Here is a 141,121-nt window from a genome sequence, read left to right as displayed (position 1 = left end):
ACAGAATTAGTTTTATTTGCTCCAGAGTCTTGACATATGCTGCAGGATTTTAATGCATCTGTGTCCTGGATGTTTAATCAAAGACGAGATTAATGCCAATTTCGGCTGCACTGTAACTAAAATGAGAAGATTTTTCATTTGAGCTATTTAATCCTTATTGACCTCTAACATTCCTGCCAAGCATGCTGTGGAATACATCCAGCCATTTGTATTGTTCACTTCCAAGTGCATTTCAGTGATAGTATAAGTGCATTTCAGTGGTGAGGAGCTCTTTGATCCCAAGACATGCTGACAATAACACGAGTCTCATAATGCCTGTGACTAGAAACAATAATCTCCCTCTAACTTACAAGAGTCAAAACTAGGCCTGTGAATGTAAGTCATGTAAGTAAAGTTATCTTGAGTTGACCTGTTAGTGTTAGTTAGTGGTAGCTAGTGTAGTTAGTGGTAAAGTTTCACCAAACCTGATTTTAATAATCTCTATCACATTGCCAAGTCTATAGGTTGTTTTTTTTTGTCTCATTTGCATTAAGTACAAAGCTGGTCTTAGTCTGATGGTGTGGCTGTTGTGGGTTTTTTCTCATCTGCTTGGCAGAAAAAAAAAACACATCTCGTTTTCTATTGGAATGTATTGCTTGTTCAGTCTGTACAGGCTGATCTGATGACAAAACAGCAGCAGTGTAAGGCTGCAGAGAGTTTTTCTTGAAAAAAAAAAAAAAAAATGGGAGAAACTTTCATTGCAGTGAAAGGAAGAGAAGTCTCAAGCATTTGGAATACCACAGTTAAAGAAAAAAGATGTGTTTATCATGAACTGTAAACACTTCCCCGTCTTACACAGAGCTGTATGCTTCATAATTATAGGACAGGACTGAGAAACTGTCAGAGACAGAATGCCAGTAATACTTCAAGGGCAAGTTTCAGTGTACTAGGACACTTAGCTGTAGGGGCTTGGGCAGTAGTTGGGTTAGTATGAACGGGTTTGAGCGACCAAGTGTAAAGAGGGATGTGCAAAGAGTTTAGATGTGCACATGGAGCACTGTGAGAGACGAAAAAACTGCCCATGCCCTGAGTGTAGTGAGTGCATTTAGGGAAGAGGCGAGAGAGTCGTGAAATTGAGCTGCCACTGTGGAGATGGAGAACTCGGGTTCAGAGGTGATAAAAAGCCCTGACCAGAACCGTTTGAGAAGCAAAAAAGACGTCTGTCAGTTTTCTGAAAGTGACAGTCTGGACAGTGTTTGTGTTAATTGAGAACATTTTTCCAAGTTAAAAGGAATGGCGTCGTGGTCTGAGGAAAGAAAGAGAGGGCAGTGCGTCTGAGTGGATGGCGAGCAGCAGGGCTGACAGATCCAGGGCGTGACCCGCTATTGTGTGTGTGTGTGTGTGAAGAAAGAGAAATTTACCATGTGATGTTAAGTTAATGACGAACGCAAAGACCCGCTCTACCTCCTGAGCTACAGCCAACCCTTTTACTACCTGTTTATATATTTATTGATGTATTAACGCTGACAATACGTACTGATAGACATCCCTCTCAATATAAAGTATATAGAGATAAAAGATGACTGAATAAATAGGATACAAACACCAAAATATAATGTACTGTATCTTATACTGGCAATATGTTCAAGACAATGCTGAGCAGCATTAACAACTATACATTAAATCTTACAGCATAAAAAACATGTAATTTACACATCAAGCCAATCATGCAGAATGTGTAAAACAAGACATTTAACTGAATTAATGTAACAATGAAATAAGACTGCAGTGGACAACACATGCAATTCCAGTAGCAGAAGCAAAGGAGGTTTGGTTGAGCATAGACAGGTCAGTGAAAAACGATGAGCACAGTTTGGAATGATGGTCGATTAATTAAGTTGAAGAGGGACAGATTGGAGCCACATGGTAATTTAACAGGGGTTGGGGGGGTGCAGGATGGTAGGGAGGTACAGGTTTCTGTGATGTAAATTAAAAAAAAAATGTTGATGCAGTGGACAAGAATCAAACCCCAGTGTCCCATATGGCAGATAAGAAATCTGTTTTTTCCTTTTTATGTTTATTTGATAACCTTTCCTTTCTTCTTATAAAACCATGATGTTATGTCATGTGGTGGCGCATGCTGGGTTTTTGAATGGAGGAAATATTTTTTGCCCAGTCTGATCTAGTGACGCTTGTATATCTTGATTGAAAAGACAGTTGGAATTATTGCGCACCCTAGAGGTCCGGGGTCATAATGCAGCTGGACACCATGTTTTCACTGACTTGACTATTCATCAACAATCACCTACAGCAATCCAATACAACAGCAACACTAACTGAAACCACAAAAGTCAACATGAAAGTCATTCGCAAAGATATGATTTATTACAGGACTTTGCTCTTTGGATTGCATTAGACTTGTACAGGTGTATGATGAACTACCATGAAGTCATTTAATTAAGTGATTTAACTCTTCATGTTCCTGGCCAGGCTGCTGCTCTGTCATATACAGAAGATATATGCAATCAGTACTTTGTGCCACTCCTCCATATTCATACTATATGCCCACGTCGTATGAACAAAATCAATGTTTCCTGGACCTTCAAATATAGTAAAATTCAACTCACAAACAACAAGGAACTGGCAGCATGAAACTCCTGAGAGTTAGTTTGACCTACAACATAACCTGCACATAAAAACACGGTCGGGGAAATGTGGATATCTCTGCTTTACATCAGATTGATTGACAGGTTCGTATTGAAGAGAATCTGACTGCTTGTTCCACAGTGACCGCGGAGCCAGGCTATGGGCTGCTGTTTGATGAGGAGGATGGAGATGAGAAGCACAGAGACTTTTGACAGCAGAGCAAGTGAACAAGAGCCGTCTGCAGAGCTGCAGCGCACACGCATGCATACACTTGGATTTGTAAGTTCAAAGTTCATGAAATCTTTACAGCGTGTGGACAAATAATGTGTAATCACATATTGCCTCAGTTTTATATGCAATGATAGAATATATTACGCTTTGAATTAAGTCATGAATGATTTAAAAATCTTCATATGGAGATGGGCTGGTGTGTGTTTTCTATTTTCAGAACAATGGCCCTTACATTAAGCCAAGGCTTATCGCGGCTGAACAAAAGCTCTGTGAACAAACAGGCTTTCCTTCTCCTGGGTCACACCCATGTGATGGCAGAGACTTTACCCTACTTAAGACTCATGTCACCACCTCACCAGCCCCATGCTGCACCTCATTTCTTGCAGATGGATTTCTTGTGTATCTGGATGTTTGGATTACAAAAAGGACAAGTACTTCTTCCGCATTCTTCAGCGCAGGATTCCCTGACATCAACCCACACAAAGTGCTGCATTTTTCACATCTGGAAGATTAAACTTGAGTGTCATCCAGGAATACAAGCAGCACTTCAGACCACTTATGTCTGCAAGATTGTTTTGCATTCGGATGTAAACAAAAAATATAATTTGGCTGCATACAGTGTACAATCTGCTATCTCTTCGTGAGAGAAGGGCGCCCGGGGACATAAGGTGCTATTTCCTTCCACTGAATCAGACCTTTTTATTATCCTCTACAAAATTGCCAGTTTATGGAAATTTTACTGATTGAATGAGCCATGTCCCAGCATCAAAAGTAGCTTGGAATAAGGTCTTATGAGAACAATTTAACAACACAGAGTATGATGGGCTGCACTCTGTCCCCAACTGTACTCATCTCTGCTCCTGTTTTCTCCTTCTCCTCCTCCTCCTCCTCCTCCTCCTCCTCCCTGTCCCCCTGGACTCCGCAGTGCATTCAGTCCAACTCAAATTCATATCCCTCTCAAACCCAGTGGATGTGCAAGTGTGGCCTAGTTTACTCCTTGAACTGACCTTATCCTCCTGAAAGTTTGTGTGTCTATATTTATCATATCTGCAGTAAGTCCTGTGAGTCCAAAACAATTTGTATATTCCTCACTCACCTTGATTGATAGGGTGCGGTTTCATTATATCTATTTTTTTCTGCTTATTTGCTTGAAATATCCAGAGAGTAGACGGTTGAAAGTGTGAAGTCTTAATTTAATATCAGAAGCCCAGGAGGAATTCTGATGTGAATTAAACTATTGTTCACAAATGTTGCATTAAGATCAATAAATATTAGGTAGCTGCAGAAAAGCTGTAATATTCTGCCACAGAGAGGAGTCTGTTGTGTGTTCTGTATGTATCTTATACTGTATTTGTCCTATATATACAGAGATGTCTTTTTTTCCTGTACAGCGTGGTCTTGTACAAATCATTGACACCATATCTTGAAATACCTCATCTCTGGGGGCTTGTCTTGAAAGATGTGTTCATTTAAAGCCAGCAGAATGTGAGCACACGCCATGGTAACAGTAATAGAAAGTCAGGGCGAGGCCCCAAATGACTGAGGATCTACATCAAAAATGTGTAGTAGGAAGAACAAAATTTAAGATCTTGTGAGGATTTTTTTCCCCTACCACTGCTGTCTTTCATCCTCTTTCCTCTTTCTTATCTCTTTGTGGCTATGTGCATTTCTCTCACCTCGCTCCCTGTCTGTGTTTTCTTCTCATGAATTGCATGGCTTTTACTGAATGTCTTCTGGTTAGGTGTGGAGAAAGGCATTGTGTGCTGCTGTCAGTCAACTAGATTACAGCTCCAGAGGAGCCTTATTGCTCACCCTCCAAAAATAAGTAGATGGCTCCTAACTTTGCTGGCCAGATGTACTGTACCTGAGGATGTCTGCCGCCCCCTCCCCTTCCCCCATTCTTTGTGGGAGGCTGTGCTACAAAAAAAACTGAACTTGAGAGAGAGAATTGAAAGAGTAAATCTGAATTTGATTCAACAAAGCCGCTATCAGCGAACCCGAGCAAACTTTGTAACCCTGTAGATGTAAAGATCGTCTGATCTAAAAAGTAGACACGTTATTCAAACCTTCAGCCCCTTTTTTTTCCATTTCATTTGTTTTGCTGCTGTGTTCATATTGGGGTTTTTTTTCAACAGTTGGTTCTCTTTTCACCTGTCAACAGACCCACTGAGCTGTCAGCTTAGTTAGCCATGTGAGGTATACAGTGTTTTCCCCCAAAGAGGAACAGAATGAGCCCTCCCATTGCTGAGAGACACCTATTACTGCTGCATCATTAGCACCATGGACACACAGTGTTTACTGCATGGAAAGCAATTGCTCTTCATCTGTCCAAATCAAACCTTCTGGCTATCATAAAGCTCAGTCTAAAAACAAACAAAAAAAAACAGCACGAAGCCCCTTGATGCACTACTTTTCTCTTTTCACTCCCAGAATTGTTTGGATCGTTTTAAAAGTCTTGACTTGCAGCTTTGAGTGTTTGAAATTCTCTGGAGCACAGCGTCACCTGCATGGTACACTTTCTATCTCTTATAATATGAAGTAAGTGGTGGCTTTAAAAGTAAAAACAAGGGTATTGGTGTGTGCTCAACCACAGCTGTGAGAGAATGGAGGTGATTGGTGCGTGGTCCCTCTCTTTCTTTTTGGCGTCCTGCCGCGTGTGCGTTTTTGAGATTCTAGAGATGTGCAGGTGAGACCTGCTGAAGATGGCCAGGGAGAGCGAGAAGGGCTGCAGTTTGGGTAGGAAGGGGAGGGGGGGTGAGGTGGCACTGAGGAGTGTGTGTGTGTGTGTGTGTGTGTGTGTGTGTGTGTGTGTGTGTGTGTGTGTGTGTATGTTGTTGTTAAAATTGGATTTTATTTTTGTCCATTCTGAGACCTCCATCTTATCCTGCAACCCAGTCCTCCCGCTCAATTTCCATCTCACTGTGTGAAAATTGGAGTGATATAAAGATGTGAGTTCGAGATGGAGAAGACAGTCAGAGATGGTAAAAAGGAGGGCAAGGGAATGGCAAAAGATGCAGACAGCGAGATATGGGGGGAGGGGGGGGGGAGTGGAGGGTGGACAAGGTGGTAGCACACAGATTTCAGCATTTCCAGTGCACAGCAGCAAATGTCTTGACCAGATTTCTTGTGATAGCTTTTACTTGCATGGCAAAACAAACTATGTAGCTATCACACTTCAGTAAATTATTTACTTTAAACTGTTTCCCTCTAGTCACAAAATATACAGCACTGAAAAATAATGCAGAAGAAACCAGTAGTCTAGAAATTTTTTTTATAATCAATTAAATAGAAATATAGCTTGAAAAATAATGTAATATTTCTTTAGCCACTTATCATTCAAAACGTGGGTGAAATGAGACAATGCCAGCCGTCCCAAATCTCCTCTCAGGTGGACAGACAGAGACGTATATAAATAGTGACAGAGACAGAGACTATTGCTCATCTTGGATGCATTACACGTTGTGATTTGATAACAGGGCGGTCAAAGAAAATCTCTGTACTTCAAATGCATTCCAAATCCTCTATTTGTAAAGTCCACAATAGGAAGTACTTAACAGATTCACCAGCATGCATAAAAAAGAGGAGAAAATCATTAGCTAAAAGTAAAGAGAGAAATCAATGAATAGAAAAAGGCCCTAATAGCGTGGTGGGATGGTTTGTGTTCACTTGGTTTGTATTCATAATGTATAGCTTGATGGCCTATTAGACAGTGTTAAAAGGAAATGAGATTCTGGCCTTCCTCCAAAGCCATTAGCCGGTGGGGTCAGCCTGAAGACAAACTGGTAATTGACCAATAGATTCAGGTAAATTGCAGGTAAATTGTTGGTCCCTGGGATTACAGGTGTATAATTTCAATGACAGTGCTGCGATGGGCCCTGCAATCAGATTGTGCTATTACTTCCAGCTCTATAAACACATGTCCTCCCAGCTGAAATGCAAACATCACAGTAATGGAGAATTATTGTGGTGAATTTTGGGTTTATAAGAAGATGTTGACAGTTAAAAAAAAAAAAAAAAAAAAAAAACAGAGATATGGCTCCGCATACGATTTGTTAGATAGCTGACTGGTTAGGTTATGAGGTCTGCATGAATAAAGGGTCAGAGTTTATACAAGTCCACTGAATACCAACAAAACCTCAGGAGCCAACTGCCAATCACACTAATGGACACTAACAGTTGTAAGGTCAATGATTTGTGTGTGTGTGTGCGTGTGTGCGTGTGTGTGTGTGTGTGTGTGTGTGTGTGTGCGTGCGTGTGTGCGTGTGTGTGTGTGTCCACAGCTGCAGAGAACAAACCGATGTGAATTGATAAAAATGCTCGACCACGATGTGCTCAAGCTTCGTACTGATCGAGTGTCAGCGATCAGGCGCCCATTAATACGTTAGTGCAGACACATGGTTTAGTAGTTTTCTTAGTATCAGTGTGTGTTTACACAAATCTTCTGCACAGGTGCAGTGGTTCACTTTTTCTGCTGAATCCTTACAAAAGAAGAAAATCGAAAAATGACCACCATCTGAAAAAAAACCCAAATTATTAAAAAAAAACCCAATATTCTCTCACATAAACCATGACAAAAGATAAAGTATGTGCTGTACATTTATTGTTACTAGTGATCGAAGTTAGATATTTAAACACTAGTTATTTAGACACATTGTAGAATGTGTAATAAACTGTGGAGAATGTGTTGGTTTTAATTGAAATACTGTAGTTGTCTTTTATTCCCTGAAGGACAGTTGGTATGCTGAACACATCCACAGCACATACCAGTCATGTTTCAAAGACTAAGTGAATTCCAGGCTTGTTGCCACAGGACTGATTAGGAACTTGATCTCACAATAACATGTGGGCTTGAATTTGATCAAGGCGAGAGAGCCCAGGCAGTAGCTAAACAATTACCGTGGGGAAATCCGATCTGTTTGTAGGCAGAGCGGTCTGCACTCCGTACCAACCTGAAGACTCCCCGCTCTCTGACCTTCTGTAAACAGACCCTCCTGGTCAAACATGGGGCAGCAGCCCAGTTGATGGGGAAGAGGAGGAGGAGGAAGGAGGAGGAAGGAGGAGGAGGTAGGGGATGTGGACGTAGACCCCTCGCCCCTGCAGGTATGACTTTCGACAGTGGAAGAGACCTGCTGCTCAGTTACAGTGATGAACGACTCTGCCTACCCTCTGATAATTGCTCACTCAGGGGCAGAGAGAGGTCCATTAATCAAAATGAGCTGAGGTACTGCAGGACTCCTCCACCTATGGCAGACTCCGGCATGCCTCAACAACCCCGGGGCAGACCCGGAGGCATCGGCTTCAAAGGAGTCTGGCTGGTCAGGACACTGTCATTCTGCGATGACAGTCAAGCGCCTCCGCCGCACGGTCTGCAATCTAACCTGCTGAACAGAGCCGACATGGGGTGAAAGAGGGGAGGGGTCTCCAGTAAGTGACTGCCAAATGGAATAGCCTTTCAACCTAAAGTTGAAGCAATCCACACTATGCACCTATGGGATTGTCAAGACAGACTTTGTTGGCACGTCTGAGAGTGAGAGAGTGGGGGGGGGGGGGGCAAATGTGAGAAAAAGACAGACGGAAAGAGGAAGAGGGAGAGCAGTCTTCTCTCGGGTATGACAAATTGAAAGAATACAGTGAGAGTCTGCCATTGATTTTTGCAATAATGCATGAGTTGGTATGTCTGTTTGTGGGTGACGGCAAACTGTTTATTCTCTCTGTAAACAAAGGAGCAGATGCAGCCTGATCACTTTGTCTCAAGAGTCAATTCCATTAGATCAAGGTAACGTAATATTGTTAGGGGACGATTCTGCTGCTTCAGTTAGATTGATGGGAAATCACAATCAAGGTCACAGTCCCCATCTGTTTCGGAGTGTTTGCGCCTACTTTAGTCTTATGATTTAACTGTTTGTGAAAGGGGGAAACAAAATGCACAGATGCATAGTGAAGCTTTGATGTTTATGTTTACCTCTGTTCTGCTTTGATACGCAGTTTGTGAGCTCTGAATGCTGGGATACATGTTTTGTATTATATTAATTTTCTCTATCTGCCATTATTCGACTTTATTCTACATCAATGCCAAACAAGTTATTCAAACTTGCAACTCTTCAGTGCAGGCCAATGCCTCCTGTAACATTAGAGCCCAATCAGATCGGACCAAATCAGTCATTCTCTCCTATCGTTGCACCATACATATCTCTGTTCTTCATGGGATGTGTGAGCCTTTTTACAAATTCCATGTGCTTTTATTATTATTATTCACTTCAGTGCACATCCTTTGGGAAGCATATGCACTTTTGACTTTGGAGGCTGTATGTCTACTCCCAATATTGAAGATTGTCTTTCAACAGTTGTCAGCAGTTCAGAAAATCTTTGTACACAAGTGCATTTATATCTTATCTTTGGGCCTTGGATTTGCAGGATTTTATTTATGCAATATTCAGAGACCCTATAACTCTAGCCCCAATCTAGGCCTTGAATTTTTATCAACAATAAAACCTGCGATGGGTCAGAAAAATAATTCGAAATTGTATGCTGACCAGTGTTGAAGCTATTATAATGGTGAGATAACTGTTTCAATTACATGATCTCAGTGGACATAACAAAGAAAATAATAAAACATCTCTTGAAGGTCAAAATTATAATTAAAGTCATTAAGTTGAAGATGTTGAAAAAGCTAGAAAGTGAAATGCCTTTATAATGAAGAATAAGTCTGCTGATTTCTTTAAAAGTCCTTTTGTTCAGGGATAGGCTCAGGTCTGTGAGGTCATACACATTAAGGTTAAAATAATAATTTAAAAAAATGGAATGGAATACCAATTCACATGTTTTTAGAGACTAACAGCTGTGATCAGCTATCAGAGCAGCATTTTAACCACATGCGTGATCAACATCTAATATTTAGAGTGGCTATGATTCTTTTTTTTCTTTTTTTTAAGACAAAGTGTCAAATGATGATGTGAAAACACTGTGACACTGTGCTTGTCATGATTAAACTTCAGAGAATTATCACCAGAATCTGCAGCTTCCCACAGCTTTATGGAGATTTCTAGCAATTACAGTAGATTCTGGGGGAAATTAAGTCTCCCTCCCTCTCAACATGTTTCCCCTTATTTTAATCTAAATTTAACCCCTGACCACGAACCAATCATATCTTATGATCCTTAACCTGACCCCAACCTTATCCTAAGCCTAACCAGATATCTCTGCCTACTCCTGAGTCTTGAAATCTAATGCAGATTCCCCCTTCAGGAGTTGGTAGAGACCAAAATCAGAGCTAAAAGAGAGTGAATACAGTCTCCAAATGAATGATAATGTTGCTCCCTAGCTCTTGGACATGTATATATGCAACTGTCTGCTAACGAGTTCACCATATCAACTTGAAGGCAAAAACATATATTAGTTATTGCAGGTTTAATGAATGATATACACTGTTTACTGATGTGACATAATGTTACAATGTACTCTTATTTGGTCACTCCAATCTTTGTACTGTAATAGGAGCACACAGATCGTGAAATCACAGTGTGGCTGAACAGGAGCAGCAGATTTCAGTCTCTCTATTAGTGGTGCGAGATCACTCCTTCAGCTCAGAGGCAGCTCCCACCAATGCTCGGTGCCAAATCTTACCATTCAAGTCAGCGGGAGCCAGATCTTATTATCCTTCCCAGCTGAAGGTGGACATACTGGTCCTGGACCTTTTTTTTTTTCTCCCCCCTGAGTGTGTGCAGGCCAATGTTTTTAGATGGACCTGTATGAGTCCACACCACACAGCTGGTTATTAAATGAAAATCAGTTCCTCCCATCTCATCCTCACACACAATAAACTGCCTCTACTGTTTCTTGCCAATCTGCAGGCACCCCACCTATTTCACGGTCCAGTTTATGTACGGTGTGTGTCACCTCAGTCCTGTAGCTGTGTATACCACATATCTGCTATAATGAGAGGCAGGAGAGGGAGCCTTAGCTTCAGGGACTCAGATGGGAGCCCACATTATTGTCCTTACTTTATGTAGCCTATAGTAGTTTACCTCTCTATTAGCTCTGCCGAACACAATAGATTGGACATCAGCAGGGTGATTGAGACATACAGTGTAAATGAGCAGTAATGGGGACTGTGTTGAACACTGACGGAAAATGCACATGGTGCTGATGTGCCATTGCTATGGAGACAAATCAAACATCTTGTTCATACCCCTATTTCCATAAGAAACATTCACTCTCCAGCTGTGCTTTCAATCCACCTGTATTTAACACAACTGTAAAGATGGAGAACCTGTGCTCTCATTCACACCATGGCTAATTTTCCAGCCAGTTGCATGAATTAATAGGAAACTCGGGGCCTTTAAGTGTCACCCCACTCCCTCCCTCAGTGTGGAGACAGGTACTGCGGGGCTGCCAGAACCTCCATGTTGTAACTGTCTCCTCTACCGGACGCCATCTCCAGCAGGCAAGTTCATCCAGCCAATTCAGTGCTTTGGAGTAATTCGTTGAGGCAAACACTTCAGCTTTCAAAAAAATAATTAAATCATTACCTTTTCTGCATCTCATTAAGCTTTCTCCTAGACAAGAAGAGCATCATTTTAACACTGCAGTTTTCTATTTTAATTTGGATTTTGCCATAGAAACAATGATAACTCCTTCCAAGAACACGCAGTTCTGTTTGATGCTCTGCAGGATAATTTAGTGATTGACCTTTTAGTTGTATGCCAGACTTGCCATGTGCCTCTCTTTGACCACATGTATAGTCTGAACCTGAGAATAAGTAGAGAGGAGTGATGGTGTGTTCAAGGTGAAAACTAACTCTTTAGTGTATACCCATCTATCTTCCTTTTCTCATTCACAGGATCATGGTGCAGTGAAAACATGTTCCACACTTGTACACTTCCAACAGTGCCCGCCAAAAATCAGTCGTGTTATTTAAAACTAATGAAGACCCAGCTGGCTCAACTGTCCTCAAGCTGTAATAAAGTACTCAGAGAAACTTTCTGATAAGCCTCCTCTGTGCTGTACAAGGGCAAATGTTCAGGCTTATAACTGGAACAAAACCCTCATTATTCAGTGACAAAGGGAATCCATTAGACACCACAGAGCATTAACAGGTAGTTTTTGCTTTTGTTGACAAAATAGAAATTGCCTTTTTTTTGTTAGATTTTCTAGAAAATTGGAATTGTCTTCCAAGACAGCGAGAGCTTATTGTTTCCCTGAATTGGTTTCCCTCTGTGTAAGTGATCTATGACTATGATAAATAGGTTCAAGGTTCCATATTGTAGAAATTTGATTATAAAGCAGGTGTAGTTGCCTGCCTGAGCCTGTATTCAGAGACTGTGCCTCAAAACGAGTCGTCATGACGACTGTTATTTTGTGATGTCACAACTAGACAGTCACCGCCCTCAGCCATGCCCCCAGCACAGCCCACCTGGATATATCATCTAACCTTTTTTTATTTTGATGTTGTTATATTCATATTTATTAACGACGCGACACCAACCGGTCTTTCCATCGGTGAGCTAGCAAGCTACAAGACAGAAAAACGCAGAGGAAACGCAGCTCAATCATTGGATGTCAGGAAGCCATTTTATCATTGCACAGCATTCCTAAGTATAGTAATATTAGAGACCAGTGGCTGAAGTTAATTGTTTTCTGAAATACTGGAGCCTTTTAGACCAAATTCGACCGTCTAAGCGGCTCTTTTCAACCCTGACTCACCTTCACCATCTGCATTTACTGGTGACTTTTTCCAAGCTAGAGTAAGAGTGGGCTACAATCCGTTAACTGTGGTTTGGCCTATAGCCATGCGTCACTCAGAAAACACCCTGAAGAGAGAGAGAGTGTGAGAGAGAGAGGCTCAGAGACGGACACAAAACACCCTGTTCTTGCTGGAGCTCCACAGAGGGGAGATGTAAAACTATACTGAGATGGTTTTTTGGTTCTTAAAACCACAAATATATCTTCTTATGACATCAAACCTTCAAAGAAGAAAAAAGAAAAGTGGGAAATATGAGACCTTTAAAAAATGCATTAATGACGAGTACGATGTCACATATAAAGAAAATAACTAAAGGCAAAAAAAAAAAAGACCTGCAGTATGTAATGAAAGCGAGGCCAAGCAATGGAGAGTGTGGACAGTATCTGTGTATCAATGAGGAAAGCAGAATGGTTATCATTACAAGCTCCCCTCATTTACCACTGGCCGTGGATCTGCTCTCTGCAGCTGTGGGCACAAGCACAACACACACACACACACACACACACAAGCATACATAAACAAGAAAAATTGATTACCACCTCTTCCTGATTGCAGCCCCTCTGTCTTCTAAATCTAAATTGCAACTCCAGACACAAAAGCAGCCCATGTAGCTGAAGCACACTAAATCAATCTCTCCCACTTTCCAGCTTCTTCACTGCCAAACAAAAAGTACAACCTTTTGTAGGACACTGCTGTCTGTATACCATAACCTTGTGCACAAAGGGCGGAAACCTCAAGTTTTCATGTTCAAAGCTAATGGAAGAAGGGCCACTTGTAGGGGAATCCTTCTAGACTTTGAGATATGCAAGGACATTTGAAATCACAGCTTTCACCAAATGCTCTTTGTTTATTGTATGGCTTTCCCTTCATTTCCCAAAGTCTGGCTTCATATATTGCCTCCACATCCTAGAAACAATTGGACATTATTCCACCAGGAACACTATCTGTCTAATTACCCACTGACTCTACACTCCATTGATTTGCATTCTTAGCTATTCAAATTCTACAATACATTGCATTTTAAACACTGACAAAACTACTTAAAATTCAGTGATTAAACTCATTGAAGTATATCAGCAGTTTTGAGAGTACATATCTACTATGGAATACTTCAGTCCCACGCCCCAAGCCTGTGGTTCTGATTCACCACCACCACCACCACCTACCCCGCAGCCCCCCCCCATTTATTACATTTATCTGCCTCAGCCCTCATTCACCACCTTCACTTTTCCCTCTGCATTCTCTACACTGGGTCCCCAGTATTGTCTGTCACATGTATCACAACCCAGTCATTAATGTGTCCTTATCCGTCACTCCGACAAGGCACTTAACATGAGAATGAATCTGAGACCTTGTCCTTAGCACGGGCCATTATGTGTAATGGTTGTAAGCTGTTTGGAAACCATTATCCATGTGCTACTGAAATACTCACATTTATACCCGCGTCTGGTATCAGTGTACGCATGAGCACTCTTGGTTATTCAGCAGCAGATATTGAAAAACTTGCCAGCCCAATGGATTCTTGTGATTTTGCCTATTCTTAAAAAAAAAAAAAGTGTTAGCATGAAACGACTGAGACCGCAGGTGTCGTTGACAGAAAGAGTGCATTATTATTACCTGTGATAGCCCTCTCCTGTTAGCCTTGCATAGGTTGGCTCAGTTCCTTCTCGGATGAGGAGGACTCGTCGTCATCACCGTCAACAAGAACAGAGCCTCTCCCAGGAATATCAGAGCACTTCCTCCATTTGAGTGGCAATTCACTCTTTCTCCTATCAGCGCACTATTCTGTTCAACACACCTCAGCAAGCTGCGCTGAGACTGTGTTCTCAGAAACTCTCTTTCAATGAGCCACACACATAAGAGTCTTAGTAAATTAGATGCAAACCTGATAGCAGTCCCAAAGTCATTTTGGGTTACACTTTACAATACAGTACACAAAATCCTGAGTAGTTAAAATTATGAGTAGAGAACCATGTTTGATGAATTAAGATGGATAAGTCTAAACCCTACATCCCACTAGATAAGCAAGCATCAGGCTGAGAAGCGCATCAGCTTTGTAGCAGATAATTGTTAACTAAAGCATATTAAACACAACAATTCATATATATTTCTGTAAAATATTATGAAGTATTGTTAAGTAGCAGATGGCCATCAGTTAATAAGCTGAAGGTTTGGAATGAGTGTGTCTGAGAGTAGCAGCAGCCGTAGCCATATAACAGAGGCTGAGCAGTTAATGTAAGATGTAATTATGATATGAAGAATAGTAAGCTGTTACATATTGCTTTGAAGTGAAATATTTCTCCAATGCCTGGCTGGAGAAAAGGTCCAGTAGTGACAAGAGCCATTTTTGAGTTTGAAGGCAGTATTAGAAGGAAATAGTTATGTAAATGTGGAGTGTGCGAGACATTCCTAAAGCCAATATAACCCTCTACACGGGACACCAGTTTGAATGAGTGAGTATTCATATTTCACCGCCCAATAAAAATCAACAATATGAAGGTATTATTTTGCACATGGAGAACTACAACCAATAAGGTAATTCACAATCAATACTTCAGGTAGATGTCTTCAGGCAAACACTATTGCACTTACAGATGGAAGCAGAAATTAGCAGCCAACAGAATCCGAGCCTGCAGAAGAGCAATAAAACAGCCCAAGCTTCCGCAGCCTAACACAAACACTGTGTCCACTTCAGGCTTAAAGTGTGTTAGAGACCAACAGCTGACTCGATGACCACCCATGGTGTAGCAGCAGCAGCAGCAGGGAGTGTCGCATAAACACAAATATCCCTGCACAAACAAGGCTGTGTACAGGTGGGCCTAATGCAATGCTTCATTAGCGGCAGCAGCAGTGTTGCCAAGTGTTTCCAGCAGTGTTACGGCAGAGCTGAAAAAAACGAGCAGAAAGAAACACACACACACAAACACACACACACACACACACACACACACACACCAGAAGAATCGGACCCAGAAATCAGAATCCGTGTCGAGCACGTTGACACGTTCAAGGAATCTGACTGCAGCTCTCAGTAGCTTCCAGTGCTATGCTTTAACACAGTGCAGTGGACAAATACAGACATACAGCTACAAGCTTGACGTGACCATTTAAATAGATAAATGATGATGATATCTTCAATGCAATAAGAAGATTTTAAAAAGGGTACAAATGAAATTGCCTGTCTGCAGTCAACAGATTATGCTGTGCGAGTGTAGCAGTGCTGACTTGTCTGGCTAATCAGCTCCATGTAGTTTCTGATTTATTCTTTACCTGTTCATCGGGGGCTACTCAGAATTTTGACATTATCTTCTTTTTGGTATTGTTGTGTTACCATAGCAATGAATTGTGTTATGCATAGGCTGTGCTAACAAAGGCAGGAAACTTTCCATGAGATCAAACTATTTTATTTAACTGTCTGGGATCATGTGTCGATCTGTGTCACTCTCACAGGTCCTTTTGATTTTAGAGGACACATTGATACTTTACCTTTACACCATTCAAAGACTGTATAAAGGAACTGGAGGCATCGGTGGGGACATTTTCTTCACTAGCAACCAATAAAAGCTAAAGCCTGTAGTTTATCTTAATGCCTCACTATTACATCTTCACAAAGGCCAGATAAACAAACCAAATATTGTGACACTCAAGGAGCACCCTCTCCTTTTCGGCATGTGCTTTGTTTGTTTCCCCTTCACAGACCCAGTAGATCAATACAATGCTGTTGCAATTATTACCATCAGCAACCATTTGGGATGATTGGATTTGCTCCAAAGGCTAAAAAATAGACTTAGACTGTATCATATGGTCGACTTTGCACTGCTGTAAATCCGTAATTGGATAAATTGCAGGCAAAGAAAGCCATTTTCCTGCGGGGGGATAAAAAAAAAAGGGACAAATGTGCCAAAATCAGTTCAGTTTTTTCTCCTCACAAAAATCATTACTGCATGAAATAGCCGTTATAGCACTGGGCAGCTGTATAAAATAATAGTATAATCATGACGTCAACGCTGCCGTGTCTCGTAGCACCAGTGTCTGAGTTTCTCATTTTAAATGCCTAACCTCACACAAAGCTAGAGAAAAAAAATAAAAAAAACAGACACAGAAGAGAAGAGACAGACAACATGGGTAAGTCATTGAACTGGTAGATCGTGGGGGGAACACACTGAATGCTTTCCACACTGAAGGTTTCATCTGGGCTCCGAGCATTTGCAGACTGCACATGAATTTCACCCTAGCAGGAAAAATAAAAAAGACTGAGGTTCAAGGCAGTCCTCTTGTCAGAAAGAAATTGGAAAGCCTTTGTTTACTGTACAGTGGGCTATGTGATGGAGGAATAGTAAGTTTACATGTTTTGGGTGTCAGAGGGATTTGCAAAGCTGTAATACTACTGAGGAATTAACCTCCTGTATTTCCTTGCACTGTTTCCTAACGTTCTGAGGGTACAGAGGTGTTTGCATTCAGCATCAGTAGTAGAGCACCTCCACATACAGCGCTGGCTAAGCTTTGGTTGTTTTATTTAATTTAGTCTACAGACAGAGACAGATTGTCGTCTGGTTATTCTCCCCGCTTATATTTATTTGTTTATTTTGAGGTCACATGCACTGCTTTGACATTTCATATTTTCTCTTCATTCAGTCACTGATAAAAAACAAATTAAACATGGTAGGCAACTTTTCATTAATTCACCACAGCAATCTCCTACATGAAACATTACCTAAATAGATGAATCCCCTTGATCATCGGAGGCACCCTGGGTGTTTCAAAGTGGCAATATCCCGAGGATTGCTGCATTGATATTACACTTTAATGCAATCTCAGGAGCCACTGAGCAGCCCAGTTTGATTGGATAATACCGTCACATTGAGCTCTCAGGCATAAATCTTCATTCATATGTATAAATCACTCAAAATAGAGCAAGGGGATTTGGGGCACAAATCCAAAAAAGCAATAACCATGACAGAGGAAAAGTCCACTACAACACATTTCCACAAGCGACTGAGCAGTAACTGTTATGGCTTGGAAGGAGCTCAGTTGTATAGGAAGTAGGAGATAGGACATGGGGCTCTTCAAAACACTTTTAAATGAACCAATCATCCCCACGATTGTTATGGAGACAGTCAATCAGGAGGTAAATCCAGCGCTTGTTGAGGACACTTGAGCACATGATGAGGAAGAAGCAACAACTATATATCTACAAGGACTGTGAAGTGTTTTTTTTCTTTTTTTTTTTTTTCTTGAAAATATCATCTGCAAACCACTGCACACAGCCAAGTTGTGTCTGGGAGTGTCAAGGCATCTCATACATTTCTTATTCCACACATTCGGTATCATGGAAGGTTTTATGGAAAAAAAAAAAGCAGGGGTAATTCAAGTCAGGGGTGTGACATTTATTCTCACGGCAGTTCCAGTCAGCTCCGGGTGAAACATGGTTGCACCACAGAAGTCAAGGTTGGAGTATCACCTGCTCCTAAAGGAATATTTTTGGCCCACAATTTGAAATTCAACAGTTCTTTTTTTTTTTTAAGTTCTGCACAACGTTACAATAGGACTACTACTGACCTTGAGATTTGTCACTGACTATATGACTTCATTCCTTCACTACCTACTTTTAGGTTGACAGCTCGGTCTAAGTTACTTGACTTCAAAGTCCTCTTTGATATGGATTTCATGTAACATCCGTGCCCAAATGGCTGACCCCAGAGAGTCTTTCTGTTCAAAAGCCCTAGAGAACAGTGGATCTGATCTAGGAGCCATAGTTCATTAAGATAATCTCAGTTTTAATGACAGTATTATGCACAAAGGAGCTCCGTGCAGCGATGGGTTAAGCTTTTCTTCTTCACAGATACACAACCAGAGGACACCACTGGACAATGTAGAAGCGGGAGGTTCTCAGCCTAACAGTAAAGTGCTGGGCTGCCACCTAATGGTTCAGCCTCACTGTCTGTGTAGGGGAAGTGTTGCATGAAAATTTTTAACCATTTCCCAACTGATGTTTGCTTTTATCCAAAGCACTGTAAGCTGCCACAACTGCATTACGTTTTAAAGAGAATTCCTCCACAGGAACCAAACCCTGTAGCAGTGTCAGTACAATATTTTAGACACTGATTCACAAAATTTAACTCACATATTCTTGTGTTAAAATTAAACTCAGAACATGCATTGGCCCGACTGCACAGAAGATCTAAAGAAATGAGGCTTTAGAGCTTCTTGAGACCTAACTACATACTGTATATCCTTAGGGGGCAAGTTCACACTGGCATAAATGTGATTTGTGGGTGTGACATGTTTTGGCTGCATCAACATAACAAGAATAAATGAACAGCAGGCAGGAAGGCTTGATACATGTAGGCTGGATTAGAGAGACACAGACAGAGGTGCTTTTATTCGTGTCATTCCTCTTTTTTCTTTTACCCCACCACATTGGTCCCTCAGTTCAAACACTGAGTGATTGGCACTGCAATCACCGGAGAGTTTCCTGGCAGGAACTCCAACTGTTTATAAATGCAGAGCACGGCCAAGAATTCATATTCATACAGTGCATTTCAAGTGTCACCTACTCAGAGTGTTCAGACTCAGAGCACACTCTCTAGGCACTCTGGCCGTGGAGGTGCATCAAAGCCTCCAAATAATTACAGCGGTAGCCATATGATATCAAGATGGTTTAGCTTGCAAGCAAACCGCTCTGTACTCCGCGTAGATAAAACAACTCTTCCTCTGGGCAAAATGCATATGACATATTTTCATCTTCTCTTTTATCTGCCGATGGAATCTCTTTCTGCCAATGGACTTTTATTAAATTTTTTTATTTTTTTATTTGGTTGATTTCCCAATGCTCGCTGTTTATGTTACTGAGTGATAGTATTTCGTAGTTGTCTTTCTGTCTGCAACTGTGTGTTGAATCTGTTATCTTTGCATGAGTCTCCATTGTAAATAAGATTGGAAATTTCACTGTGGTTAAACAAAAGATAGGAGCTATTTGCAGATATAATTCAGATATGCTAGAAGTATATCTGGATTCATATAGACAGTTCTGGAGGCATTGAACTTTTTTGTTAACTATTAGTTCCATACAGACCCACTGCACATACTGTAGCATGACATAGAGCCAGATGTAATGTCATTACTCAGGAACTGATGCAGCCGTATGTTTCATCACTTACAGTAATCTTCAGTATAACAAAGTCAAACCTGCACAACAGTTAACGTCCTTGTCGCTAATGTTGCTCATTCCCAATCAACAGAGGCGGGAACAATATACTTTAACATACAAAAAGCCATACACAGAAACTTGGCAATATTATTAAAATGCAATCAATGACATCTGTAAATGTCTCTACGTTACAGAGAATGCATCAATAGAATGACATCATTAAGAATCACTGTCAACATATCGGCATTGAAACTTTTCTGCTTTGGCCAATTCATCCAGAACAGTAGAATTTTCAAATTTCAAACACGTACTGTATCATCTATGTGACTTTTGTTTGACAAATATTGTATTTACATCCAGTTTCCATTTTTGTCTGTCAACTGCCATCCATTCTGCCAGGGCTTAGACTGCAGCAGGAAGGTTTAACACTGTTTAAAGACACTTGGAGACATGATACCAGCTCATTAGCACTGGTGTCAACTTTCCCCACCAGCAGGCTCTTTGCTGCCATTTTGCTCAACATAAAACCCCACTCGTGCTGCTAATTGCATTTCCCCAGTTTAAAAACCCTGGTATCCAGTTCCATTTCAGGTCCATATGCTCCAAATCTGAGGCCATTTTCTTTTTCCCATGTATAACATCCTACCCAGTACAACTCTTTGCTATACAGCTCTACTGCATTGTTAGAGTCTCTACACCTATATTATGATCATATACCTATGAAGTCATGTGATTCTTATCTATTCTTTACTGTACTTACTTGTACGGTGCCTTAACATACCTTTGCACCTTTGTTTAATCAACTACTATCTGCCTGAATTCAAAATGTATCTCTCCACCATTCAACCAAATAAAACCCTGCACATTTGTTACAGTTAATATGGTGATTCTGATGCAGATGTGAAGTTTCACCACTGGAAAAAAAAGAAAAGAAAAATCATCACGCTGTAAATAAAAACAGAAGCCAACATTCTGTGCCAGTGGCTGCAGCATCTCATTACCCTGCTCATTATTGTTCACCTCAGTGCGCCTTATTGTCCACAAGAGGTCAGACATTAACAGCAGAAGTCATAAATACTGTACGGAATACCTCTGCATCGTTACCAGCAGCTAGAAGTCGAGGCCAGATAGAGAGCTGAGCCATTTCATTTGATCTGTCTCAAGTTTTATTGTGTAATGAAAACGTTGAGTTTCCTCTGAGAACAAAAAAAACAAACTGCAAATGCACCTTAATGCATATGTGGAGAGGTGGGTGCAAGCCACTGACATCCACAACAACAAAGTGTCCTCAGGAAGTCTTCCTCTCTTTGTTTGATCATTTCATTTTTTTTTTCAGCTTGCAAATTTAGTGGAGAAAATTCACCTCATATAGTGTTTTTTTTTTCAGTACAAAGGGTCGACATATTGTTGTTTACTTTCCGTAAGTTAGGCTGGCCTGGCCCACTTGACTCAAAAGTGGTTGTCACGCCTTCTTTGTTAAAGGAGGAAGGTTCATACCGTCACTAGATCCCGTGTCTCGGATACTAAAGCTTGGCCCTCACCGCCTCACTCAAGCTGTATCATTTGTAGTAGTTGCGCAACAGTTTACACACAACAATGGAAACCGGAGTGGGAAGTAGTCATATTCATCCTTGTTCTGAGGGTGCCATGGCAAATGAAGAACTTCCTCTTTAATCTTGTAACCTGTACTGAAGTCGCGTCTTGTTTTTATTTATTTTTGTTTTATTTATTTATTTATTTAGTTAGTTGTATTTTTCTCAAAACCTGGGGATATCTGAGTGCCGAGGTCACAGAGAGTTGGTGGCTCGTTGGATTTTCAAGCAGGAATGGCCACTGCAAGGCTCGATTACGTCGCTCCGTGGTGGACATACTGGCTGCACAATTTCCCGCACTTCAGCTTCTTTTTCCAGTCGGTCGACAACACTTTCAAACCGGAGGAGGCGAGCTACCAGCAGGTTGGTAACTGTACTTGTGCGTAACAGCGCACGTAGTATCCACAGAATCTCACTAGAAAAGAAAAAAAAAACAAAAAAAACAACTCAGTACTTCTGTAGACCACAGACTTTCGAAAAAAAACAACGGCAAACAATATTGTTAAATGTACAGTTAAGCGAGGAGTGGTGTGAGATAAACTGCTGTGTTGAGTGATGAAAGCTTTTTCTTTTTCTTTTGAATGTTATCAGTGAAGCATCAGTGCAGTTCACTAACAGGCAGCAAGTGTCAGGAAGTAAGAGCCCATACTGTGCTGCAGTTCTCACATGATGACACATGACCTGTATTAACTAAGCTGGCTATGAAATGGTCAAGGTGGTAAACAACTATGTAAAGTATGCATGTAAGTTTGTGCACATATCCTTTTTATGTCCTTGATACTCTTCAACACTCAGCTTCGTCATGTGTCTTTCCCCCAACAATAGTTTATCACACAGTCTCCGCCGTATGCACAGCTAAACCCGTTCATTTCTTACCCCATAACTTATCCCTTGTATGAGATGATTGGATTTTGGGTTTTTTTCCCCTCAAAGATTTTCTTTTAAGTGAGATTTGATTGTAAAATAAATGACTAAAAGGTAGAAACAACTGTCCCAGTGTATAAAACAAGTCATGTCTTATAATTTCCCCTGAGTACATTTATGCAGCCATTTGAGGCCATATCAATGTTCCAAACTGTCATGTTTAGTGATGGGGACTGACTGCGGGCAGCAGGACCGCAGTCATTATTTTATAAAATAGGCTGTATGATGGGAATAGTTTTCCATCTGCAGTCCATCACTGCATTACGCCTTTATGTTATGGAGTTCATTTTCTTCCTTTTTTGTCTCTTTGACTCTTCTTTCATTCTTAGTTCAGGAAGTGTTTGTCTACAAAAAATATTTGATTCATCCTCAGGCAGTACACTGCAATACAAAAAAAGTATCATCATATCACAACAGCATAGTTTCACAGCCATGAATTTAATTAAAAATCACTAATGACATTCATATAGGTCAGAGTATCAGCATTGCATTATTTAAGTTATTCTTTTTATTATTATTTTAAGGTATATAAAAGTTTTGGATTCATTTGTTGTGTAACAGAAAGCACTGTTTCCATTGTTTTAAAACATTCATTTAGAGCTTGGAAAGATTTCTTACATCCATTATTTTCAAGGCTTTCGTTCAAAATTCAACAGTAGGCCCCCAAAATATGAAGTGAATTTATAGGTGTGTGTGTGTGTGTGTGTGTGTGTGTGTGCGTGTGCGTGCGCGTGCGCGTGCGCACGCATATCCAAGCGGCACAGCGTGTTCCCCTTGCCCCAGGTCATTTATGAATATAGAAGCCATTACCACAAACCTCCCTGCTCTGACTTGTGTCCTTCACTGTGCCTCTCTCTTTGTGTATCAAGGTCTGTCTGGGTCACTGATTCCCAGCAGTGTCTCACAGCCTCAGCCAAGCAACAGTCGATGAGGAGGAGTGAAGGGTGGCATGTTGGTAGCACAGAGACTGGTGGTGTAGTCTGTAGGCTGGACACAGCCTCTCAAGCCTGAAAATAACTCATGTTCTTAATTTGACACGCTGATGTGTTGTCTTTTGAGAAAAAGTGGAAAGTGCAGAGCAGCCGCAGACACATTTCCTAAGACTCGTTTACTGTTTAATTAAATTAGACAGGCATCCATACTTAAGCTTCCTTTATACAAACATCCTTTTGGGAAGATAATGGATCGATGACCTTCTGGTCAATGAGCATTGATACCGTGGTTGTTTTCCCGTCTCTTTTTTTCTTTCTCCCTCTAATGCATCCTTCGCCTTGTTATGGCAATGCAGCCGGTGGAAATTGAAGTGCCTGCATGCCTAATTACAAAACAATGGAGTGGAAAATTAGAGGAAAGAGTGGGTCTAGCAGCATTGTGCTTATGAAGGGCCTGAACTGAGTTATAGTGACAGCAAGTGTAACTATGGTTGAATCCGTAGACTCTACACACAGCATCTCCTGGCTTCTCAACAGTGTCCTGAAAAACCAATGATTAGCAAATCATTGGATTAAGGTTTTGGCCCACGTGCCAGCTAAGGCAGGGCAGCTCAACTGGCACAGTTTCAGTATTGAACTATTTGGTGAAAGGTGCAATTATTGTTCCATTACTGTATATAATGTCAACTGTATCTTTTTTTTCTGTGCAGTTATGTTGAAACTCTTTATTTAGGCATTATTGGCATCTTATGAGGCCACCGTTGATTTTGGTATGTAAAGTAATGTGCAACAACATGCCAGTTAAATAGTGTGCATCACTGTATGCTCCTTCATTCATTCTGGTCATTGTTTTAAGCCACTGTCTGTTCTAATTTCTATTTTTCTAATTGTAGTATACTCAGTGCTGACCTACCTGATGAGTAGGATTAAGAGCAAAAATGTTGCTCAGCACAACATAACTTAAAAGAGAGTTTGAGCAATGAAGGACTTTGTTAGAATATGCAAAAGAACATCATTTATATGCAGTCACAGTGTCAATGTCGTCCAAATGGAATAATTAGTCACAGTCGTTGTAGTCAAGGAATAGCTCTGTTTAGTCAGCCAAAGCCAGACTCTTTGAACTTGTGGGCATTAAAACTTAAGTGCAGATTGTTTGCAAGTAAAATGAAGGTCATGCTTTTTGCTTGATTGAACCAACCGAGGGTTCAAACGTTATGAGTTTAAACGCACAACATTTCCTTAATGATAAACCACCAGGGATGCTACAGCCTGGACAGTTTGACTCCGATGTACTGATGCCACACTCACTTATCAGTCAATACCACTACTAGTGTTTGTGCAGCAGTATAAATACAACGGTATCAATGGTCGGGCGTTTGTTTTGTGGTGGTGGCATAAAGACAAACAGATCAAGTGATGTGTGTGCTGCTCCTTTAGGCAGCTAATGCAGTGGGAAATGAGATGCTGAAAACTATAAGCAAGTTTGCTCAGTACATGACATGACATTTCTATCAGAAAATGAACAGGATTCATAACCGTTTTTTGTCATGAAAGAACCCCACCCCCCACCCCCCACTATAATCTGATACAAATAAACAATGTCATTTTTATTGCATAATTGCAGTGTCCATATACAGACCACTTCAATACAGTATTTCCTCTATTCTCTCTGCATCACTGTTCTTCTGTTTCTCTTGATCCTTCAGGCTTTAAATATTTTGTACACTCAGAAATCACAAGACTGAATGAAAGCCACTGTGTCACATGATACTCCCCTCCCACAGCCTTGGATCATTTCTGTTTTCCTCTCAGCTGCAGTCCAAGTTCTGCTGTTGCACTTGGCAGAAAAATCCAAGTTTCTTTGTGAGCTCTCCTTGCCCCAAGACCACCTACCTCTGTGTTTCCTGCTGCAGGCAGCAGCCACCAGTGGTAATGTGGATGAAGTAGCTACACACTAACCTCAAAAATATCTCTACACATGAGTGTGGTTTGATAATGGTGGCTTGTTTTCACTCAGGCTGTCAACTTTTGGGGGGTGGGGTCACACTGCCTGACACCTGGAGACCTCACATAATAGCTCTGTGCCTATTTAAAGATATCTGTCGATATAATCTGCTGAAAAGTTCTCTGTAGACTTATTTTTCTGTGTAACATGACATTTTGGTGTTGACTTCAGCTGATGGTATTTCTGTGTTGTTGCATCTCTTCTCTCTCCACTCTCCTGCCTCAGTCTTTGATACTTCTAGCATGTGTTGGTGCAGTGGGTCTCGGTCTGAGCCTGCTGGTTCTGGCAGTATACCTGGCCTGCCTCTGCTGCTGCCGCAAGGACGTAGAAGAAGACACCAAAAGACCCGAAACCTGCTGTGTCACCTGGGCTGCCATCATCGCAGGTCTCATCATATGGTGAGTCTGAATGGTAAAATGATAAAATAAAACCGTTGTGTTTCTTGTTGTACCACTAAACCCACAGATGCACATATGATTACCTCAACTAGTAACTCTACATATACGCATAAATGAACTTAAAGCTGCCTTTCATTTGTTCGGGGATTTTTTACTTTATGTTAAAATTTCCCATCTACTTTGGCCAAACACCAAAAAATAACCTAGACATTAAGGAAGAGGGATGACATTGATAATCCAGGCTTGCTTGAACAAACCATGGATCTGTACTAATGTGCACCTCCATTACCTACCTGTAACTGAAATAACATTTTCGCTTTCTATAGAGTACAAATAAGTATTTCTGACAGGCCACATCATCAGCACGCCCCAATCAGCTGATGGCAAGGTGATGAAACTGTTAAGTCCCTCAGCTGACTCTTCAGCTGACTGTGCCCGCCGAAACTTTGACTGCTGCTTGCTAAGCTTGGTCTCTTCAAATGCTCAACCAGACCAGAATGCTGCAGCTTTGGATATGGCCTTTGAATATTGTACTTCTGAAGCATCTAGTTTTGTACTACTTTGCTCCACATACTGTGCAACAATCTCACAATTATTGGCAGTATTAGTATGTTTGCTGTTGCAGCCGGTTGTATTCTGTGGGTATCTGGGTTGTCCTATAAGTTTTATGTAAGCATGAAAAAACAGGGAACTCCCTTAAATCTTCCAGAGTCACAGCGCCGGATATAATTGTATTTTTTTGTATGATTTAATACACTTTAATACACTGACAGAAATTATCCAGGCAGAAAAGAAAGAGTCCTCCAAAAGGCTTGATTGAATTTGCGTACGGATCTGCTTAAACTTGTGACATTTATCTAAGTGTTGGGCTTTAACTTTGTTAGCTTTCTGTGTCCAAACCCAAACCACTGCTGCAGCACACAAGGTCTGTTGTAATGCTAAGTGACTGGGCATGATGCTGTTTAGCAAAGGAGCTCTGTTTTTTGTTTCTGCTCAAAGCATCCATCTCTCTCTGTAGAGACTTGTTCCAGTATGGCCATTGATATATTCAGCTCAACAAATAAACTGCTGCATACAGCATCCAGTTATATATTCCAGCCATAAATGTGTATGAGATCGAAAAGACAGACTTTACATTTTAAGTTTTGTGGCTTAAAACCACACTCATGGTGGTTCCTACTCCCTCTACAAAAAGTTTTGCTTGCTAATAACAGCATTGGTCTTTGGCTTGAGCTGGTGAAATTTTTGATGTGTTTTGAATATTTAAAGGAGCTATTTATCACAAAAAAGGCTTGTAGAGAAACACAAAGAGCCGCACATATAGCAAAAATGCTTTTATACACTCAACTGTACATATTTTGTCTTTTTTATTCCATTGGGTCATGGGATTTCCATCAGATAAAATGAAGATGTACTTTTCATAATCTAATTGTTTACCATGATCACCCCATTAACTTTTTACCATTGTTCAACTGAGCATGATATTCAATAAGAATTACGTCTCAGTTTCACTGCAGTATTTAAATAGAAAAAGGATTTAAGGGCTGCGGCACCTCTGTGGATGATTATTTCTGACCCCAGGAGAGGGAATAGAGTAAATTGAGGTTAAAGATAGAAAACAAATCTAATATTCTCCAAACCCTTCCTCCCTGTGTCAGTCTCTGTTAACCCTGATATAGTTTATTATTATAGCAATACTCTAGTCTTCACAGAATCAAGGCATTTATCTGTCATTACTTGTCCTTCCAGTGAGACCATTCATTCAGCTCAGCTCACAACATGATCTGAATATTGAGGTAGAATTGTCCAGTCGTGTCCCAGTCAGTGAAGTGATCTATATCCTTGGAGGAATAAACACACTAAATATGATGCAGTGCTCGTATGTCATAGTGTTTAATGTGTGGATTCCTTTTAACACCTCTAGCTGCTGCTAACAGCCTTTTCACACAGCCACAAAAACAATAAAACTTCCCTTAAGACTACACTGCCCTCATGATGTTCTGTGACATTACCATTTCGTTACTGCATCATTAGTGGGTCTTTATTGTCACTGATGTGTCATTCTGTTGGCCACAGGGTTAATGAAGAGCTCATTGTCCAGGCCACTGCAGATCAACTGGAACACAAATGTCTTGAAAAGCGTAAAGAAAGCTTGTTCAATTTCCTTTAACCAACTGAATGAAGTAATTTTATAACCACATCGATGCAATTTGGGTTGTAAGGATTACTGTGATTCATTTTTTGCTCAGAACGGATTGTACAGAATATGGCCCCAGTGCCCCTAATCATAACCAGAGGGAACTAGTTTAATGGAAGAGACACAGACTGTGGTTTTCATTATGCTTACAAGGTTACAGTGACAGCAAGCTAGCTGGCGGACACAAAAAAGAAACATACACCTATAAAGAGACACAGTGACATATCACACACACCGTGACAGGATATATTAACTTCTAAAATAAAACCAAGATGCCACATCCTCATTTGGAACTTAACTAACTTCTTTTGATATCATAGTCTCATCGTGGGGGAGGGTAATGTTTACCTGGCCATGTGTATACCTTGCTGTTTCTGTGAGATTTGGGGGTGGGGGGTGGGGGTTGCAGCACAGATGGTGTTAAAAGTCTTCAACATGTGAGTCGGTAACTAGAACTTAGTAGATTTTCCCTTTTTGTGTTTGTGTGTGCATGAGGTATCCCAGAAACAAGTATCCTGATCTGATCTCCTCCTATCTGAAGTGTGATTATTGAGCTCCCTCCCGTGGGGATGGAAACTGCCCCCAAATGTGGTTGAAAGTGTTACTATAACCCCCGACCTTTGTGTAGAGTGACCTTACTTCAGTCGAGTTTGCTGAAATTGTATCACTTCTCATGTCACTGCAGACTGTTAGCAGCAGGGGTGCACTGACTCTGGGGGTTAGGATGCTAATCCTCCCTTTTACAAAGGCTCAGGCACAGTCACAAAAGGTTGCGGGAATGTGGGAAATGGGGATCCTGTGTATTCCACTCTGATACTTTTTTAGATGTGGAGCAGAATTCTGATGTGGTTTTAGCCAAGAATGGGATAACACATTCAAACATACAGTTGAAAATATGCTCATCGCCAAATCTCAAAATGTAACAAAGAAGGGAAAGCAGCACACGGAGCTAATAATGGGTGGAGGTAGAGATTGTATAGGAGGGAAATATGAAAATTTTGTCTTTCATATGAAACATCCCAGCACTAGGAGGAAGAGACGAGGGAAGCAAGTACAGTAGGAAAAAGAGTATTGTAAGAATGCAAAATTTTTACCAGACTTCATTAAGGCATCTTACAAATACAAGTCTAGGATGAAAATTATGCATAATCATGATTTCATAGTTAGTTATTGTATGTCTAACCAAAGATTCATTTATTTATTCATGGTTTTGTTAAGAAACAATTCCAGTTGCCAGTGGCATGTTTTAGTCTGTGCGTGCACAGTAATAAAGCCTCAAGAATAAATACAAAGCCTTTTGTGGTATGATTCATACTGTATTTCCCTTAAAGCCTCAAAGTTTCTCCTTTGGGAATTTCTGAACATCTCTTTGTCTTAATTGTCCTCTAATAACCTCGGGAAATCCATTATCCGGAAGTAGTGCAATAAAATAAACAGGCAATTAATTATGTTTATTCATTAGATAATTTTTTAATCTGAATCTTTCCTTTTTCCACAGTTCTGCTGTAGGACTGGGTTTCTATGGAAACAGTGAGACCAACGATGGGGTTTACCAGCTGACCTACTCACTCTACAATGCCAATCACACGTTGGGTGGCATCAATAATCTGGTGAGAGAAGCATGTCAAGCTTTACTCAACAACCTGGAGTTGTATCATCATAAACATTAAAAGTCTCATGTGAAAAGGAGTTTTGATTTTGTTTTTTATAAACACACAGGTGGAAAATAAAAGCTCTGAAAATCTGACTGCTGCCATTCTTCTGGCTCTCCCATAACAGGATGGCCTCCGAGCTTTATAAGTTCAGGTTTTGATGATCGATAGGCAGCAGGCAGCTGCGTTGTCTGTGGAAGGGCAAGACGGTTTAAACAAACCTCTGTTGGTAATGATAAGTTAAGGACAGAAAGTTTTGTTAGCATTTCTGTTGAAGAGCAAGGAGTTTACGTCTTGACCGTTTTAAGCAGCACTAGTGTTGTAGCTGCAGTGCGCAGGCTAACAGTTCGCTGCTGCTGTCGAGGCGGAGGTGTGCTGACTGGCGCAGAGCTGGGTGAACAGTGTAACTGTAGACGTATATTAGAATCCACATTTTGTGTTTTACCAATCCCGCAGCCATGTTTCCTCCTTCCGCCAAATCTGATCCCAGGCCGCCGTGTGAGTTGATGTGTCCTTAGCCAATCAGAACGTTTGTTGATGAATAGCGGGCAGTTACTTCCACCTAGAAGCAGAATCTGACCATGTGTGGCACTGTAACACTTTTTTTTTTTTAAAACATCATTACAGAGGCGTTTCAGAGACACACATAAACAGTACAGTCTATTAGTGTTAAAATATGGGACCTTTAAATGTGGTCACCGAAATGATTTTTATTTATATCAGTTGCAATTTAACAATATTACAGTTGAATCACTGCAAGATGACCACACAATAAATGTGTCAGAGCTGTAAGAAATATGAACGCTCATTTGCTGTAAATATCTACTTGTCTCATGCTTCTTATATTATGGCTTTTTTTTTTTTTTATATTTTCAATTACCAACCTCTTTTATTAGCTGTGATGGCACAAAGCATGATCGTTTCATGGCTTACTGTCTCACTCTGCTTGGAAACACTGATTCACAGCTGGTAGACACCAGAGCTCCTTCTTTATTAATGGGGTGCGCATCTGTCTAAGAGTAGCACTTCACCGTGGGGGGTCTGTATCCGCTTTTTGTCACAGTGAAGGAATTGAGGTGACTGGTGCCTCCAGGATTTGTAAATAGATTTTTTTTCTACACAACTCCTGACCTGCATTCAGGGAAGTTATTTGGGAGGCTTAGGGAGGGGTAGGAAAGAGGAAGGCGAGTGAGGGAGTTTGAACAAGGCCCTGCAAGAAGCAGTAATCACAATGAGGAAGAAGAGGATTAACGCCCATCTGCAGTACATTAATGGATGTTAAGCCTCTCCTCTTTCCATCTCTCTCAGTCTTACTATGTGTACTCTGTGTGTGTGTGTGTGTGTGTGTGTGTGTGTGTGTTTGTATGTGAGTATGTGTGCATGGCCATATCAGTATCACACATCCACTTAAAGGCCTCATATGCACGCATGTTATATTAATGTATGGACACAAATGGATTTGTGTGCAGCCTTTCATTGTGTACTCTGAAAATCACTGTATAGGAGGAGCTAACAGATTCACATTTAATACATTTATAGGTCACAGAGTGATTTCTATCATACAACCAGATTATTAGGCACACCAAGCAACACATTCGATCTCTGTGAAGGTTATAATGTTCAGTTTTTGTTGAAAGGTTTTTCCTCTTTTCATTTCACTTCTAAAATCCCCTTTGTGGGCATATCAGAAGCTGTATTTAGTCCACCCTCATTGATATATGTGTGGTGGACAAAAGATAAGAGACATTTTTGCAATATAATTCAGCGGCACCACCACAAATGGCTGTAAAGTTGAACGAATACCTCTCAACAAGATGTGAACATTAACCTTAGGACCATAGGATTGATTCCATATCCTTGTGTTAGATTGTATTTGTCTCAGCTTGGCATAACAAGTAACCTTGTGAAGGTGTGTAGTGTAGTTTGCAGAGCCACATTTTCTTTGTGCTGTAGGAAGTAAATGGGATTGATATGATTGTTTTACATCCTTGCTGCCGACTTTCTCTGTAGTGTCCTGGTATTGATTTGATACTGTAGCATGATTCAGTATGCTATGGCTGCATGAGAACCATAGATGTCCCTCAGGGGAACGAAGGCTTTCTCACTTGCAGAATCATAGCTTGATGTAATGTACTCCACTTACAGAGCTGATGAGCTGGCCAGCTGTCCATCCCATAAAGCTAAAGCTGCTTTAGTCTGTGTTTAGTCTTGAGAATACCCTTTCTTTAGCAAACTCTTCCGTGTATGTTTCTATTAACTTGGTTCAAAAGTAATTGCTTCAGCAGTTTACTTTACCTTGAAGTCTTAAATATATTTCCTTTGTTGCATTTCACACACTGGGTTGATATCAGATTTATCCAGTTAAATAAATAGGAATAAGGGCGACCAAATCTCTGCTTCACAAGGCTCCTGTGAGGTTCACGCTAGGAGCGGTTTGGCTCCACTGATGGCTTGTTAAGGCTCTTCTCATCACAAAATATGCACTCTCACACTCTGCAAGGGATCATCATGAGTCACAGAGGGAAAGATTTGATGAGGAGGACCATTCTCCCTTTGTTATTGGATGGAGGTTTTGATTATTCTCAGGCAGTCTTTATTTCAACCTTATTTCCAGTGCACGGCTCTCATTATTAAGAGCTCTTCAGTGCGGCCAGGATATACCGGTTTAGAAAAACAGGGCAATTACATTGCATTTATCCCACTTTACGGCCATGCTTATACTTAAATGTATAGCCCTTCCTCTTTCGAAAGCTGTCTTGTGAGTTTTGGAACAAAATGATTGCCACTTTCTGCACCGTACATCAGTTCCCCTGAATGTCTCTCTTCAGTGTCCCATTTCTTAATGTATTACTCAGCTTCATTTCAAAGCACTGTGATCATATATGTATTGTCGTATTGTCACAGCTGATACAGTAAATCTCAGATATATAAAATCAATGGAGGCATCAGGCAGAGCAGTTCAGTTGCATGTGAAGTGGCATTTGGAGTACTGCTCCTGTGAGCCTCAAATCAGTCAGTCTCATTTAACAGGCGTGTCCAATATGGAGAAGCCTCCTTGTGACCCGCTTTCAGTAAAAGCGAGCTTTAATCCATTTTAAAGGAAGACGGGACGGTTCAGATTAGGGAAATGCGGATCACCCAGAGCAGCTAGCTGATGGATCCCATTTCTCACACTCAGGCAGACTGGCTTGCAGATAAGATTCAGGGTGTTGTGGCAGGAACTGTGAGAGATGATGAACATAGAGGTAGGGAGTGAGAGCAGTTTACTGGCAATCACATACTCTCTCCCCCCTTGGGAGTGTTGGAGTGGATGGGCCTGGATCTTTGCCTCATCTCCACATGGATACTCTTTCTCAGGAAAGGCATCAGAAGCATCAGAATTTAATCAAGAGTATTTGAAATGTTATAGTGTCAGGGAGACTGAGATACATTTTTATCTTCTTTCACTGTGGTGAATTTTCACAGCGTGCAAATGAACAGTCTCACGCAAAATACTTGAACGCGTGGAAGAAGTCATGGGTATAATGATGAGAAAAGATGATAGATAAAGGAAGCGGGACTGCAGCAAACTGTTGTAGATTAAAACACAGAAAACAACATCTGTTCAGAATTAGTGGAGCCTCCTACTCGGTGTTATAGTAAGCAAAGTCACTGTGGTGTGGGTGGGTACATGTCATCTGTTATATTATTGTGAGTTTTGGAGGTCATTTACAGTATCTTCACTGTTCCTGGAACCACACTTCTCTAGACAAAAAACATAAATATAGAGTTTATTTGATCTAGAATATCCACTCTTGAGAAAAATAGTTTTTGGGAGATACACATATTTGTTTTCTGGTGCATGAGAAGATCAATACTACTCTCATATTTATAGGCTACATTGTATTTGGTTAGTTTAGCACAAAGACTGGAAAGAGAGCGGGGAAGCGGCTAGCACGGCTCTGTCTAAAGGTAACAAACTTGTTATATCTTCTTTATTCAATCTGTACAAAAACTGAAGTGTAAAACTGCTCAGAGCTGAGAAATAGTTCCCTCTGGTAAAATGGCCAATTGTTTACATGTTGTTTTTTTGTACAGATTAACTTTCCCCCTGTTTCCTGTCTTTGTGCTAAGATATGTTAACAGCTACTGGCTGTAGCTTTCTATTTAACAGACCAATGGGAACGGTATCGATCTTCTCCTCTAACTCTCTGCCAGAGAGTGCATAAAATGTTGAACTGTTCCTTTGAAGAGACAACACTGATTGTCTTCTGCATTCTACATATAGTAATGTTTTCATAAAGATAGAAACCCACTCTGTCAAACACTGTGACTGAGCTAAGTCCATGTATTGAAAGACTTGTCAATCAAGTTTGGAGTGACAGCTGGTTTCAAGCATACAATTTTCACATTTGATGGCAGGGTTACCCTTTTGTTTACATCAGCAGAGCAGATTGTGCCTTTTAATGTCGCCTTTTAAAGTATCTATATAAATAGGTCAAACTACTGTGGCTGTGATTCTCAATGAAATGTTGCTACGGCAGAGAAACTATTTCCCCCTGTCAGCATCAGGCTACAATTGACCTGTTTCTAGCTCCACGGATGCTGTGAAAGTGCAGGCGTTTACTGCATCATATTGTTTTTGTTCAAACAGAGAAGTAAAATGTATTTACTCTGCTCCACCATGCCTCATCCCCCAACTCTGTTCTCACTATCAAAGACCCCTGTGATAACAGGTCTCCCCGGTATTGTTATCAGTATTCCACTCTAACATTGTTTATCTGAATAAAACACACGGTTGAAGAGAAAAGTTAATCTTTTCTCGAGGGAATGCTCCTTTGTTTCTTTCACCTCTCTCTATATTTTCAATCTTCTCTTCTTGAATATCCGTTTTTTATGAATTTATTTAAGTTCCTGTTTCCTTCTGACCCTGTTTTCATTCTGACACCTCTTCACCTCTCCCCCTCCCTTATTCTGTTACCCACTGTTTCTTATTTTCTTTCATTTCTTTCACTCTCTGACCTTTTATTTATTTTTTTATTATTATTTTTTTCAGGTTGGTGGATCTGTGGGCAATGTGGAAACTGGACTTAAACAGCACCTGGAACGGCTGGATGAGATCTTTGCTACGAGGACCGACTACCTCCAAGCTCTGCGCTTCATGCAGCTGATGGTCAACAATGTCATCCGTGAGCTAACCACTCTGCCAGACATCAACAAAGCCAATGCTGACTTGGCAGCCATTGCTGACCAAATAGCCTTCACTGAATATTGCAGGTAGGTGGAGCCTTAGCGACTCCCCTGGGGTGCTTGGCATCATTTTATTTCATCTTAGTGTGGCTGAAGTAAACACACTGCTAAATGATCCAGACCAGACACAGAGCAGATGGGATTTTATCGATATCCCCTCCAGAACACAGACCGGAAAAGCTATTTTTCCTGATTGCTAAATAAAGGAAAGCTGAAATTGAGCTTATTGCCCACTCTGTCGTTTAAGCTCTAATGCTTATTGCTCTCACAGAATGTTACGCATGGCAGAGCAGCTATTAGACCATAAATGATCTCACTCGCAGACCATTGCTTACATTGATTGCAGTTATTATTTTGACATCGTTCTCTCTTTCAGTTTTTTTTTTTTTTAATAAGAGGCCAGAAAATGAAATTCAATAAAAGCAGAAAAAAATAATAAACCCAATCAACAACAAAGTAGTCCAAATGAATAAAATATCCAGCGATGATTCAGGAAGGGAATGCTAATTTATGAGGCTGCTACTCCAAATCGTGAGTGTAATTTGAGAGCTTCTGCATCTTGTTTTATTTTTGAGCACATTAAACGTAAAACTTCATAGTGCTGTTGTGCCGTAAAGTTTCACATTTGCAACCTGTTCGTGACTGTAAAAGTAATTTTGAGTAAATTGGAAAGAGAGACTAACAGAAGACAGATTTAGGGTTAGTTTGCTCCCTTCAGCAAAAGGGTTTATTTGGTGTATGTTATAGACACGAACTTACTCAGGGTGCCAGTGCTTATCTGGATGCATGTGTCGGCATCCAAGTCCTCTAGGAGTTGATGTTATCCCATCAAATTCATCCCATAACTCCTGTCTGTCCCAATATATTACAGGTTTAGTATAAGCGAATTGCAAGGTGTAAAACTCCATTCTGAAATATGTTAAGCACTGAAGTAAAGACAGTTTTATTTATATAGCCCACAATCACAAATCACAAATCACAAATCTGTCCAGCATATGAGACCCTTTCTGCTTAAACTCGCATTGATATTTATTCCTCAGCCTGTTTCAGTGGAACTCACAGAATGTCTGTTGAATCATATTTTTGTGTGTCACACTATGATATATGCCATATATATATATATGTATATGTATGTATGTATCTATCAGATATAAAACTAGTTTTTGCCAAATACATGCAGTACAGAGACTGAAGTAGCCTACACACTGTTGAATCTTATCCCTCAAATGTTACACGATGTGTATGCATCTTTCTAACCTAACTGTGTGTAGCACGATGAGTTGCTACACAAAGAGTTTATAGCTTTGTTTACTTGTCATGATGCTCTTCTTCCTGTGTCTATGGCAGGTTATAGTAGTCACCCAGTCCCTGGTTATATAGAAGATATATAACTGCAGCTCCATATCCACCATATCCTCCATGTTTACAGAGGATTCTGATGTTCCTGTGCTTGTGTAGAGATTTATTCAAAACCTTTCACCTGAAAAAGTTTATGCCTTTGAGCTTTAACTGTAATGAAACTGTCACGACCTGAAAAGTGGGAGCAGGGGATTATAAATGACGGCAAATAATAAGTGATTTATTTAAAGGAAAATAGAGCAGTTAACACAAAATGAACTAAGGACACCCTGGGATGTGGTCATCAGTTTAGTCAGGGATGAGGGGGCGTGTAGAAGAAGAAGAAGTTAGATGGATGAACACAAAACCACAAATGTGCTAGAGAGAGAGGGAGAGAGAGAGAGAGAGGGAGAGAGAGAGAGAGAGGGAGTGAGAGGGAGAGAGAGGGAGAGAGAGGGAGATGTGGGAGCTCTGGGCCCAGGTGCCTCCAACAAGGGAGATCAAAGGTCTCCACCCTCCAGGTACCCGCTGCATAATAGAGACAGCAAGCATAGAGTAAGAACAAGTTGCCTAGAAACGGAAAACAGAAACACTTGTGTTCTGGTTGTATTAACCCGTCTATACAATGGTCATGTATTTTGATTAAAACTAGAAATGTCCAAACTTTCCATGGCTCTAAGTGCCCTGAGGACTTATCCTTGCTGACTCCACTAAAAAGTTGAGCTTGACAGTTAGGAAACAATACAATCTCAGTTCTCAGTGTTGGTTTGAGACTGTTTTTGCCAACTAGAATTAGAAATATACTACAAATTTATGTGCATGTGAAACTCTGATCTGGGGACACCGCAGATATGACTGTCACATCCCGACTGAATATTTATAGTGTTTGCTGTGGACACTGCCTAAAAGTGCATTTTGATTATTAAATTTGCTTTGACTTCTTTTGTGATTTATATTCCTTTTCTCTGTTATGTTTAGTATTTATTAGAAGGTAACTTTCTTGTTTTATACTACATGAGGAATGTGAAGATGTTCGGCACTTTGTAGTTTTAGAGGTGCAAAGGAAATGTGGTTGATGAGAAGTACTTCAGTGTCAGGATCCAGGCGAGAGAGAGAGGGAGCAGATGATCCACAAGTCACAGTTTATTACTTCAAGTACCCTGTGTAAACCTATGTGTAGCAGTAGGTATGTGCCTGCAAAAACTTATGTAAAGCCCTGTAGTGATGGGCTGAAATGGGTCTTTAGTTTGTCTCCAATATAAACTATAAAGCCCAACTTAAATGACAAAACAAGCCAATATTTCAATCTCTAATTTACACAAATCTCCATATTTTCTTTTTTTTTTTATATATATATATATGTTATTGTATCAGCTATGGTAATATCACGTATCTCTAATTCCCGGCATGACAAGGCACAAATAACCACTATTGTATCACCGGTGGTGTTATCTCACTGACCTATTCCTGTCATAAATTTCATACATACATATTCCCACATGGCTCCACAGGGAGTCCTCTCTCTGTCAGCAGATCTTACTTTTGGACTACAGTTGCCACTTTGCGCATTCTGACACCAATCTCCTGGGTCTTGATTGGATTTCATGCAGCCATCGGGCTATGAACAGCCTGTGGCAGGGCTTTATTGATGAACAGCAAATGTTAAGGCCAACCCAGTGTTATTCGAACGAGAGGGGGGAAAAAATGACACCGCTCTATTTTCCAATATTATATCCTCTCTTCCCTTTTCTGCTTCTGAATTCATCCCTGTCCCTGCGCTCAGAGAAACATTTCAGCAGCTCAGTTTATGCCGATAAAGTAAAGTGCAGTCTCTCTAAGTGTTTCTCTCCAATTCTGTTAGTATAATTATGGCCAGTCTGCGTTTTATTTTCCAAGTCTACTCGAGTACCTCTGTTCTTTTTCACATAGCATGAGCGAATCATCTTCTCTAGTGACCTTGGTGTATATATTTACTGCAATATTGCAGATACACCACAGTGAGTCAGTGGAAATATACCGTACCCTCAGATTTTGCCTGCTTGTGTGACATCTTGAAGGTCAATGTTTTTAGTCGTTGCTATAAAATTTACAATTCTACTAGGAGTTAAGAATGAGTCATATGTATTCCCATATGTTTAGTTGGTCAGAACACACACACTTAAAGTCCAGGCTGAGTGTAGGGCCATTCCTGTGAAGGACATTTTCAGTGCTTGAAAAATTAATGTCTATGGATTTGTGGTGTTGAATTATTAAATCGACAGGCTGAAAATTACCTGAAACAGATGGGCTCTAACTAGGAGACAAGAATGCTGATATACAGCACACACAGATCTCACACATTCAGTCCCGAACATATGTCAGGTTTGCGCTTCCTGCGGCTCGTACTTGTGCATAAAGTATGCTGTCTCCAAGCGAAAGTGATCAATCAGGACTGTTACGCTGATGCTTGACTTTCCCTGTCTCGTAGATGGCTGGCCTATCTGCTGCTGCTGATCCTGGATCTGGTCATCTGCTTGGCCTTGTGCCTTGGGATGGCCAAGCAGTCTCGATGGCTGCTCATCACGTATGTATCGTGTGTGTGTGTGTGTGTGTGTGTGTGTGTGTGTGTGTGTGTGTGTGTGTGTGTGTGTGTGTGTGTGTGTGTGTGGAGGTGTTTGCTTTTCACTTTGTTTCTGAGGCCATTTTTTTTTCTTCTGTTCTCACTGGTCTCAGCTTGCATCACAGACTGCAGACAGACAGAGCACCAGTCAGCCTCTCTGGCACCATATAGGTCACTCCATTAACAGCACCAGTGATAGCATTACTTCTTCAAATAACACTGACTGTCTTTTTTTCCCGTCCTCAGTGACTTGCCTTATGTTTCGTCCACATACAGTTCAAAATAACCTTGTAGCAGCAGGCGTAGATTTACTCTCAATCAAACCAAATGATCAGTTCGCAAAATTCATAGATGCTCCGTCTAGATCAAAACCACTTTAGCTTGTCCTCTAAACGAGACAAAAGAAGCAGTTCCAAACCTCTCAAACATACAGAAAGAGTTGGAGGTGGGATGTTTGATTTAGCAAATCGCAACCAGTAATTTAAACCAACACTGATGTCTGACAAGCTAAATCCACAGTCCAGACAACCTATCCCATTTGCCCAATTTAGTTCAGCCTACGTGTCAGTGTTAGCAGATGATGCTCAAGATCTCTCTTCCCATCCTCCTCTGATGGGTCTCACTAATGCCTATTGATCACCCAAGCAGGATGAGTCTGCTCCCTTAACTAATTATTAAGTGCTCTCAGGCTGCTTTATCAGTGCTTTCAAGAAGGTCCAAGGAGTGAGTTGAGGAGCAAAGCCATCCGCAGCCTTTTTACATCCATCAGGGGGCCAGTTCTTTTGTCTTTTTACTCGGTTTATCTCCCTCTCTCTATCACACCACTTTCTCCAGCTTCTGCCAGTGGTCACTAAGAAATTGCGGTTAATAGTGGGGAGATTTTCTTTTTTTTTCATGAACCACCTCTGCAGTGTTATGACCCCGTTGAACTCATCACTCTTGTCAGACAAAAGGGGACAGAGAAAACAAGAGGTCGACAAACCGAAGCATGTGGCAGCGTTTGATTGACGGCGACTCTGTGCAGGGATTGACAGCTAATACATCCATGACTGACAGAAAGTGCGGCCAATTAAAATGTTGCTGGTGAGATCCAGCAGAGCAGCAACGACAAGAGACAAGAGTTGGAAAATCCCAAGACTGCCAGTAGTATTATCTCGAGTTGTGGCCTTGTGAGACCTCTGTTGAACAATTCTTTTGCTTCAGTCAAACTTGTTTCTGCGTAGAATAGATCTTTTTTTATAAGATGAAATCTAACAAGTGAATTCGGCAAGGAGTCATGAGTTACTTTATTTTCATATCACTCCATAATAAATTGAATTTCAGCTGTATCATCTATTCTACGATGCACCAGTAAAAAGTCTGAGTTGGACCTCTGTCTTCAGGCAGAAGGAGAATAATTCCTTGAAAAGAATAAATCTAATGAACTGGGTGGAAAAAAAAAAAAAGTGGCCGAAGATCACTAATACAAAGACAAACCGATTCATCTACTTCTTCCCATGTGTCTTTGTCTTTGTCTGTATCTCCCTGTCACCCGCTCTTGCTGTTTTCCTCCAGGATCATGGCTTTTGTAATGCTGTCTCTGATCCTGAGCTGGGCCTCGCTGGGAGCGGGCACTGCTACAGCTGTGGTAAGAAAACAATATCTTTTTAAATATCTTCTTAAAAATTCTTTAACATCTTGTCACGCTTGCTTCATTTTAATTTTTTTAATTTATTTATTTCTGATCTGACCATCGGATACGCAGAGCTGGGGCCTGTTCAACAAAGCAAGATTAGTGGGTTGTCTGGCTATCTTTGGACTGAACTCAAGTTTTTTGGTATGACAAAACTGGTTCACTTTTAACTGGGGTAGGTCACCATGGTAACCTCTGCTGCACGGCTTACTTCAGAGGATCAGATCAACACCTGTTAACCGCCTGACTACTGACCAGTCAAGATCACTGGTCAAACTGGGTCATCATTCCTACAGGATCCCCATATGGACAAAAGAGTTTACAATACAGAGCAACACATATTTTTACAGATCAGTTTTGCTGTTCCAGGTTTTCCATGTGTCCACTCTGGTTTTAATCCAGAGCTTCTAACAAGCAGCGGGAGGGTCTACCAAAGTAAAGAGCTACGTAATGGCGGTTATTGCTGCATTTTAATTGCACGAAGATTCTTCCATTCTCAGCAGGATTCCTGCTTTTAAACTATTTTTCCATCGCTGCAGCTCAGAATAACAAGATAAGAGATGATATGGTCATGATAATTGCAAATAAAAACTCTGCTCTCTGTCGTCTTGTATAAGAAAAGAAAGAAATCCACACACTGTTAAATATTTCCCATGATTCTAAATGCAACATTTCTGTCAGATACAACTTAACTCCTCTTCCCCTCTCTCCTCCCCATTCTGCTTTTGCAAAACCATTCATTTTAACTTTATTTATGTGCATTACATATTTGTCATAGTCATCAGACAAACACATATATGATAATTACCACTCTTATATATAGCCTGAGCCTTATTTGGAAATAATGTGTTTCTGCAGCTTCTCATTCCATTTTAAGTTTTAAGTTTATATTCTTTGTATTTCACCTTGTTGAATATCACTTTCTGCTAGCGCTACAACCGAATCTTCCCACATGTATCATCGTTTCATCTCATACTATATTAAGTGCTTCATTCATGGTTCTGACGACTCCTCCTCTTTCACATGAGCACACTCACGGCTGGATAGATAAGCCCACAGTTAACGGAGCCAGCTGATAACCAGCTTCAGGTTATCCAGGAGGACCAGTGTTAGGTTCAGTGAAGCTGAAATGAACTCACTTTGTGATACAGGCCCCAGAAGAACCCTTAGACATCTTGTTGGACAATGGTGGTTCTTGTATTTAGCTTCCTACCTCGTGCAATTACTCCCAAGGGTATTACTGTCAAGAACCATATGTTCTTGGACATCTCTCCTGTTTATAAAGTGTTTGTTTAGTTTACAGCAGGCGCTTCTCTATGGTCGGTCATGCAGTAAAGCTGATTACAAGTCCCCAGACTTTTACGTTAATCAACCTTTAGCCCCAACATTGTAAACTAAGCTGTTTCTAGTATTAATTACCAGCTCTGCTTGCATCAGAATCTCCTCTTTTGTCGTGTTTAGGTTTATTTTTCTCTCAGTCCTCATTCTTTCTGACAGATTGTTCTCTCTTCCTCTCTGTACACCATGTGTTCAGCACATCTGGGCTCAGTGTGTTTAATGGAGCTCGTATTAGGGACGCTGTCTGGGGTACAAAGAGTAACCCCTTGCTTCCAGCCTTCCGTCATCCTGTCTCCTCTCCTCGATCTTCTCGCCTCCTGTAGAGCGACCTGGCATCTGTGGGATTATCCCACAGGATTTGGCATCTGGACAGCTGTTTTAAGTGAGGCAGGGAGAAGACAATGAAGACAGAATGAGCTGTTTTGAACCTGGATTTAACGACACGGGTGTGAAATGCAGACATCTGCTGTGGTTCATGATGAGCTTCAGTTGTAAAGCTAGAATACCAATGTCTTGGACTGCGCCCATGGCTTAGCTCAGCTCATTATCGTAGAACATGACCCTGCATTAAAACCCTCCGACCTCTCTGTCCATCTTATCCAGAATAGTTGAGTAAAGCTTGTCTTTAGCATCCATCTTTATGTCACTGTCAGACTGTTACATCACAGGTGAGCTGAGGTAAATATTCTCAGCACCTGTACCTGCCTAGTTACTAATAGATAGTTCTAGTCCCCTGCACAGAAGTGGTTTATCAAAGAGCACAGTCTTCAGTAATAGAATTTGAATGTGGGACAGTGTAAAAAACAAGCAAGTAAACTTGTTGCACCTGTACGTCATTACTCAGAAACCGCATGGTGCAAAAGAAAAAATAAAATAAAAAAAAATGGTGCATCTTGAAAGGAAGGCAGATAGATGATGGTGCTGTCCTAGAAAATGCTCATAAATGTATGCATATTTGATGAGACGCAGCATAAACAAAATGTCCCCGCTAGTATAATGAGATAGAGATGAAGGGTAACATCTAGCAGCACTGCTGACGTGCTGCTACACAGTTTTTTTTTTTCTTTTTTTTTTTTTTTCTTTTGCTGAAAACAAATGCGATTGCGGTCGAGTTCAGAGGAGTGTTGATAATCTGAAAGTAAGTTGGGAGAAGTGGAAGTCTTTGGTTGGGTTGGGTAGGCCTGTTTTGTGTCTTGTGCTTGCCTCCTAGTCGTAATCCCATTTTTATTTTTTGTTTCATCCTGGAGCGCATCATTTATTTCTTTATTGATCACTGGTTTGTTAGAAGCAGGTTAGCTCGCTGGAAAATCCTTTGAGCCGAGCTTTACGGTGACAGGCTGCGGAAAGATACTTTTTGATACATGAAAAGCAGTGGACACAAGACTGTATTAGGAATAAATGGCATAAGGCTTTGATGTGTGATTCTGCAACACAACAGACTTCTTGATCCCTTTGAACTTAATCAATTTGAACAGTAGCCTGTTATTTTCACCAAGTATGAATTATGCATGTGCGTAAGAAATTTCTCAGTTTACTTTTGTTATTTGCCATTTTCCTTTTTCTTTTCTTTTTTTTTTTAAATTGCCATCTTTTTATGTTGTGGGGAAGTCTGAGTGCACAGAGGCTGTGTGATCTTGACCACTAATTGTTTATGCATGCACATTAACAGCTCTCCATGGATGAATTAAAGAGCATGAAAATATTTAGTCGATTTCATCCATGGTCAGCAAAGCACGACATTTTCTACATGGTCATTAAAGCCTGAGGTTTATTGCTACATACCACACATTTTTCTATGTGTGCTTGTTCAATGCATGTGTGTGTAGCTATATTGGGAGGAGTGTGTGTTATGTGTGCATGCAGCTGTACTGCACATGTCTGTGTGGGCATTTGTGTGAATACTTTTTATTTCAGAGGCTCAGTCTCTCCAGGGTTTGAATAAAGGGTGATAAAAACATTGTAAAGCAAATAGCTTGTGTTGCTAAGCGATTGTCAATAACTGCCCAGTGTAAAATCAGTTCTACTCAGATGCAGCACAAGAAATTGGATCTGGTCCATGGCTTGAATAAATGCTGCACTCCTTTTGGTCTTACATACTTTGCAAGATTACAGCATGTTGTTGTTTTTGTTGTTTTCCTACAGGGCACCAGTGACTTCTGTGTGTCTCCAGACAAGTTTATTGTTAACCAAACCAAGGATTTCCTCAGTGCAGGTAAGTCATGTCTACAAACTGAATTGCATAAATACCTGCTCTCTTACTGAATCTTAAGACACATTGCTAATCTCCCTCACTGTCTCACTCTCTTCCTGTTTCTCTCACCCTGCAGATGTTGCACACTACTATTTGTTCTGCAGCCCGAATCTACCGAACCCCTTCCAACAGGTATTGACTAAACATCTCAGCTGTCTGCTTGTACGTGTAGTGATTTACTGAGACCCGCACTCTGGAAAATGTATTGGTATTTTAAAACTAGTTTTTCCTTATTAGTTGCCAGGCAGCTAGCTCATTATCAGGCCTAAAGAGGCTGTTCTGAAAAAGGAGCCCCCAACACTAATTATTCCTTCTTTTTATACTGTATGTGGGCCTCCAAAAATCAGCCATATCTTTTACATTAGCGCATAATCTCTGCCTTGGGGTACTGTGACAAGCAATTTTTTTTTGTTATTTATTCAATTTACTTTATTAAATGCATGAAGGCAGCCACTGTATATAGACAACTCAAGTTAAGTTGATATATACAGTATTTCTGATTTTAAACTCACTTTCCTCTCACTTCTTGAATATGTCTTTTCAAAGAACCATTTACACACTTCACATGTTCCAAAGAGGTAAATTATTGGTGCTTAAAATGCAAGGGCATTTAAATTGGCCTCGAAAAATAACTATGGAAATGGCACAGCTGTCACACAAAAACTGTACAGTGTGAGCATCACAAACCTGGAATTTAATTTAGAGCTGCTACTCAAAACCCCCTTTTATTTCCAGGGCCTAGCCGAGTTAGACGTTTAACCTTGTAAAATAAGCACAAAAGTCGTCTGTCATTATGTTTCCTAATTAGAATTAGTTTACATTTGGATGTCTGTTGCAAATTAATTATTAAGGTCTTCTACTGTATGAGACTCCATATACCAGATGATAATTTGGATGTTGAGTATAGTAATCAAATTCATGAACAAGACAATGAAGTCATTTGCCATGATCCCTATCATGAACCCTCTGAACCCAGTGTGAAGTGTAAACTTGATGCCCATTTACAGATTCACTTTCCCACAAACACACTTGTAGGGCATCATTAGGGAGAATTTAAGACAATGTGACCCCCACTATTTCTCATGTATTAAATGTGTTTAATGGGAGGTTTTTACATGGGCAGTACTTTATCTGTGTGGCATGCACTGAGCAAATTCATGGAGGCTAAATCCATGACCAATAATTATTAAAACCCACATGCTTAGTTATCGTTGCAGTATCCATTTAAGGATTAAAATAATGCTTGTTAAGTAGGTAAGGATAATCTCTTCTCTGATGGCCTAGTTGATATAAATATAGCTCTTTTGTTTGTGCTTGAGATTGGGTGGCAGGAATGGGAGGAGGGACAGTGATTGGTGGGCGAGAGGGTTGGTGGCGAAGGATAATCTGGGCCTATCTGTCTGGAGAAAAAAAAAAAAAGTGTCCAATCTGTTAAGCGCATTATAAAGCCTTACTTAACACCAAATTACTTGTTGACATGCTGTTCCCAAACAATGTTTCCCTTAATATGATCCTCTCATTGTTTGTGGTTGGATGTCTGTGTGTGTGATGTTGATGGGTGATTACGTTTTCACAGTCTCTGACAATCTGCCAGCGTTCTGTGACCACCATGCAGATCCAGATCCAGGGTTTGCTGCAGTTCTCGGTGCCCGTCTTCCCCACTGCTGAGGTAAGTGGCTAACTGACAGACTGTTGCACCAGACTGTGGAGAGGTGTGTATCATTCTTTCCCCTTTTATACCTTGTTATACAGAGAGACCTTTTGGGGATCCAACGATTGTTGAACTCCACTGAGTTCAGTCTGCACCAGCTAACAGCCTTGCTTGACTGCCGTGGGCTACATAAGGTAAGGTCAGATTCCAACCAGGGTGCTTTTTAATAAGGCTGCTTTGTAGCACAGCTCAAAGCCACTTAGAGAAGCAGCTTGACTGATTTTCAACCTTATCGCTATGTTCTTCTCATACGCTCACATGTTTATATACTGCAATTGTCAGTACACTCTGTAACTGCTAGACAGGCTCTACTCACCGACCCCAGTTTTTCTGACTTTAAAGTCAAACTTTAGTTTTGCAGGTTTCAGATTTTCAGAGTTTTATCTGGTGAAGGGAATAAGAGATCTCAGCGGTGAAATGAGTCTTGAGCCGTTTTTCACATATGAGCTTTCACACATGAAGCATGCAACAGCGGGTTGTCCATGTCAGACACCCCTCACCTAAACCACATAGTTCCGTTTAGATGAGGGCTGGCACCTGGGTAGAGCGTGTCGGAGGTATGATAGAACAATGCTCCAATTCTCTGGACAGTGACCGGCTCTATACACGCACATCAGCTCAATCAGACATTTTACAGACTTTGCACCAGATGAGCTGGCAGAGTAAAGTCCGTTTAACTGATTCAGACATTTGCGTCCACACGGTTCTCACATACAACTCCTGTGGGTAATGTCTGGATAGGTTCAGGGTTGCAGGGTGTGTGTTTGTGTGTGTGAAAGCAACATCAGATGTAGACTTTTAGATCAATATAGCATAGACAATTTTAATAGTCTATACTGCATGAGAAAAAGGTCAGGTGGAAGGTGGGGATGGTGTTTGACTTGTGTGTCACATGAGGCCCAGATAGGAGGGTCTATTCAAGATGTCAGCTGGGTGATGGTTCAGTTAGGGGTAAGGTTACCATGCATGCCAGAAACATAAACCATTTACATTATGTAGTGTAAGTATGTTATGTGAGTGTAAGTTAAATGAATACACCCCAAATGATAATGATTACAACACAAATGTGAAAATGTCACAGTCAAGACGGCTGTCATTACTCAAGCAAGCATGTAAAAAGCAAACACAAACAAACAATGCATTTGTAACATGCATGTCATCAGAGTAACATGAGGGTCTCGGTGTGTATAAAGTGTGTGTAAAAGTCTGAGTTTGCATTTAAAATTGTTATCTGACATTGTTCACGGTCCTGATATAGACTTAATCTACCCTTTTCAACTCTCTGTTTCCAGACAGGTTTAGGGTTATGTAAGCCTCCAGGGAACTGATGAAAGTCAATCATGTATCCCGTGTCATATTTGTCTGTAAACCTCACCAGTCATATACTTCAGTTTCAGGATTTCATTTCTGTGGGTTTAGAAGAATAGATATACACACACAATACATTGATGTTTTTACCTGAAAGTAGAACCGTGAAAGGTAATATTCTCACTGGATGCTGACAATAACTGACTGTACTATATATATATTGTGTCTCTCTGTCTAGGACTACCTGGATGCCCTAATGGGTGTGTGCTATGATGGGGTGGAAGGGCTCCTGTACCTCTCTTTGTTTTCTCTGCTGGCTGCCTGTGCTCTCTCTGCCATGCTGTGTGCGATTTTCCGAGTATGGACACTAATGGGCAGCAGGTCAGCACTGAGCGACCCCCTTATCCCATTACGCACTGCCATCAGTGCACTCCTGCAAAATGTTAACGCATGCACTCTCTCTGTTTCCTACTTTGTCTGTGTTTCGCGCGGGTGCAACACTTTCATCCAGGGACAAAGAGTATGATGACATAGACGAGGAGGACCCGTTCAACCCTCAAGCACGGAGGATATCCTACAACCCGAGAAGGTCCAACATCCACAGTTTCTGTAGCTATACCAGCAGCCTTGGCAGTCAGGCCAGCCTTCATCCACCTCCACAATCTGCTTCTAATGCCATGCCAGCCCCTGAATACATGTAAGATAAATAAATGATGACATTGTTTTTTTGTATTTGTGTGTTTCATCTCTTACCACCTTTCTTTCCCTCTCTGTCACAGGAATCAGTCCATGCTGTTTGGAGGGAGCCCTCGATATGAGAACGTGCCACTGATAGGGAGAGGATCCCCGCCTCCCTCGGTGCGTTGGCCCTATGAGGCTCTAGTGTCCCTAGTGTGATGACGATGATGGCACTGCTGACCTCAACACCACTGCTACACTAACAGAAAGCATGCACAGCAGCACCATGAACATAACAATGCATTTCCAATGTACACAGAGGGGAGTTATGGTGCTTTGCAAGTGATGGAAGAGTGCTCTCTGCTGGCCATTGTCTGAAGTGCAGTCATTTTTAGCCCAGTGCCATTTCTGTATGCAAGCAATACACTCTTACTACTAAGCCCTAAGCATATGCACATATCCTTTTCTCCATTGACTTGGTTACAAAGTAATGATTGAAACTAATGCACACGTTTACATACGTTTAAGATAAGTGCGGTTCAGGGTTGAATAAAGACAGAGCTGCCGCCTGCTCATCCTCGCATCAGGTGTCTGGTTTTTTTTGTTGTTTTTTTTTGTTTTTTTGCAGAGCTCATAGTCTGTAAGCGTGTGGTGTGTCTCCTGAGCTGAAGCTAAGTAATAGATAACACTGGTAAATCCACTGTTAAAGTTTCTTTAAAGTTAAGTTTCTCTTCCATTAAGTTTTCTGTTTGCATGGCTGACTCAGTGAACTGAACTGCATTCACAGCATACCAAAGACTTGAAACACATTTTGAGAGGGAAGAAAGAGGGAGTGTGGACCATTGTTTAAAGTTTTTACATTGCTTCTGTGAGACACATTTGTAACAAGCATGTGTTTGCAGTATGAGTCTACAGAGAGAAATATGTGCAGTTTTTTTTTCTTTTTTCTTTTTTTTTCTTTTGTGTGAATCAGCTCTGCAATGCAGTTTAGTCCTGGCTTTATATAAGCAGTTTCTCAATAAGGTATCTAACTGCAGAATATTAACCAATGTTTTATAACTAACCATTTTTTACTTTCATCCTTTGACTCAGACCTTTAAAAACCGTAAGTTTTCCGTTGTCTAACTTCTTCCTGGTGTCTTTGATTTCATTTTCATTTCACTCCTTCGAACACACTGTGTGGGCTTATCTCTGTAATGATGCTTGCTATGCAGAATGTTCAACCTATAACCCCCAAACCCCCTCTTAAAGCTCCATACAGTACCTCAGCTGTGTGACCTTTGACTTTTGTCACTGTTTTATCCACAGACTGTTAAGTCTGAGTGGAACATATCCTGTGACTTCCCCCCCTGACTTGTGCCCTCTGTCTGCTCTTCATCTGCTCTTAAACTCCCAGCGATACTAAAGTGCCGTCCCCCAATTCCACAACCTCCTCATCAAAGAACAGCTCATAATCAGCACAAGTGCTCCCCAGACTTAGATTAGATCACATCATTTTAATGTGTAACTTGATGATATCTCATGATGCTGTTAAATGCAAATGTGCTAAAGTGTGTTTTTTCAATCATTTCCCTTGCAGTATTCGCCCAGTATGAGGACCACCTATCTATCTATGACTGATGCCCAGATCAGACACTTTGGGACTGACTTCCAGGTGTAGCCTGCTACCCACTGAATCCTTTTTCAGAGAAGCACTGTATGAGACTCTGGGTTCTTACCAAAGAGGCTGTCTTCATGGCATAATCCTGTTTACGGGAGCTGCAGCCCACCGTCCCAATCTGAGACATGAAAGCAGGCCAAATGAGGCAATGACCTCAGTAACACACCATTGCAGTGCTCTGAAAGCACCGCATGCAGTTTTGAACAAAGACGGCCTGTACAGGTTCATCTCAAGACTGTTATTGTTGTGATGTGTGGAAATACTGTTGCTCAAATGTAAGCATTTCTGTGAGCCAAATTAAGAGCATTTGAGCTGAATGGATTAAAAAAAATGTTTTTTGCTTTTCATATTTTCTGGTGGCCTGCATGGATATGATCATCAGCATGGTCAGTATTTTGATGTGAAGTGAGATGGTGGAGTATGACTAATGCTCAGACAATCAACGCTGTTTGTCACTGTTTTCTTTCCCTGCTTCTAGATGTGTAACTGCCACTTTTAAGCATCTCTTGGTTCTTGTTGTAACACTGGATTGCAATGTATGATCTGTTTATCAAGGATGAGTCAAATAGCCATAGATGAGAGGGTTTATTGTTTTGCTCAATTTGGAGACTGTACTGCAGCTGCATGTGGGGAAATTCCCTTGGACTAAATAAGAACAACAGAATGTGATTCGATTCACATGCAGGCATTTATAACTGTGTTGTGAGACAATGACAGCAAACAAGACAAAACTTTCAGTATGTCTATGTGCTGTGTTATAATCATATAAGATTGAAGTTTGCTCTCAAATCCCTCTACCCTCAATATCTTGTGAATGAGAAACTGTTATTTACATTGATACATTTTGTTTTGTATGTTGGATGACATATCAAACTAAAATGATGTTTGACCATAAAATGCTATATGCAGACCTGTTTGTTGTTTTGTCATTCTTCTCTACTGTAACAGCTTAATGGTCATTAACTGATTGGTTATTCTTTTGCTCTCATTCTGCTGGCCTAGAATGACCAATAATACTGTGACTGAGGTAGCTAGGATTTTGAGTGTCCTTTACTTGACGATCTCATATGGGGCAATTATCCTCCTCCAATACCATGAATCTAAAATGTACAGGCAGAAAATGTGTTTCTGCTACAGGGTTACAGGTGTTAGCTATGACAGGACACAGGCTGTACAATGCCTTAAATAGTTCCCATATAGTGAGATGTAATACCAGGATGAACTGTTTAATTGGGGTGAAAGTATTAAAATGCTTTCAGTTCTGACAAAGACCAGCATTACTGATGGGTGTTCTCCATAGCACCTGTCACCATGCTCCTGGAGCATGCTCCTGTCCTACAGTACATCTGTACATCACAACAGCAAGGTGACAAGTTAAACCTGTGGAGGTCAGCAAAGACCTCCACAGGTTTTCAGTCAGTGTTAAGTAACTTTTTAAAGCGGCTATTATTGATATTTTAATAAAAATCTGTGAAAATTAGAAGAATTTAATGAGTAAATAAGAAGTAAAAATTACTTTACAATAGTAATAATAATAAATACATAGTAAGTGAATAAAAAAAATCTACAAATGAATGTGGAAGCAATGTGAAATTGTGAAAGGGTTCGCCTGTAGTGATGAACTGACTGAGAATTTTCACCATATCAGCTTATATCAATTTATAATGTGAAGTTCTGCTGCCCCCAAGAGGATCTATCTATCTATCTATCTATCTATCTATCTATCTATCTATCTATCTATCTATCTATCTATCTAACATTGTTAGTTAATCTGATTGGAGACTCCTCAAAACAAAATTATAATAAACTTCAAAAAGTTTTATCAAAAAGATTTAGCTCGAAGTGTCATGGTCGCTGTCCAAGGTGCTGATCCTGGAAACCCCGGGGTGTCGAGAGCTGTCCAAGGTACTCAGCCCACCATTCGTACAAATGGACAGGATGCAATGTTTATGTCTGTTGTCTAAAATATCAGTCCTCTTTTTTTATTGTTCATGTTGTTTTTTTACGTATGTGCTGTTCTATCAGGCTGTAACTGTGTCATTTTACCATGGTACTATATAACTGCTATGTCAGGACACTGGCACTGGTTGACATTTAAGGAGCAAAGTCGTGAAGGTCCTGCTTCGCTTGCCGTAGAAAACACGGAAAAACTGTGGAGATGGTAGTCGTTAGTTAGCCTGCTAGCCATTTTAGGCTGTTTATTATCATGGCAAAATGTTCAGGAAAGAGTGATATTTCTTAAGCTGATGACGGAGGGTGTGGCGGGGATGTGGGTAAATAATGGGAAACGTTTTTGGGAGAAAGAGTCGACCCTCTCGTGTAACGGAACAAGACAAAGCCATTTTGGTGAGCTTGATAGCGGCGTTAGCCACAGATTAGTCCCGTTACATGAACACAAGGCTAGTGTTAGCTGAGGAACGTTAGCCGATGTGTTTGCGATTGGATTTTAATGTCATTCATAGCTAGACGGGGTTCCTTTGCTTGGACGAGCTAACAATATTCCCCAACATCTGTGTCTATGACAACTGTTGTGATGAAGCCTCAGGAAAATAGGAACCTCTGTAACGCGGTCAAAACACTATTAAAATAAACACAAGTTTTGTCAAACGTAATTGTCAATTGTTGTTTACGCATTACAGTGTTTGCATTAATTTGAGAAGTGTTACTATGGTAATGGACATCATAAGTAAGGTTGTATTGTGTCTATTTGTACATATACAAACCATGGACAGTGTCACTGTCAGTATGTATTTCTTCTGCATTTATATGGATGGTTCATAAAGGCTATATTGTTACTTTAGAAATGTCTCTGACTTTGTTTTTCACAGCAATTGAAGCAGCAGAGAGATAAACTGAAGCAGTACCAAAAGAGAATCACCTTACAACTGGAGAAAGAGCGACTTCTTGCAAAGCAGTTGCTAAAAGATGGCAGGAAAGAGTGAGTGTCAAAAAGCTACGGCCATTTAGTCAGTACACCCCTTTCTGTTAATATCTGAAACAGTATGAAATAAACATCTGTTGATCAACTTCATGATCAATGCGGAGGCCTCAACAATTGTCAGGTGTTCCTATTGTTTTGTCAGCCTTATTCAAATCAATGAAAGTAGGCAAACAATAGACACACCTCCTTGTACAATGCATTACAGTTCAAAAGCACCACAAACTGCAGCCTCCATAATGATCTCACAGCTAATCAACAGTTTTTCAACAAAAACTGAACATTATAACCCTCGTGTAAAGGGTTGTATTAGAATGCATTATTTTAAGATAGTTGAATATATATATATACATATATATATATGTATAGTGAAAAAAAGAAAACAAATTCACACATTATATTGACATCTTTGAAATCCGATGCAGGTGCAGTGGCAACATCTCTAATTGTATCTGTTTTATTCTATATGCACTGGTACACACTATATGACTACCATAGAAAAAAACATACTCTTTGCTATACTATGTTTTATCTTTTTATTTGTTATTGCAGAAAAGCACTGCTACTTCTAAAGAAAAAACGATATCAGGATCAGCTGCTAGACAAGACTGAGAATCAGATTTCAAACCTAGAGCACATGGTAAGTTTTGTGAGACTACTCTGTGTGGTTCCCTCATGATATAAGGATCACTACCAAGGTGTACTGTTATATGATAATTCATTAACATTTAACAATTTAGCACCTGAAGAGGAGCAGCGGTTGTGCTCTCTCAATTCTCAAAATATTTTTCTTCTTGAATCAGTTTAATAAAAGGCAAACAACACTGTGCCACATGGCAATATCACATTTGTACTTGATGCATTAGTTTTAAAGAGAGAGGAAGGATTCACTGTGATGAATATTACAATAAAATATTTCTAAGGCCTCCGATTCATTTCACATCAGTGATTTGTGACCTCATCCTGTTTAGTGCTGTAATCACCCTTTATGCTGCTTGGTTACTATGCAATGCAACCAAGCACATTTTCAGCGAAATCCAACCTAAATCTGAGCTGTAAAAGAAAATATAGAGAATGATGGGTGTTGCTGTTTCAAAAAATCGATAGGACTTACTACTTCCAAATTCAGATTTTTAACATAATAAAACACTTGGTTGTTTTGTTTGTCGTGCATGTCTGTAATTTTGCAATAACATTTTTTTATATGCTAATATTTGTCAACAGGTTCAGGATATTGAGTTCATGCAAATTGAGATCAAAGTCATCGAAGGGCTTAAGGTCGGGAATGATTGTCTGAAGAGTATGCACGAGGTAGATATTCTTTTCCTATTTGTTTTCCTGCCTTTTGTGTTGAGAACTATGCTCTTCCTTTTACTGTAATAATAATAATAATAATAATAATACCCCCTTAAGCCTTAGATATGTGTGTGCATACCTTAATATTGTCAGAGTTTTCACTGATAAGCAGACTCTCTTTAATGCGATCCTTGGGTGAGGATTGAGCAGCGTGGAAAGCTTGCGGTTTGTGTTCGCAGAGCTGGTGCACATTGTTTGAAGATTAAAGGATTAAGATGATTACAGAGGTGTGACTGCTGCACATCCTCGGATACAGTATACAGATTTTGCTCGGGAAAATTCACAAGCCATCCAGAATATGTGGAAAACACACTTTTCATTCAAGTGACTTTTCTTATGTAATGTGGGCTGTCTTTTCTTGTTTGTGACAGATCATGTCAATAGAAGATGTGGAGAGAATCCTGGATGAGACCCAGGAATCAATTGAATATCAAAGGGTAAATGTTTGCTTGATGTTATTAAAAATAGATGTGCATAGAGCTGTTTCCACTTCTTTCTGCTATAAATTCATTAAACTGCATTATAACTAGTGGTCAAAATGTGATGATTTTTTTAAAATGAAATTTGAAGAAAGCTATTATTTGCTCATTGATTTCTTCATATTATGGTGTACATGTTTAGAGGACGCAGACACCTCCAACCTGAACTTTCCAAGAGATCCAAAAACTCATGTTTGTCCACAGAAAAATATCCATGCCTTTCGGAAACAAATTGGAGCTGTCAGTGTGCTGTCAGCTTACACATTCTTTTGGTCCTGCAGCAAATAGATGAAATGCTGGCTGGCGCCCTGACGCAGGAGGACGAGGATGCTGTTTTAGCAGAGCTGGAAGCTATCACTCAGGTGGGTGTTAAGCGGCATGTTCAACCTTTATTAATAAAGATAATGTTTGCTGGGCACACATGCTTGTTTTTTTTTTTTTCTGTAAAACACTGTAAACACTTCACATTAACAGTTACACACCCTCAGGCCTGGTGTAACCACAGGCTTCAGCAGTTGGGACATTAAGCTCTTCCACTGGTGCGGTTAAAGCTGTGATTGAGAGTTGAGTCAATAGGGGATTTTGTAGCAAAACTGCATGTTGTTACTCTGACCTCAGATTTGTATAATATGTGTCTCCTGAGGAGGCGGAATAATTTTAGCAGAGTTGGAAGAATTTTGAAGTAAACCACTTCCTCAGTATCATTTTAATGTAATAACAGGCTGTAACTGAAACAGCTGTGAATATGATTTTGGTTGATTCATAATAATTAAAACTTCAGTAGATTTTTCTTCTTTTGTAATCTAATTATTATTCCACAAACTTTTTGACACAAACTACACAAATTACTATGTTTCACCCTTGAACATAGACACTGATTCTGGGCTTGATCCAGTTATTCAAATAAAACACACAAGTTGTATGGCAATGGACATAATTTAGTATGTATTTATATATTTGTATTTGTAGTGTGATAAAATATCAGAACAAGACATCAATCTAGTGACTGTGATTTGCAATTTAATTTTTAATTTTTTAAAATGTATTCAGTATGTGCAATTTTTATTGTCTATCCATCAATCCAGACAATCTGAAAATGAAGGCAAAGAGCAACATTATTCGCTTCAAACAGTTTATCTACAAATGTTTTGAATGCACCATCAAATAAATCTTGTTTCATTAACTTATACTTACAGAACAATAGAAATTCTATAATGTTTCCCTCGTATTCTTTTGGATGCATGTTATACAGATTGTGAAGCTCTTTTAGGCAGATTTGTGATTTATAAATACAACTAAAATTGACTTGACAGGTATTGCCTCATAAAATTTTAGAGATCTTAAAACGATTATATTTTAGTTTTAGAACTGAATATTTTGTGCCTTTCTCATTACCTTGCAAAACCTTTACTGTGTCTGTCCCCAGGGAGAAGATGTAACACTTCCAGAAGTCCCCACTGAGCCAATACCAGAAGTCCCAGAGGCAGCTAAAGCCGAACCAGGTGCAGTTGATCTTTTTTTGTTCACACCATAAAGCATTCCCTACACAGTTGATATATTTGTAACTGATGCCAGACTGATTATATTTGCTTTACTTTGTTTTCTAGAGAAGAGAGAAGCAAAGAACAAGCCAGAAAGAGAGATGCTGGCAGCCTAACAGACTCAATTAGTGGTTGATATCCAGTGTTGAACACCAAGCTGTCCAGACTGTCTTTGTTCTGATGGGCATTCTGTTAATTTCAGTATTTTATCTTAAACTCGTAGTAGCTGAGGGTGGGACCTGCAGACATCCGTGCACCTTTACACGTTTGACAGAAGCAGCACTCTGTCTGTACTTCACTGGTTCACTGCTCCCCTGAAGTACTTGCATAAAGGAAGTGTAATGCTTTGTTCCTCCGTGTCTGACTTAGCAAAGCAATGTCACATTGTAACTGTGCTGGTTAGGACATAACTGAATGATAGGACTAATTTTTAGATGTTTTACACATTAAATTCACTTGTTTTACATATTAAATTGAGCTGTGACAACAAAATGCTGTCTTGGCTTTTCTTTCTCATACTGCTTCTTTTTTTTTCTATTGTGTTAAAACATAAGGTTTCATTCCTCTATTATGACAGAATAGCAGTGTTTTGTGTAACCTACATTCTCCAGGAGGTGGCACTCCTCGCTAGTTTTCTGATTCAACACTGTGCAAAACAGGTGTCTTCCTTCACATCCCGTCACTGAAGTGTGTGTGGTTATTGACAGAAAGTAGAAAGCTCATGTTGCTGATATGTGGGAGATGTTTAGACAAGAAAGCCAATACAGTATTTACAATCCTACACTAAGTGGGCACTTAGACTCTAATTAGCATGTACAATGAAGCTAACATAAATTATCCACTGTGAGAAAAACATCACCTATGGTGTTACTGAAAACAGTCAGGGTATGACTGGCTTACAGCCTTACGTAATGCAAATCTATACATAAAAAAAAAATTTTGTAAATTGAAAGAAGAACAACTGCACTGAACATCATTTACAGGTTACTCAGCAGTGAGTGTGCAGAGGCTGTAATGGACAGGAAACAGATATAATGCATCACACTCGTCCTCCGGAACAGGTGGAAATGGGACTCTGTGAAGCAGGGTGCATACTCAAACTCTTCTGTTTTGTCTTTTTGGCTGAATTGGTTTCATTTAGAGCTTCCATTCTTTGTCCAAATGATGCACGAGAGGAAATAACAAAGAAAACTGGTTTCATCTTCTGTTTGAAGACAAAATGGCAGGGTGACTCCACCTATAGTTTATGACATTTGTGTATGCCTTATCCTATAGATTTATTGTTTCAGACGGATGCTGATTGTAGAGAGGACTTGTCTTTTTAAGTTAATCATAACAAACACTAGAAGTGTCAGTATAAATAGGCAAATATATATATATATTTTCCCCCCAGAGAAAGCAGAATATTTAAATAGGCTATTAAATGTTAATTGTAGAGACACACCCATTTACCTCTGTATGTTATAGGAATGGTGGAGCTGAAATGGTAGAAAAATATACACCTCGACACGATGGTGCTGCATCGTTAAGCTTTTGGAAATATTGCTTTTAGGATTTAAGTGCGCATGTGGTAAACAAATGCTGTGTGGTATTGTGAGATCTTGATTTTATTGCATGATATTGATTGTCGTGATAATGTTGCATTTGTAAAATTTTAGGCTTTATTTTATTATTATTATTATTATTATTATTATTATTATTATTATTATTATTATTATTTAATTTATTTAAATTTTAGTATTTTAGTGATTATTTAGTAATTAATCATTGTTCTGTAATTTCCCCTGTTTAGCCAGCCTGTTGCACTATGTGATTTATATAGTAAACCATATACATAAAATGTTTTTGGTTTTATTGTAGCCTATTTCTCACTGATTTTGACTGACTTGTGAAAAACTTCAACTGCGCGTCGGAGATAGCGAGAAATCGGAGCTCTCGGGGAGTCCGTGAAGGCAGCAGCGGTCTGTCGGCTTTGGAGAGGGAAGGTGTGTTTAGTTGGAGTGGGGTTTCGGGAGCGCAGCATCGTCTCCCTCTCTCGCGGGCGCAATACCTCGCCTACGGTTCGACCAACCTCGTGCAGCCAATTTACCCACATTTCCCCCTCTTTTACGCGGATACACGTTTCAAGGAAAAAAACGTTTATGGTCCTGGCTGAAGATTTCACGATGTCTCGCACCGACGAGGTTCACCGCTTGACGGAAAATGTCTATAAGGTAAGGTTCAACTAGTGACTAAAGTTTGGAGATGCATGTGATGGTATCGACTCAGGTGTTCGACACACAGTAGAAATCCACCATGAATCAGACTTTATTATATATTAATCAAGCCGCATTCAAGCCTCGTACTTTTTTTCTTCTTCCTCGATAATCTCTTTAGGGAGAGGCGCAGCTCAGTTGGTTTTTTTTTTTTTTTTTTTTGTTCAGTTGCCAATTGACCAAAATACTCCTGTCTTCCACCTCCACATACTTCTGCGCGACACCAGGCTTGATAATTAAGGCAACACCTGTGAGCAAAATGTCCCTTCCGTGCTTACAAAATCAAAGTCGTTCACTCATTCACTTCTTCTATTCCTACATGTAGGCCTGTATTCTGTTCCTATATTCCACCTACTGCATTGATTGGTGGTGTAGGCCTCTCCTGGAACACCAGTGGATTTCTATAGCCTGGTTTCCTTGCTGAAATGGGAACAGTGGAACATTGCATTCCAGAAGTCGGTGTTTGACGGACAGAGAAGGCTGGGCTTATCTGTTGCAACAAGTAAACATTTGCCTCATGGGGATTTCAACATTCAAACCTGTTCTTCACAAAAAAAATGTAAAAAAAAAAAAAAAAGCTTTGTGAACTTTGCATGCAATTGTTAGGACTCAAAAAGAGGGCTATTAAGGCTCCATCTTAAGTTTATTTTATATGAGGATTGATCTCTTGATCATTTTTCCCACTAATTATTAATATTATTAATTATTTGATCATTTTGGCCAGAAAATAGTTGAAAAATGCCCATCATCATTTACCAGTTCCCAAACATATGTCTTCAGGTTGCCTGTTATGTCCAAGCAGCAGTCCAAAATTGAAATGTATTTGATTTGCAATGACATAGAATGAAGAGGAGCAGCTGATGTGGGGATAATGTGGGGATTTGTCAAATGATTCAGGATCGACTTGATAATCAAAATGATTTATGATTGACTTTACATGAATCAGCTAACACATTAATCGACTACATCCTTTCTGGTGTTGATTCATTATCTTATCTGTGTTTCGTGGGTTGCAGGCAACTACTGATGGAACATCCACACCTGTGTCTGCATTGTGGTAATCTCGGGTTTCTGTTATGATTAGAGCTCAGTGTTTCTAGACATTATTTACACATAATCATCCTTAAATGTTGCTCTACTTTCAACTGCCCTTGTGCCCTAAGCCAGCAGTACTTCCTCTAACAGAGGACCAAGAGAGCAGAGGGGAGCTGCTCATTCTCCTACAGGGAATAGACATCCATCAGAAAGGAGGTCAGATGAGCAGAGACTGACTGACTGGAGCTTCTTATAGAGCCAACAAGGGAAGCGAATGTTTCAGGTGGCTATTTCTGTGCCAAATTGGTCACACAGCCTACAGTGTATCCCTGTCATTGTGAATTGTATGCTATGCTCTGTCGGGGTTTGTCCAAGTGTTTACACCTACTAATGTGGGTTAATCAACATGGACACATTGTAGGTGTCTGGATCATGAACCCTTAGGGGGGAGCAGGTCCTTCCGCCGATGGTTGTTGCTCAGTCGAGTGCAAGCCCCAGCAGTAGGGGAGCTCTGTCACCCCGTCAGAGCCCTGACAGCCAGAAACGCTGATGGGCAGTGGAGTGGAGACACAGAGTCCCTCTTCCACACCGGGGATCTGACCCAGTGGCAAAAGCTAGGAGGTCAGAGAGAGTGTTAGCTATAGTCACTGCTTATTTGGCACTCCCCATGCTTTCTTCACCAACCCTGCAGTGTCAAAGCAAGTTCCTTGGTGTGCTTTAATATTTAAAGACATGGATTCAATTTGACTCCCATCATATTTCAACGATGAAAAGCGTCAATCTTTCACAGTATACTGCATGCTCTCCATTTTCCTTTTTTTTTTTCCCCAAATGATGACATTTTACTGTAGGGATAGGGGGTAATCACCATGTTTGGTCAGTGAAATCTGTTTACATTAGCTTGAATGGCGAATGACATATTGTCTGAGCCTGAAGTGCAGACTGTCACCTTTAATTTCATGGGTTTGTCAGCCATACTGAGGGAACGGTGAAGCCGCAGGGCTTGTTGCATAAGTATTAAAATTAGATTGATGCAAAATTTATCCAAAATCTAAACATAAGCAGAAAATTGAACTTGGTTTACCCCATCATTATACTGGCACAGACAGTGGGGCAGGATGCCTGGATATTTCTCACTATACTCAACACTGACTCTTGCTATGTTTACGTTGTTGTACCTTTCACATTCTGCAGCTTTTTACCTTTTTGATGCAGTTGTTAAAAGTTTTCACCTCCGAGTGTTGGAAAGACTCCACCGGCCAGTTCTACTTGATACACATGATTTTGAATGCCTCCATACACAGTATTTGTGTTTGACTGCTTTGTATTCAAGCAGGTATACCCTGAGGAATAGAAGATGTAAAAACATACGGCGGCTGCAAAGTCATTGCAGCCAGCAGCTGGGCAGATACTGAGTAATCGCAGGGGAGAAGAGGGGGGTAACTCCACTGCTGTGACTCATGCTAGCCCAGTTGAGTGTGTGTATTTAACAGGGCTGGGACTGTAGGCACAGCGAGGGCGAGACTCAGCCACTGCGAGCGCTTTTCCTTTGGTGAAGGCCAAAGGCACTCCTTAGGTTTCCTTTTTTTGTTGAGATGACTTTATCTTAATCAACAGGGGAGTCAACCCTGTAAACCCAGCAATCCCAACGTTGATCCTCTGTGACTCACTTCAGTTCTCCTCCTTCACATAGACAGGCAGCTCCAGACATGGCGATTGGCATCTAGTCATTCCCCCAGCTGACGGGGTGAGACAGATACTTAAGACTGACACTCGGTGCTTGCGTGTCTGTGTGTGCACCACAGTCATCTCCACCAGCTGGCTGTGTCGCTGGCAGTCTGAGAGGAGCGGTGCCCTGGGTCAAGCCTCTTAGCATGCCAGTGGGTTACGTCTGAGCGCCGACCTGGCTTCGAGGAGGGGGGGGGGTTGAAGTGAACACAGCCTAATCAGACTGGAGGCTGAAGAAGAGTAGGGCTGTTTGTCAGGTCAGTCATTGACAAAACCTGTCAGTGGCAACCATGAGATAAACTTTTAAAAAGCGGTAAATGAAAGAAATATTAACGTTTTCCTGGAGCTCAATTTAAATCTGACTTGTATTCGTCATAGGAAGTGTGGCGTGTTCTGTGCCTGATACAGTCAGTGCAGGTTTTGAACACACCCTTGCAGGTAAAGGAATAAAAGGGTGTGTCGTCTCTACCAGCCCTCAGGACAACACTCATTTTCCCATGCAGCACCACTCCCTAATTGTCAACAGAGGTTGGAAAACACTGGATGCCATTTTCTCAAATGGCTGTTTATGAAGAAGACAAAAAGAAAAAGAAAAAAAAGTTGTTTGACGTTAACTGGATCAAGTCTGATGCTCTACACTCTACGGTTATAAGACCTTCATTGTGTCATGAGTCTGATCCTGCTGCATTGCGCCGTTTGATTAAAAACCCTGATCTGAAATGCAGGTTTTTCTGCCTAAAAGACATCTTGTTATATAATGGGTTTCTCTCTCAGTTGCAATATTGTCGTGACATTCGCGGCACTCAAATGAATGATATTCTGATGATGATAAGAGGACCACAGTTTCAACACAAGCTCATGTGGGAGATCTGAACAGGTGGTCTCTTAGCAACAACGTGCCATTATTCTTATGTGTTTCTGTCATATCATTGTGCTAAAAGACTTGCAGTTGGTGGAGGGCTGTAGAAGGCAAGCGAGAGGGAGGAAAAAGCGATGGAGAGGGAGTTTTTTGCAAGTATCCATGTGTCTGTTTCAGAGAGAGATGTTGAACCTGGTGTAATTGATGAAAACTGCTCTATAAAAGCCCCATAAGTGGTCCAGTGTAAACCAGCCCAGTCTGCTGTATATACAATGCTGTGTCTTGCCCCTGTGGTCCTACATTAAGAAGTCGTCTAGAGTCACTTGAATGAAGACGCCATCCATCACTTTATTTACCTTTCTTTCCAGCAGTATATCACATCAGGCGCCACTTGGCTTATAATATGCGATTTAACAGAGTTTAAAATGACTTCAGCTCCTGAACATCTGCCTCCAGAATATAGTGTTTCAACAAGTTTATGCCTGCTGGTGCCCAGGGCCTTGAAAAGATTGCATTATGCACTGCGGGAGATATCATAACATTCATTGCCTGTGGAACGGCAGATTTGTTCCCTGTGCCTTTGACTGCGATGCAGAGAGAGGACTATTGCTCCACACACCCACCTTCTCTGCACGTCCGGGGGCGGATGGTTTAGAGACATTCGCTCTTTTCTTTTACTCATCACTGCTTTTTCAAGGGCAGAGACTGGAGATACTCAGTGCTAAATCCAAGGCTACACTCTGTTGACTGCAAAGAAGCTTCACAGCCATCGCTGACGGGGAAAAAAAAAAAAACGTTGATTTGAAGCCACCTTGTTAACGTGGCTATCGTCCAAAATATTACTTATCTGTTTCAAAAACAGCATACATAAGGATTTCCTTTTGCTTTATAGAAAGCATTAAATGCTTTATTGTGGGGGTGGAAGAGAGAAGGAGATGAAGAGAAGGAAAAATAGATGGAGACATTCCACATCCTTGTTGAAATAGTCCCTAATTACTGTGGAGGGTGAAGCTGTAATTACACAGGCTGAAAGAGACACAGGCAGAGACAGAAAATTTTTGTTAGTGCTGTGGCAGTGGACAATGGCCTTACATTTATGGGTCATGAGCTAAAGTTAACATGCCTGTGGCTAGTGTTACTGTATGTCTCTGTGGCAGATGCTGCTACTTTCAGTAGCACTGGCCACACCACGCCACCAGGCCAGCTGAGCAGGCAACCACAGTGCTGCTCTGAGCTCCAGACCGGTCATGCTGTTGTACAGAAAGTAGTTGATACCCACATGGTTTGAGTGTCCCTTTCGATGGGGACATTTTCATGGAGTTCGTTTTGTTTTTTATTTATTTTTTTTGTGTAAATTCATAAATACACTTACATCTCTTATTTAATAGATGTTCCTCTTGGCCCGTGTGCAAAGTCTTAACAATATAGCAGGATGTACATTTGTGTCCCAAGCTCTCTGAGATGCATTAGCATGAAATAAAAGCCAGACAGGTTAAAGAAGTGCCACCTCCGTGCATCATTCAAATTGACTGAGCACTTTGTTAAAAAAGACTGGCACTGTAGGATGTTTAAAAATAGCAAATATAAATGCATTTTATGTTTACGTTAATTTAAGCACTAGAAACATGTTTTTCTGTCTGTTTTTAGACTGTGGTGAAGTCTGAATGTTGAATGGAGGATCTATAATTCATAAACACCCTTTTCTGGAAGCTTTAAGGCAAAAATGTGAATTCATTGATATCCTCTTCATCTAACCAGTGAAGTAACCTAAACTGAAATTAAGCTTTTCATTTTTATGTCATCTGATAGTCATGATGAAAAACACTAATCTCTGCTGTCTGTTTATTAACCTCCTGCTTTTGATCCTTTCACAATTGATTAGAGTCAAAAGACAAACAAACTATATTTTGAGGGATTTTTCTTCTCAGCTGAAATGAATGGATTTTTTGCTGGTCAAAGCTAGCAAATATGTCTGGGTCTTGGTTGCTGTGGTAACCAGAGCCTGTGTTGAGTTAGTTGAGTGGCTGATGCCGGCCTGAGGAGGGGGCTCACACTGGCTGCAGATGACAGCAAAGCAAACAAACACAGTAAATAGTTAGTCTCTGGCCAGCAAATAATTTGTTGTGCGCTAGCAGCAGTTCGAAGGTGGTGGGCAGGTCAAAGAACCCGAGAGGTCGTTTCTCCACCTCCACCTAAGACCTCTTGTAGATAAGTGTGGGGCCCAAGGCAGTCAGCAAGCCTCATGTCTAGTCAAGTTGTGGTTGAATTTGACTAAACTGTGCCTTTTGGCTGTTGCCAATTCATCTGGGAAAAAGCAAAGCTCCTAATAATGTGTCTGTTAGTGCTGGCAGAGCTTCATAAAGTGGCAAACAATTTACCAAAGGGTAAGGAATTGCCTGTTCTTTCCAAGGTGGGAGGCGCCTCCAATATGACAAAGCACTTAACTTCCACATGATGTGACATGCCGGTATCGTTGTGTTGCAGCTAACACGCGCCTTCTTTATTACCAGTTAATGAAAGATCATTCCAAATGAACAGACTGTGTTTCTTTTTCAATCCCATTTGTAGCAGGAGCTGGCAGACCAGTCCACTTCCACCCATAGCTGCTTTACACACCATGCAGTCCAGGTAGCAAGGTGCAGATGGTGAAAGGCAAGAACATGGGGTCTGTAAGTGGACAAACGTTAGTAAGAGGTGATTCAAGATTTTACCTAGATGGAGATGCATCCTTTTGCAACAGTTGAGTTTCTTGTAACATGAGTCATGTAGGACTCCAACATGACTGGATATGCAGAATCAGAATGAGGAGCAGAAGATTACAATGCCTTTATTTTTGTGTTATTTAGTGCGGTTTTAGCTGACTATAGAAAATGAACAGTGGAGTGTTGATTTCATTGTCTTGGTTCTCTTGAAGTTTCTGCTGATTCATGAGTTCATGACTTCTGTGACCACAATCCATAATTGGATCCTTGCTGCTAATATTTTAGCTGTAATAACTAGTGTTCTGCAATGCCTGCTAGAGCTGCACGAAGGAAAGAAAATCACCAGAGGCCAGGTTTCATCCCCAGCGAGATGAGAAAGAAATTCTTCTCATTAAGTTATTTATCCAGGTCGAAGGAGACAGAACCTGCCCCCCTGATCTCAGGTGCAAACTGGGATAATTTCATCGGGGATTGCACATTATGTTTTCAAACATAATGCTGCTAAATTTGAAGTGCCGAAACAGTCAGTATCTGCTGCATCCTCAAACAAAGAATTGCCTGGTACGTTTTGAAGTTATAAGAGGAGCATCTTTGGTCTCTTTTAATATAGATGCCTGTCTGTGGTTGACGTGACTGATGCACAATAGTACATTCTGTACACGTCCATAACAAAAGAACACAACAACTGTGCAGTCTTCTCTTGGCTCATGCTGTTGGAAGTTTTCTCTCTTCAACACAAACTTGGAAAGGAGACAAATATTCACATGGTATTCTTGAATTTGATGTCCGCCTTGGCTTCCACTGAAGGCATGTGCTGCAGTATTAGTAAGGCTTTAGGTATGCAAGAAGGACAAGCTTCTTCATGGCATCCGCTCACAGTTATACCTGGACTTTGCTCTTGAAATAAGCATGAGCCTCTCTGTGTGTTCTTCTGTGTGTACTTTAGAAAGTTCTCTAGCCTGTCTTTTTGATGTATTGCAGTAAGAGGTTGGCTGTGTTCCCTTCATTCGCACTCTAGCCCTGCAGTGATTCCTGGTGCTCCACATCCCCAGCCCTTGTTAGGTCCCCTTGAATACTCACTTATTATATTGGAAGGAGACTATGTTTATCTGTGAATCTAAGATCGTCTGAGCCAACAAAAAGTTAGCTGCTATCCCTTTTGAGGAAATAGGAAGTCAAAAACTGTGACTCGTGGCTGTTTTTGAGCGTGATCTTTAAATGAATTTGGCTGGTTCTTCTGGTGAAATGTAATAAGATTTGGAATGCAGCCTCTCACAAGTGGCTGTTGTCTTTCCAATATTGGAGTCTCACATTCGCAGTGATGGCAACAAGAGGAATAGTTAAGATACACAAGCAATTTGTGATGAGCCGTTACCAGCCTTGGTACCAAATTGACTCACTTGGGAGAAGAACCCAGGCCATCAGAAATACACTACTGTAAAGTTTGACCCCGACTGGCCTTTCAAAACAATACCCACACACACTCCACAGACTGCAGCTCTAACACATATTGTCTGCTCTTTCAATGCACTCAAAAGTTTAAAAAAGTTGACCCTTTAATGACACACATTGTTTGTGTTGTTCCACTGTACATGCTCCCAATGATGGACTTTTTTATTACAAAACTATAAACCTCTGTTTTACCAATCGAACGTATCTCAGCCTGATGCAGCAATTGACTTCATACACTGTTCAGACTTCTTTATACAATGTAATTTCCTCTAAGCTGATATTTCTGGCTCATTATCCACACTGTTATTGAGTGTCCAAGCATTGCTATAATGTATGTGCACTGGCTAGTGTGATTATGTACAGGGGGAGGACTGACACAATCATTCAGGACATCCCAGGCCGCTAATTTTGTTGGCTAACCTTGTCTGTTGAGTTAATGGGTACCAGACTAGTTATACATTTGGCCACTATGTTCATCTGGGGGGGGGGGGTTAACCATTTTAGCAATTGCATGTTATTACAGGAGACAGTGGAGGCTACATGTGTCCTAGTATTTAGTCTTAGCAGCTAATAAAACATTAGGTGAAAGGTGGTAGTTTTCCAGTGCTCTCTCTCTCTCTCTCTCTCTCTCTGGTTACAGGTCTTCACTTTTCTGACCGTTGGTCACACAGTGGATAGCTAGTGTTATTGATGGCCATTATCAAAGGCAAAGTGAATGTAGACGGATAGGGCTGTCAGGAGCAGCGCCGCAACAGTATGGAAGCACACTGTGAGCCGCATCAGTTCAGCGATGTAGCCGTCACGCACACACGAGGTGATGCAAGAGGTCCGTCGACTCATTCCTGCTTGTTGTATTATCGCTGGTCAAGTTGAGTGTTTACGGCACGGGCCAAAACGACCGTCGTGGCCATTGGGAAATGACCCGCTGCTACTGATGTGCTGCCTGCCACTGGTTATGTATTAGACATGCAAACATAGATGAATTGCATTTGAATTGTTGTTTTGTTTTGTGATTTTTTTTTTTTTTTTTTTTTTTTTTTTACAAGAATTTTGGAATCGACTCGAGCTGCACAGCCTGGTAGAAGCAGATCAATGTCATTGCAGTAATATGTTTACCCATAGCTGCCGTGAGGCAAAACTGAAAAAGCATTGATTTTAATGTTATTTAATTGTAGCTAATGTTCTCTGCACACATTTGCATAATTGCAAAGTTAATTTTAAAACTGGTAACTAGACAGAAAGTAGAAAAGTGTTTACTTTGCTTGTACCCTGGCTTGCTGCGTTTGTATCACATAATGATATCAAAACATATATGGCACAATTGGTTTTCTGTTATTAAATTATGTTCAGGCCTGCTTCAGTGAAGTCACTTGGGCAACAACGGGATTCCCCCTGGGAAAGTTTAGCCGAGGTGGCGAGACACCCAGATCTTCATCCTCATCGATCAGTGGAGTCGAGCAGACAGGAGATTACACTGCAGCCGGATTATTTTCTCTTGGCACTGTAATTAGTTTAGAGCAAAAGGTCTCAGCTGTCCTCCAGCTGATTGAGACCCGTCATAAACTCGCACTGCTCCTTATGAAGAAATGAAAGACTAAATGTACGGGGGTCATGAGTACATCCGCATATTATCCACTTTCTTTACATTCCTCCCTGATTACATCTTTAGGCTTGGCTGCCTTTGCTGCCTGTAACCACATGACAAGTCCTTACACTCCACACTAATACAGTAATTGGTGGCTTCAGTGCTCATCTGATTCTGGTCATTTTCAGGCTTGGCGGCTAGTTGCCGTGGAGAGGAGGGAATATGGAGGAAGGAGGGAGAGGAGGGCGAGATTGAGTAGTTGATGGCATCCTGGCTTCTGATTGCGCGTGATTCCCCCCTGGTTCTAGTCAGCTGGTGTTACTTTGAAATTACCCCCTTTGCATGTCATTACTGTGTGTGTGTGTGTGTGTGTGTGTGTGTGTGTGTGTGTGTGTGTGTGTGTGTGTGTGTGACAGAAGAGAACAGACTGAGCAGAGATAGATGAATATCCCGCAATCTATTTCATATACACTGACCTTGTTTCAATTGCTACTTCTACGCTGAGGAAAAATTCATTTGGTTAGGGCATGGGGAGAAATCATTTTAATCCTCTTAATAATGTTTTTCCTTATCTCCTGCCTTTATTCTTGCACTCCCGACTTTTCTCCATATTCTCCCTGTCCAACCTCACAGCACAAATGGGTGTCAAACGGATTTGATTCATTTTGTAGGAGACATTTCTCTGCCCTCCTTTTTAATTGTCTGCTTTAATTTTTGTCCCCGAGTGCTGATAATGAATTCATTCAGTCGTCACGCAGGCAGTCGCAAAGTGGACAGCCGGTCCGTCTCTCGAAAGGAAAAAGATTACACTTCAGCCGTGACATGTTTCTTATTTTATTATTTCTTTAATTGAAAGATGATACAGAGAGTGTTTGAATGGGAAGGGGTATACAGTGCGTGATTACATACCTTTTGTTCGTAACTCTCAGAATATTACATCCTCGCAATTTTCTAGTCAATCACTTGCTTGATCTCTCTCTCTCTCTCTCTCTCTCTCTCTCTCTCTCTCTCTCTCTATACCTCTCTCACTCTCCATGTCACACAACTGCAAGTGCCTCCTGGCCCCATTTCCCAATTAGCTGCCACAATTAGGATAACAATGTAGTACAAGAGAACTGGGATGACAAATTTAGCAACAATGGGAAGAGATGAAGAAAGAAACTACCTCAGTTTTTTTTTTTTTTTTCTTCCTCTTTTTTTTTTTTCCTCTCCACTTTCTCTCAGCTGTCGGTCATTTAAAATACACTTTAATTTATGTCTCTTATAAGATAGTTATGGCATAATAATCATCTAATTCTTTACGTGAACTCGTTCCATAACTTCATTTATGTTCATCGTGTTCATTCAGTGCCAGTGGGTCAACATGTGTGTGCAAGCGTGTGTGTGTGTGTGTGTGTGTGTGTTCGCGCTCAGCACATAGAAAAAAAGGCAGCCAGGCCCGTGTCATCTACCTTTGGCCCCCTCAGTGGGAGTGTGTGCCGTAATGATGCTGCACTGGGCTTTGCTTTGTTATGTAATCCTCCCACCACTTTGAAACACCACCACTCTTTATTAGAAGCCTTGTATTAATGTAGGTGTGCGCATGAGTACGCACACATGCATGAATATGTGCTCGTGACGCACGCATCCATGTGACCTTATCCTCATCAATGAGATGCACTTTACATCACAATCAGGCAGAGCGAAGAAATATTTAGGCGTAAACATTTCCTTAGCAAGGTCCTGAGGGATGTGTTAGTCTTTTATCTTCCTAGAGGCGGCAGGAGCGGAGATACCTTTCATTCGAGTGCTGTGTGCTTGAAGATGGGATTCTCCCCCAATTATGCTCCTATCCTTCTAGTATATCAGACTAACAGATCCACATGGTAAATAAAGGGAGCCGGTTTCAACACGAGTTGCCGTTAGATTTGTTTATATTGCTCAGTCTGCCATTACTTTGTGGTAACTTTTGAAATAAATTCATGTAAAACAATACACTCATATGATTCCCTCTGTAAAAATGAATAAACTGTCTATTTAGGAGTCTGTAGTACATTAATATGCACTGTTTTATTTTTGAGAACATTTTTCCCTTCAGGAACAACTGTTGTCTTTTGAAAAGAAGTTTCTCTCACTGTGTTCCTGAGAGCTGCTGAGCCGCTGCACCGTGGACTTGGTGTGAGTCCGTTTTGCTTGAGGACAAGACCCAGTTAACAGAGGAGTAGGAACTTAAAAAGGGAGGACTGTGACCTCTGATTTCAGCCAGCCAATAGCCAGGGGAACCTGGATAACACCTGACCCATCTTTTTTGCCCACTGTTGTACCTCACGTCCATTTTCACAACGACCAAGGCGATGTTAAAACGTTTTGAAGTTCCAGCCTCTTGAATATTTGTTGTTGTTCTTTGTCTTATATAATAGAAAACTGAATATCTTCTGGGTTTGAACTGTTGGTGAAATAAAACAAGCAATCTGAATCCATCACCTTGGGCTTTGAAATTCTAACTGGTATTACTTGCCTTTTTTTTTCCCACACTTTATTGATAAAACAGTTAATGAATTGAGAAAATAATTGGCAAAGGTTAGCGAACCGTATTATCAGCATAAGTGAACCAATCTGATCAAAAGCTAGATACGATAGGCCCAGCTGCATCTGTGTTTGTTGTAGCTGGGGGTGAGTGACTGACCACTTTTTTTTTTTTTTCATATCGTGTCCCTATTTTTGTATTCAAGTCCAGTTTTTGCTCCACGGGCTTTAGATGCGAACACAGTCATGGAGAGGCGTAGTAAAATAGTTACTGTCGGTAATGAAAGTATCACTGGTTTATGTCTGACTCATTGGTATTTCTACTGTAGGCGGGTTGTGCTGCACTCAAGCCACTTGAACTACGACTCCTGATGGGGATAAACACCACAGCCAGCACACACATATACACACACACACACACACACACAGTCCTTTCCAAATCTTCGCTCTCATTAAAAACAAAAGACAGACGGCAAGATGAAGGCAAAAAGCAACGAATGCTGAGGTCTGACTTAAGATACGAGGCATATAATGTTCAGGATGAGCTGCTGGGGTTGTTTCAGGTTGACACTGGTGGCACCTTGCCATATTATTCTGCCACAGTGTGGATTCAGGCTAGAAGTAGATTATTAAGTGTTCTCCTGCAGTATTGATGGCTTGTGTAGGGACTGCTGCTGCAGCAGTGTTGTGGTTGTCTCTCCTGTCCCCTGGCTGTTCCTGACTAGCTGACTGGGGACCGGCTAATTGGAGGAAGCCCTGGAGGAGCACAGGAGGAGGAAAGAGAGAAGAGGTAGAGGAAACGATGGTGGTGGGAGATGTCAGGCATCATGCATCCTCTGCATTTAGACTGACTCTGCCTACAGTGGAGTATAATACAGCATATCTACAGTAATGTGGCAGAGAGCCGCTGCCATGACGAAACGATCTTTATTGTCACAGTAGGAAACTTTTCTTGTTATAACACATTAACTAGGTGTGTAGTTAGAACAAGAATGGTGGCAGCGCAGCCCTTATTTCCTTCATACAGTGACCAGTGTTATCGCAGTGATGTAGTGTAAGTGTAGATGCTGACGAATTATGGCCAGCAGCATCAAATATCACCTGTAGCATCTACACTGCCCTTCTCTCTCTTGGCCATATTGAGCTTTTGTGTCCATCATCTAATGCCCACGGGTAACCATACAGTATGCAAACCTGTCAATGCAAATTTCACAGTCACTTTGTTCTGAGTCCACAAGTTCATCTACCCACTCCACTGGGGCGCCACCATCATCATCATCATCATCATCATCATCATCATCATCAACCCCAGCCTCTCCTACCTCTCCTCCCACCTGGACTATTTCTCATTATAGGAGGAGCAGAATGTGGGCAGGGAAACCCAATCCTTGCCCTCATTAACATCCAAGACAACCACCGAGTGTGTCCAAAAGATTCAGTCGATAGCTATTTACACTGTAAGAGACAAGATTTTGTGCAGCTGGGAGGGATGTTTGTGTGTGCCAGAGAGAGAGAGAGAGGGAGAGAGAGAGAGGGAATCAGAGAGGGAGAGAGAGAGAGGGAAGCAGAGAGAGAGTGCAGGGGAGAATGAATAGAGCAAGGTGTAAGTCTTTCTTTTCTGCCCTTGACCCCCGCGCTGCAGATAAGTGAAACCTCCACCTTCCATCTATCTCTTGTTTTCTCTTTCAGACCATCATGGAGCAGTTCAACCCCTGCTTACGGAACTTTGTTGCCATGGGGAAGAACTATGAGAAGGCCCTCGCCAGTAAGTACTTTTTTTTTTTTTTTCTTCTTCTTTCTTTCTCATTTATTTTCTCTGTGGTCCCTGTTTCGCTGCAGGTTCAGGCACACAGCCAAGCCAGCTCTCTCTCTCTCTATGTCTATTTCTATTGCTCTCTTCCTGCATGTAAGAATCTATCTACCTATCTTTTCCTTCTGTCTTACTGAAAAAGGACAGTATTTATCTTCCTGCCAAATGAGCAGGCCTTATCATGTGGTGCACAACCTCTGGCACGGCTTCTACACTGTAGTGGAGGTGTGTATTCACGGAAACACAAAAAGCCTCTAATCTCTTTGCAGAAGTGAGGATGCTCACTCACTGACAGCTCACTGTCAGCAGTCAAATTCACAAATGGAAATGTGTGGATACTTGGCTACTGCACCCTTTTATTTCTGGTTTTATTTGGTAACTGCCCCCCCCCCCCCCCCCAAGAACACCCCTCATCTTTAACACAGGGCTGAACGCCCTCAGTCCAACTAATCCAGCAATTAGTGGGGCCTCTCCCCCCTCCCCAAGCCTGTGCTTTTTCCCCCTGACACACACAATAACTAATCCTGGCCTTGGTGTAGGTAGGAGACAGACTGGTAGGGACTCACTGAGCCATTAAAGACCCACTTTGCAGGATTGGCTCTGATTTGCGGGGGCAGGCGATGGGAGGACATGCTTCCACCCATATGGTGCAATCACTGAAATTATTCAACATCAGAAATGCCAAAAGGGCTCCATGGGTAGGCTTGCTAGATCTGGGAATGTTTTTCAGCACAGCAGTCAGTCGCTGAATCTCACGGCGCTTGGTAAGTGTAAAAGCAACAGATGCATACAACTGAATGAGTTCAACGCTGCCTACCAAACACGGCCGCGGAGCTTGTTATACAAGTCCCCCGGCAGCACGAGGAGGACGATGCAGGTACAGGAAACGATGGTTGTCCTGATTAAGAGATGAGTGGTTCTTCCTCCTCTTCTCTAGAGTGAAGCAGGAGTGATGGATGAGTAGCTCTGAGATGAGCCCCTCCCCTACTGATCGGCTGTCTGCCTTGCAATCAGAGAGCTGGTAATCCTCTCCGTCTGTCGCTGTGAGCCCCTCACCACACATTTCATTAGATAGAAGTAAAGTATCCATATAGAGCCAGCTTATCTTCTCAACCATCCTTCAAATGCAAACACATGCCCGTGCACACACACACACACACACAGCAGCAGCATCAGCAAGAAGAAAGTGTCCGTTGCTTGGAGATCTCTTTGAAAATCTGCTGAAGCTCCCACCATCTTACTCCCTACCACATATGTGAAAACTCACATGTGCACACACATCACATCCACACACACTTTCCACATCAAGCAAGGCAGGAGGTCTGTTTGGCATAATGAAGAGAAATGATGCTCGGGGGGGGGGGGGCACTCGGCTCTCAGTTCTCAGGTGTTTCCCCCAGCAAGAGAAGAAGGTGGAAACACGCGGCGTCTTCTGCCGTTGACTCAGCTGTAATTGGGATTAGCATTAGCATATGTCCCTCAGCCTTGGAGCAGAGCTGCGAGGCTTCCAGCCCGGGAGACTTCCTCTATATCGCAGGGCTGCATCTGTCTGCTGGAATTAGCCTGCCTCTGCCAGGCTATTGTTGCAAATGTGTCTCTCACCTGGCAGCTGTCTGCAGGCACAGGGCCCATCTGTCACCTGGACCGCTGTTGAATTCACCTCCAAAAAAAAACCAAAAAAAAAACCAGTGGCCATTATTCAGTGGAGATGGGCTGATTGGCAGCCCTGTATGGCAGTAGGGCAGAAATCACTGGGAGCTGACTCTGCCCTGTGTGACCTTTGTTTGGCCAGCACAGCAGCAGTCGGAATAATAAGGGCTGAGGTGGTTATTGATCTGGGCAACCAGGAGTCCTCGTGATCTTTATTTAGTCAGCGAGAGAGAAGGAGAGATAGGGCCTGCTGATTAGGATTAACCTCACAGATTGTTTTTGTGTACGCTAAAGATCTGGAGTAGAGGTCAAGCTTTTTGTGTGCGTACCACTCTGCACATGTGTGTATGCCGTACGTGTGACACCTTGTTGTGACCCACGACTGCATCCGTTTACAGCGGTAAATAAAGCAGTCGGGTAACACCATGCATTTTTACGGGCATGTGTATCCCTTGAATCGACGCTATAGAGAGAAAGTTCTTTTGCTTGCCCCCCTCTAATGAAAAGTCGCGGTGTGGCGTCGGCCACACAACAGCATAACCTGAAACCAAAAGTGCTGCTGAGGGGAACCCCGGTAGGTGGAGGCCTTGTCTACGCAGGTGTGTGAACTTTAATCAACAGTCTCCCCAAATGACTGTGTCACCCTGTGGTCCAGTGTTCAGACATATTGACAGAAAAAGATGAAATTGAATGGAAGTGGCCAGTGGTTAACAGCATGGCAGTGCTATTTCCTTGGTGAGATAACAATGTTTTCTCAGAGCTATTGGCTGGCAAAGACTTTTTTTCTTCTCTTTTTTTTCGGTTCATTTGATCACAGATCAAAAAGAGCGCAGGAATGAAGAATGCCTCTGTGCTTTTTTTGGACTCAAACTGGCCCACCTGAATTACCACACACTCCCACCCAGTCACTCTGTTCCACACTCTTATAAACATCATCCCCACTAAACATCTAAACATATTACACGCCAGCATCAAATCTTAATAGACTCACTACAATGTGTGGTACATATGCCACCAATAGACAAGCTCTTAAAACAAAAAACAAAAAGCCTCTAAATATTAAACCTAATGCTCAGACACACCCTGGGGTTATAATAACCCAACTTCTCTTCTCATTATAACACTGAGCCAGAAGCAAACATAACAGAAAAGAGTTTTTAGTGGTTGTGCAGCTCACCCAGCAAGCACAGATTATTTGTCAGAAAATAATTTCCTCTTTGCAATCAAGCATGCAGAGTGCCAACTAGATGATGTTGAGTAATTGCGCGGCAACATCAGTGTTTCCTTATTTTCTGATGGCAAGAAGCTGTGATTCAATACCACTGAGTTTTCACAAATCTTAAATGTATAATAGTATGTCTTTTTTTTTTTTTTAAATTTGAAAAGACCTTTAACTTGATTTTTTTTTTCTTTTTTTTTTTGTTCTTCTTTTTTGCTTATAGATGTGACATTTGCTGCCAAAGGCTACTTTGACGCTCTGGTCAGAATGGGTGAACTGGCCAGTGAGAGTCAAGGATCCAAAGATTTAGGTAAGTGACTGACATATACCTGATAAACTCTTTTTTTTTATCTTTTAACTCTTTTTATTTTTTTCTTCTTTTTTGCTTTTTCTGTCTTTTTTCTGTCTTGGTGTCGCTCACACTGAGGTTCAGCAGCAGCATCAGTTCTTTATACAGTTACATACACGCACACGTCATCTAACATCAACTTTGTGTGTAAAAATGTGGCAGGGGAAGCCAAGTAGCATTCAGAGGGAGTGTGTGGGTTGATAGAGGAGGAGTTTTTTCTTTTTTAATTAGATTTTTTCTTTTTTTTATTTTTACTGAATCATTGTAGTCTTAAGCAGTTTGTTGTCACACTGTCCTGGAGGAAATACATTTTTTTTTTTTTTCAATTCATGGGCCTCCTTGTGTCAGAGAAATGTCATCAATAGAAAGAAATGGGTAACAATTATGAGTGCAGTGCTGTCAGCACAGTGAGTTGGGAGATGAACATCATTTATTTACGACAGTATCAGGCAATACGTTGTCATGAAGATAAGATTTTAGAAAAGCCTGCTTTTTTTTTTATATGACTGGTAGGAGTTTGCCAATTTGATGTGTTTCCAGTTTAAGATGTATTGATTCTCTGTGTGGTGTCAGTATAGCAGATGCCAGACGTGTTGCACCTTATGTGATGTGTGTTTGTCCTGTCAATTAGGTGTATGTGTGTGTGTGTGAATGTGTGTGTGTGTGTGTGTTTTCATTTTACAAATGTAAAGGTCAATTGAAGAAACAACACCTGGTCCCCTCATAGTGAGTGGTTTCCCAGGTGATCGGTGTCTGTGAGTGTTTCTGTGTTTGCTGTCGCCAGCCCGTGGGGAAATCAGCTCCTGTTTGAAGAGATTCCCTTTGCACTGATTGCGCTTTCGACAGCTTGATCTGCGTAGAAGTAGCTGTTGATTTGACGGGGCCTTTGTTGCAGTGGAGCTGAGATCCAGTTTGGGTTTCCTCCAGCCCCGCCAACAGGGACTGACATGAAAGTGCTCTCAGGATGTTTTATTCAGCAAGCGGCCCTCTCTCTCTCTCTCTCTCTCTCTCTCTCAATTGCTATCTCTCTGTCTTGCAGCCTCTGTGAGGTTTTCCATTGATTCTGAAGTTTACAGCAGTACCTCCATGCTGAAACTGAGCCCCGCTTACAGTAGCAAGCTCCTCCAAGCCAGACATCCTCAGCTGAACTTGTCACAAAAAAAAAGAGAGCAAAATGTTCCTGATCTAACTGACAGCTGATCTAATCTCTCTTTTGCAACACTTTGCCTCTAACAGCAAGAGATCCTCTATTATTTTACAGAATACTCATTTTCAGACACTCTTAAATGTGTGTTTGCATTTCTGTGTGTGCTGGTAGGTGAGCTGACTCCCTGTTACTGTTGCACATATTGGTGAGGAAAGCAAAAATATACATATATATATATATATATAGTGTGTTTGTGTGTAAGTATATGAATGCACTCACCTCTTTTGTCACAAGTATGTATGAGGGAACTGAAAACTGATTCCATTTTCAAAAGCCCTGCCTGGAGGAAGATCTGCATGGGACTGGTGATTTGAAATGACTCATTGTCCTGGTCAAACGACTCATCTCGTCCGTCTTCATAAATGTCTCTTCTTATCTGTTTGCATGAGGCTACAGCACTGTCTGAATCGCTTTGTGCAGCTGTAAGTTGAAAAGGAAGGTTGTGATGTAGCTAAAGGAATTAGCTCCTGTTGTTCAGTGTCATTCTCTAGTGCAATGTTCCAGCTACACCCAGCACTCCCCTGCCATACCACAGCGGTTCCCAGGGGAAGGATGTGTGCTGTTTTATTTTCCAGCCACCTGTTTTTTTGGATTTTTTATTTTTTTTTAAGTCCATTTTTGAAGTCCACATCCTGTGGTCGATGCCAGTGCCTTGACCTCCTGTCTGACCATGTGCAGGGGTTAGCGCAGAGCTTCCTGTTTGACTGATGGGAGCGCACAGAAATATCCAGAGATTAGAGGAAAAGAGAGTAGTGGAGGTTTGCCCAACAAACCACAGCCCGTGCGCTTATAATATATACACCATATGGTATGAATGGAGGCATTGTTTTCAACGTAATCTTAATTTAGAATGAGCTTTTAAATCTCCTGTTATTAATCTTGTCCTAATCTTATTTTCCTTAAGGGATGTTGCCATGCAAAGTATTTCAATTGTTAATTATAAAGTGTGTGAAGAAGTCAATTTTTCACACTAACTTTGTGTCTCAATAGCTAATTTCACCTGCTTTTAATGTGCGTATCGATGGAGATTTTGAAACCAACTTTGCATCCCCACTTAGATGATATAAAGGCTTGAAGAGTGGTATATTTTGGTCTCCCAAGCCTTTAAACTCAGTTTATTCTATTTTAACTCCAACCAGGCTCCACTATACTGTCCAGATTTGGAATGGCCTGACTCTAGAAAGGGATAGAGATGGACATCACATTAGGAGTGACCTCATAGACACTATTTTCCCCTCTATACTCAATCAGATCAGTAACATGATTGACAAGTTTGCATCGTGACATACGGAGCTGATTGGCTGATTATCCTAAAAAGACACATAGTGACTTGTTTCTCTGGCCTGTCTGTATGTACACACGCTCACACACGTGTATGTGCGTGTATGAGTTTGAGCTCTTGTTGCGCCTCTTTAAAGCCTGATAATTCCACAGCGGCTCAGTAAGAGACGGGCTGCAAATGGTCCCACCTACACACCTAAGAGTCGGCAGCTGCTCTCCATTTCTTTCTTCCTCCCCCCTCTCTTTTTCCTCCTGTCCTTCGCGCTCGCTCGCTCACGCATACACACACACTCTCTCACACACACACACTCTCTCTCTGTCACACACACAGACACACACACACACACACACACACACACACACACAAATATTGTGCTTAAAACGGGATGAAATTACCTCGTGATATAATGCCCTCTGTTGCTGTTTTCATAATCAACACATCAACATGCACTGTACTTGAGTCTTAATTCATTCCTTTAGAACACAGTTTGTTCCCACAGGAATCCACCCTTGTATATGCATGCTTGTTTTCATGCCTATTATAGTTACATGGTTGTGTGCATTTTCTGTGCATGAATCTCCTGTCATTTCTATGTGTTTATACAGTACGAGTGCTCTTCTAATCCACTTGTGTATATCTCTGCCTGAAGAGAGTCTCTCTCTCTCTCTCTCTCTCTCTCTCTCTCTCTCTCTCTCTCTCTCTCTCTCTCTCTGCTTCTCTCTCTCTCTCACGCCAGCCCCACTACTCCCACACACTCCCTCCCACATATCCTCCTCTGGTTGAGCTAATCATCGCCTGTCACTTTGCCACCCACACACACACATGCATACACATGCACGCATGCATGCTAACACACACACACACACACACACCTGCTCTCCCTTCCTCATTCCCCTCTCTTTCCCTTCTCTCCCTCTGTTTGTGCCATCCTCCTCTCCTTTTATCCCTCTTCATGTAGAAGGAGTGAGCACTTATATTACCTCAGTGACATTTGTGGCTTTTCCAAGCCTTCCAGGGAAATGCAGGAAATGGAGTTTGTGTGGCTGGAGATATTTATGACAGTCCTAACCAACCAGCTCTGCTCCATTGTGTTTATGTTCCTCTGAACTAAGAGGCTCCACGCCTGCAGCCATGGAGACATGAACTCCTCTTTTTGTTTTGATTTGTCATCATTCCTAGAGCTCCTTTATCTTTGTAGTGACTGACAGAAGCTCAACCAATCAGCCAACTGTGCCGTTTTACAAGACGCTTTTGATTGGCTCAAAAGTCAGGTGACTCAGCTTGCTTGCATTCATACTTTTTTTTTTTCTTCATATCAAATCAAAATTCACTTCAATACCTTTATTGTCATTGTACAAGTTACAGGTGCACTGAAGCTACATCAACTGACGAATACAAAACCATATCCAATATAGGAAAATGAAAACAATTAAAGTAAAGGGATTAAAAAAAAGTTGACATAAAAGACAAAAGGAGGAAGAATGTATCAGTATATAACTGTATGTACAACATACAGATACAAGTAGTGTGTATATATAGCACAAAATAATAAAATAGTGCAGCACTAATTCAACCAAATGAATTAGTTTGAATTAATTTAAACACAGCCCCCTACCCTTAAACTTTGATACATATTTAATGCACAAAAGCTAATGTTATTGTTTAGCAGTTTCATTTTACAACGTCAGCAAACAGCCCTTATCCCTGTCCAAGATTTTCTCCATGTATCCAGGTATGGCACTCAAATGTTTTGGTGTCATGATTATCCATTAATCAGTGTGGCTCACTCGTTTTCTCCACTTTGCATTTCGCTAAGAGAAGAACAATAGCCCGTGTGGTATGTAGTGGGTCTGATGGCCAGTGCATTTTAGGAATGCCACCTGCCGGACTACAAGGCGCTGTCTGAATAAAAGGGACAGCCCTACAATGTTGCTGTCAGAACACACAGAGTTTAAATATTTCTTTTTAGATATAATCACATATAATCAGATATAATGCACTGGTGCAACAGAATAGCAAAGCTGTCATACCCTACATACTGAAGGCAGATAGATTTCTGGCTGCAGGCTTGTTTTTCGACTCGCTGGTATGGTCAGCCTGTTCTTTTAGTGTCCTCAGGTGAAGTAGAGTTGAGAGCTGCTCTGTGCTCGGCTGGGTGTGTTCCATAGTTCTGTCCTACATGGCTAATGTTACACTGAAGAGTGAAAGTACTGAGGACTATAGCCTAATTCTAACACATGTACAGAGCCCGGCCATGATGTGTTATACTGAACTATACTGTATGTTGAATTGCAGATGGCTTCCCTTCATCGTTACCTCTAATTAACAATAAAATAAACTCTCTGTCGACCATTTGAAAGAATAATCTGTTTATAAGAACCCGAACAGGAATGTGAAGTGCTTACAGTTCAGTCTCCCCAGCCAGAGGAAATCAAATAACTTTCTAACCTCTTATCCACTTGTAACCTTGCTAATTGCCACGTTTTAATAACACATGTATGATTCAGCACAAAGATGTGTCTTTTGGGAAATTACATGCATTAGGAAAAAAAAAAAAGAGGTTATATTAAACTGTAACTCAAGCAATGGATTGCTTAGGTTGCTGCTGGGGAGAGGGCCCATTGGGAGGAAAAAAAAAAAAAAACACTTCATAGCCCGCCCTGTAAAAAGGTTCACACAGGGAAAAGGAGGCTGCAAACTGATGTAGTTAATGAATCTAGGACATTATAAATTTCTGCGGGTAAATGGAAGCTGTCCAGGAGGATGAATGACATGTCTGTTGTTAAGAGCAGAGGTTAGCAGTGGCGGATGAAGTGTATTTGAATGAGCAACCCACACCCGAGTCCACACACTGTATACATGCATCTCTCTCTCTCTCTCTCTCTCTCTCTCTCTCTCTCTCTCTCTCTCTCTCTCTCTCTCTTTCCCCTCTCCATCGCTCTGTCTTCAGTCTGGCCTACCTCTCTCCTCCTCCAGCACCTGTCCCTGTTTAAATGAGAGCAGAGGAGCTCTTTTCTTAGCTCTGTGCCACCATCCCAGGGGTCCCTGCCTTCTCCTGCTCTATTTCTGAGGCACGCAGTGCATGATGGGAAGCCAGTGGCCCCCACGCTCTCCGTCTACACACATTCACATTGCCCTTCATTTGTTCGTGGCAGTGACGTGCTGAAGGTGAGCTGCGATGGACATGAGCAGGAGTGCACAGACATCTCTCTCTCTCTCTCTCTCTCTCTCTCTCTCTCTGTTTACTTCACATAAGTACATGCGCGCACACACACACACACACACATTCCAATGCACACTTGTCCGAATAATTGATGTATTTACTTTCTTAACAGGTTAGGTTGGCATGCATCAACACAGCACTATAGTCAGTGCCAGGCGAATGTGAAAGTGTGGTCAAACCAGTACGTCCACATTTTGGATGATTTAGTGTTGTGTTGTGTGCAAACAATGCAGACATTTTTGTAGATGTGTCTCTTTTCTATAGTGGAAAAAGACTGAGATCTGCAATGTCATGGTTGTATAATATTAGACATTATATGTGCTGTGCTTTGCACATGTGAAATCCAATGTGTATACTGTGTGTGTGTGTGTGTGTGTGTGTGTGTGTGTGTGTGTGTGTGTGTGTGTGTGTGTGTGTGTGTGTGTGTGTGTGTGTGTGTGTGTGTGTGTGTGTGTGTGTGTGTGTCAAGTCTAATAGTGGCATCAGCATTGTCTTTTTTTTTCTTTTTCCCAATTTGCACTTTCAGCATTCAGTACTTTGAAAATTAATTAAAATCTAAATTCTGGAGTCAGTCTGCACACTCCCGTGTTAGTCTCAGTATGCACACATGCACACAGTGTTAGGGCCATACAATATTGATGACATGTTCCCGGAATGTAACAGTTGTGACAAGAATTGTAATATCTGGACTCGGGCTGCCCTCACCTAGGACTTTCCCTGTCAGCTGGTTGGTTCAGCCATTTGTTGACTGATCGTTGTACTGCTATGATATTAATTCAGTTATTTAATTTTTTTTTTTTTTTTTGGAGGGAGGGAGGGGCATCAGAAAATGGTTTGAGCCCAGGGCTGAAACAGAATGTTATAAGTAACATTGTATAATGCTGTGCTGTACAAAACATCACACAACTTGTAATAACAACACCATATAGAGAGAAACACACGGTTTGCACAAATGAACACAACATGCCGTTAGCGAGGTAATTTAGCTTCCCCAGTCCCCACAAACTTTAATATGAACCTAATAGCACACATATTCATTTATATAGGCTATCTAATTAGAGCGAGCGGCTGTGCTAATTGGCTAACGTTAGACTACCTACATCTTTGAGATGATAAGGCATGTTTGAGGTGGATAAATGAGTGGTGAATGTTTGCTTGCAGAGTTTTCATGTGGCCTTTTACCCTCTTGAAATGATCCCACACTTTGGGTTTCCTATCTCCCATATGTGATTACTATCTAATAACTGCAGAGACCACCCACACAAGCAGTGTCTCTCCATGTCACCACTTCCTGTGGAGTTTTTTTTTTTTTTTTTTTTTTCCTGCAACCAACCAACCAATTAAAACTTGGTCAACTGCGACTCTTTTCATCGACTAGCATTCGATCGACTATTAAGGAGCAGCCGTAATTTGCTCCTTAAACGCTGAACAATTTGATGTGCGACCTGATTTGCTGAGTAAGGGCGCTGCTCAATGGTGGAATACCATATAGACCTAGAAAGCTGTGTGAAACAACATCCTGTCTACCATTCTCCCTTCACTAGTGCATATTCAGACTTGAATACACTGCGTTTAGACACCCTTGCTCACCCTGGTTTCTTCGGGCTAACTTGCTGGATCTAATGACACACACACACACACACACACACGCATGCATGTCGAAGACTCAGTGTGGTTTTTCACTCAGCCCCTCCTTGAATCTCCATACCTCAACAGGTAGCTGCATGACTCTGCTGTTTCTCTTATTGCTTCTACTCAAGTGCAAAGAGCTCTGTATATACAGCTTTGGAGAAGACAGCGCTGTCATTAAAGCTTAGAATGTTGTGTGAGTTCACCGCTGTCTCTTTTCTGTTACTCTGAGGGATTGCTTGTTATTACTGTATTCTCCAGGGATCTTCCCCTATCACTCCACTCTTTGCCTCCCTATGTGTTGCGCTCTCTGTCTGCTTAATGTGCCCTAAAACAAAATTTGTTTCTCTTTCATGTTAAGCTTTCTTCACTTTGAACTTCTTTCTTTGAAATCTTAGAAGACGTTGTAGCAACCAGCGGAGAGACAAAAACACCCTAGATCTTTAAAATGATTCCACACCCATTCACACACGCACACACACTCCATAATGTGTATGTCACAGTGAGAGTAAGTGTTCGGCTCTGAGTGCTGCCATCTTTTTTTTTTATTTTACTTGTCTCGCCATTACTTGACTTTCTTTCTCCCCCCTTTTCTCCCTCTATGTTTTCTCCCAAGTTTGTCAAATCAATCAAAGTGCTTGTAATTCATCACTTATGCTGTCAGCGACAAGAAAAAGCAGTTATCCAAAGGGGGTTTTGTGCTGCAGTAATCAAAGTTTCTCTCAAGAGACATCCTTTTTTTCTTATTTTATTTTTTTATGAGAGTTGAAGTCATGACCCACAATTGCTTTTGCAGCCCTGTGCAGGTTTCTGAGAAGTTATTAACCTTGTACTGTAAAATAAAATCTTTCTTTTCAATCAGGGGAAACCATGTGAACAATGTAAGAGAACTTTATATTTCATGTGAAGTCGAGCTTTAGATGCTGTTTTTAGCTGTTATTTTCCTGGTGTGGTAATCCCTAACCTTGCTGAGCCTGACTACATCCCATGACCTCAGCAATATGATAAATGAAGCAGCGCACTGAGACATGCCTCTGGACCAATCAGAAACATGCAGCATGTTAAGACATATTGGCTATTATCAGCTTTTGCTTAATAAGAAAGCAGGAATTCATGGACTGCAGATCAGATATATTATAAAACATTTGGTTGATGTTTCCTTGTTGTTAAGCTTCATGTTTTGCTTTAGCCTAGTACATAGCCCCACTTCTGGGGCAGGGCCTTGTACATAAGTGTTTATTGTAATCACTTTGTTAAAAAACTACAGCTCCCATGAGGCTTTAACAACCGTCCTCTGACTAAGATTCATCATGACATATGTTTTTGCTCTTCTTTTATTTTATCTTTGTTAAAATGGTGAGATGTTTCAGTGTAATCGCCCCTACAGAAACACTGTGTCATGTTTCAGCTTTTTGCTGCTACAAAACGTACTGTGTGGTTGAGGCTTGTGGAACAGCAGCTTAAAAACAGGACCGGGATTGTTGCTCATTGATACCAGATGGTTTGGATTTGCTGTGCACTGTACAGTATTATCCGGCAGACAATGCACGGCAGCCTATACCTGAGACCTTCTTAGAATAAATGTAAAGATTACTTGCAACATTCCTTTGGCCCACTTCTCTTCGGCAGTCATACGTTTGTCCTGTTAAAGCCTTCATTATGGCCTAAATGCATGACACCATTGCTGGACAAACTTATATTAGGCTACTAGGTTGAACAGCTGTGATGGCTGAGTGTCCATTTTTAGTAACATGTCATATACTGTGTATGAGTAGTTTTGAGAGGCTGAATTCAAACTGTTTCTCACGTGTGTGTTTGTGTGTGCTCAAGAGATGAAATCTAAGCTAATCTAAACTTCCCTCACTCCCAGACTAACTGTGTTTAGCTGTTGTTATTTCATGGGGTGTGTACGCGCACACATGTACACAAACACACACATGCACACAATCACACAGCCACCCAGACTCTCAGCTATTATCTGCGTCTCGCACATTATCCCGCTGCCGCATTATACTTGCCCACTTGTTTGTATCCCCTGTGAATTAGGCAGGTATTAACACCTCTGTACTTTTTAGCCACACACTGTGTGTACACACGCACACACACACACACACACACACACACACACACACACACACACACGTACATGTACTTTACACAGACTCCCCAGGTGGGACTCACTCCACTTTCCTCCCCAGGGAAGTGTAGATGCTGATGTAATGCTAGCTGATAGTAAGGGGTGGAGATCTTTGAACAGCGTTTTGTAACACAGCACTTTGCAGCTGCTGCCCCTCATCTTGCAACTTCTCCCATGGCAACGACCCTAGCATTATCCTGCTTCCATGACAACCCGTAGTGAATCCGGCTTGACCTTCACCAGTGATTCAGTGTCTCTCCATCCACCTCCATTCTCTCCCTCCCTCCATCTCTGTCTCTCTTGTTCTCTCTGTTCAACACTGCAAACTTCCACTTTTTATTTTATTTTTTTCTGCACCATAGCCCACATTCTGTTATTCAGTTTTTTTTTTTCCTTTCTTTTTCTCTACCTGTGTGGGTGTATCATTGCTGCGGTTACACAAGCAGTCAATACATCTACACAAGCTGATGTCATACTTCAGGGGACAGTCTGTTCATATGCACCCAGGTCCTGTGTCCATGCTTCCTCCTCTGACTCAGTGGTTTAAGCTAACGGGCGTGTGGCTGCTTGTTGCTGTGCTGCAGGTGTAGATCAACCTAAGCTCACCTCCCAACAAAGGGACTATTGTTTTCTCTCAACCAGGGGAAACAGGCGTGGTTGAAGTGAGCTGGGAAATATTGATACAATAATGAATCTTTGAAGGTTTATTTACCGGTGTGTGTCTGTGTGTGTGTGTCTGTGTGTGTGTGTATGCGTGTATGCGTGCATGTGTGCATGTGTGTGTGGTCATGCATATGTGTGCAAGAGGGTTTCGGTGCGTGTTCTTGATTTTGTCACTGCAGCGATCGACCTGTCTGTCATGTAGCTGGTATGCGGATATCCGTGTCAGGCTGGTAGCTCTCGCATCAAGTCTCTCAGGTTGTGTCATGCCTGCCAAATATTTCCTGTACGAAACAATAACATTGCACTACACATTCAGATTTTCCACATTATCCCTCTTTATTGATTCTTGATTGAATTCTCTGCTGTTAACTGCTTGTGAAGGATGCAGTCCAATTTTCTGTTACTGTTGTTGTGTGATATGATATCAGAGTTGCCATGGTAACTATTTGCATCTCCAAAGTGTGATTTATTTATTTATTTATTTATTTTCATCCATGCTTTGGCATCGTACATTGTGCAGTAATGAAACTGCAGATGACAAGATGAGATCTGTCGCACATTCATTCATTCTTTACCTTTCTGGCTTCTTGCAAAACACCCTGTCCTACTGCCAGTTTACTTGGTGTGTGTGTGCGTGCGTGCGTGCGTGCGTGCGTGCGTGCGCATGTGTCTGTGGTACAGTGATGGCTGCTCATTTGTTAATTGATCCAGCTAGTTGAAGCCACCAACAGGATGCCAGGGTTTCTAAGCCTGAAGGGCTGTGATCAGGGATGAGTATCTGTAAGCTGCTTAGCGGGCCTGCTGGGAACCGACAGGAAGCTTTGGCCTGCCTCTCTGCTCCTGTGAGGTACAAGATCAGCAGGGAGGTTGCACCATGGGGAAAAAGGCCTGGCTGTCCTGTGTATACAGGACTTGTAGGGGCAGTGACTGCACTGAATTTAGCATGTAATGGAAAAAAAAAAAAATCTGTTGTCATTATGTTTGATTTTGCTGCACACACTTCACACACGTTTCTGGGAATGAACAGGTCAACAATTGGTTCGAATAGCATTTTACTAATTTGCAAAAACCATTATTAATAGAGTTTATAGTTAAACCCTTACTTTGGAAAAACAGTGACAATGATTGGCAGTATTTAAAACATTGAACAGATGGTTTATATAATGATACACTATAATGTAATTGTAAGCAGATATAAATGTTTGTTGATGTATTTGTGAAGAACTACACATGTGGTCACCCTTAATTAAAGGCTGGTGTACAAACAAATAAGGAATGACAAAGTATTAAAACATAGTTGATATGAATGATATGACGTGTATCTTTATAGGAGAAATGATAATTGTTGTAAATCAATAAACACTTAAAATGTCCTTATCTGCTTACAACTGCATTATGGTGTGTCATTAACCAGTCATTGGAATTTACTATATACATCTTATAAATGCTAAATAGAGGGGTTAAAATAGAGTGATACCAACTTAATTACAAAAAACTACTAAAGTACTTTATCAATTGTATTGTTTTGCTCTTGTTGTTGTATTGCTGTATTGTACAGAATGTTAATCACTGTGCATAATGTATTTTCCCTGCCTTATATAGTCTAAAGCTACAACCTGCTTCACTGCGTTTATGCCCCCTTCCTTTTTTGTTTCCTCCTCCGTCACAGTCACTTCAGTGTCGTCTGTCTGCAGCGATTTGCATTGTACGTGCTGTCTGTTGAGACGGAGACCACTCCAAAGCCCTTTGGTGACGTCTATTTCGTCTGTTTCTGAAACCACTTAAGCAGAAGTTCTTAATTTCACTGATGAGGCATTTTGAGAATGAGGTTGTGAGGTGGATGTACTTTTACAGGTCAGCTTTCAAATGAGGACACTGCAGGGGGTGGGAGGTGTGTGTGTGTGTGTGTGTGTGAGAGAAATTAAACAAAATAAACACTTCACTATGCAGCTTATATTCAGCCACAAATGTCCAGGAGTTTTTTTTTTAAGACAGTTTACTACAAAGTATTAAAGGTCCCATATAGTATAAAGTAAGATGTCCATGTCTTTTCTTTTTTTTTTTTTTTTTAATTATAAAACGGGTCAGGTGCTATATTGATACTGTATCAAAGTGTGCAATTCACAGACAGAATTCACACAGCCTGACTTCTGTAACTTTGTGATGTCATAACAAAACAGTCACAACCCCTCAGCTATGCCTACAGCACATCCTACCTGCTATAATTTTACTTGATCACCTAGAAAACAGACGGACCTGTTGTTACCAGAGCTCCAGGGAGAAGCCCGAAAGGGGAGATGTAAAACTACATTGAGATGGTTTTGGGTACTAAAAACCACAAGGATATATTCTTATTGATATCGAAAACACCAGAAAATGTATAATATGGGACCTTTAATGTCTGCAGTAAGATGATGGATCATATTTTGTCTAGCTTTCTTTTATTGACAGATGTATCTGTCCCCACTCACTTAAGTATACTCACTAAAATCAATATACAGTATTTTGAATATAATGTTTCCTGAATAATTAAATGCAATCAATACAAACCAATCCTAGCTGGTATCAGTGTTTTTACTAAGAACCAAGTAAATAACTCGTATGTAAGAAGTCAGACGGAGCTAAACCTGAGGGGCTTTGGACCTTTTGGTCAGGGAAATGTGTGTGTCTCATTTTTCTGTAGATTTCACACTGTCTTTCTATCAGGTCTCTATATGTATATGTGTCCTTCGCTCAATGTAGCTCTTTGTGTTCCTTTTCTTGACAATGCACTGCTCATTCAGAAGAGGCAGCCTGTAGGTATATGACAATGAAATACTCTCATGAGCTGCATGACCCCCTTATCTCCCCCCCTTTTGGTTATTACCTTTTTATGTGGAGACTTTAACCTTTCTTTCAGGTGTTTTTTTTTTATTTTTTGTTTTGTTCTAGAAATCACATTGCCTGATGTTAAGATTAATCAAAGAAAGAAAGGCAATATCTTTGATCTCCATGAGACATCAGTACTTACACGCTTGAAGAAACAGAATTTAATTTTAAGTTTGTTTCCTTCGGCTTGTTTTTTGTTTTTTTCTCACTTGCCATCACTCCGTGTTGTTTCATTTTCTCTGTTTTCTGTCATCTTGTACCCCAAAAAGAAAAAAAAAATCTTTCATCTTGTACTTCATTGTCCCAGTTACAAGTCACTTGTCCTTAACTGTATGTTTGTGTGTCTTGTATTACTGCATGAGCATTGCACGCTGGGGTTTCTTCCGTTTCTCTCTCTTGCTTTTCTTCTTTTTTCTCTCCCGTTTCCTACCTTTTCTCCTCTTTATTTCTCTGCAGTGGATGTGCTTGTGCTGTTGAGTGTTGTTGATGTGCTTTCTCCCTTTCTCCCTCTTTCTCTCTGTGCAGGGGATGTGCTGTTCCAGATGGCTGAGGTCCACAGACAGATCCAAGTGCAGCTAGAGGAGATGGTTGGTATTCTGAGCTCAAAGGGTTTTTAGTTTTGTGGTTCAGCACCACAGCACACTACATAAAACTCGGGTTATGTAAAATATTTTAACAATAATTTAGACATGGCTACAAGCTATTCCAACAGTAATCCATTTTAGTCTGGCCATGTGGCCCTGTACCCCATGATGCTCCTGAACAAATCTGCCCAGCTGTGACACAGATTTGTCCCTGAGCACCCGAGCCCCTGTGGCCGGCACGTGAAAAACATGGCAATTAAATGAACAGACACGCTGAGCTCATATAAATCCAAACTGCTAACTCAGGAGGTGGCTGGGGTAGCCGAGTGAGTTAATTGAACAGTATTGCATTCTGGGTAATGTGCTCGTTTGACAAGTTATCCACAGTCAGTATTCATTTTATTGCTGTGCATCTGGTACGGAAGAAAGCCTGGACGTAGGTGCTGATCATGAGGTTGCCCTGGAGCTTGAGCACCCAGAGTTCAACTACAGATCAGTGACTCCCTAAAGGACCAGTTCATTTTTTTTTCACAAAGTCTTAATTGACTCTATATAATCATTCCTGTCGTCTAGACTCCATACTCTATACTTTGAGCATAAAATTCACTTTGTTTACTATGTTCATTATTTTTCAATTAATGATTTTGATTTAAATGTAGAATAAATAGACACTTTGCTGCATATCATGCACATGTGTTGCTGTTACATGCCGAAACCAGCAAAGTTAAGAGAGTTCTCTGGCCCAAGAGAAATAAAGCAGCAGAAAACTGGATGTTAAAGCATATAAGAGCACTGATGTTATGTGTAACAGTACATAGCAACGAGTGTCAGCAGATCATATATCTAAAATATTATGCTAATTCAGTTCCTCAGGCAAGTCAGTTTTCAACCTAGTGAATAACTTATGGTAATAACATGTTATTTAATAGCTTATTGATCTATTGTGAACAGCTTAGCACGGCAAACTTTTACTCTGTTGATCTGTTAATGATTTTGCCATTGAAGTGACTATGAATATCGTGTTATTGAAGTGTCTTTGTGCTTCCTCCCAGTTGAAGTCCTTCCACAACGAGCTGCTCTCTGAGCTGGAGAAGAAGGTGGAGCTGGATGCTCGTTATCTGACTGTGAGTATCTGATCGGCTCGCAGCCTCAGTCCAATAAGTGCCCTCCATGTTTTTTTTATCTCATTGTAGTGCTTTTATATTATGTTCCATCAAATCTGTGAAGCGGTAACAGAGATGGAGGTGAAACTGTGTTCGTTAACATCTGGATCAAAGTCTGTTTCTGACACAATTACAGGATGTGTCAGTGAAAAGATGCTTTGAAAACAACATTTCATGTCTACTCGCCCATCAAGGGTAGACTGATTATAATAAACCCCTCCTGGAGAATGTGTGTGCATGTGTGTAAGGACTGTGGAGCTGGTCTACATGTGATATCTTTAGAATGAGTGGGTTGCAGCCTGAGTGTAGCGCAGCACTGCTGTGCATTGTTTTGGGGGATGGGATAATATCGCCATTATTGTTTTGTATTGTTGGAAGGAGCACGTTACGAGCTGCGTCGGCTCACAGCTACTCACTCACACGCACAAACACACACAAAAACACACACACACACACACACAGTTTATATAATTTCGCCTTTTTAAATTAAATAGAAACATTGATTGTGAGTCTTTTTCGGCTTCTGGCCTCTTGACTTAACAGAGAGACTTATGGGTAAAAGCAGATGCCGTCATGTTGAGATCAATTTAAAACCATGTAAAGCATCTCTGTGTTTCTTTGACTCCATACTCATCTGCCAAATTTGTGTTTACTGCCTAAATTGGTATGAAAAAGTATGAAAAATATTTCATGCTTCCTACACTAGTTCAGATGCATCAGACTTTTCTGTCTGGGTGTATCCCTGAGGTTATAACATCCATCACTTTTAATGAATTTCTTACAGCTCTGCCGCAGTGATAATAGCAATCATTTTGCTTCAGACTTTGTGAGTTAATCATCTGAAATTTTGACTTAGTCCAAAAAGACTCAAAGGCAAGCCTGCTGTTTTTTTTTTTCTTTTGTGAGTGTGTGTACTGTTCCCAGTGGTGCATCTCTCTCTGTTCTCCCTCCGTCTCTGCCTCTCCTCTCTTTTGTCTCACATAATGGCTCGCACGGGGTTTTACAAGACTGTGCAGTCATTACACAGAGGTCAGAATTCGGGCATGAACCTAGAATACAAAAAAACAAAAAAAAAAAAAACAAGATATAGATTATCAATAAAGAGGAGCATTTCTAGCAGATCAATCTTTTAAGAACAATGGTCAGATTCTCCAAGTGTACCAAAGTCCATCTACTGTCCACTCTATCTCTAATCAGATTCAAACACACTAATTATCTGTCTGCAGTCGTAGCCAGTGATTGAGAGTTGCAGGTTCGGGAGCTGGCAACAAAACTCAAACGGGCTTTTGCTTTGTTAATTAGGAGGAACATTCCAGCTCAATGAGGCGGATGCTTGGGATATTATCTTGTTTACCCAATATGGCCCTGCACACCAAAGAGAACTTTTTCACAACAGCCAGCTGTGTCTTCTCTAATCATTACTATGATCCATGTGCTGGGTATTTTCCACCCGGGAGCCTCGGTTTCTGAGAGTAAAATTGTAAATGTGAATTGCAGAGCAACACTTATTGGTTTAACTACGTTACCTCAAAGACTAGCGGGGAGTGAAAGGATGAGTCATTCATTGTTATTGGGTTGCGCAAAGGCATGTTTTGCTCCGTTTTGTGTGGAAACATTCAAATCAATATTTCAGAGAAGCTCCAGACATGGGGAAATTAATGAACAGAAGATAAAGCTGAAATAGGAAATTCCAGCTGTTGTTTATTTTACTCGCTAGTCTTTCAGAGGTTTCCAGCCCAGCTCAGGCCTACAGAACTAATACCAACCATCTCTGTTATGAAATCCAAACGCAGCATGTGTCATGGTGTTGGTCTTCCAGTGACAACAGTCAACGGATGCCTAGAGCATACCTGGCTGCATCCTCAGTGTCTTACACTATGCAAATGTGGGTGTTGAACCTTCATGCATGAGCTCTCCTCCGCCAATTTTGCCTGGTACAGAAACCACATGAGCTTTGTCACACCAGACACAGTTACTATAGCAACAGAGCTGGTACAGCCCGGAAACAAAGTTGTTTTTCTCAATAAATAAATAATTAAATAAGCAAATTAGATATTTTAAATAAATAAACTGGCTGTAAAAGGACCAGGCCAGTCATTTTGCTTGTTCAGAAAATCATACTTTTTTCCTTTGTTTTTTTTTTTTTTTTCTTTACTTTGCAGGAAGTCACTGATTTCTGTTCTTTTCACTATACTAAGAACGTCAAATGGAAATCTGCTTGTAATCAGTCACAGTGGATGTTTTCAGAGACACAATCAGGAGCTTTGCTTTTGCAAAATCAAACCTGGAAGACAAATAAAACACAAATATGGAGCTTGAAAAGAATCATGAATTAGTGTGTTTCTTTAATTAAAACAGATCGGTTTCAGATGTCAAATCCCCCTTTAACATGCCAAGAGGGAGTTTTAAAAACACACAACAGTAATATCACCTCAACAAAAATCGAAGGAGAGATTTTCTAATGGATATCTAAGGGAGGTTTCAAGCCTCTGCAAGATGATGATTCATTACCGCAGTGAAACATTAAGAGTTGAATCCAGTGGCTGTTAGTAAAGTAAGAATTGGTGTAAGAACTTTCAAAAAAAAATAAAAAAAATAAAAAAGGTTGGCAGGACTGTTATGTATTTGTCCATCTACGTCCCACCCTCTGTCACCTAGACTTTTTAATTTGTGATCCTAATTTCGTCTCTGTGCTCTGCCTGTTGCCCCACGTAGGCTGCCCTTAAGAAATACCAGATGGAACACAAGAGCAAAGGGGAGAGCCTGGAGAAGTGCCAGGCTGAACTGAAGAAGCTGCGCAGGAAGAGCCAAGGCAGCAAGAACCCCTCCAAGTACGGAGAGAAGGAGATGCAGGTGAGTCTGTTGCTGGGTTTTTGCTCAAATATTGTATTAGTGCTCAGAATTATACAGCCGTTAGAATGGAGATGTCTCGTATTACCATTGAAATAGATTGGTCACTTCAGAGTTAAATTTCAGTTGTGAAGGGTCAGTGCCTGACAGGAGAAAGAACCCAGACATGGCTATAAAAACAATTCAAGAAAATTAAAATATAAACAAGCCAGTTCCTAGCACTGCTGTGCTTAGTTTTAGCTTTAGAGTTTGTGTGAATGTGGGTGACTGTTGGATTGGAGATTTATGAGTCTTGGTACAAAATAATGACTTTATTCTTCATAAAGTAAAGAGAGTACACAAAACAGCAAGGATGGGGGTGGAGGCGGTGGCGACGAGGTGCCCTGAGTGGGAAGGCAAATAGTGGAGGTTTGATTATGAGTCTTGTGCCCTTGCCAATCTTAAGTACATCTCCACACACACAGTACAGCAAGCACATAGACACACACGAAAGAAAAAATAATAAATCAGCTACAATAATTGATGCACTGGAAGAGTGTACACATTTACCTCAGTGTGTCCGATGTGTTTCACAGCTTGTGTATATAGCACCAAACAGCTGAGTCAATTATCCGAAGTGGACTAGATTAGATAAGAAATCATAGGATCTTTCAAAATAAACTCACAGCAGAGTGCTATTTTTCACATTTTTTAAAGATATTTATTAGTCAAAGAGATAGGTTTTTATTTCAGAATTTCTGTGTTTAGTTTCAAATGTATGTGTTTTCATTCAGAAATGTCTCTTCATAAGGCTTGAAGATGACCCTGAAGACCCACATGTGAACAGTCATGTGAAATACATTATGCTGTTGGAATTTGATGTACAGATTGATAGATAATTTTTGGAGGGCATATAAATCTACTTTAAACAGCAACCCTGAAAATGTCTTATTTTGGCACGCAGTGGGTGTGCTTGTGTAACTGCTGTAACATATGCATGAAATGCTCAAATGCTTTTATAGAGAACAATATTTATTTGCAACAGTTTCAGTCTTGTGTAGACGGGCGGTCAACATTTCAAACCTGTCAAAATCCTACACAAATGTAATATATATGTATATTTTGAATTTCCATGTATGAAAAATATGTCCATATGAAGTAAAGTCGTGTTTGTGCATAAATGTAAAAATGACATATATAGAACCTGTTAGAATTTCATATATTGACATATTTATCTAGCTCTAGCTTTTATTGTAGACATACAGTATGTTATGTAAATATATATTCATTCCAAAGCCCGTCAATATATGTTGATATTATATATGTAAATATAAGAGATAGACTTGTACATATATGTTTAAAATTAATAAGAAATGAATACCAAAATCATACATAAACAAAATTTGTATATTGATATAATAAACTTGCACATATAAAGTTTCTATATATTTATATTTATAAAAAATATATTAAAACATTCATCATATATGTATTTTTACAAATTTTACTATGGATATTTCATATATGTTATAATTTTAGTATATCCGGAAGTGTGATAACAATATTTCCCCTTATAGGTAACATATATGGCAACATCACTCATGATATAGGGGCATACAGTATATGTAATATATTGCATTTCTGTATGGATCCTTATGAAGCAGTCATCTGATTCACAGAGCGCCCAAAGCAGTGTTTGCTTTGGGCGTCGTCATTCATGTGATTATCTCCATAGCAAAACAACCGCCAACAGAGCAGCTCAGGTGAGATGAATATTGATGAGTTGGAATGAACCTTCAGTGTTAGAAGTAACTCAATTAGTTACCCCTCACATGTAGTTTTCCATCACTCGACCGCCTGCTCGACAGGAGTGAGAGAGTGGAGTGGACCGTGTACTCTCATATGCAGACCCCTGCAAAGACGCTCCATCCCTCTATTAACCTGCTCTAGTAGGCATTCACTGTGGTGGTGTTTACAAGTTATTTATTTGTTTGGTCCTGTAACCAGTGTGTCATGTCAAACTGAGAAAAATGACACAGCAGAAAATGGCGACAGTGTGACTTCACTAGGATTTCACTGTCTGGCTGCCTGGAGGGATGGAGACAAAAATCTCAAGTTAGCAGGTCAGGGCTTGCTCAGTGATTACTGCGCTGCTGTTGGTCTTGCTGTGAAGAGTAGCGGGCCTTGGTAGAGTTGGATCGATAGCTGGACCAGGAACCCGATTCTGCCAACACTTGTGGATACAGTGTTGTCAAAGACTTCATTGGTTATGAAAATTTTGCACTTTGCCGCTCAGGATCTAGAACAAAACGCCTCCCTCTGTCCAGGGTTTACACACACACACGCACACACTCGCGCGCACACACACACACACATCTGACCTTTCCTGTCTGGTGTGCTCTGGCAGTGTTGGATTGGTCTGACTGCTGTGTCATAATGAGTTTGTTCCACTGTGTCAGGGGTGTCATGAGGAGATGTTGTGTGTGTGTGTGTGTGTGTGTGCGTGCGTGCGTGCGCACAAGTCCAGTTTTGCAACGTTTGGAACAGGAGGATTGTTTGAGAGCACTAAGCCCGTAAATCCCAGTTAAGAACGACAAGTCGTTACATGTACCTGTCTGTGAAAGGCTACCCTCATGTGCTGAATAATTAGGCTTCTGTTAGGTTTCCAGTATGAGATGAAGCACAGTTTTGAAGAACAGAGACCGGTATATGAATGAAATCTTTTATGGCAAATCAGCAGGAGTTTGTCCAGAAATAAGAAAAAAAAAAATTGAAAAATACAAGTAAATTCATATTAGAGGCTGTAATATTCATTACACTCCAAAATAACACACTGTTGGAATTAATTACTGACAATTAGGTGGTGTTCATTTAGAAATTTGTCTTTAGGGGTTATGAAAGGCTAAAGGGGCATTAAAAATAAAAGTGTTGGAGAGGAATGTGCTCAGAAAATGTGCTCTGTGTTAAAGGTTTTGCCTTAATTGTTGTGCTGGAGGAAACTATATGGAGCATATATTCAGTTTATTGGCATTTCTGTTGAATATATCAAAAGACTTTGGAATTTCAAATTTGGGATTGATGGTGACACCAGATGAAAGGTACAAAATCATCGGCAAACTGGCAACCATGAATATCCACAGGCGAGTTCATGGAACTTCAGTTGTTAGATTTCCAGATACACTGATATGACTGTAGTGTCAGTTAAATTGTATTTTGACCTCACACAGGCACCAAACAAAAGGTAAAGGAGATCATGAAAGATTTTGGACCATATTTCATTGCCAGCAGTTTATATTATAGGAAACAGTATTTTGCTGTGGAGCTCCATAGATGTGGTGATGAATAGACTCGGGGCAAACCATTAGCGCAGCTGAACCCCGAGTAATTTTAACTTATTGGACGTACAGAGTAGCAGCATTACCGCACAATGTTACTGAGGCTGTGTGACTGATCAGTTGGGCCCATCTGTGCAGAGGAAAGATCTCAGCAGGCTCCGCACTCATAACGTACAGTCGTTTAGCACGGAAAAGGAAAATCAATCTCCCTTTCTCATTTTCAGCCTGCTCACTTTCACTGATCATATCACGGCTGTGGGCGTGTTAGAGAAAAGTCAACTCGTTTGTGCCCGAGTCCTCTGGAGAGAACGAGACACACACACACACACACACACACACACACACACACACACACACACACTCACAGACACCGACACAGACACAGAGAGAGGGGCATGGCCTCGCACTCGCTCCAGAGCTGTGCTTCACGATGACAGCCACCTACTGTAGAAAGGCATAGATAGTTTCTTTCAGACAATAGAAAGCAGTCGAGAAAGTAGAAGTGAAGTTGCTGAGGGGAGCTCAACAATTCCTCCTCCTCGTCCTCCTCCTCCATCTTCACCGCATCTGTGTTTTTTAGCAGATGAGAGGCACTAAGTTTTTCTTTTTTTCTTTTTTCTTTTTCATCTCTTCCCTTTTCATTAAAAAGTAAAGTATGTCTGAGCTCAGTCTGGCAGCGGACACAGATGGCGGATGCATTTCATTGATCGCTCTCTCCCTGCTCCTCTCTCTCTCTCTTCTTTCTCTCCCTCACTTTTCGCTCATGTCCCACCCACTTCTCTGTCTGTCTCTTTTGTCCGTCTTCCCTCTCGTCCCTTTTCTCTTCTGCCTTCAGACTCTTTCTCTGTGCCATCTCATCAATGGGTAAAGCCCCTGCCAAAATGCTAATCATCTCATTATGTAGCTCAGTGGAGTGGACCAAGGTGCCGTCGAAAGGGGCTTCATCTAGATAAACTCCTTTTGCGCTGCGCAGGCTGTTAATAAAGGCCCAGACAGATAGAAAGAGACGGAGAGACAGGAGTCTGAATTTATGTCATCAGATGTTTGATAAGCTCTGGGGTTTCTTCAGCAGATTGAAACGAGGATTAATCGCTGGATATATCCATACAGATGCAGGAAAAGGATAAGCATTGACAAACACACACGGCAGATCCATGCAGGTACTGTAGGTGTTGGTGCTTTCTGTGGTGCCCTAGAGCGTTCCAATACAATTCTCTTCAATCCAAAGAGTGCTGATGATGAAGGAACAGAAGAGCAGACCTAAGCAGCTCTCAACTGTACAGGAAAATGCTTTTGAATCCCCACAGGAATGAAACGGAGTGTTTAGTTTTGTTGTTGTGAACCCTACTGTATGCTTCGCTGCCTTTTGAAGATTGTGAATCTACCTACCTCCCCACCCTCCCTCCCTCTCTTCCTCCGTGCCTGTAATTACTGGGAACTGTGTTGGTATACAGTGCAGGAGTAAAAGGTAGAATGTCACATCGCTGATGCTTTGTCCCGAATATGTCAGTGCGAGGGGACACAAACATAGAGAAAGGCAGTACTGCTGATCAGACTGTGAGAACTGCATTGACGTGCGGCAGGTTTCATTTATATTCATAACCTTTGCAAAACAAGTCATTCCGGCTATGATGTAACCTGAGGTCGATCAGATATATACAAGTGGCTGGTGTCTGCCCTGGGCTTTTCCCACTTCACTCATTGTGTCTTGGGTTACTTTGGCGACCTTTCCAATGGTTGGAGAATTGGGCCATGTGGATTTTACAAGAGGAGAGGGCACACTGGTTGAGTTGCTCCTATTAGCTGTGCTTAGAAGTGCTAGAGAGGCCAACAGACTGTGAGTCAGAGGCTGCAAAAAAAAAAAAAAAAAAACAGAAAAACAAAAGGGTCACTCCACCACAGAGACAAAGTGAGAGAGGAGGGGAGGGGAGAAAAGGGGAAGCCAAGTTGGTTGTGATCTTTTAAACGGTTGTTATGTTGCTTCCTTGATATAACCAAAGAGCCATTCACAAATGTTATTAGCTGAACGTCCAGCTGTCTGTGTGTGTGTGTGTGTGTGTGTGTGTGTGTGTGTGTGTGTGTGTGTGTGTGTGTGTGTGTGTGTGTTAGACGTTTCTTCACTACAGCATATCTCTCTCCTCTCTCCCTCCTCTCTTTATTCTCTCTCTGCAGTATAGAGAATGACTCATGCCAAAACAAAATCACTATCTTTAACTTTTTCACAGGAAAGGAAAAGACAGGGAGGAGAAATAAAAACCAATAAAAAAAAAAATAAAAAAAAACTTGGCAGCTCCAGTGTATCTACAGTAGCATGACTTTGCTCCTCCCTTCATAACCCACCTTGTTGAGACGATGCTCAACTTGAGGCTTTGCCTGTATAGAACCAAAGCAACTAACTGAACCAGTTTCAAAGCACTTAATTTGAGCTTGAGCTTGTACAGAAAGAACAGAATAAGGTCAGGCTACGCTCATCATACTTTCATCCTTTCCCTTCCTTGATTTGACAACTTGGCTGCGCGGATTTGTGTAATGGTGTCGGTGGATTTCTTCCAGCGCTAATGCAAAAGGCCATTCCTCAAGATGTTTGTGTTCAGTATCATTTATTCCTTCGTTGGAATTCCAATGAAGTAACCTCGTGGCAGCGGGGAAGTAGTGTGCTCTGGTGGTTATTAAATGAAATGCATCTGCACTGCGTGGTGGCACCAGAGGAGCAAAGAGCAAACGCAGTATAACGTAAGGCTTTTCTAAACTGTGCTCTAATGTGTGGAGAACACTCAACATGCGGCACCATCAACAACAACATGGATTATGTCAGTTTCCTCCCCTCTGGCACTGAGAGTGGAACTAGTGATCCAGTGTTTGCAATATGGCAGGGTTTTCAAGTTGCATGTTGCGACATGCAGTTGATGATATGACAAGACGGGTTTATTTTAAAGAAACCTATGTGTGTATGGTTACTTCGTTCAAATTATATGTGAGAGGTTTTCCCCCTGTGACCTCAAACCCCCCCCCCACCACCACCACCACCACCACCACAAGAAAAGTTCATTTGACATCAAATCAACGCCAGTAAATATAACACTCTCTTCTAGGTCAGTATTTATCAGCAGATGTTACAATATCAAAGCCATGAAACTGTGCTCAGTCGACCTACTTTGAGACGAGCAGTGTCTCAAACTTTCAGCTGACGACATGCAAACTCTGCTGTTTGTAAATACAGTGCCTGACGAGCGTGTGCAGCGTGCACGCACTCACAGAAACACCTAAATGCCATTTCCTCTTCAAAATGAGACTCCATGTAGCTTCTCTCCACTGTGTGTGTGTGTGTGTGTGTACGTACATGTTTGTTTTTAGTGAACTCGGTGAGACATTTCCCCTGTTCTAGAGAGCTCCTGTTAAGGCAAACTGACAGCTCTGGATCTCTCTCTCTGTCTCTCTCTCTCTGTCTGTCACTCACTCGCATACACACACATTAAGACACCTGTTATTTGTTATTGTCCCACTTGTAAAAATGGATTAGTGGGTCTTTGTGAGCAGTTCCTCCTCCACACCACGGGAATCTTCAGTCATAATTGCCTCCACCTCGGTAGCACTCGGCAGGGAAAATCTGTCCAGAGAAAGTTACTGAGTGAGGCTCTCTCCTTGCACAACTATTACCGCCAAGGTGCACTTAACCTCTAATTGCTCCAGTGGAGCTGTGCAGAGATTGACAGTACAAGACTGCGCTGCACTGAGCAGCTCCTAGGTGCGAATGTGTGTAATTGTGTGAATGTGAAGCAGTGTGTTATTTAAAAAAAAAAAAAAAGGATTTAGATGTTAGCCAGCTGCTTGGACACTGTCCTTGTCAGACCTTCTGTCTATTGGCCTTACCAACCTAATGTGAAAAATGGCTTTAGGCATTTTTTTTTTCTAAGCTGTAAGTGACCGACTGTGCAAGTAACCAAAATCTATTTCTACCTATCTCAGCAGAAAGCTCTAAATCAAAAAATGATTAGGCATATGAAATAAAAGACAGTATTTATTAGAAAATTGTAATGCTAAATGATGGTGATTTCTGGAAATATTATGTCTGGGGAAAAATAAAAAATACGTGTCACAGTTTTTAAATTGTACTCATGGCCACGTGTCTGTGTGTGTGTTCCCCTTTCAGTTTGTGGAGACCATCAGCAGTAAGCAGACCGAGCTGGACACCTTCATCGCCGAGGGATATAAAACAGCCTTGTCTGAGGAGCGTCGTAGGTACTGCTTCCTGGTGGACCGCCAGTGTGCCGTGGCCAAAAACAGCAGTGCCTACCATGGCAAGGTGAGTCCAAGCGTTTTACTAAAGACGATGGATAAAGAGTGAGAATAGCTGCAGTTGTTTAAGTCAATACTGCCCTTCTAAAAAACCCCAAAACTTTCTAATTTCAAGTATTTATATACTAGACTAAATAAGGAGTTTAAGACTTTTTTCCACTGAAAAACTTGTGTCTGATGTGATTGACAACACAAACAAACAACCCCACAACTGTCATCATATTTTGATTCAAATGTTGCAGAACTGATTGTTGCACAGGAAATGCATGACATCATTGTTTGTAAAATTGGAGAGAAAGAAAAGGACAAAACAACAGATGTGGGCATCTCTCATTTGAAATATACAAACCTTGTTTGACCTTTGGCAGAACATAGCATGTGCGTGAGGGGCTTCGTCGCAAGAAGTTGATTTTGGAAAAAAAAGGACTTTAATAATGATATGAGTTTATGGCCAAAATAAGTTTTCCCATGAATAAATGGTTTAACCATAAAGCACTTGTTTGCAGTAGCACCTCAGTAAGAAGTGGAGCTTAGCCTGTCTCCAGTACGTTTGAGCTTTCAACTCAAAACAAACATGTTTGTGTTCATTGTGGTGCATGTGCAGAGCTTGTTAGGTCAATTTCTAAAACGTTACTTATTCCCATTGTGCTATTGTGCTGATCACAGCCAACTACTCCTCATCTGTCAGCTCTGTGTTATTTGGAACTCACCTGCCGTAGACCATTGTTCAGCCAAAAGAGCATACGAGGAGATATATAATTCAAAGTCACATTAGCTTTGACCGCTCATAGGGGCCTCTTCATTTTAAAAATTCATTAAGACTGTAGACAATGCCCAGCTGACGGGCATATCTGAAGCTGTAATCCATCATTGCACCGTCGAGCGTCTCTCCACCTTTTTGTGTAGAGGACTGCCTCGCTCGTTCAACTCGTGAACGACTGAAAGAAAAAGGCATCAAATGCGAAATCCAGAGTAAGATGGACTGGAATCAAAGCTCGGTGCAATGAACGGGACGAGAGTTGCAGAATGTTTCTCATCCGTATTGTTTACAACGACAGTCAACAACAAGAATCCAAACAGATTCCCCTCTATATCATCCCATCAGAAGTAATGGAGTGTTATTAAGCAGGATTTAGTCTTTTTTTTTTTTTTCTTTTTTTTTCTGTGTGTGTGTGTGTACTAAAGATGTACACCTATCCATTACCCATGAATATCAAATTCTTGGGTAATGGAGTACATCTCTCTCCTGGGATTACTGGTAGGTGTGAACTGCCAGCCTGAAGATGTGGCTGAAGGAGGAGAGTGCGTGTGTGCGTGTGTGTGTGTGTGTGTGTGTGTGGACTGTGCTGCTGCTTCGTTTTTCAACATGGAGTCTAGTCATTAATCAGGATTGGGGGTGTGCGTAGGAAGAGTTCACCTTCAGCAAACTGAAGAACCCTCTCCCAGAGGGTTCGTAGTGTGTGTTCGTCTGTGTGTGTATTTTGTGTGAGTGCTACAAATTAGCACATACAAAGGGACAAACCTGTCTTTATATATATATATATATATATATATATATACACTGTACATTCATACACAATGTACACATTAAATTCTATTTCTATAGTATAGCCGCGTCCACAGGCTGTGAGACGCTGCAGTGGGGAGCTTGGTTGTGTGTCAGTCTGTCCGACTGGCTCACCCACGCAGCACATTATCATAGCTGTGCAAAGGCCAGTGGTCTAGGATACACAGTGAGGAAAAATCTTTGAGGACCGAGTGTTTTTAGAGAATAGGGAGGAAATTGAAGGTTGAGCAAAGAAACTGCTTCACTGAGCTTTCTTTTCCCCGCACATTTCAGCCACATCAACATCTCCTCTTTCTTGCATGCTTTGTATTTCTATTCTTTTTTTTTTTTTTTTTTTTTTTTTTTTTTTCTTGTGTTTCTTCAATCTTTCGTTCCTCCGTTCAGGGTAAAGACCTTCTGACCCAGAAGATCCCAGTGTGGCAACAGGCCTGTTCAGACCCCAACAAGCTGCCAGAGAGGGCCATGCTCCTGGCCCAGCAGATGGGCTCTGCCGCCCTTGGCGGGACAAGCCCCCTGCATACCTCCAAATCCAACCTGGTCATCTCAGACCCCATCCCTGGAGCCCAGCCTCTTCCTGTGCCCCCGGAGCTGGCCGTCTTCATGGGCAGTGGCCTTGGGCATCCAGCGGTGAGTTTAGGAAATAGGGGATGAAAACATGCCACAATTTGATTTATTTAAGGTTGTGTATTTTTTTTTTTTGTTATAATCAATATGCTGCTGTTTTTATATGGATAACCAAATGATTACTAGCCAACCTATTGGAGGATAAGTTGAAACCAGAACAAATATGAAACTTGATGATGATCTGTAGTGACAGTTTTGAGTGTAACATCACAGATTTAAATTAGGGTGTTTTTATACAGAAATCCCCTTTCTCGAGAGAACTGTGGAACGTGACTGGGATTACTTCACTCGATTTTCTGCAGTAGCACCACTGTGAAACAGCTAACAGTTCTGTCCTAATGTCTGCTCATCCTCCTTCAGCCCTCCATAAAGAAGCAAATCGGAGAGAGTCTCGGTTTAAAGATGCCACTCAACTTAATGAGCTGTGTAGAGTCTACATTTCATGCCGGGCAGCAGCTGACAGACTAGACTTAGATGAACTCTCACTAGACTTTAAAATCTCCGACGTCAGCTTCAAAGTTATGATTTATCTCTTTATCAGGATTGATTTATACGAACGCAGCAGATGTTAATCTAAACGCATATCATCGCTTCAGCTTCATCTAAATGTTTCAAGATGGCTGCTGTAGAATTGCAGGATGAGCCATTTTGAATACATATGTCTGCTCATTTACTCCAGAGGCTGATGGGTCCTGATGGTATGTCCATGGTCAATGGGACAACAGGAGTCCACGGAGAGGAATATTGGACGGATGGGGGGACTATGTCCGTGTCTCAAGTCAGGCCTTCATCCCCTCAGACCCAGGCGCAGGGCCCGTCCCAGGCTCAGCCTCAGAGACAGGTCAGCGATGTCTACTCCAACACCCTCCCTGTGCGCAGGCCTGCCCCCGCCAAGAATAAGAACCCCGTGGGTAAGATATCCCAACGCTCCCTAGAATTTAATGAGCAGCAGCAGCACTGCAGCGAGAAAATCACAAGCAGAACGGCAAAAACGATTCTTCTCATTTTACTTCCAAATATATTGAGAAGCATTTTAACATCATATAAATAGGGCAGTCGCATTTAGACTGACATCAACTACCATCTTCAGTGCTCTTCAGTGTCCCAAAGGCGGGGCAGATACAACTGTCAGCGTCTTCTTAGCAACAAGATTTGGGAGAAATATTAGCATAATCTTTTCAACTATTGTTTCAGATGGTTATGGTGATTATACCAGTTAATCCGGCAGTGAGATATGGATGTTTACAAATGCTATACAAAAGCGCATTTACCATATTTCTAAATTTAGGACATCTGCCTGGCTGCTGACTGAGCCTAAATCTCACCTTCAGTTTGCTCCGCAGACACCAGCTATTCTGAGCTTGTGTGCTTCTGAACTGTTAATAATGTTAGGTATGTCTCTGACCATCTGCGTCTGTCTGCAAACGCTTCAGGTGAGACACGGACCCTTCCCAGGTCCAGTTCCATGGCAGCAGGCCTGGAAAAGAACGGGCGCTCCCGTGTCCAGGCCATCTTCTCCCACGCCGCGGGTGACAACGGCACCCTGCTCAGCTTTTCCGAGGGAGATGTCATTACCCTGCTAGTGCCTGAAGCCCGCGATGGCTGGCACTACGGGGAGAATGAGAAGAACAAGATGTAAGCAGTTTATTTTATTTCGCCTGAATCCATCCAGCGAGATTGGATAAATATTTGTCCCACAGTTAGATACATCAAAAGTACAATATACATTTAACAAGTTCTTCCCTCTTTTCAGGCGTGGATGGTTCCCATTCTCCTACACACGTGTGCTCCCTGAAAGCGACAATGAGAAGCTCAGAGTGAAGTACGTTGCATTTTTTTTTTTTTTTTTTTTTTTTCCCACATACAACAGTATGTCGACTAAATGTCTGAGGCCTTTGTCTTCTTTTACCTCTCCAGTTTGCACCATGGGAAAAGTAGCAGCACAGGGAACTTGTTGGAGAGCGATGCATCACTGCCCACACCTGACTACGGCCTGACCGCCCGACTGCTGGCACAGAGCCTAGCGCAGACTCGCCCGCGCCCTTACAGCATGGCAGGCTTTGGCACGCAGGTAGGTACAATTTAACATGTGTAGTGCCCTATGAACAATACAGTTACTACACTTGTTACGCTTAATTTGTAACCTCCCATCTGGTTTAGTCTTATGTTGCATAATTGGATATGAGTAATCCTGCAGTAACAGAAAAGGAGACTTTTGCTCAGTCTCTGCTGCCACCTAGTGTTTGTATCCAAGTACAGCAGGTACTTCAGTCCTAGGCACACAAAGTGAAGAATGTTACTTCTATCTTTTCAGCCTGCTATTGAGGATTATGACGGCCGCTTTGCCACAAGGTAAGTGCCTCTTCTGCCCTTCCCTTTTTTAAGAAATGACTGATACTGTATGACTGCCGCTGCCATCTGAAGTGCTTATTTTGGATAGTTTAGTGGAAGTACCGAACCTTCCTAAGAAGCAGATACGAGAGCAGGCCAGCCTCAGATAAATGGCTCCTGCACGCACAAGCTGGAACACTGAAGAGACAGCAAGGCAACTGCTTAACATACGCAGTGTCCCAATTTAATGCTACATACACACTCTAAGCAGGTTTTGAGTGTGTATAAAAGCACTCTGTATATCGCAATAACTCAGTATGGATAGAAAACAGTGCAGATTTATTTCTTTTAGTGTGTCGTGGATGATGATGTTGTTGTTGAGCTGGTGGAGCCAGTGAAAAACAGAACAAAGTATTTATCATGAATGATTTGCTTTTGTTTTGTGACTTTTAATCTTGATGTCACATTTTGCATCTATTTGTGATAGAAATGTTACATTGGTTTCTTATCTTATCTATGCAAAGAGTATAGTATATTCTGTATGCCGTTAGTATGTAGTATGGAGGAATTGGGATGCTATATTATACACTCATATAATATATAGTACACTCACCCACATTTACATAGTATGAGGAGTAAGGCTGAAACTATTGGATATTTTTATTATTATTTGCTCTTTTATTTATTTTATTTTATTTTTTGGGGGGGGGGTTCTTCCATTAATCATTGAGTCTGTAAAACAGTTTCTTATAGCTGTCTTCAAAAACTAGTTTTGTCCGAAACACAAAGATAATCAATTTCCAGTGACATGAAACAGAGGAAAACAGCAAATTCTGACATTATAGAATCTAGAACAAGATGTTCAGCTTTGTTTGCTTCAGTTAATCCGTTCATCATTTCAGGACTTTCAGGGCTAGAGTTAAGCTCAAGCGACACATTTAATTTTGCTCTAGTTTTAAAACCCCCACCTTGTCAGATGTATTCACATTGTTCCCTTTGAATATTTTTTACTGTGTCTTCTTTGTCCTTTCTTCTTTGCTCCTTTTTTTATTTTTTTTAAATAGCTCTTTAAAGTAATGAATGCAGTCTAGTGGGGTCAGTGTCTCAGTTTATAGTCAGCGTGCTCTTGGCCCAGTGTAATTTAACTGTAATCCTATCAAGTCCTTGCTGACTCACTAGGGTTATGTGAGGTTAGGGTTAGGAATTATGCTGTGCCTGTTTCTGTCCAATCAGGGAGTACATTCTTGTGTATATGTACAGAAATGTTTGTTTGTGTGTGTGAGAAGAGAAAGAGAGAGAGAGAGAGAGAGAGAGAGAGAGAGAGAGAGAGAGACATGGCCTTGAGTGTATGTGCACTCATGTTTGGTGGAGTACATGTTGTGACAGTAGACATCATGCTGACCTCATCTCAGTCATCACTGCTTGCCAGCCTGGGGCTTTGGGCACCAGTGTCAAGCTGTTTTGCATACTCTTGTCTGCTCTGAATGTGTGTGTGTGTTTTTTTTTCTGTATCAGTATTTTTGAGACAAAACTGTCCTGCAGGGTGTATTCACCCCCAACAGACTAATCTAACACTACATCCCTCCAGCTAAGGAGATGACTTGATGATTTTCTCATCAACAGTAACTTGTAGCATTTGTCTACTTTTCAGTGACCGGTAGAGGCGAACCTTCACTAAACGTCTTTAATATGGGCAACAATATGCAATCAGCAAATATTTCTGGATTTAAAAAAAAAAAAAAGTGTTGATGAGGGAATTGGAAGTCCAATCTTCCTGATCACGGCAGGTGTGTTTGGAGTTGTAGCTGTAGGTGGGGCGAAGTAGATTTTTCCTGACCCCACCTACATTTCTCCTAAACTCTACTCTGCCTCCTTGTGCCTGTCTTGTCTTCATTTCTCTCTGAGTGTGTCCGACCTGGCAAGCTTCCTTCTCTCTTTGTTCCACAGTGACAGTCCTGATGGCAAATTGATTTCGACTGTGTGAGAACAGACATACAGACAGACACAGACAGCTCCGGATAGCACAGGGGCCTCTTCCTCCCCATCTTTCCCCTCCTCTTAGCCTCCTCCCTCCTGTCTACTTATCTCCACCTCTCCTCCTCCTGCCTCCACACACACCCCTTCTTCTCCAAGTGGAAGAGGCCAGTTTCATCCCTCCTTTCTGTCCTCTCTTCCTCCCCGGGTCCCTCCTTTCCTCCTTCCGTCCATCCTGGGTGCTGCTGCTGGTGGTGTCGGTGTGGACAGTAGCGGTTGGTGGGTGGAGGATTGCGTTGAGCGAGAGAGCCAGAGCGGGCCCTACCTGCTCGGCATGCAGCGATATGGACTCTGAATACTCTGATCTCTGATCACAGTCCACCATCACGGACTGATCTCTCAAGAGACTGCCTTTGCTACTGCTTGTCTTTCATGCATGTACATGGTTGTGTCATTTCGTCAAACTAAAGGACATGTTCATGTACTGTACAAGTGCCAAAAGACTTCAATGTCGTTGTACTAAAGCCACTGGCTGAATGGCCTTTTTAAGCACACGTGGGCCCAGTATTATCGAGTTCCCACCAAACACACACACACACACGCTCAAAAAAAAAGAAAAAAAAAAAGCTTTGTTCAAAGTAAGGCTGTGCAGCAGATTACTATGTTTCTGTTCTGAGAGATCCCGTAGGTCGCGCTGTGCTTCCTTGTGTCATTGCTAGACATGATTTTCCGTCCAGAGGGTGTGTGTCATATTTGCCTTACTTTGCTTCTCTTTTTTTTTTTTTTTTTTTTTTTTTTTTCTATTAAACACACACTTTATGTGCAATGAAGCAAATTTTCCAACTGAGCTTCAAGAATATACAGTATATATATATATATAGATATATAAATATATAAATTGTTTCCGTCAGTCCACCAAATTGCACTGTATTATGATCATTGCAAAAACAGGCTTTCTTATAAAATTTGAATTAAACTTAAAACTAAGCCCCACAGAAACCTTTTTATTTATTTATTTATTTATTCGCCCCCTCTAGGCTGAACTTACTGCCAGAATTGTCAGTTAAAATAAAAAGCCTCACTCCGGTAAACCTGCAGTTTGGTCTTTTTTCTTCTGAAGCCACAGTGAGTTCGGAGGGGGCTTTTTGATCTTTCATTTTTGATGAATATCCTCAAAATAACAGCTGTGAATTAGTTCTAGGTTAAACCACAACCACGGCTCTTGCAGCTCTCAGTGTTATTTATGATTGTATTCCCTGAGTGGCTATGTAGTTTTTTGGTCTTTTCTTTTAAAAACTTTATTGTCCTTGTAAAAAAAAAAAAAAAGAAAAAAAATATTTGCAGAAACAATGAGAAACTACTGATTAGTTGAAGTGTTTATCTTATGCATGCTGTGGAGGGAAACCAGAAAAATGTGATACTAAAAATTGACCTTGAATGTATGGTGACTTTTTACAAAGGTATTCTAAATAAAACATATCTCTATATATTAATAAACAGTCTGGTCTGACGAGAAATCTGTTCTGTCGATGACATGACATTACATGACATTTTCAGTTCTGTTGAATATTTTCCTTGTTTCAAAGTTTTTAAAGCTCTGAACTAATTTTTTTTTTCCCCCTTAAATGTGTAAATTAATTCTTTTTTTTTTCCCAACACTGCCACCTTTGTGTGAATCATCCCAAGCCACAGCTGTAACCTAAGCATGCAGTTTCATCCTTACCCCTCCCTCAGTAACACCCATGGCACCTGTGCTGCTCTCTGTGTCAATGTCTGTGTGTGTGTGTGTGTGTGTGTGTGTGTGTGTGTGTGTGTGTGTGTGTGTGTGTGTGTGTGTGTGTGTGTGTGTGTGTGTGTGTGTGTATGTATGTATGTGTGTGTGTGGTGGTGTTGTGTATGCATAGTATGCGTATTTTGAGTATCTGAACTCCGCCTGCCTGCTTATCTCTTATTATTTCTCTATTTTTTGGATATTCTTTTGGCTTGTGTTTGAGTTGTGTTTGGGTTATAGAGATGACAGTGCACTACTTTTAGCAGACAGTACTTCAGAACACCTGCCTGTTGATTGCATTGCATTTCTAGCAAAATGTATGTCCACTAAGATGAGCTGCAGACACATTCCCTCATGTAGTTTAGGATTTGAAAAGGAGCATATAGGACTTTTATATGGCATGTTGAGCATGAAGTGTGTACTTCTGTTTTCCATCCCTCATTCCAGTTACAGTTATTATTATCAACCTACGGTATGTTCGTCTTGCACCAGACTAACCAGCAGTGTCGTTACAAAATGTGACCCATGCATGATCTGAGAGATGAGCCATTCAAACCCAAAGGTTCTCTTTACCTTCCAGTTTGGGTCCAGAATTGTCCCGGTTCTGAGGGAACAGGACCTCCGTAAGTCACCAGCCTCCATTGCCTTTCAGCCAACCAATCACTTTTCTCCCTCTCTCTATTCTCTCTGCTGTCATTGGCTGTCTGGCTGCAGTAGGATGCTGGGAATCACTGGTCTTTTCTGTCCTTTGGCCTCCACGGATATGGCTGCGTTTGGTTCAGTCAGTCCAGCAGGCCTTGGGTTGTAAAAGAATTACTGATGATTTTTCTTTTATTATTATTATTGTTGTTATTATACAGAGAAGACACTAACCCTGCATGCATGCCCGTTACAAGCTGTATTTCTTCTTTTTTTTTTAACTAGAGTTCTTTCACCACATGCTTGCTAAAACTCACAATAGACACTACAACTGTTTGCTCAACTTTTTTAAAGAAACAAACCTTGAGGGAAGGCAGATTTCTTTGGGTGTGGTTACATAGTTGACCATGTGTCTCTTTACATTTTGTGTCGTCTTCAACCTAACTGTCACTGTTCCTTGCCCCACCCCTCCTCTCCCCACAGTGACCGTTCCCTGGAGGTGTACCTCCGGCCCACCTTCACTGACGACCGATCTGCACCCATCTTCTACTAGCGGCCTGCTGTCCCCTATTTTCTCCACTCATGGGCCCTTACTTTCTTAAGGGGGAGAAAGAAAATGGCCGACACTGGCATGTTTAAGTTGTGTGATTTGGAGGGTAAAAAAAAAGAAAAAAAGAAAAAAAAAATAACCTCAAAAGCCATTTTACAGTTCTAGGAATCTAGTTTCTTTGCCGTGGAAATTCACTCAGAGAATTTTTCCAGTTAATTCTCGTGATGTTTTGCGAACGCTTCCACAAACATCGAATGTCTCAGCCTGAACATTCAAGTGCAAGTGTGACAGTAGATTTGTATTAGTTATTTAGATCACACCAGTTGTGGATAAGGTTTGGCTAATAGGTTTTTACTAGTGATGCTGTCACATTATTATTTATCTGCACTTCTACTAACGGGATTTCTGATTTTCCTTCAACACTGTACACTGTAAATTTAATTTGAGGATTCTTTACATTAATGAGCAGTGAAGGCACACTCTGCATTAGCTGTTTTACGTGAGGCTAGGGTGGAGATAAGATGGTCACTAACTGTTTTCAGTGAATCACTGTAATACGCGCTGAAGACAAAGTGTAGACTGGATACTGCGACAGAAAGCTAGAACTAGACAGTTGCTGAGTAAACTGTAATTCTGCTTTTGTTAAGTGATATAGTACTCTATATTTACTAGTTGTGATACAGTATACCCAGATTTTCAATGTGGGAACTGTGCCTTCTATTTTTTCTTTTTTTCTTCTCCCTTTTTTTAACCATAGGCTTCATGCATTGACCCAATGATTCTGTAAACTGGGAATATTTCCCCCCCTTTTTTTTTTACTTGTAATGTTGCTTTTTTTTTTTTTTTTGGCTTAGCAAGCTTCAGTACAGTTCAATTGAAATGATACAAGAATATTTAGAATTGCTATTTTTTTTCTCTTTGATTTTCAGTGATAGCCAAGCTGCCAGGAGATGAAATACAGTGCATACATAATGGAACTTTTTTTTTTTTTTTTTAAATATTTAGCTTTGAGGGAGTGGTAGCTTATCAGATAAGGTACAGTATTATCATAGCTTTTGATCATTCATTCTCAGTATTATACACTCATCATGGAGGAGAGTGTAGAGCAGAGGCATATATATATATATATATATATATATACACACACACACACACACACACACACATATATATATATATATATGTGTGTGTGTGTGTGTATATATATATGTATGTATGTGGGGGATAGTGAAATTGTATGTGATGGAACAGCAAGAATGTGTATGGATGTCAGTGAGCTAAAAAAAAATGCCTCTGCACTAATTCAACGGTTACATCACGAAAAGTGAATTTTCCATGGATGAGTCCTTTACGCTGAGTGATATGATCGCGCTTTTATTACACAGCTCATTTGTGCAGCAAGTTTCCAATGCATTTTTTACTTTTTATATAGCTTTCATTTTGTCCATTTCTCACCTTCGTCCCTGTTTGTATTATATCTGTACTGTACAGAAAGTGTGTATAAATTATCCTGTCCAAAATAAATCTAAATGGGCACAAACGTCATACCTTTTTATGTGTTGTGCTGTGCCATGTTTTTCATTATTTATTATTATTTATGTATTTATTTTTTTACAGAAAACTGCACTTGTTTGACATCAATACAGATAAATATATCACAAACACAAGACGGGGGAAAAAAGTATTTGGATTTATTTGTTTGGGATAGTACAATAGCCATGAGTGAGGGAGAAATGGAAACAGCAATGATGTTACTACCGGTGCATAGAACAACCCGCCTCACCTTCTCCAAAAAAGGTGTCTGCCACGTTTATAGCCAATGGGCCTTGTAATATCTCTTTGGCAAATTTGAGAGACTTATCACCCTGGATTGCATCTTTTCAAATGCTTGTACAAAAATACTAGCGACGTTTTCTCTTCTTGCAGAACTGAAAAGGCAAGGTGAGAGGAAACAGAATTGGCACTTTGAGCTACGGAAGGATAGAGAGAGAAAGAGAGAGAGAGAGAGAGAGGGGAGGGAGCCGTCGATACAGCAGTAGTAATTCAAGTCGAGCTATCTGCTACATGTTGATATAACATTCATACAATATGTGAGATATGTCCTATTTTTGAATGTCTTTTTTTTTTTCTCTTTTTTCTTTTTTTTGTACACCTCAGACCCTGGCATTCAGCACAACTGTAATAGAATACATTATGTATGATACTATGCGCAATATGTAGATGTAGAACAAAATCCATAAAGATAACTGACATTCAACATTTATGACTGGCATGTTGACATGACACCGCTGAACCGTGAGGAAACACCACTCCGTCCCTTTGGTGTCATTCTATTGCTGATGAAATGTCATTTGAACAAAGCTAGTATGCCACAAAATAAAGTGAACCTGTAGCTGGCACTGTGGACACAAACAGAGGGATCTCACATGTTTAGATATTTCATTCCGGGGGGAGGGGGAGATGCTGAGCAACACTTCTACAAATAAAGACCCAGTTTGGCTTAAACAAAGTGCTTCATACAGATATGGGAACAGTAGACATATACTGTACGTCATCATCAACCAGAGTGAGTGGTGGTGATAATCAGGGAGCGACAACACCTTGATTTCCCGTGTTGCGTTTCCAGTAACATAACACACCGTATCGGATTAAAGGACAAATTAAGTTTCAGCACCTCCATCTCCAAACACCGTCACCGCCACCACCCACAACTGTTTTGAAAAGATTCTGATTTTTTGTTTAGAAATCCACCGCAGCATCTTTTGCAACAATCGTCAAGCATTGTTTTCTGGCTCCAACTATGAGAGTTGTAACAGTCTTTAGAAAAATGCCAGATCAATGGTAAGCGCATGGACCAAGGCAGCCAATGAGAGGAGCAGCTATGAAGCCTGTCATGTCATTATTTTTTTCTCCTTTTATTTTTATTTTCTTTCTTTTAAATTCACAAATCAAATGACCTGTAAGGTGACCAACAGAAATCGATGCTGCGTTGAGCACAAGTTACTGTCATATACTGTGTGTTAAAACTGATATATTGGTGTTTCGTTTTGCTGCAAACGATATGATCAGATTTTGGATCCATTTCCTGGTGGCCACACCAGCAGCTATATCTCTCTTTCATCATAAAATTAAAATAAAGAACAAAGTGTGCAAATCATCAAGGGTGTTTCACTACAATATGAGGCACTGTCTCATAAAGGCTCACCACGGTCAGATGCCCCAGACGTCAATAAAAATAAAACTCTGTAAAACATCTAGATATAATTATGCTGCTTTTTCTGTGTTGAGAAGGACCGGGACTCATCCTCCTCCAGTCAGGGGCCATTGGACACTCAGTCTTTTGGACTGTCTTCACTGTTCCCTGTTGGAAATAATTGATTGGAAATAAGTGATTTACAATAGAGACTAATGAAAAAGCTTTTCTGATACCATTGGTTCCTTTAAGATACTGATACCTGAACTTGTGTATCAGCGGATACTGATTCCTGATCCGATACCAGTGCATTGAAAAAAAAAAAAAAATGAACAGCTCTATACTTACTAACCCTGTATGGATGTGATACGATTGCTATCATTGTCGTATGGCATGGCTCAGGTTAAACATGAACAGATACGTCAATGCCATAGAATTCTCCTTTTATCTAATTTGATTGTCAATCATAAAAAAAAATATTAATACAATAAATATTCTACGAATAAATGATCATTCCTGCACTGGTTGTCCTTTTTACTGGCGAGACTTCCCAGTTTAACATATTTCTAAAGGGAAACGTTACGCTATTAACCAGAAATCTAATTGTTCTCCGCTCTAAAACAGTAGTTGCCAGTGGCTGCACAGCACAACTTCCTGTGTAAGCTACTGTTTTAGAGTGGCAAAGAAGAATTGATTTCAGGGAAAACTGTCATTTTATCCAGGTGTGAAATTATAAAGATAGTTAATAAATTACGTGGTATCAGATTGTTGTGTACTCTCTGATACCCATTACCATATTTTTAAGTTGTAACAGGCATTTCTGATACTTTCTCATATCGGTATCGGAACAACTCTATAAGGAAAAATCTTTTTGCTTACTGTATGTTTCAAAAAGTAGCTTTTAAAATTGAGCATTCCCACTTTTAATTCAAATCTCTACTCACCATCTTTAGACTCAGTATTGTTGCAAACACTCGAATATTCACCAATATATCCCTCAATACACTGACTATCTTTGTAGCTCAATGTTTGTCACACATGGATGTTAATTCCAACTTTTAACAGCCACATTTCAGATAAACTTTTAAGAATTGAGTCCAACTTTTGAGACTTTGAGTTGGTATTCAGTGCCAATGAATTAACATGGTAAAATAGTCAAAATTGTGTATGAAAGACAGTTAGTACAGACCTGTTGCTGAGCCCATGTGGGGGTCAGAGACATGTGTGATAGAGAATCGTGAGACCATAAAACGGTTCAGTGCTACAGCTGCAGGTTTAGGAGCCTCAGGACTGTTGGAGGTGGATGTGGGTGAGGACCGGGGCTCAGGGATGGTGTCAGGTGAAGACGGGCGCGGCTCAAATGAAGGGTTATCTCCCCATCGGAAACCCCCATCTGAAATCACAGCCAATCACAGTTACGGAGAACGATCTGGGATATATCAACTAGGATTGCTGTGTGGGGTTTTATGTCCCTGACAAACTCACCCTCTTCCGAGTGGTTCCCATCTGTTTCTTCAGAAACACAGACTGTTTCACAGGTTTGAGCTTCGAGTTCAGGGTCAGGTTGCAGCTGGTGGTCAGAGGTGTTTCCCTCTGAAGACTCCTGCCCAATGGACTCTGTTCCTGTGGAGAAGGTGTAGTCAGCCAGCTCTCCCGTGGGACTCTCCTGGAAGTCACAAACAAAAATATTCCTCACATACACACATCTACACACGTAGACAATACACAGTGCACAACTTTGACCCGTCGTACCTGGTCAAAAAGGAACACTGTAACATCATCAAAAAAGGACACAGCTTTTTTCTTCCTCTCCAACTCGTCACAGAAGGACTGGGTGAGCAGGGTGGGCATCTTCAGGAGGCTGCGGAGGTGTCTCGCCCTGCTGCAGTCGCTTACCACCACCGGCACTACGGTGAAATCCTCTTCGCTCTCCTCGCTGTCTTCATCTTGGATGTTGTAGGTCCTCAATTCTTCATCAGACTCGCTGTCATCAGAGTCATCTTCATCCTCCGCCTCCTCCAGCGGCGCTCTTACGTCCTCCCCACACAGCTCCAGCAACGACGAGGAAGTGGACAGGTCAACGGGGCCGTTGGATTCCTCACATAAACTGTCCTGTGAGTCACATTCCTCTGCATCTATGTCCTCAAAATCTTCTTCATTTATCCTCACACCCTCCCTTCTGTCCTCAGTCTCATCCTTGACGTGATTGAATTCGGGCAGCTCCTCCTCCTCTGTGGATCCGTCGCCATTTTCATTTTCCTCGGGGGCCTCATCTCTGCAGTCCGTTAAGGTGGAGTCAGAATTCAAAGACTGGACAGGGGAGCAATCTCCCGCTCGCCTGTTCCCCTCCTCATGGTTAGCCGAGGCCTCCTGGACAGTGGACGAGGGTTCGGACACAATGGAGGAGCTCAGCTCTGAGGAAGGCTCCTCTCCTGAGTGCTCTGTCTCCAGACCGAGATCATCATCTGCGGGGGCCGACTCTTTGGTCAGGCAGCCGCCCATCTGCGGGGGAAACGGTGACAGCATGGACAACCCGGGAGTGGGAAGGGGATGGGGTGAACTGGGATCAGCCTCTGAGAGATTCACCACAACACAATTTTTGATGTGTCTCAGATTTATTAAATGTTCCTCATTAATGAATTGCCTTTCGATGGGATTGTCATCTCTGACAGAGCTCAATTTCCCAGCATGGAAGTCATGGTTAGTTGGACCTGAAAAGAAGTTAGTGCCTTCTTCTTGAGGGCTTCTCTCATTTTCAGCATCATAGTCTGAGAAATAGGCTGAGTCCCTGTACGGGTTCTTATCAGTCAGGCCCTTTAACTGTAGCTCTGAGCTGCTGCTGGAAGTGCAGACACCCTGGCCTAAACCCACCTGCAGAACAAGTTCAGGTTCTCCACCCAGCCTAGGGCTCCTCTCACCACCCCGAACATCTCCAAGTTCTTTGAAGATAAATTCTGGAGATTCATTGTTCTCCGTGTCGTAGCCGCTGTCCAGGGATTTGGGCAAGATGGGGGTGTTAAAGGGATCGGGGCTGAAGGCCTGGTCACAGGCGCTTGCAATCGATGAGGACAGGTTGAGGGTGTCTACAGAGTCAGGAGTCCCTTCTGGATTCTTCAACGGGCTTAGCTCCTCCTCCTCTACCTCGGCATAATCTAGATTGAAGTCGGCAAAGATACCTGATGTAATATCTGTGATGTCATCCTCATCATCCTCGCTGTAGTCGCCAAGCTCAGCCAGGCTAATGCTGGATTCTCTAACCCTCACTTTACTATCCAGCGCTTTGCCACTCTCTGATGTCTCTGGATAGTTTAGCCTCTTGTCTCCCAGAACAACAGATATTCCTGTTGAAACCCCCTCCCAGATGTTTCCTCTCTGCTTCTCTGACAAGGCTCCTGTTTGAGCAGCCTGAGGATCCTTGAAAGAGGATGGGGACTTAATATAGCTCGTCTCAGGAATCATCTTAGGCTCAGAGTACAGTCTCTGCTTTTCATATTTCCCCTCCACTCTTCCACCTTCTGTACCTCTGGAATTAATACTTGAGCTGGTATGAGAATCAATATTTCTTAGATTTTCTGCAGTTACATTCCTTTCCACTTGAGCAGCAGTTTCCTTTCTTTCTTTGTGACATAATTGAATGTATGAACTGAATTCAGTGGGTTCACTAGCAGCGTTACAACTAGTGTCTGCTCCTTCTGCCTCCAAGGTGCCAGATGTGGAGCTGTGGAAGGTTCTGGTGGTGGCCTTGGTTAAAGACCATAAATCTGCTGTGTTAGAATGAGCAGTATATTGTAGGTCCAGATAGCTGTCATGCCCAACACCTGTCTGTCTGCTGTCAAAGCTCAGGCTGTTATTGTTCGCTGAATGGTTTGAGGTCCAGTTAGTGGCGTCCCCCTCTGGGAAAAGGTCATCCTCAATGTCTTCTCCTCTCTGCCGGCCCACCAGCAGGCCATCGTCTGTTCCTACGTCAATGCTAATGTGGTTAACAATGGGTAGTGTCTTTCTGAGGGGACCCATCATATTATGGCAGCTTTCATTTACTGTGTTATGACCTGTGCTTGCTTCAAGGTAGGGATCGCAAAAGCCTAAGCTGGGGCTGCTCACAGCTTGTGACAAGCTGCGCGTGTTTTCTAAATGCCCCACTGGATGGACAAGGTTGGATAGGGACTCTGGTGACGTGTCCAGCTCAGATAGACAGGACTGGCGACATGTCTTGTATGCTGAAGACTGCTCGCAGAAGATTGTGCCATCCTGATTGGATGAGAAGCAGTTGTGGGAGTGGCCTAGCTTTACAGGGCTGGTGCTGGATGCCTGTCTCAGCAGTGGTTCCATGGTTAGTTGAACAGTAGGGCTTGAATCGGAGTCATAGGCAGTAGATTTGGTGTTGTCAGCGGTTGACCAATAAGCACTGGGCTGTGCCATGGACGAACCAGTCCGACTCTCAGAGGACAACCTGCTGTTACTGGCCTCCAGTCCTGGGCTGTAGTCCACAACGCTGTCATCCAGGTTAATGTTGCACTCTACTGGTTCCTCTATGCGAATGTAGTACTCGCTGCTGACTGAGGGGCTGTGGGCACTCAACACTGGGACCACACCGGGGTGTTCGGGCTCATAATAGGACGGGGATATGCCTGAGGTCAGGCTGTCAGTCTTGCAGCCCCCTGAGGTGCTTCCTTTGCTTGAATAGTAAATATCCTGGTAATGTGGGTTCCCCTGGCCCAGTGGCCCACTGGTGGAGGAGGAGCAGTACGGCTGCTCGGCTCTGGCCTGCTCCCACTTGTACTCAAAGTTGAGACCATGGCTGGTCTCTGTCACAGTCAGTAGGTCGTCCCCCGTGTCAGAGTGGAAGCTGTCGGAGAAGTGTTCCAGGAGGGGGAAGGAGGATGACGCAGAGGAGGCCAGCTCCACTGTCTGAGTTTTGTCTGCACCAGAGGCATCAGCTGGTGCAGGTGTAGGGGTCAGGACTAGGGCTGTGGATGTAGCTGTGTGGGAGGTACTACCGAGCAGGTTTGGTCTCAAGGCATTCCAGCGTTGTTCAAAGTCCTCCTCAGCCTCACTGGAGCCTTTGGCACACAGGTATGTGACCAGAAGGTGGACTTCCTCACTACTGGGTCTCAGCTCTGGCTGCAGCCAGCAGAACTGCATCACTTCATACCTGGAGGGAAGGGAGAGAGGGAAAAAAAACAGATGCAAAAGGGATTAGAAGAGACACAAATTATCAGACCCCTTAAGTCTGCATATAAATACACTGTGAGGCACTTATTTACGTTAAGAATATCTGTTTTTTTATTATTTAAAGGGAGAGAGGAATAGGCAGATGTTAAAGAACAGATTCTAGATGAACAATAAGGCAATATAAAAGAGAAGTGTTGAAGTCAGCACTTCCTAGCAACACCTAGCGCTGGTTTATGGCACTAGCCAATAACATAAAGAGTATATGAAGGAGATGCAGTAGAGTTGCTGACATAGTTAGACGATGTTTACATTCCTCCGTGTGTGTGTGTGTGTGTGTGTGTGTGTGTGTGTCTGTGTGTGTCTGTGTGTGTGTGTGTGTGTGTGTCTGTGTGTCTGTGTGTGTCTGTGTCTTCAATGTCCATACCAATCGCATTTAATTTAGTGGGAAACAATTTTGAAAAATAAATAAATAAAAAGGGTATTTGGCTGGCTTCCCCGGTCAAGATGAATGAGGTGATTCAACTCTGGTCGACGCCAAGGGGATCATAAAGAATAGGGAGCATATTGATCATTTGCTCTTGCTAGCAAAGAGAAATATCGCTACAGTGGACTGGTGCACTGCTGTGACCAGAAACCGACTTTAAAAACAAGATATAGTGACTAGTTAGAAATGAATTGGTCAGTAAGACTTGAAGCCCTAATAAAGTCCAAAATGTATCTCATGTGGTATCAAGGTCTACGACATTCTGAGCGTCAGTCCGTGTGCATGTGTATGTACAGTGTGTCTCCCTGAGTGTGTGGACAGGGAACTAAGTCTCACCAGCGCTCAGCCAGAGGGAATTGGAGATGCGGTTTGGGTAGTTTGAGCTGCTGCTCCTTCACAGCATATGTCAGCACCTGTCTGTCAGAGTAGTGTCTGTACGGCTGGTTTCCCAACTCAAACAGCTCCCAAACAGTCACCCCTAACGACCTGCAACGGGCAAAGAAATGATCAAAGTGTGTTCACAGCTCATGTATCAGATGTGGCCATGTTGAAAACAAGCTGTTCATTTCATAACCTTCTTTATGTTATGTCGCAAGTATCTATTTTCCACACACACATATACATCTACATATATTTCAATAAGAGATCACAGGAAATGGAAATGTTGTTAGTAGTGTTACATGTATAAACCCTCACACAAATAAATAAAAAGATGAGCATCCTGAATAATATTCTAGCAAGTCTGCATCGTTTTCTCTTTCTCTTTTTCTAGAAAAAAAAGAGCTTTTTTGTAATCTAATCTAATTTGTGTTGGTATGGTAGTGTTATCTCAATAAACCTATAGTAATACTTCCTGTTTGTCACTGTTGGAATATCTCACCATATGTTGCTGCTTTTCGTTTGGTCAACAACCAGCAGGTTTCCATGGACCTCGTCTATGAGCTCAGGCGCAATCCAGCGCAGGGGCACCCAAATCTGGTCCTGTGTTACATAATAGTCATCCTACAGAAGAAGAATAAAAAAAAAAACATTTGAGTACTGATAAGGTGATAAGGTAAAACGCATGAACGACAGGAAATACTGACATTGTCAAAAGACAGTCTGACCTTGTATCGGCTGTGAGAAAGGCCGTAGTCTCCGATCTTAACTGACATTTCTGAAGTTAGCAGGCAGTTTCGCAAGGCCAAGTCACTGTCGGAAGAAAGAAACCCTGAGATGAACCTTTCTAAAACAATGTCACTTTTGTGCATAAACATAACCCACTGTATGCCTTTTTTTGGTTGAAAGTTTTACGAGCGCTGTATATTTTTCACTGTTACACTCCTGTCAGTCAGTGTGTTATGTGCTAGAAAGTGCCTTTTAGTTAGAACCACTTATGGATTTGGGCTTTGTAGGTATGTTACCCACTAAAATATATCACTGCATTATGACTAACCTGTAGCCACAGTACCACAGTATTCATCAAAGTGTTGCATGAAATGTGTACATGCACAGTATCATGTACTGTTTCTTCTCGTCTGACCATATACAAAAAGACTAAACTAAGTCATTTTGTTTAATCTCACCTCCTCCACAAACAGGGAGCGTTTTAGCCTGGCAGCCACTGACTGGTTGCTATGGCAGCCACCGCACGACTGAGAGAGATCGAAAGGGGCTCGCCCCCGGCAACAAAATCACTGATGCTGGAGTTTGTAACAACTACTCAGGCAGCACCAGGATGTTGTTGCAGGGAGAGACCAGCAGGGGGCACACCGACCATTCAGCCAGAGTCTTCCTTTCAAGAGCATTAAGATATTCAGGTTGGTGAAGGTAAACAGAGCTGGTCTGATTCTCATACTCTACCTGTGTATAAAGTTGTATTTGTGGAGTTGCAGGAGCCCCGAGGCAATGTCACATGCCATTCGCTGGAGGATCAAAGGGTCAGGATTCTCAGAGTCAGCTACCCGACAACTGCGGAGGTAGCTCTTCAGATCGCCCTGAAAGGTGAAAGTGAAATGAATATGTGAGCTCATGAATACAGCAAATAACGCTGCACCAAGAAAGGAAATAATGAGGTTTGTGTGAAGGACTGAATAAACAAAATTTTTTTTATCATTAAACTGTTTCCCCACCAGTGGGCAAAACTCCATGACCAGCAGATAAGGAGTAACCTCTGAGCACTGTGCCAGACACTGCAGGAGGGCGGGGTGCTGGAGGGTCCTGGCAGAGGAAAAAAAAAACAGATTTGAGCAGGTATGAATGCACAAAGGCCGTACATACAATAGATAATCAGATTGTTGATTTATTTGTGTTATTGCTACGCTATTCATGGCCTGAAGGGCTGCGGTGTGTGATCTTTGATGTGTCCATGAACTGACCGGTATGGCTGGACCTCCTCCAGGAACTGCATCTGATCCTGGACACTGGCACTGGCCTTCAGCTCCTTCACCACCACCTGGGTAGTGCTGAGGCCTGCATTGACCTCGCCCAGCAGAACCTAAGAAATATACATTGGAGGGTGGGGGGTGGGGGGTTAGCAGCATGTACTGTAGAATAACATGTCAGGAATTTACTGTGACTGTGAACTTCAACTAGTCTCCCATGGAATCAACACCCTGACACAAGTGCCAAAGATTAGCCTCGCTGGAATGAGATCATCATCACATTACCCTCGCATTCCACACAGAGTAGAAAGCACGTCAGAGTACAGTTAGTACAGTAAGGGCAGATGCAGCTGCAAGCTAAGGGTGATGAGTGCGAAGGTGCTATGTCACACCCGAAAACTGTGTGTGAGTTTGTCAATGTTTTAAAAAGACACGAAAAAAAAAATGCATATCTTACCTTACCAAACCAGCCATGTCCAATGTCCTTTAGATAGAGCAGACTATGGCGGCCAAGGTCCGATGATTTCAGCAGCTGGACTGAACGGGAAAAGGAGGAAAGATGTAAGATGACAGGGAAAAAAAATGACTTCAGTGGTTGGAAAAGGAGGGATTAAGAGGAAATCATTCAACATATTGAGCAAAATGAATGAAGGAAGAAAAGAAAGTTTGGGAATTGTTTTCAGATACAGAATGAAAAAAAATAGGGAAACTGCAAAGACAGATAGGATGAGAAGAAACAGAACCCCCTGTCAGCCAAACAATGAATGCACATTTTCCCAAATAAAAAATTTGCATCAACAAAAAATTGCCTGAAGACAAATAAACTCAAACTTGTTACTTCCCAGCTGAGTTCAAAGAAGCGTCCAGCCACCACACACCACACAAATTCACTACAGAGACACAGCACTATTCTGCACAATATACTGAGTTGTTCACAAAATCAAATACCTCCTTGAATCCTCATGTTTCAAGAATGAAGATGATGATGGTGAGTGGAAAGATGATGACGACGACGGAGCAGTGGAGCGGCCAGCCACTCTGAGCACCGTGACAGGGACCGAGACCGAGTCCCAGGCAGGGTTGAAGTACTGGTTCAGAGTGTGAGAACCGAGAGCCCGTGGCCCCAGCCCCAACCCCGGGCGTCTTAGCCTCATTGTGTGTATGTGAGAAAGAGCCCACGGACTGCAGTGTGTGTGTGTGTGTGTGTGTGTGTGTGTGTATGTGTATGTGTATGTGTGTGTATGAGAGAGCCTCGGCAGGATTTAACCCTCCGAGCCCTCGCACAGCTGAACAAGCTCGCCACGCTGCCTCTCCCCGTCTGCACCGAGCTCATCCTCCAACTGGGACACACAAACACACACATACTGTCCTCCTCTAGAGCTCTCCAGCTGGCAGGCAAACACCGAAATCCTTGGTTCCTATACAGGCTACATTTAAATCTACAGTCAACAGAGCGAGAGAGAAACTTCAGCTTCAAGTCAGTGGACCGATCTGCCGACGAGTCGACGCAGGAGTCCTGAGGAGGGTTTCTGCCCCGGGGCACCGAGATTTTCTGGTCATGTATCACGCCTGATGTGACCGTCACGCATGTTGGTAGTGTGCCGTTTGACGCGCCAGCTCTGTGTGCAGCTTCAAGACACCCAGTAATGACATAAGGCCCACATAATGCCCCCCTGTCACCCAGGACAGCAGCATTCCTCAGCCAAACAGGACACAAACACTGCTCTGTCAGATGCAGAAAAGACCTCTGTCATACACACTCACCACCCCTATCTGAAGCCTCCCCTCCCTGCTCTTAGGTCCTGGTGCATGCCACCACCCTTCCCCTGTCTCTCCTCATTCTGTCACAGACCCCTCACTGTATTCTGCCCATAATGCCATTCCTCCGCTGGTGCGTTCCACGGACGTTTCAGCCCGGCCTTATGCTCACCCACTGCCCAGCCGGCCTAAATCAGAGCCATTGTTTGGCTTGCTCACTCACACGCTCATGCTGCGTCTCCTGGTACCCAGTGCACCAAGCACACACACACACACACACACGCGCAAAACTCTCATATGCAGACACACACAAGTCCCATTCTCCACTAAAACACTGGGCAGAGGTTGTCACGGTGATTACAGAACCACACTTCTCCATCCCCACCCCTTCCCTGATGGAGAGAGAGAGAGAGAGAGAGAGAGACAGAAAGAGAGAGAGAGAGAAATTAAGACGGTGTATTATTCCAAATGTGGAATGTGTGAGCGTGAGTGTGCATTCCCGTCCTACTCGTGGCATTCCCAGAGAAGATGGTAGGGTCCAGTGGGACTGTGGGCCCATGGAATGATACACACACACATACACTCAGTTTGATGCGTCGAGCCTCTGTCCTGGGTTTGAAAGCTTTACATGACCTCTTGAATAAAAGATTAGAGCAACAAGTGAAAAACAGGACTGTCCGATCAATGGCAAATATTGTGCTGTATGTTCATATGTCTGTATGAGTGATGCTTGACTCGTATAGAACATGCCATTCATGATTAGCGTATCAACTATACAACTGGTGTTTTTGTTCTACATGTAATTTACTAGGCTCATTTTCAATGTGTATGATAGTGTGGGGGTGGACGACTTGTGACGTACATGATGTTAATATGTATGGAAGAGCCCATGACTGTTTATTGATGAAATACTATTGTAAAATGAGCACATGCCTGCCACTTCCTGTCTCAGTCTTTTCACATTTCCCTACACTTCTGATAATTTGTCAGACATTAGCAAAGCAAATTGAAAGGCTGCAAAAAAAAAATTACACATTCACAATACTTCCAATAGATAAGTGTGCACGATATGTACGTGTAAGGAATATCATATAAAAATAGCAGAAGAAGAATGAGTAATAGCCCGCTCTTCTTCTGACTCAGTGAAAGGAGACATTCCCCCTCATTCACCATCTCGTCTCTTTTTGCCATTTATCCATTCCTCGCCCTGCAACACCTGGACCAATCATACAGCGGTAGCTACGGAGGACGGAGGGGAGGCTAGTGATTGGTTGTGAGACCGAGGCTGCTTTGTCCAATCATTACTGGAGCTCACATCCTGGGAGGCTGAGCCCCAACTCACCTCCCGTCTGGCTGAGCACAGTGCAGCACAGACAGCCAGTGAGTCATGCAGGGAGAGGCACTGTGAGCACCCAGGATCTGGCTTACACGGAGATTCACACACACACACACACACACACACACACACACACACACTACATACATGCACATACACATTTGAACAGGCTGGGTTTGAGGCAGAATGACCTGAAGAGAAAAAAAAAACAAAAAAAACAAACAGGCTCTGATGTTGCTGGGAAGGATCATCTATACAGAATATAAATCAAAGACACCAACATAATACGGATGTGTGCTGAAATTTCTGATGTTAGATTATGCAAGACTCAAGTAAAATAAGAAAATGTGCCATTTTAGATTGCATTCAAGAAAACACACACAACTCCATAATGTACAGTAGGGTTAGGTCACATTCCATCCTCTCCGGTGGGCTGGAGTTTTCAGATACAATAAGCAACACAGCACTGCAGTAGGTCGATCTCTAAATGCATTACACAATGGACAGATGTCTCTTCCTTGTTGAGAGAGAGAGAGAGAGAGAGAGAGAGAGAGAGAGAGAGAGAGAGAGAGAGAGGGCAAGAATGAAGGGACATATAATACAAGATAACATGTGAAAGAGGCCATGTCTGTTCCAATTAGGCTCAGCAAAATGTACTCAGTTTTACTTCATCCAAGTCAATAGAGCTCGTAAGATGTTCCATAATCCACTTGCGGTACGCTCCAGAGAAGTAACAACTTGTTGGCTTGTCTCTGTTAGTGTGGCAGAAATTCACTCCTCCTGAAGAGCTGGGAATTAGTATTGACTACTGGGATATAATACACAATACAGGAAAGGGAGAGGGCGAGGGAAATTAAACACATGAGGAAGCAAAGCAGTAAGTTAGAGGAAAGGAGGTTAAACTCAAAAAACCAATCCAAACCAAATAAAAACATTGAGGTGTTGTGCATTGATGGGGTCGTGTAGTGTCTTACTGGATCTGCCAGGCTGCTTGGAGACAGGCAGGGAGACCTCAGTGAGGGGAAGGATGTAGACCTCGGGGCCATTCTGGGAGGAAGGCGAGGCGAGGGCGGAGAGATCTGCCTGGTACTCCTCTCCCTCAGTGTTTTCAAACTCCTGGTGCAAAGACACAAGCTGGGATTAGTCATCCACTCGCAGCCATCCTGCCACCGACACAGTGGGAGACAATGGTTCAACTGTGAGGGCATTCAGATGCACTGAGGCACGCCCACCTAGCCATATACATAAGTCATGTACATTGTAGGGTGTACCGTGTGGGGGTCACTGCACAAACGCTGCGGGGGAACACACTAATGCACACTGCTATTCAAACTGTACACACAAAGCTTTTCTTTCTTGTGTCTTCTCTTTCTTCCTCATATACACTTACATATACAAACCAAGGCATTTATTGTGAAAAAAAACTCCTAAAAACAGTGAATACTTCAATTACTGTAAATAACTACTGTCAAATAAATAACACAAAATGCACAGAGTAAAAAGTACATTTTGGCATTTATTTTAAGCTATGAGGATTATTTTTCTTAAAAGGATGTGCTAGTAATTTGCACAAGTACATCATGAGCGCAGGTTTTTCCAGTTTCAAGGATTTTATGTAGAGAAAAAATTATATGATTTATTGCACAATTATGTTGCAAAAATACACAAAATACCTGCTCTGGACTGTGATCAGTAATTATGAGGGACCTTGTGACCAGAGCTTTCTGTTGAGTGTTTCCTCATATGCCACCATGTAACTGCAAAATCCTGAATTGCAGTTACATCCTCTACTGTGCACTATAAAAACAGATAACCAGAAATAACCTTTACAATATAAAAGGTTATGTGTCCATATGACTCTCAAATAAAAGAAGTGACCCTCTCTTTGCATCCTCTATATATCCTATATCCCACATCCTTTGCTCAGTCCATCTGTTTTAGCCCGGCTGCCTTTCTTTCTGCCCCCATCCGTTTTTTTGCTATCCAGTCTACTGCAGTGTCCTTGCTCTCTAATTGCTGTAGTGTGTCCCTATGGTGCTCTGTCTCTCTAAAGTCCCATACAGTATGTATAAAGAGTGCTGATCCTTAACCAAAAGGTAGGTCATACTGCCCTGAGCAACTAACTTGTGTTATACCTCATTGTGGGAAAGACACAAGTTTGATACTGTGCATATACAAGTACAAAATTGTGCATGGTCCTGAATTGAGTCAGTTCCTCTCCATCACATGTGGCTTCACAATTTAAGGATCCATCCTCATCTATCTACTGTATGTAACTATTCTAACAGACACACATGGATCAACCCTCTGGCTATAATTGCTAAGAAGAAGCAGCAGAGTAGTGGAAGATACTTAGCCCAAGGAAACAGTATATGACCAGTAAACCAGACAAATTGCATAATCTGCAGCACGAGGCAGATCACAAGGTAGACTAGCAGGAGTATTGTCGGGGTGAGTCAAGAGTAAACTTCACAAACTCATCCAAAACCTCAGGAATCCCACATTCAAATTATGATTCAATTATTGTGACATTTATATTTTCTCATGCTCCTTTAATTCTTTCTTGAGGAGCAGTGCAACTTTTGTGCAACAGCTGCACTGGTCCCAGTGTACCTTTGAATCCTTGAAGATTAAATTGCTACAGTCACTGTGAGTGTGCTTGAATTCCATTAATTCATATTGCTGAGGATTCTCAACAAAATCTCTTTTCCTGGAAGAAATGCCTGTGGAAGCCCGGGGATTTTTAGCATGTGTGTGCACATGTGTGTCTGTGCCTCTAACCACTAAAACAACACACACCCAAATGGCTGCATGTGACTGATTTCACTTTGCTGCGATTGCAAACAATTATAACCTCTGGTTGTTTTTTTATACATCAAGTACAGATATAATTCTACCAAAAATCACATAATAAAGTCACATAATTTAACATATATAATAATAACTTACATATGCATTAAGATTTAGAAAATTTGAATAAATGCTAATGTATATCTGCCATTTGGATTTAAAAATCAAACTTATTTTTTTTGCCAAAAATCTGGGTTTTCCTGGTAAAAGACATAGATTGCTAGGATGCAATAATCTTAAAAAAATACCTAGCTCCAAGTAATTATCTATATTTTAATCTTCTATATAATAATATAACACACTCAACCTCACTGTCTTGGGGTTCACACAGACTCACATTACAGAAACTCATTACAGTTGTTCCCTGAGAACAGCAGGTCACAACTAACAAAGGCAAAGGGCATAAATCCACAACTTAATGTCACACCTCTACAAAGGGATTAACAGTAGCACAGTAATACGTGACAGCAGTACGATGAGGTGTTATGTATACTCTATCTTTATAGCTTAACTGCGCAACATGATAACACAGTACTACTGCCACTGACTGAAATACTGCATATAATGATTTCCCTTTTTCTTATCTATTTTAGGTTACAGCAGAGCACATGGAAGATGTCCTAAATCCAGGCTTCTGCTCTTTCCATGAAATATATCAGGTCCTTAAGTCAAAGCACCTCTTGATGCTGTCCTGAGTGTGTCTGACCACATCAAGCAACATCCCACAATAATTCAAAGTCAATCTTGTTTCTATGACTGTGGCTTCGTTGGGAAACCAGGCTGGCAGTAGTGTTCTGTTAACAAGCACTGAGCCATCCATCCATCCATCCATCCATCCATCTCCATCCATCTCCATCCATCCATCAGCTAATGAACCGTTACCCATAACAAGCCTTGCTCCTACTTGCAGCAACCACAGAGGTAAAGAAAAGAGATAAAGTCAAGAGAAAACAGGAGGAAATGAGAAAGGAGGAGAGGAAGAGAGTGGGTCGCAGGCCGGATTAATAGGAAAAAATTTGAATGGCTCCATGTGTGTATGTGTGTGTGTATATTTACATGTGTCCAATGTGTCCATAGGAATGTGTGTGTGCATGTCTCTCATTCAGGGGAACCATCTGCCTCTCTCCTCAGAGCGAAGTGTGAAAGCAAGCACCTGGCTGTGAGTCAGCGCTGCATAGCTCCCCGGAGAGCCTTCAGTTTAGAAAGCACTTAATATCCAGCCTCACCACACTGCACGCTCCAGTAAGAGCACCCGCGATGGAGAGGAATAATGAAGGTTTTCGGACGGCGCAGCGGTGCGATTTCTGCAGTGCCACACAGATGCACACCTTTACAAGTGAGCTGTTGAATGACGAGCTGGTGCCAAAGAGCGGGGATAAAAGGTGGGAGGCCTTTAAACAGACGCTGGTGTCTGCTGCCAAGCTAACAGAGCAAGATGGAGATTTGATAACTTTTAAGATTAAAGATTAAAATACATCAGCCATTATAGCAGCTTATCTTTGCAATGAACGATGATCGATACAACAAGCATATAAAGTCACAGTCTGTACAGCCCAGTTTTTTTATATGCCTGAGAATTGAAGATTATTTTCCTCTGAGAGAGAAGATTTCTTGTTAGTGACCACAGCTGCAATGTGCTTTCTTGTTATTATAATATTTTCTTTGCCATTACCAGTGACCACCAACCCCCACCTTTGAGTGAGGAAGGCCTCACTTATCTCAACAAGAATTTGAATACAGCATAAGGGTGCTGTAAGCGCTAAGGGTGTCATAACCTGAACTTTTTGATGACAGAGTGCAGGTGACATTATCTCTCTCTCATGAATCAGTAGTGTCATACTGGCATGTCAACCAATTTTTTTCCATGTTTGACAAAATGATTTAATTGTTGTCTGATGCTGTTTCAGTAGCTGGGGCCACCCCTGTTATCAGTGGGCTTTTCAAAGTAAAATGCAGACACAGACCAAAACTCCCACTGTTCCTGCAGGTTATTAAAATACATGTTCACATAATGAGGCGGAGGCGATCCAGCCTGGGACAGACAAAACGTGGGCACGCACACACACACATTGCACACACAGAAGAAAAGTCCAGAAGTTGCTAATGATGCTTCTCTATGCTGTGCTCATTAGTCACACTGTTATCCCTGCAGCATCTACCTACCACAGGCTGTTCCCACTGTTCAGTGTGAGCGCTGAAGCACAGACCTGGCTGCCTCTCAGCCACATATCTCAACAAGAAACAAGACGCTCATTCTCCATCCTGAACTCTCTTCTGCTTTCTGCATCTCTCTAATCATCTACAAAAAGCCAAGCAAGGTTTTCAGTGATCTGCATAAGTGAACAGAAGACTCTGCTGTGATTTACCCATTCCCTTGCTAAAAAGAAAAAAAAAAAAAAAAAAAAAAAAGAGTTAGTAACATTAAAATGCATGACCGAAACGAAAATAATGTTTCCATGCTGATGCCATAATATGAGCAGCATGTTAATGGGAAACTTGGAACTACAAGGAGCAGCCAGTACAGCAGCTCTGGAGTTTCTCCATATGCCCCCTGCCTGTGTCAATCTCTGTTGGTCCTCATCAGCCGCTCACTTCAGCGCCGATGTTTGACACAGCATGGCTGAGTCATGCCGGCAGCTGAGGGGCAACGCAGAGACAATGTGTGCCAGCCTGGGAAGGGTGGGGGTATTCGGTTGCATCACTTGCATACAATGAGGCAACAGTTCTCAAAAGACTTTAATATAAAGAATATGTGTAGATTAGAGAACTGAGCATATCAGCGCTGAAGCATCTATACTTATATGATCCTGATGTGTCCTGAGAGAGTGTTTCCTCCAACAAGTTAGCGGCAACAATTTTTCCATTAAGCGATTAGATGATTGACATAAAATCAAGTGGCAACTATTCTGAAAAAATTGTTAATTCATTTTTTTTTTTTTTTTTTTTAAATACGCTGGTTCCAACTTCTCAAATGTGAAGATTTGAAGTTATATAGTCATTTATGAAAACAAAAGGAAAATTTGCACTGCTGCTCGGACAAAACAAGACATTTAAAAATGACATTTTATACAAAAATGAATTATCCTCGTTTATCACTCTGTGTTTTATTGGATATGTTAGTGTATCTCTGTATTATGTTTTTGCATTTTGACTGATCTTAACTGTTTTTAGCTCTGTAAAGCACTTTGTGACTCATGTCTGTGAAAAGTGCTACGTATATAAACTTTACTCACTTACATACATTTTATTATAAATGTTTTAAATGAAATCTTTTTAAAGAAGTAAACATAACTTTGCTCATCAAATGATGAACAGGAACTGTCACTTAGGCTACAGGTATTCTTTTGTTTTAAAACTGACACACAAACTTGGCACACTTTATTTCAGAGCTGAAACAGACAATCGATTTGTCCATCAAGATAAAAAAAACAAAACAAACATGGGCAACAAATTATTCGTTAAAGGTCTTTAATCTAACAACTGTGGCAGACTGAAACGAAACTGAATGGCACTTTTGTTAATGCATACAGTTTGTGCTCCCTTCCTCCTTTTCCAGCAGGGGGCAGCAGTGAGCTCACCTTGAAGCCGATGTCTCCCTTCTTGCAGCAGAGGCAGGCCAGCATGAGGAAGACGAAGGTGAAGAGGCCAGAGAAGGAGACAGCTACCACCGCCAGGGACGAAGGCCATGACAGCTCGCTCAGCGGAGCCCCATCTGCCACAATGGAAGATAACGCCAGTGTTAAAAGGGTGGAACCGTGCGGAGATCAGACGGAAGACCGGAGAGAGTCATACAGGAAATTAAAAGCAAAATAGAGATAAAGGTGATTTGTACACACACAGATGATTTGTTGCCGTTTTATTGGCAGCTTGATGGAAGAAGCATGTGACTCATTAGTATTCTCCTCTGTCTCCTATTCATGTCTATAGACTCTGAATAGGAAGCAGGCCCCTGTAGCTTAATTACAGTAGTTACTATGCACTCTGAGTCATGGAGGCTAAAAGTTTGAAACCACCCACAAACACAATTACCGCCTCTGGACAATAATTTAATAAAGCAGCGGCAGAGTGCGCGTAGTGGCTCATTCCGTTTCCGTGTAAACAGCCATGATGAATGAAAAAGCTGTGCATCTATAATCTGCTTTTCATTTTCTGCAATTCCCTGCAAAATCGTCGCCAAAGCAATGCCTGTGATTCCAAATAGAACTTTTTTTTATTTTTCTTTTCTTTTAATTGAAGAAACTACTTTCCAGAACAATACACACAATGCTATTAAAGCCCTTAAAAAGATCAAATTCAACCGCAGTGTTTTAGAGAAATGTTTAGTGTGGTTCTGTGACCAATAAACAGAAAGCACACACACACACACACACACACACACACACACACACACACACACACACACACAATGGTGATCGTGTGTAATTATTCCCCCATTGTGCTAAGTTATTCACAATCTGTCATTGTCTTGCTGTGTGCGTATGTGCAGCACACATGTGTCAGTTTGTCTCTTAGCCTGTAAGAGCTGAGAACAGGCCAGAGGGCCAGATGTCACAGTTTGGAGCAACACCATATAATCTGATTTCCTGTTTTAAACCGCCTGCCAGCACAGATGAAAGAGAAGAGAGATGGAAAGAAAGAGAGCAAGAGAGAAAGAGGTTGAAAGAACTTTGGGAGAGGTTGGGACAGACACACACAAACATGCACAGACACGGAATATTCATTTACTGAATGCATTCATCTTTAACCAAACATTTGTACACCTGTAGCAGTCCAATAGCAAATGCTTGAGGGACTTAACCACAATCGATGAAGTATTGGACACTCAGCAGTTATTTTAACACACCACCTAAACACTGTGAGCATTAGCAGTCCAATGGGAGTAATGAGGAGAGTTCTACTGTAGCCTCCATCTCAGAGGACACCTCTGTAGCAAATATAACATTCACATGTCATACACTTGGAACCTCAGTCATATTTACTGCTGTAAAACCAGTTATTGGATCATCTATTTGTTTGCATGTATTATTTAGGGTCCCATTTTGTTTAGTAATCCTCCCTTCCTCCAAACCTTTTACTTTCACACTATACACTACTTTAAACAGTATTTGTTCTACAGAATATTTGAATTCAAGAGGTATTCCAGCAGTTTAGCATTGAGCTTGCACATACAGTAGCTGAGGAAATTATGAGGTACTGATTAAGAGAACACTGGAAAAAGAAATCTGAGAAGCAGATGCCACAATATCCAAACTTTTAATTGCTGGTGTGGTTTGAGTGGCAAAAAATGCTGAATCCTGCATTACCCATAATGAACCTCAACACCAAGCCTGCCCCCAGTCTGAAGCACAGGCTTCTTGTTAAAATTTAATCAAGTCTCATGACCAATTGAAATAACCCTGATGACATCACTGTGCCAACATTAGGATATTTTCTCAAACTTTAAAAAGGTGCCTCCAGAGCCTCAGAAGCCATTATAGAGTACAGCTGTTTTTTCTACATTATACCTAAACTGACCTTCGTGTGTTTAATCCTCTGAATCAATTTTAAGTCATGAAGTCTTTGACAATGTTACATTTGCATATTTTCTGGTTAGTTCCTCAAATATAGGCTCACACTCATTTTAAGAAATGCTAAATTCATTCATTCTAATTTTCCCATGTTGTTTATATGAACCTGATCCATGCATCTCTAATTTGAGTACTCACTCTTAACAGTTTTTCTCACAACACATATTCTTGACAATAAAAAAACAGGAACAAATTATTTTGAACATTGCCATTCTCTTCATCTCTTCAACTAATCAACCACAGCGATCTGGCCTGAAGTTTCCCTTATCACCCTTTCTATATGCACTATAAATCTACCACAACCTGTTCAAGAAAAGGACTGGCATATGTCCTCAATCCAGAATTCCCTTCATCTCCATCTCTATCCTCTTGTGGACAACACAAGCAGACAAGCATGGGACTCTAGTGCTGACTGGGCCGACTAAGAGTTGTGGTGTGTGACGCTTATGTGTGGGTACTTTTCCGGCTCACTGACTGAGACCCAGCAGTCCTGACCCATTTGGCTGTGGGGAACACACTGTTCCAGACCCCACAGCTCCCGCAGCCCAAACAGCTCTGCTCCAACCAAAGATTGACCTAAGGTCACGGCCACAAAGCCTACGCTTACACTTGCAGACACATGGGTGCACGATGCAAACAGACAGGCACAATGCATCCAGGTCCCTACTTGAAGTCTGCTACAGCATGCTTGCGATTGTGTGGGCACCGACGTGCCGACACATCACCATGGTAACAACAACCTCGCTGGCCAACACATATTAGTTGATTGGCTTTTACAGCGAAGTAAACCTCAGCCACCCACCCCCCATCCCCCACCCCCCTTTTTTCTTTCCCCACTTCTGGAAGAAACAGATTTTTTACTGATGCCCTGTCCACTGGGACTCCCTGGCATCTATTTGCCTGTATTAGGCAGTGACAGCTTGTGGAAGTGTGTGAGTGTCTGTGAAGTGGAAAAGAAGGAGATTACCCAGCTAAACCAAGCTGTGCCCTTTCTGGATCCACACACACAGAGCCTGAGTTGGTGGTGACAGGACACATTGTGCAGAGGCTGATAGGGCGAAAATAGGGATGATGCTTTCCTTCAAATGTGAATATTCACGGCTTTTATTCACTCCCTGTGGCATCCTGGTAAAGCAGCTCAGAATTAAAACCAACAGAAATATGCAGTCTCCCTCCCCTCTGCCATTATACAGCAAAATTCCCAGCACAATAGTCAAAGCTTGAGGACTAACTGTCTTATTCGGCCATTTAATGGAAATTGGAATTTTTTTTATGTATAATGCCTTTATTTAAACTCGAGAAATCACTGTAGGCTGGTCCTCATTTACAATGATGTTGAGTTACAGTTTAAATGACTTAAAAGATGGAAGATCTGAAAAGACAGACATATAACAATCGAATCAACAGCTATATATAAATACAGTTATTGTTCAAGGGTTACCAGAGTTCATCTTAGGGTGCTTTGTAGAGAGAAAGTGCTCAGAGGATAGAAATTAAAAGCAGATCTTCCAAGTTCAGCACAGATGTGTGGGACTTGCGGGGAATGCCAGTCATGAGAAGCAGAAGCAGAAGCATGCTCATAAATCACATCGGCATAATCTTTAATTTGCTGCATATGAATTACCTTGAGGAATTATGTACTGAACCTATGAATATATAAATGAACGGATGGATGTGAGGAAGGAGAGGGAGAAGAAAACAAGCACACTGTGCAGATGCCAGAAACGGTGATGACACACGCTGAATCAGAGGGCATGGTGAGTCAGGGCTCGCTGAAGGACACGACATAAAACACAAATACACGTCGTAATTTCTGAAGGAGACTATTAGGTGGACTTTCACGGTGTACAAGACCTGTGGGCCGATCAGTGGCTCTGGTTTCTGTTTGCCATCGCTAAATAGTGTCACTCATGCAGTGTCACAACATTTTGTCAGGTGTTGCATAAAGCAACAAAATGCTAATTTTCAGTTTGAGGAGGGAAGTAGATGATCTTGTCCATTTCCTCCTGCTGGTCACATAATAAGATGTCTACCTTAAAAAGTTATCTAGCCTGAGGCTGATGTAACCGTCACGCTTCTATACAGGCACTTGACGCAGATGGTGACACAGCCCTGCAACAGTGGACCAACTTTTAACTAACAGATAATGGAGGAATCATGAAAATTCATGGCCTTTCCACTCTAAATTTGTTTTGTAATGTAGTAATGGGGTAAAGAAAGTTAAAGGGAGTAAAAGCTGTGTTTGCATTCATAAGATCCACATGTGCACCTGCCTCTGATAGGGGTGTGCTTTGCAACCTCCCCAATATGTGGTTCTTAAGCCGGGCTCATACTACAGGATTTAAAATCCTAACTGATTTTGAAATCTGGTTGCCTCACGCACATAAGGCGAAACTTCACAGATGTTCCGCTCTCCAATCTCAAACATGCACTGACACTGCAAGATTTGAAAATAATGGCATCACTTCACGTGATCTCATGTGTCAGGATATCATGGGGAAGCAGATGTAAACAGAATGGAAACTGTGAGCAACAACTTGCTGTAAGGTTAGTAAAACTCTGCAGTGAGAAAAAAACAAAAGCAGAAGGCCAAACAAGTCTGGGTGAGAATGTAGCTGGGGAGACACGGTGGTCAACACGGATTTCTTCAGCGAGAACTGGAGGTCAGATTTTAACTGTCAGTTTTAATCTGTCAACAGTAGTATGCTAGCTAATATTAGGCTCAAAAGCTTGAACATTTACCATTGCTTGGCAACACTGTCAGAACTGTCCAGGGGTGATGTAATCATAATCTTAAATAATCCCGATTTCAACACCTTACTATCAAACATGTTTGATATAATTGGAGCGGGCCGGTGAGTCAGATAATCTGGGTCAAACATTGGTATCCAGGACCAGATTTCTCTCTTTTGTCTTCTCAGCCGAGCATTAAAACAAGGCTGTGTTGGTAGAGGTGTACTGTTTCAGGCACCAGTGAGACCATGACATATGATCCAGGAAGTCCAGTTTGAGTAAAAAAAAAAGAAAAATCACTGTAAAGATGAAGGTTTATCACCTGTCAAAACACAACACAGCATGAGGAAGGATTTTTCCAACTCTGGAAAGCTATTATGGCAGCAATTATTTTACCTTAGATCGTGGCAGGTGTGACTAGAAATTAAGAGTTCATGTTACAAAAGATATCAATCATAAATATGCTTGATTGTAATAAGATAAACTTTTAACTTATTAGTCAAGCTTCTTTTCAATCGTCACCCAGTTTTGGGTAGAGATGGGGGGAGCATTTGCTGATACAAGCAATTGAGGTTTCTTTCAGTGATTCCAACCTCAAGCCACTGCTGCTTTGAACAGAGGGGGTATACAGTAGGTAGTTAGTCAACAACATTATAAGTCTACGTAAGTGCATGATTGACTGGGTGGAGGAACCTGAACGAACAAAGGAGGTTTGGGCTTCTCTGCTCACGCTTTCACTGCCACTAGCACGTTGACAATGAGTTAATGAATGGAGGATTGAACAGCTTCACAATTCTTTTGTTTTTTGTTGTACCGTGCAGTTGCTACGTATGGTTCCCCTGTCATTGGCAACTCGTCCTCACTTCAACTCACCTGCACACGCGCTCACACGAATGGCACACACCCCAACACAGAGTTAATGAAAAGCCAATGTCAGGCACTTTCAGGCAATTTAGTCACGCGTGCAGTGAATCTCAGATGGATACATAAAATTTATATTATATATTTTTTTCATATTGTAGTTTTAATTGCAACAGACATCAAACTATTACGCCTTGATTCACCACCAGAAAGTCTAACAGTGGCGGTATTTTCATAAGTGTGACATTTAAAGAATCCATCTTCCTCCCTCTCTCTCTCTCTCTCTCTCTGAGGAACTGTGAGAGAGAGGCGACCCGGGGTCCTCTATAAATATTTGAGAAGCACACATTACTTCACCAGCTGCATGGCGAAATGAAAATAAAGCACTTAAAGCTGGGCTCATACCCGCTTTATTAAAAAGACTGGAGGAAGATGAGCCATGTCCTGACAGACGGGGAGGGGAGAGTTATGGAGTCACGCTGCCACCTCCACGAATCAGCCTGACAATCAGGAAGAAAGGGAGAAGAAAAAAAAAATGTGTGTGTAAGAAGAAAGAATGAATGGGGGAGGCCTTTGCTACTGCTTTGTCTTTCCCAAAAGTAAGAGTTATCAATAAAAGTCTCGCCTCATTAAGTGTGACTTTGTACTCCCGCTCCGGATCACTTTCACTCAACTAACCTGTGACTCCTTCAGTTTGGATTAATGACGTCTGGCACGTTCTCGTCAGATGATGGGCTACGTAATTTAACACCGGGCTAAGGCAAGCAGGGTGCACGTTTCAACTCACCAGTGACTCCTTCACAGTCACAGAACAATAGCCGATAATGCATACAGCTAAATAATGGCCATGAAATACAATACTGCTGTAGCTATATCATCAGCAGTTGAATGCTCACCATATCGATGCAAGAATAAGGTCTACAAATTAATTTAAAAAAGTATAAAAGTAAGCCTCTTTAGCATCTTACTGTCTGAGGTTGCTTGATGAAATAGCATACAGTGAGAGGGAAATATAGACTTGCAGACAGATGAAGGCCAAGGAAGAAAGCTAAGGAAGGCTGAGCTCAATGCGGTGTGTGTGTGTGTGTGTGTGTGTGTGTGTGTGTGTGTGTTCATGCGTGTATGTACGAGATGAGAATGTGGTGTGTTAAGCACAGCCGCTGAGCTTTTCATGGTAAATCATAAATAAGGCATGCACCATTGAGGTAGAGCTTTCTGTTGCCATGCAGCTGAAGCGAGTGAACGTCAGGTCCACTGCCTCCTATGCGTAACTACCTGGCATACATGATAGTGCTCGTCATGCACTCCACTCATTTGTTCCAAATGGACACAAATAGGAGAGGGATGGAAGACAAAGAGGGCAAGGAGAGGAGACGGGGATTTTATTGAAGGCAGAGCGAGGGATATCGCAATCCCTCCCACAGTCGTTATCGAGGCCAGGGCCGAGCCGTGTGTTGATACTCACACGCGAACACAAGAAGTGTGCACGCACACAGAAAGCAAGCCCAGTCAAGGTGTTGCACTGCGCTGCGCAGGATAACTTTGGAGTTTCCGTGGTAACTGAGAACAGTGGGCTGTTGTTTCTGCACCTGATAGCTGGGAGCCCATGACAGTCAGAGTCAATGAGAAGGAGCTCCAACTCACCACAGATAGAACAGAATGAAATGTCTCTCTCCCTCTGAGGTGCTGCGTTCTTCCCTCTGTGTGCTCCTTTTTACTTCAGTCCCTCCCTCTCTCTCTCTCTCTCTCTCTCTCTCTCTCGCTGGTATGATTGCCAGGCATGCACAAACACACACATGCACACATACACACACACACACACACACACACACACACACACACAGTTCTTGTTTTTGACCGGGGGACCACGTAATGACAGTGCTGCAGGGTGGGCGCTAAGCCAAACTACACACCACTGCAATCAAATCGTCTTGAGAAAGAGTGAAGTGGAGACAAAGAGAGAGGGTGAGATACTGTTTCTACTGCAATTAGTATTCAATAGAGTGGATACAAATAGAGACATATATTTATGCAACTAGTGCGTTGAGTACAAGTCCGAAAAATTGATGTGTGGTCAGCGGACACAGACTGGGCTTTGTGTTTGTTAGGAGGACTGAGCTGGCCTGCAAAAGTAGGTTGTTCTGAACCTTTCTATCCATCCGACAGCCCATCTCATGATGTAACATTTGTCTGACACTTTAGCATTCCGCTGCGATGGGACACTCAATTATTTTAGAGCTTAGAAACATGCCCAGAAGACACTAATGGCCAAGCTGCATGTCATATACTGCAAAAAAAAAATGGTGGTAGACTTTAATCAGACACTGCAGCCATTATTTAGGGCATTAACTACCCTTCCACTTCCTCTTGAAGCTCTGAATGGTTAAAATATGAAAAATGTGTGACCAGAGAAAGAGAGAGTGCAGGGGAGCAGAAAGAGTCCCAAAGCACTCGGAGCATGCGTTTACATTCAGGACAGTGCTGCAGGGGCAAACAAGCTCCTCCATCTGCCCTGCTTGGGCTGCACCAAGTGGTTTCCAACAACAACTCATGCGCACACACAAACATACACACATGTCCAATAGTGGAGAGGGAGGAATGGTGGGGAAGTGCTTAGGATACAGCAGACAGGACAGGACAGATAGAGACAGTAGAGAAGCATGACCTTTGGGTTTAGATTTACAGGTCAGTTAGGAGGCGGCAGAAGTAGAGCAGCGGGTCTGTCGCAAAGAATTTACATACATTATCCCTTAAGCTCCAGTGATGTTTGGGCTTTTTATGCCTTTATTCTAGATACAGTGATAGAGAAAGGAAAGTTGGGGAGAGAGAGAGGGGATAACATGGAGCAAAGGGCCACAGGTCGGATTTGAACCCAGGCCACTGCAGTTAGGACTAAGCAATAATGGTACACACTCTGCCAGGTGAGCCACCAAGGCGCCCCAGCTCCTATGATATTTGATTGAAACTTGTGGGATGAGTCTTCAACAGGGCAACACTGAAAATATTCAGCTCGCAGTAGCTGAATAAGAATGACAATTTCCTGCCTGTATATAAGCCAAGCTAAATATCGATTTCTCCACTGCTTTTGTGCATGTATAAATAAAAGGCATGGGGACAATGCTTACAGATCAATCACTGGCTCAAGTGGTGAGCTCATATTTGGTGTCAAGATGTAATTTGAGCATCTGTTTTGAAAGACTCTATATGTACAGCATCTCCGTCAAAGGATGCAGAGTGTCTAGAGTTTGTCCCCCTCTTTTTTTTTCGTGTTTGACAGGCACTGGGAGAGCTAGTAGGCTGCATTCAAGGAGAAGTCAGCTGTGCTCTGACACAGCCTGGCTTCCCAAGAGAGAAAACATCCAACAGCAACCCTCTGTTACAAGCTGCATTAAGAGGGGAGAGATCATGAGTTAGGACAGAGGAAGGGAGAGAAAATGCTCTGGAGATATAAGGAAAGCTCAAAGCAGGAGTTGTGACGTTGAAAAAAAAACGGTAGAGGAGTGCAGGGATTAAAAGCGAGAGACGGTAAGGAGCGTGAGACTATGAGGAGGGAGGGCCGAGAGGTGCAGAGGAGGAGGGAAACACACACATACACACACACACACACACAGATATGTGCACAGATATGTCAGTCTCAGGAAGGGATGACAGCAGAGGGAACAGCATGACGTGATTAATGGCAGGGTACGGTATCCTCCACCGATTTGCATCCTCTCTACCGTTCTCTAGTCATGCTCTTTGTGACTGCACAGGCCTGGACAGAGCCATGATAACTGTCATTAACTGGGAGTGAGAGCCCAGGAGGACCACCATGGATCAGCATTACAGGCCTGTCATGTCCGTCCCCCGACAGCCCAGGCAAGGGCACACTGCTGGAAAGAAGGCGTCCGAATATAAACTTTGTCTGTGATGGGCAGATCTTTCCAGTTGATTCCAGATTAATTAACTACACACGCAGGGCACTGCTAGCTGTACGATTTAACATCAATAGTTCATTTATGTGAGACATTATTATAATCAATGTATGCACATATCATTGCAGAGGAGACTGGTAGCCTCTGTTGGCCTATGTTTTGCTGCTGGGTCAGATTTGGAGGTAAATCTGCTGAACTTGGTGATTATTATGCAGCACAAAAAGAATCAGAGCTTCTGTTCTGCACAAATGGAACAAAAGCTGCTCGTCGTTTATCACATTGGCAAACAGACGGTTGCATGGAATGAAAACATGTTTATCCTCTTGAGTAAAGTAGAGGAGGAAACTCTACTGAGGACCGAAGGATCCTCTTTGCAAGAGGAAGCAACACAGTTTATAGGAGATGTAAATTTTGACAAGGACCAGCACTAACAATCCTGAGAGACAGGCACTACCAATCATTTAAACATTTTCAGACCAGTTGCGCACAGTGACAAAGCAATCCTCATAATTTATTAAACGACAACAGAGAAATTAAAACGACACATATACATACATATATGTACACACGCACACATAAAGAGAGAGAGAGAGAGAAAGCGAGATACAGTTCTGCAAGCCAGCAGTTTCCTATAAATATATACATATATGTGTGTGTGTGTGTGTGTGTGTATACATTTTCTAACAAAGATACTTGGAAAACCACAAAGTTTTTTTTTTTTTTTCTTAAAGGACAGTGAATGTGGACAGGTCCTCACTATCTAATGAGATGGAATGGACAGTTAACAGTTCACTTATGGATATTAATGCATGCCTTCCTGCCACTACAAGATTTATGGGAGTGTTTATCTGAATGGGGACTTAGGTTCAAACCACAGACACAAAGTTAAACATGTTCATGATTTGGTTATGTTATGTAATAGTGAAAAACTGACCATGGCGATATAGTCAAAGAAGCCATCAGAAATTGTCATATTACACTTTACAAAGCAACTACTACAATATAGTACATGACTCTATTAGAAATGATATATTATATTATAGAAACAAAAATACAATCAACATTTTCTTAAATAAGTCAATAAAACTGCTGGCTGTTCAAAAATGAACTTCATTTCTTTATCTCTGGCAATGGCACGGTTTAAACAGTTTTACCTGTAAAGTATCATCCACAGCAGCGGTCCCCAAACTTCAGTGGGGGCCACATCAACTTTCCTTTCTGAGATGGGGGGCCGAGGTTAGTCTATAACAGGAAATGATATGGGCCAGGGTGACAACCAGTATTATTGTGGAGATTACAATGATAATTTGTTGTAGCTGCCCTTCGTTTGGCTTTGGCACCACCTGTTGATTTGCAAAAAAAAGTAATAAAAAGTCTTCACGTGTTTATTTGAAGCACCACAGATACTCCATTTATTTTATAGAACATAACAACACAAACTGATGGTAATGCCGGCGGGGGGGGGACGCCGGGGGGCCGCCGGGCAGCTAACTCTGCTTGCTGGGCGCATTGCCTGTGCCGGG

General features: G+C 41.6%; 4 protein-coding genes across 8 annotated transcripts; 3 read left to right on the top strand and 1 right to left on the bottom strand.

Moving 5' to 3' along the window:
• Positions 1–21,336: 21,336 nt before the first annotated feature.
• On the top strand, positions 21,337–50,118 carry LOC111227080 (protein tweety homolog 2-like). 2 transcript variants are annotated; one of them, XM_022752468.1, is made up of 15 exons: positions 21,337–21,703; positions 25,427–25,599; positions 29,295–29,406; positions 34,484–34,704; positions 38,483–38,578; positions 40,169–40,241; positions 43,767–43,836; positions 43,952–44,007; positions 45,452–45,544; positions 45,628–45,720; positions 47,133–47,275; positions 47,406–47,591; positions 47,674–47,752; positions 48,665–48,677; positions 49,152–50,118. In XM_022752468.1, exons 1-15 carry the CDS (start codon positions 21,575–21,577, stop codon positions 49,190–49,192), a joined length of 1,578 nt encoding a protein of 525 aa, XP_022608189.1. In that variant the 5' UTR covers positions 21,337–21,574; the 3' UTR covers positions 49,193–50,118. The 2 variants fall into 2 exon arrangements, with proteins under 2 accessions (XP_022608189.1, XP_022608188.1); XM_022752467.1 differs by lacking the exon at positions 48,665–48,677.
• A 1,260-nt stretch (positions 50,119–51,378) lies between these two features.
• On the top strand, positions 51,379–56,032 carry LOC111227195 (charged multivesicular body protein 6-like). Its single transcript, XM_022752622.1, has 8 exons — positions 51,379–51,578; positions 52,061–52,170; positions 52,723–52,810; positions 53,395–53,481; positions 53,898–53,963; positions 54,287–54,367; positions 55,432–55,507; positions 55,613–56,032. The coding sequence occupies exons 1-8, from the start codon at positions 51,513–51,515 to the stop codon at positions 55,660–55,662; spliced, it is 624 nt and encodes a 207-aa protein (XP_022608343.1). The 5' UTR covers positions 51,379–51,512; the 3' UTR covers positions 55,663–56,032.
• A 1,527-nt stretch (positions 56,033–57,559) lies between these two features.
• LOC111227031 (brain-specific angiogenesis inhibitor 1-associated protein 2-like) lies at positions 57,560–110,544 on the top strand. Of its 4 annotated transcripts, XM_022752392.1 has the most exons (15): positions 57,560–57,759; positions 71,357–71,432; positions 74,570–74,656; positions 88,230–88,291; positions 89,341–89,412; positions 92,167–92,304; positions 99,766–99,918; positions 101,863–102,105; positions 102,782–103,013; positions 103,536–103,737; positions 103,856–103,924; positions 104,020–104,173; positions 104,417–104,454; positions 108,759–108,801; positions 109,301–110,544. In XM_022752392.1, the coding sequence occupies exons 1-14, from the start codon at positions 57,688–57,690 to the stop codon at positions 108,784–108,786; spliced, it is 1,626 nt and encodes a 541-aa protein (XP_022608113.1). In that variant the 5' UTR covers positions 57,560–57,687; the 3' UTR covers positions 108,787–108,801; positions 109,301–110,544. The 4 variants fall into 4 exon arrangements, with proteins under 4 accessions (XP_022608113.1, XP_022608110.1, XP_022608109.1 ...); XM_022752389.1 differs by lacking the exon at positions 108,759–108,801; XM_022752388.1 differs by lacking the exons at positions 108,759–108,801; positions 109,301–110,544 and adding an exon at positions 106,681–107,000.
• Positions 110,545–111,076: 532 nt separating this feature from the next.
• On the bottom strand, positions 111,077–130,161 carry LOC111227030 (serine/threonine-protein kinase LMTK2-like). Its single transcript, XM_022752387.1, has 14 exons — positions 130,102–130,161; positions 124,648–124,789; positions 121,037–121,116; positions 120,574–120,692; positions 120,328–120,415; positions 120,059–120,192; positions 119,323–119,407; positions 119,097–119,218; positions 118,553–118,702; positions 116,143–117,712; positions 114,313–116,058; positions 114,046–114,226; positions 113,750–113,953; positions 111,077–112,728 (listed from the first exon to the last, which is right to left on the bottom strand). Exons 1-14 carry the CDS (start codon positions 130,144–130,146, stop codon positions 112,700–112,702), a joined length of 4,695 nt encoding a protein of 1,564 aa, XP_022608108.1. The 5' UTR covers positions 130,147–130,161; the 3' UTR covers positions 111,077–112,699.
• Between the last annotated feature and the right edge of the window lie 10,960 nt (positions 130,162–141,121).

Source organism: Seriola dumerili, unplaced genomic scaffold, assembly GCF_002260705.1.
Source record: "Seriola dumerili isolate Sdu_G_001 unplaced genomic scaffold, Sdu_1.0 BDQW01000169.1, whole genome shotgun sequence".
NCBI classification, from domain to species: domain Eukaryota; kingdom Metazoa; phylum Chordata; class Actinopteri; order Carangiformes; family Carangidae; genus Seriola; species Seriola dumerili.
The sequence above is the reverse complement of the archived record's forward strand: the minus strand, read 5'-3'. Positions and strand labels throughout refer to the sequence as shown.

What these genes read in the sequence shown, in the direction of transcription:
- LOC111227080 (XM_022752467.1), top strand. Translation starts at nt 21,575, where the DNA reads ATGGCCACTGCAAGGCTCGATTACGTCGCTCCGTGGTGGACATACTGG. An exon ending in GCCTTCACTGAATATTGCAG is followed by an intron (nt 34,705 to 38,482) that starts GTAGGTGGAGCC and finishes CCTGTCTCGTAG; the next exon opens with ATGGCTGGCCTATCTGCTGC. An exon ending in GAGGATCCCCGCCTCCCTCG is followed by an intron (nt 47,753 to 49,151) that starts GTGCGTTGGCCC and finishes TTTCCCTTGCAG; the next exon opens with TATTCGCCCAGTATGAGGAC.
- LOC111227195 (XM_022752622.1), top strand. Translation starts at nt 51,513, where the DNA reads ATGGGAAACGTTTTTGGGAGAAAGAGTCGACCCTCTCGTGTAACGGAA. An exon ending in GTCTGAAGAGTATGCACGAG is followed by an intron (nt 53,482 to 53,897) that starts GTAGATATTCTT and finishes TGTTTGTGACAG; the next exon opens with ATCATGTCAATAGAAGATGT. An exon ending in AGCTGGAAGCTATCACTCAG is followed by an intron (nt 54,368 to 55,431) that starts GTGGGTGTTAAG and finishes GTCTGTCCCCAG; the next exon opens with GGAGAAGATGTAACACTTCC.
- LOC111227031 (XM_022752388.1), top strand. Translation starts at nt 57,688, where the DNA reads ATGGTCCTGGCTGAAGATTTCACGATGTCTCGCACCGACGAGGTTCAC. An exon ending in TCAAGGATCCAAAGATTTAG is followed by an intron (nt 74,657 to 88,229) that starts GTAAGTGACTGA and finishes CTCTCTGTGCAG; the next exon opens with GGGATGTGCTGTTCCAGATG. An exon ending in CAAGAATAAGAACCCCGTGG is followed by an intron (nt 103,014 to 103,535) that starts GTAAGATATCCC and finishes CAAACGCTTCAG; the next exon opens with GTGAGACACGGACCCTTCCC.
- LOC111227030 (XM_022752387.1), bottom strand. Translation starts at nt 130,146, where the DNA reads ATGCTGGCCTGCCTCTGCTGCAAGAAGGGAGACATCGGCTTCAAG. An exon ending in CAAGCAGCCTGGCAGATCCA is followed by an intron (nt 121,117 to 124,647) that starts GTAAGACACTAC and finishes TTTCCCGTTCAG; the next exon opens with TCCAGCTGCTGAAATCATCG. An exon ending in CTGCTCAAGTGGAAAGGAAT is followed by an intron (nt 116,059 to 116,142) that starts GTAACTGCAGAA and finishes GGAAGAGTGGAG; the next exon opens with GGGAAATATGAAAAGCAGAG.